This window comes from Coregonus lavaretus (genome assembly GCF_964263955.1).
Source record: "Coregonus lavaretus genome assembly, chromosome: 21".
Classification (NCBI taxonomy): Eukaryota; Metazoa; Chordata; class Actinopteri; order Salmoniformes; family Salmonidae; genus Coregonus; species Coregonus lavaretus.
This window is the reverse complement of record NC_140008.1, coordinates 20,950,070-21,094,248: the sequence shown is the minus strand read 5'-3', so window position 1 is coordinate 21,094,248 and position 144,179 is coordinate 20,950,070. Positions and strand designations below refer to the sequence as shown.

At 44.2% G+C, this 144,179-nt stretch overlaps 5 protein-coding genes across 15 annotated transcripts in view; all 5 read right to left on the bottom strand.

Moving 5' to 3' along the window:
- Window positions 1-62,443: 62,443 nt before the first annotated feature.
- Window positions 62,444-70,519, bottom strand: LOC311148883 (RNA-binding protein FXR1-like; the record flags this gene model as incomplete). Of its 6 annotated transcripts, none has more annotated exons than XR_014614964.1 (9): window positions 62,444-63,431; window positions 63,960-64,025; window positions 64,410-65,119; window positions 65,271-65,471; window positions 65,722-65,798; window positions 65,932-66,080; window positions 66,237-66,308; window positions 66,399-66,492; window positions 70,455-70,516. XR_014614964.1 is itself a non-coding variant. In XM_084185895.1 (8 exons), the coding sequence occupies 8 exons, from the start codon at window positions 70,503-70,505 to the stop codon at window positions 64,893-64,895; spliced, it is 924 nt and encodes a 307-aa protein (XP_084042021.1). In that variant the 3' UTR covers window positions 62,444-64,892. The 6 variants fall into 6 exon arrangements, 2 of the variants coding, with proteins under 2 accessions (XP_084042021.1, XP_084042020.1); XR_014614965.1 differs by having other exon boundaries at window positions 64,728-65,119; XR_014614963.1 differs by having other exon boundaries at window positions 63,960-65,119; window positions 70,455-70,519.
- Window positions 70,520-96,120: 25,601 nt separating this feature from the next.
- LOC311149248 (tetratricopeptide repeat protein 14-like) lies at window positions 96,121-107,140 on the bottom strand. The gene is made up of 13 exons (XM_084186339.1): window positions 107,002-107,140; window positions 106,609-106,794; window positions 106,358-106,482; window positions 106,080-106,279; window positions 105,900-105,984; window positions 105,655-105,784; window positions 105,405-105,560; window positions 105,218-105,289; window positions 98,817-98,936; window positions 98,506-98,628; window positions 98,285-98,402; window positions 97,637-97,743; window positions 96,121-97,455 (listed from the first exon to the last, which is right to left on the bottom strand). The coding sequence occupies exons 2-13, from the start codon at window positions 106,740-106,742 to the stop codon at window positions 96,561-96,563; spliced, it is 2,265 nt and encodes a 754-aa protein (XP_084042465.1). The 5' UTR covers window positions 106,743-106,794; window positions 107,002-107,140; the 3' UTR covers window positions 96,121-96,560.
- Window positions 107,141-111,026: 3,886 nt separating this feature from the next.
- On the bottom strand, window positions 111,027-114,159 carry LOC311148535 (G2/M phase-specific E3 ubiquitin-protein ligase-like). The gene is made up of 8 exons (XM_084185516.1): window positions 114,082-114,159; window positions 113,786-113,920; window positions 113,630-113,673; window positions 113,087-113,463; window positions 112,696-112,960; window positions 112,449-112,594; window positions 111,805-112,049; window positions 111,027-111,582 (listed from the first exon to the last, which is right to left on the bottom strand). The coding sequence occupies exons 4-8, from the start codon at window positions 113,248-113,250 to the stop codon at window positions 111,254-111,256; spliced, it is 1,149 nt and encodes a 382-aa protein (XP_084041642.1). The 5' UTR covers window positions 113,251-113,463; window positions 113,630-113,673; window positions 113,786-113,920; window positions 114,082-114,159; the 3' UTR covers window positions 111,027-111,253.
- Window positions 114,160-125,242: 11,083 nt separating this feature from the next.
- On the bottom strand, window positions 125,243-127,610 carry LOC311148594 (leucine-rich repeat-containing protein 24-like; the record flags this gene model as incomplete). Its single annotated transcript, XM_084185575.1, has 4 exons — window positions 125,243-126,375; window positions 126,578-126,746; window positions 126,963-127,241; window positions 127,458-127,610. The coding sequence occupies 4 exons, from the start codon at window positions 127,608-127,610 to the stop codon at window positions 125,243-125,245; spliced, it is 1,734 nt and encodes a 577-aa protein (XP_084041701.1).
- An 8,368-nt stretch (window positions 127,611-135,978) lies between these two features.
- LOC311148804 (E3 ubiquitin-protein ligase RNF14-like) overlaps window positions 135,979-144,179 on the bottom strand; it is an 8,464-nt gene continuing 263 nt past the window's right edge. The window contains exons 1-11 of one of the 6 annotated variants that reach the window (XR_014614947.1): window positions 144,081-144,179; window positions 143,714-143,844; window positions 143,062-143,601; window positions 142,616-142,913; window positions 142,079-142,251; window positions 141,947-141,986; window positions 139,037-139,229; window positions 138,152-138,739; window positions 137,838-137,998; window positions 137,359-137,447; window positions 135,979-137,056 (exon numbers count right to left, since the gene is read on the bottom strand). The exon at window positions 144,081-144,179 is cut by the window's right edge and continues 263 nt beyond it. Coding sequence is in view for 1 of the 6 variants with exons in the window: in XM_084185784.1 (XP_084041910.1) it covers window positions 141,843-141,986; window positions 142,079-142,251; window positions 142,616-142,913; window positions 143,062-143,601; window positions 143,714-143,844; window positions 144,081-144,179 (1,385 nt within the window). In the remaining 5 variants the exon portion in view is untranslated. Of the gene's footprint in view, window positions 137,057-137,358; window positions 137,448-137,629; window positions 137,999-138,151; window positions 138,740-139,036; window positions 139,230-139,403; window positions 141,987-142,078; window positions 142,252-142,615; window positions 142,914-143,061; window positions 143,602-143,713; window positions 143,845-144,080 lie in introns of those variants that run through there. The other 5 variants (XR_014614948.1, XR_014614950.1, XR_014614951.1 and 2 more) reach the window with 5 other exon arrangements.

Sequence of the window (144,179 nt, the reverse complement as noted above, 5' to 3'; positions counted from 1 at the left end):
GTGCCAATTGTTCCTTTTGAAAAATCACTTGAGGGAAGTTAAAAAGCAGCACCATAGGAAACAAAATGGACAGTTCGACACCTGGACAGTATCTGACAACCACAATAATCTAACACTGACATTATAATATTAATGTTCATTTTACATTATTCATATACAATTTAATTTGTGACATTTCTTGATATCTTTATAGTATGATGTGTCATAGCTTTATATAAAATCATAGAAGCTATATCATCAACTTTCACACATTCTTCTATAAACTGTTTCTCCGCTCATCGGTTAGTAACGAGGAAGTTAATTACATCATTACAACTCATTTGTAAGTGCTGCAGTGATGTCCTGCCTTGCCCTTGAGACAGCAGGCTGGAATGCCCTGGGGGGCTTGCCTTGCCTTCACAGCCCCACTCAATTCACATTTCCATAAAGCTCTTAGACCTTGTACAGAAGAAACCTATATTCTGTTCTGAGTTTGAGGCATCAACTCAGTAACATACATTACATTATGGACATGGCTCATTGTTTAATAGCTGTACTGTGCAGTGAAAAAGTAATCTGCCTGTCTGTCAATGTAAATAGCTACAACACTAAGCATGTCCAGAAAGCTGCATACGAAGCAGGGAAAGAGGACAACTCACCTTCCGAGAGTTATTCCATTGCCTGGCGACTGGAGGGAAAACAACCGGGGAACTCCAGTCTTCACTGAAAGCTTCTCATCATACCAAGCAGAATAAGAGAACCATGCTGAAGTCCTGGCAGATTCCTCTGTGTTCTCCACTCCCATTTCTTCTGTGGCGGTTTGAGCATGACACAAGGGCCACCTAGAGAGAGAGCAGGTAGAAACATTAAAACCGGGGCTATTCACACTACCTGGAACTCGTCTTCATTTCACCCAGAAGATAGTAGACTGTGGATGCCTGGCTTGGCACTCCATCCAAAACAAATACACTCAGGGTTTTCAGCCATGTAACCCTGTCGGGCCCTGCCTTTGAAATGCTTTCTACCCCACAACACAAGACGGCTTTCATTATCTTCACAGTCGCAGCAAGGCCTAGCTTTAAAAGCTACTGATTTCTTTTTTCCTTTAGCCTCCCACACAAAGGAAGGGCATTTTGTAAATTACTTGCTCGTTTCAGACCAACAAAAGGTACTTTCATTGAAAACCTCCCATTTGATTTTGCTCAAATTTCATTACAAGGATTGAAAAAGGGAAAGAAAAAGGAGGAAATAAAAAAACAGATGGCGTCCTCATTCAGTGCCCTGAAAGGATTTATCTATGTGCCTTTATAAACTGTGGCAATCCAAAGCGTTTCAGTTGGCTAAAAAAAGAACTTGACAAAATTATTGGTTTGCCATATCTTACAAAACTGACATGAGCAACTCAAAGAAAAGCCTTCTCTCCCACATGTTGTTTCAGTGAATCGCCTGCCTAGATCAAAATAATGGAGATTAAATATTTCATTAGAAATGATAGTTGGATATGAAATAGGCTGTCATATTAGTAGCAACCTGCCTATGGCCTTCAGTGTGTGCTATTCACCTAGACAACAGAAGAGAGGGGGGCATGTATTGAGCCTTTCATTCAAGACTGATCAATTTTCCATCATCAACACAGATAGGGATTAAACAAATAATTACACACAGGATTGGTCTGCAGAGCACCCCCACCTTCACACACAATACAAAACAGTTCAAACTAAACAAAAAAAAAAAAATGTTTCATGACACAAAAAATATGCATTCTTCCATGAGAGAAAGAGACACAGAGATGGGCTGTATAATTCCTTCTATGGCCACAATAGGCATTTCAGCCTACTTATTTTTCATTTGTGGGTAATTACAGGGTTGTGTCTACCACACTCATAGAGGAGAAAGAGTGAAAGTGAACAAGATAACTTAGAAATGTTGTTCATCCCCAGATTGCTGAAAGTTGTTGAACCTGAAACCTGTTGGGATAGCCACAATTTTTCACATACGGTTGAAGTCGGAAATGTACATACACTAAGGTTGGAGTAATTAAAACTCGTTTTTCAACCACTCCACAAATTTCGTGTTAACAAACTATAGTTTTGGCAGGTCGGTTAGGACATCTACTATGTGCATGACACAAGTAATTTTTCCAACAATTGTTTACAGACAGATTATTTCCTTTAAACAGCTTGGAAAATTACAGAAAATGATGTCATGGCTTTAGAAGCTTCTGATAGGCTAATTGACATCATTTGAGTCAATTGGAGGTGTACCTGTGGATGTATTTCAAGGCCTACCTTCAAACTCAGTGCCTCTTGGCTTGACATCATGGGAAAATCTAAAGAAATCAGCCAAGTTCTGTCTCCTAGAGATGAACGTACTTTGGTGTGAAAAGTGCAAATCAATCCCAGAACAGCAGCAAAGGACCTTGTGAAGATGCTGGAGGCAACGGGTACAAAAGTATCTATAACCACAGTAAAACGAGTTCTATATCGACATAACCTGAAAGGCCGCTCAGCAAGGAAGAAGCCACTGCTCCAAAAACCGCCATAAAAAAGCCAGACTACGGTTTGCAACTGCACATGGGGACAAAGATCGTACTTTTTGGAGAAATCTTCTCTGGTCTGATGAAACAAAAATAGAACTGTTTGGCCATAATGACCATCGTTATGTTTGGAGGAAAAAGGGGAACTCTTGTAAGCCGAAGAACACCATCCCAACCGTGAAGCACAGGGTTGGCAGCATCATGCTGTGGGGGTGCTTTGCTGCAGGAGGGACTGGTGCACTTCACAAAATAGATGGCATCATGACGAAGGAAAATTACGTGGATATATTGAAGCAACATCTCAAGACATCAGTCAGGAAGTTAAAGCTTGGTCGCAAATGGGTCTTACAAATGGACAAATACCCCAAGCATACTTCCAAAGTTGTGGCAAAATGGCTTAAGGACAACAAAGTCAAGGTGTTGGAGTGGCCATCACAAAGCCCTGACCTCAATCCTATAGAACATTTGTGGGCAGAACTGAAAAAGCATGTGCGAGCAATGAGGCCTACAAACCTGACTCAGTTACACCAGCTCTGTCAGGAGGAATGGGCCATAATTCACCCAACTTATTGTGGGAAGCTTGTGGAAGGCTACCCGAAACGTTTGACCGAAGTTAAACAATTTAAAGGCAATGCTACCAAATACTATCTGAGTGTATGTAAACTTATGACCCACTGGGAATGTGATGAAAGAAATAAAAGCTGAAATAAATCATTCTCTCTACTATTATTCTGACATTTCACATTCTTAAAATAAAGTGGTGATCCTAACTAAGACAGGGAATTTAAATGTCAGGAATTGTGAAAAACTGAGTTTAAATGTATTTGGCTAAGGTGTATGTAAACTTCCGACTTCAACTGTAACACACTTTCTCAAATCAGGTAGGCTACTATGCATCATGAGTTATGACAAGGAGGACTGGTGCTACATATTTTCATAGAGCAGCTGTGTTCTTAGTGTAGTCTGAGATAAATAAATGTGATGTTTCATTGCTTTCATTTGACATCTGACAGCTCATCATGACATATGTAGGGTAACTAGCCCCACGGGGTAAATTGCACCCTCCCCTGTAACTCTTACCGAAACCACTTTATGTCACAAATTTGTTTACCAATACTTTCCCTGGCTAGCAGTACTCTTGCTCAACTAAAAATGTAATCTGTCTCATCTACATTTTTTAAGTCACTCCAACAAAACAATTCTGAGGTAAGTTGATCTAATATTTCTTCATTTAGAATACGTTATATATACACTGAATGTACAAAATATTAAGAACACCTGCTCTTTCTATGATATGGACTGACCAGGTGAATCCAGCTGAAAGCTATGATCCCTTATTGATGTCACTTGTTAAATCCACTTCAATCAGTGTAGATGAAGGGGAGGAGACAGGTTAAAGAAGGATTGTTAAGCCTTGAGACAATTGAGACATGGATTGTATATATGTGCCATTCAAAGGGTGAATGGACAAGACAAAAGATTGAAGTGCCTTTGAACAGGGTATGGTAGTAGGTGCCAGGCGCACCGGTTTGTGTTAAGAACTGCAAGATAAATAATCCACTTGTTTATAGAGAATGTTTTTTTAACAGTTTTTAATAAAGCAGTCAAATGTAAGATGTGTGTTGGGGGCAACTCTCCCCCTCAATATCCTTCATTTCGAAATGATGACCATTGTGGGCCATGAGCCTATAGACCTACAACCTGTCCGCAGGCATAGCCATTTGTCTAGTCTTACGATAGCCTATACAATTATCAACTTTTGGTGGATTTGAACTTGGCATTGATTAATTAGAATGTTGCAAATGTGTTTTAAATCAATATATCAATGGGGTGAAAGTAGATCTAAAGAGCGGCTGAACTCACCGATTCCGCATGTGTTTTTCTGCTACTCATTAAAAAAACTAGATTTGAGTCTTAGGGGTGTGGTTTGATGTGGGTGTGTTATGTTCGCTTTATTTTACCCTGCCAGTTACTGTTGTTTGTCCCTCTTGACGCACAGTAGCAACAACATAGCCATTACCACTTCCTCAAAATAGTCAGAATTTATCTAAAATAAATCGAAATCTTAGTCGCGCAGTTTTACATCTAGCTAAGGTGTTTGGTGCAGTATTTCTCAAGGTGAAAATGTGCATGATAAACTAATCAGGGCACTGCAGACAGTATCGAGTCAGCTGCGCTCAGGACTGATTTCTGAGAATATGTCTACAACTTCATAATCTGCAAGCTGTCAAACTATTGTAAATAAAGCACAAGCTGCCCAAAATCACTAGCTAGCTTGCTAAATTCCATCTCTGTGTTTGTCAATGAAACTACCTAGTAGCTAGGAGGCAGTCCACGTTAGCTAAATCAGTTTATCAAGTCACTGGCGAGTGGCGACGTGTCTGCATCCTTTTTTTTTCTAACTTTTTTTTTTATTGAAGCGAACCTTATATAAACTTAGATGGACTGGACATGTCTGAGTCATTTCAAGTGTGCAACATTATTTGGGTGTTTCCGCCCGGTCCAAAACCAAAACCAAGACATGTATGGTAGCTAAAAGAGAAGACATAGCGGGAAGAAAGATGGCTACCGCGGGAGAAAGCTAAGCTAACGTCGGCGCTAACAAGATAGCTAGCTAGCATCATCCTGTGTTGGATTTGTCTGTGGAAAAGTTGACATTTGCATGGAGGAGAGAGAAACTACTACTAACCGTGAGTTGATCTGCTTTTGCTCACTAGCTGTGAATAATCCAAGTAAAGGATGAAAATGAAGGGTAAATGTTGTAGTTGAAATTTAGAAGAAATTGCCTGCATTGTCATTGGGTGAGCTGAAAGAAATATGTGAGAGTCTAAAACAGGAAGTTAGTGAGGACACTGCAAATTCATCTCTTTTTTTGGGAGAGCTATCATTCCGTACTTGGAGGGAGATAAAGTTACTCAGTTGAAAGTTGTTTTTGGCAGTAAATTATCAGATTGACAGTTTGGGGAACGTGGGTGACATTGTTGAAGAGAGTGTATCAGGATGAGGATCACGGGAAGCCCGATGTGGTTACATCCCATGTACAGAAGAATATAGTTCAGAATCGTTGGCCAGAAAAATAAAAAAAAACGTTACAAAAAACTTCAACAGTCTTGAGGCAGATTGAGAGAGCTCTGAAAAAAGGCTATCATGGTTAAATTGTTGAAGCTCTCATTCAGTCAATCGCTCCAGAGGTTAACTGAAAAGCTACCTAGAAAGCAGAACTGAGTTGACTGAGCTCATTGAGACAAATACTGAGAACTCACTACATTGAAAAAGATGCAGCAGAGCTGTATCACTCATTGACCAGTGCAGTTCAAGAACGCAAAGAAACCCCAATTCAGTTCTTAGTGCATGCAGTGGACATCAGACAGAAAGTTGTCTTTGTACCAGAAAGAGCTAAAGCCAGATTGAAGTACAACCCTGAACCAAACACAGTTCTTGCAGACAGTGATGACAGGTCTCCAAGATGACGTCATATGTGCAGATCTCAAGACTTTGCTACAGGATCCAAACGTAAGAGACATTACTGGAGAAGATGAATACTGTCTACAGTCTGGAGATAGAAAACAAAAACAAGCAGTCAGCCATTTTGAAGAGCAGAGGAGCTATTGTAGCTGCGGTTCAGGAAGAGGAGAAAAATGACACAGAACAGGTCAGTGGTTCCGGTAAGGGGAAAGGCCACACACCTATATCAAATACCTTGGTTGAGAAGCTTGACACTGCAAATAAAGCCATCTGTGATGCTAATCAAAACCTCACCACACAGGTAGCCAGCCTCACTCAGACAAATAGGGCAAAGACCGAGAAGTACACACACCAGCCACGTACTAAGGAAACATATTCTGATGGTGGTGATGGGAAGTGCAAACCAAGACGTTGTCAAAAGTGTGAGGAGTCCAACCCTGATGGAAGATGTCGACATTGTTACAAATGTGGCAGTAGTGAACACTTTTCTACAGGCTGTCGTAAACAAAGAGAGAATACTGCAACTATAAGCAAGATTGAGATTCCTCTCACTGATATATGTTCAGCTGCAATTACAGAGTATCAGTTGCCACTTTCCAGGAAGCAAGAGAAAGATGCCAAGCAGGTAGGACACAGATGTTTAGTCCAGGGCTCTCTTGATGGAATCAACCCCTCAGTGTGGTGGGATACTGGATCACAAGTGTCAATTGTGGGGTTGAACTGGAAGAAGAAACACTTACCTGACGTTGAAATCAGACCCGTTGAAGAACTACTTGATGATGGAGGGTTGAACCTCACAGCTGCTAATGGAACAAGTGTACCTTACGAGGGCTGGATTTAAGTGGAATTTGGTCTGCCAGACAACCCAGACAGGATGTTGTCAGTCCCAGTTTTGGTGAGTACCAGCTCTATTGAGATTAATAGGGTTCAACTTGATTGAAGAGTTGGCACAAGAAGATTCAACAGCAGACAGAACTATTTAATCAAGTCAGTTTGTTCACAGCCTATGCTCAGCATTGGATATATGGCCTAGAAAGGCAAAAGCTGTTTTTACAGTGCTGAAGAAACACTGACAGTGACGTTGCAAGACTTCGACCAAAAGACACCTTCATTCCAAAATACAAAGTAGCAAAAGTGAACTGTGGCAGGTTGAACAAGTGGTTGATGACAGGAGCTCATGTTACAACCCAATGAGAATACTCCATGGCCCATTGGATTATCAGTGAAGGAACAAGTTGTACAGCTCCCACATGAAGACAAAGCTGTTCTCACAGTGACACTGGAGAACACAACATAAAATGACATTATTCTCCAGAATAGAATTGTGCTTGTGAGGCAAAACCAGCACCTCAAGAGTAAAGACCACAAGGCCCAGATCGGGACCTGAAAGGCAAAGTAGATGAACACCAAGAGACAAAAGCTGAAGAGGTGAGTTGGGACTTACGAATGCTCCAGCGGCTTTCCAGCGCTACATGGAGGGTTGTCTGGGAGACTTGAGAGATGAGATGTGTGTCCCTTACCTTAATGATATCCTGGTCTTCAGTCAAGAATTTGATCAACACATTGAGAATGTTCGCAAAGTGCAGCAAAGAAAAAAGGATTGTGGAATCAAGCTAACGGCCAAGAAATGTGATCTCTTCGAGAGACGTGTGCTAAGTGTGACGTGTGATCTCAGAGAATGGATACTGCATGAACCCCAAAGAAGTGGAGGCTATACAAGCTCTGACAGTGAAAAACCAAAGACAGTCAAGGAGGTGAGAACACTGGTTGGCTTCTTGGGATACTACAGAGCTTACATCGCACATTTCTCCAGGAGCGCCAAGCTGCTCTACGAGTTGTTATCACACCTGAATACTGAAAAGAAGAAAGAACCGAAGAAGAAGAATCGTGGATGTCGGGTCTTTCCAGCTGCCACAATCCCAAGCAGTGGAATGGACAGAGAAACATCAAAAGGTGCAGTGAAACGCCTTCTCAGGGAGTGGCCTCATTTGCAAGTGGCTGAAGATGGAATCCTACGACGAAAGACAACTTCAAGAACTCAGCTAGTCATACCTGAAGGATTCAAGACCATCATCTACAAGCAACTGCACGAAGCGATGGGCCACTTGGGTACTGATAGAATGGTATCTCTAGGCAGAGAACGCTTCTTTTGGCCGAAGATAAGAGAAGAGATGGAACACTATGTGACAAAAGTCTGCCGCTGTCTGAAACAAAATAAACCCAATAGAACAACAAGAACACTGTTACAAAGCATCGAAACCTCTGCTCCATTTGAGATGATCTCCATCAACTACCTTAATCTGGAGAGAAGCAAACGTGGTGTTGAATACATGCTGGTGATTGTAGACCACTTCACAAAGTTTGGCCAGGCTTATGCTACACTGAACAAGTCCGGCAAGACTGCAGCACGCAAGATCTTCAATGACTTCATTCTGCGCTTCGGCTACCCATCCAAAATTCATCATGATCAGGGGAGGGAGTTTGAGAATGAACTGTTCAGAAAGTTGCAAAGCTACAGTTGGATACATCACTCAAGAACAACCCAAAACCATCCACAATCAAACCCAGCAGAACGCTTCAACAGAACCTTGTTAGGTATGCTGAGGACACTGGAAGAAACACAGAAACTGAACTGGAAGGATTACCTCAACAAAGTTCTTCATGCCTACAACTTAACTGTACATGAATCAACTGGTTTTTCACCCTTTCCCCTTCTTCTTGGATGAGAACCAATACTGCCAATTGACCTGATGTTCCCAAGAGAAGGAGGAACAACACAGTCTCATGCAGGATATGCAGAGAAATTGAAAACGTTGATGCAAGAAGCTTATGACATTGTGACAAAGAACATGAAAAAAGCAACAACAAGAGGACAAACCTACTACAATCAAAGAACATGGAGTTTAGTACTGAAACTCGGAGACCATATCCTGATAAGAAACATTTTACAGAGAGAAGGACCTAGCAAAATCTGTGCTTACTCTGAAAACAAAATCCATGTGGTTAAAGAAAGAAAAGGAGTGAACAGTCCAGTCTGTGGTACAACCGTTGGATGGAATCGGATGAGAAAGAGTCCTACATAGAAATATTCTGTTAACCTGACCTTACCTCATCGATAGACAAAACAGCAAACCTGAAAGAGAAAAACAGAGAACCAAGAAAATAATCAGTGAGACAAACAGTCAGACTCATACTTACCATGAAGGATCTGAAAATTCAAGTGAGGAAGAGTACACCCTGTGGATACCAAGACAAGAAAACAGTCTCAACCCTCAGGCAAGTGTCTTCTGACCTGCAGTAATGGAGCATCTTGAAGAAGCGGAAGCTGAGGCACCAGAGTACGCTCAGGATGAAAGTCATACTGAGGAGTCAGGAACTGAAGAGGAAACCAAAGCGGAACCAGAACAGGAGCATGAGCAGGATGAAGGTTAAGCTGAGGATACAGAACCAGAGGATGATCAAGATGAATCAGAGATAAGTAGACGTTCTACCAGAGTTCGCCAACCAAGAAACATCTACACCTATGACAGGTTGGGACAACCTTCAATCAAACCAGCGAACCAGAGAGTGTGTTGTGTAGCTGTGGAACAAGCAGCATCTGGAAGAATTCACAAGAAAATAACATGATCATCAGAAGACAAAGAATTCAAAAGAAACTTGGTAAATTCTGAGTGAAACTAGAGATACACTTTGAGTACACATCAGTAGAGAATAATTGTTTTGACAGAAGTGTGATGGAAGTGTGACAGAATGTATTGTCGACATAGAAGTCTTCTGTAATAGATGTTACTCCAATTAATGGTATTTAAGATTTGTTATAGTACATTAAGTGAGGTGGAATGGTAGATTTCCATATGTAACTTAATGGACTGGGGAGGGGGGGTCCACCAATGTACCTACAGTTAAAACAATACACCTCTTATGCAGGAATGTTGTACAATACTATGTATCCTGTGTGTATGCCTTTTGTAGTCAGAGAAGAGATGTGGAAGTACTCTGTGTAATGTAACTATATGCTTATCATTATATCATATTGTTGTTTGTTAATCTTCAGATTGTTATTCTGATACTGAAGCATAACATTTTCTTTGCTAACATTATTTTTTTTTGTCGGGGAGTGTGTTGTGCCCTAGAAACTGTGTAACTCTGTACATTCATTTGTTTATTCTACAAGCTAAACTGTTGAGTCAAATACCTGTAGAAGTAATCTATTGGAAATGGTACACTGTCTCTTTAAGAAGTAAGTCAACTTGAGAGTGAAGTCATGCAAGAGGTCAGTGAGTTCAGTCAGATTGCTATCATTGAAAATCTACACTACAAAAAAAGTTGGGGGCGAATTAAACCTAGCCTTATATAAAGTTGCCAAAACGAAGATGGACTTGAGTTGTCTGAGTCATTTCATGCGTGCAACACTATGATTGGATAGATCGCAATCAGCAGAGCTGTTTCTTGTGCATGACAATTCTTCATTGCGTTTCAATCCTGTGTTAGTGGACCAGTGTGCATGATTGTAATCCAAACCCATCCCTCATGTAAATTGTGATGAACTCAATTACACAAATCTCACAAAACTCAGTTTTGGAATATACTGACTTTATGACAAATTATCCTACTTACACTTTTTAGTCAATTTTGCACTGGAATAAATGTTTCTGACTAATATCGATGCCACATATGGCATTTTCCATCAAAGAAGTCGATTATTGCGTTCAGTTGCCCTTTAGTTTCTTCCCAGTATGGGACCTCCTATGTGTGCACATGCTTCACGTGAACTACATTTTTGTATAGGCCTAATAGTAAAGATAACTGTAAAAATGTATTATCTTTTAAAGTGGAACTGACAGCGTTTAAGCAACATGAAATCGTATTAAAATCTGCTGATATACACCCCCAGGAAGAATGACGCCTTTTATTTTCTGACAAGTAACCACTTAGATAATGTCATTTTCACGTTTTCATAAATTCATAGAATGTTTGGGAATTACATATAGTAAGGCATTTGTGAAAATTCTATAGCAATATAGAGTACGGGATTTGAACAATTAAGACACTTCAGTAAATAAAACCTAATAAAAACATCTGTGTGCCATATCCAATCAGAGCTACAGTAGGCCTCTATGCATATATATATACAGTGAGGGAAAAAAGTATTTGATCCCCTGCTGATTTTGTACGTTTGCCCACTGACAAAGACATGATCAGTCTATAATTTTAATGGTAGGTTAATTTGAACAGTGAGATACAGAATAACAACAAAAAAATCCAGAAAAACGCATGTCAAAAATGTTATAAATAGATTTGCATTTTAATGAGGGAAATAAGTATTTGACCCCTCTGCAAAACATGACTTAGTACTTGGTTGTAAAACCCTTGATGGCAATCAGAGAGGTCAGATGTTTCTTGTAGTTGGGCACCAGGTATGCACACATCTCAGGAGGAATTTTGTCCCACTCCTCTTTGCAGATCTTCTCCAAGTCATTAAGGTTTCAAGGCTGACGTTTGGCAACTCGAACTTTCAGCTCCCTCCACAGATTTTCTATGGGATTAAGGTCTGGAGACTGGCTAGGCCACTCCAGGACCTTAATGTGCTTCTTCTTGAGCCACTCCTTTGTTGCCTTGGCCGTGTGTTTTGGGTCATTGTCATGCTGGAATACCCATCCACGACCCATTTTCAATGCCCTGGCTGAGGGAAGGAGGTTCTCACCCAAGATTTGACGGTACATGACCCCGTCCATCGTCCCTTTGATGCGGTGAAGTTGTCCTGTCCCCTTAGCAGAAAAATACCCCCAAAGCATAATGTTTCCACCTCCATGTTTGACGGTGGGGATGGTGTTCTTGGGGTCATAGGCAGCATTCCTCCTCCTCCAAACACAGCGAGTTGAGTTGATGCCAAAGAGCTCGATTTTGGTCTCATCTGACCACAACACTTTCACCCAGTTCTCCTCTGAATCATTCAGATGTTCATTGGCAAACTTCAGACTGGCCTGTAAATGTGCTTTCTTGAGCAGGGGGACCTTGCGGGCGCTGCAGGATTTCAGTCCTTCACGGCGTAATGTGTTACCAATTGTTTTCTTGGTGACTATGGTCCCAGCTGCCTTGAGATCATTGACAAGATCCTCCCGTGTAGTTCTGGGCTGATTCCTCACCGTTCTCATGATCATTGTAACTCCACGAGGTGAGATCTTGCATGGAGCCCCAGGCCGAGGGAGATTGACAGTTCTTTTGTGTTTCTTCCATTTGCGAATAATCGCACCAACTGTTGTCACCTTCTCACCAAGCTGCTTGGCGATGGTCTTGTAGCCCATTCCAGCCTTGTGTAGGTCTACAATCTTGTCCCTGACATCCTTGAAGAGCTCTTTGGTCTTGGCCATGGTGGAGAGTTTGGAATCTGATTGATTGATTGCTTCTGTGGACAGGTGTCTTTTATACAGGTAACAAGTTGAGATTAGGAGCACTCCCTTTAAGAGTGTGCTCCTAATCTCAGCTCGTTACCTATATAAAAGACACCTTGGAGCAAGACATCTTTCTGATTGAGAGGGGGTCAAATACTTATTTCCCTCATTAAAATGCAAATCAATTTATAACATTTTTGACATGCGTTTTTCTGGATTTTTTTGTTGTTATTCTGTCTCTCACTGTTCAAATAAACCTACCATTAAAATTATAGACTGATCATTTCTTTGTCAGTGGGCAAACGTACAAAATCAGCAGGGGATCAAATACTTTTTTCCCTCACTGTAAGCCATTTACCACAGGGGCCTTCCATCATTCACTTTGAACTGGACTGTAGCTGTGTTCGAATACTCATACTAACTGCACTAACCTTTCTATTTGTGATGTGAATTGAGTATATAGTATGCTTATTGGTCATAGTATGGATATAGTTTGTATGCCAAAACTTCCCGGATGTCATACTAAATTCGCCAAAATACGAAGTATACATGCAGTGGACACTATTTCAGTGCTTTTAGGGCCCATAATGCAATTCTTCCGAAAATGGGCATGGCTTCAAAGTTTTCAGATTTGAAGAAAATGGCGGAAAATATGCAGCCGAAGTCCAACGAGAGCGGATACAAATTCATTGCGTTAACTAATTATGATAAATGTTAAGAAAATGTTGAGCAATGTAATAAAGTAATGACTTTTCAAATAAGTTATGTTACACGTTATGTTGGCTGACAATTTGTTAGCTACGCTATCCTTACGAACCGCATAGCATTACAGCAGTATGTACCGGTATGTTAGCTAGTTACCTAAGTTAACGTTAGTTGGCTACTAATACATCGAACTTGCCAGGCAGTATATTAACTATCTGCTATCTAACTAACTACCCAATGTTTATTGACTTGATTATTCACATAATTCTTAGCTAAGTGGTATAGTCGTTGTGCATTTCAATGGACATTGTTAATTCTGGCTATCTACTCCGATTTCAGAGCACTCTCGCGCAGAATAACTGAGGAATTTACTGACGCTCAACACCCGTTGAATATGGCCGGTGTCAGTAAATGTCAGCAAAAAAAAGCGTAATTAAATTGTTGCCAGCAGCACAGTTACAGTCACCAACACTCTGGATAACATGAAAACAGCCTAACCAGCTCTGCTAGGGCGAGTAAAATGGTCAGAGTGTTCTCTCATTTGTGTCTGGAAGTAGCTAGCTAACTGGCTGTTAGCTTGGGTGCGAAACGCTTTGGATTTACGAACGCCCAGAGCGCATTCTGGCACTCCAGATTGAATTCATGAACACACCCGAAATCGTAAAATGTTTTGCTAGTCATTTGTTATGCTAACAAGCTAACAAGAGGTTGCATAGCAACAGCATCAACTTCCGGTAGACAGGCGAAGCTCGTTTAGTACGCTCAACTGAAACGAAACCGTTCGTTTACAGTATACTAAAATGAACTAATAGTAAATAGTATGTAGAATAAACTCATTAAGTATGTAGTATACAGTATGTTAGTATGGGTATTCGAACACAGCTTGTGTGTTTACAGGCAGTAGCAACATTAGATCATTAGAACACATTTGCCAAAAGCCACAAAATACACCTGAATGGATTTCTGTAAATATGTAAATACCAAGGGAGTCCTCCTATATTTGGGAACTTCACAGTCCTATTGATCAAACAACCATGAAAAGGTAGGCTCTCTCTCCCTCAGTTGCCTATGCAAATCAACAACAACAAGATCAACAACTAATGCTGGCCAGAGCAATATGAGCTATAATATAACGAGGGAACATAAGATAAACCCTCTCAAACTTTTTCAGCTAGTTGGCTGTCAAAATTGCACTGATAAACGATGGGGAATAGTAGCCTGCTCGTCATTCTGCAGCTTGCCTGCCAATGCATGCTTGCCCCAACCCACGTTTTGACAACTGAATGGGAACTTGCCTGCCCGCCCGCCCATTTGATCGATGCCAAATACATTTGATTGAAAACTAAGACATATGCTAACTGTCGATAACAGTCGTTCAAGCAACATAGCTAGCACATCGATTCATATTTCTTGCTAGCTAACCAAGTGACACCTGGATCTCTAGCTGTAGCCACCGAAAAAACGATATGAGGGGGAAAAGCCTCCAATGACATCACATCCTCCCAGCAGATAGCTAGCTAAAGTTAGGCTCCGTGTTTTCAGCTTGCTAAATAAATAGCTAGCTACATAAATAGATGTGCTAGCCCAGGTGTGTCAAACTCAATCAGCGCACGGGCCATATTGAAAAAACACAACGAATTCGCAGGCCAGACATAGCCTATTTGTTTTTACAAAAATATGTGCAACTGCAACCCAAACTGGCCATTGTTTTATTAGAAAAAATAAGGCCCTTTATAATGTCCACTTATGTACATAGGATGCTGTATATAGCATTTTAACATATTAAAACAAAAGAAGAGATAAATAATATTTGTCCAGCCTTTGCTGCTATAATTGCATATGTGCATAATATGCTGCGACCCTAATCAAAAACGTTTGAACAAATCACTGGTGCGGTTGAATGCAGCATTGCTGTATGGTGCTCTCAAAATGTATTGTAGTTGAGTAGCCAGCCTATGCTACTGCTCAAATGCTGCTGTAATAGGCCTACATGTTTCTCCTTTGCATGGTGTTTTATTGCAGTTTTGTTTTTTGGTTATTCTTTGTCAAGCTTTAAAAACCAAAGCCAGACTGCAACATTTTAGTAGCCTAGCAAGACTGTGGCATGTGTCGAAACCACACACGAAATCAGCTAAATTGAAGTTCAATTCACAGACACTAGCGCACCAGGCTGTAATTCCATAAAATAGATGACTCAACTGTTGACTCATTTATACTCACTTGTGTGTCCTATTCGGCCCGCAGGCCTTGTGTTTGACACAAGTACGCTAGCCTATTAGCCATGTTATGACTGACTTGTGATCATTGCCCTTGCTAGTTTGATTGTATTGACATTCTCAGCCTAAATTATAGTCGTCCGTTTTTGTTCAAAATATTGAGTAATTGAAACTGAAACAGTGCATCCTGAATGGCTGGAGGCAGCAAACAATGTACCAGGCCAGCTGTGATTTTGAACCTGATAGCAATATTTTTTGGACTACCATCCATCTATTCTGGCAACAATGCCTTTCTGTCAGTGTTGCCAACTCCTCAGTAAGGAAAGTAGCTATTGGCTGTCCTAAAAGTCGCTAAATGACGCCAGAACCTAATTTGCATAATTGGCCATGTGCATGTAATTGTAATGGATGCTGTAGGAGAGAGGAATACAGTTGTGGGAAAGACAAAAAGCGAGTAAAAAACACCCTAAATATGTTTAGAACTACAAATTAACTTTCTTCTGTCGTTTTACATTTACATCCAGCCAGGGTGGGATCAGCCAGCGGAGGCTTTCCGCATGCGCGATTCATTTGCAGTCTGGACGCTTCCCGCATGCGCAATTCATTTGCAGTCTGGACGCGGAGGGGTGAACATCCCCTGCTCTGACTGCAGCTGGGAGGGACTGATGCGCGAGGACTGGGCCGCCTGTGAGGGCCACGGCAGCAACCGCTGCTCGTTGAGAAAAGTAAGAACAATACCTGCTTTCACGTCTCCAAAAGTCTCCAATAACACCAGAAAAAGTCGCTAGATTTGTCGCTAGTCGCTTTTATGAAAAATGTGTCGCTAGAAGGGTCTGAATACTCGCTAAATATAGCGACAAAGTCGCTAAGTTGGCAACACTGCTTTCGGTATGTCATGGAATTTGTAGTCAAATAGAACCTAATTTTAAAACTTCATATTAAGTTGGTTTTGAAGCATAAACTGGGAATTTTATATTTTTGACTGATTTATTATTGTCTGTTTGTTTCATATCTGCAAAGTATATAGTTAAGACGCTGTCAGTGCCACTTTAATGTGGCATGAACACAACCAGACATTATGTTTTATCTGATTGTCAAACAATTCTCGATTCTCCCACAATGTGATTTAGCCAACATTTTACTACGGAAGTCTCACTCTGACATTAGGCACTCTAGCATGGTGGTTGAAAATGATGTTTCATAAAGAAAGTACGCATATTTTCCCGATTTTCTCCTCTCCCCCTTGGTATTGTGTGTACCTACTTTTGCCAGCCCAGAGGGTATCAATTAGCTTCCATAGACACAAAGTTCGATTCAACAGCCACAAAGTCAAAATTAGCTAAAAAGCATTTTATTTATTTTAATTTTATTTTTCTTAATTTAAGGTTAGGGTTAGTCATAAGGTTAGCAGTGTGGTTACGGTTTAGGTTTCAAATTAAATTTTATGAAGATAAATTGTAGAAATGGGCAGGGTTTAGCTAGCCATAATTGGTGACTTTGCAAGTACAGTGGGGAAAAAAGTATTTAGTCAGCCACCAATTGTGCAATTTCTCCCACTTAAAAAGATGAGAGAGGCCTGTAATTTTCATCATAGGTACACGTCAACTATGACAGACAAAATGAGGGAAAAAAATCTAGAAAATCACATTGTAGGATTTTTAATGAATTTATTTGCAAATTATGGTGGAAAATAAGTATTTGGTCAATAACAAAAGTTTCTCAATACTTTGTTATATACCCTTTGTTGGCAATGACACAGGTCAAACGTTTTCTGTAAGTCTTCACAAGGTTTTCACACACTGTTGCTGGTATTTTGGCCCATTCCTCCATGCAGATCTCCTCTAGAGCAGTGATGTTTTGGGGCTGTCGCTGGGCAACACGGACTTTCAACTCCCTCCAAAGATTTTCTATGGGGTTGAGATCTGGAGACTGGCTAGGCCACTCCAGGACCTTGAAATGCTTCTTATGAAGCCACTCCTTCGTTGCCCGGGCGGTGTGTTTCGGATCATTGTCATGCTGAAAGACCCAGCCACGTTTCATCTTCAATGCCCTTGCTGATGGAAGGAGGTTTTCACTCAAATTCTCACGATACATGGCCCCATTCATTCTTTCCTTTACACGGATCAGTCGTCCTGGTCCCTTTGCAGAAAAACAGCCCCAAAGCATGATGTTTCCACCCCCATGCTTCACAGTAGGTATGGTGTTCTTTGGATGCAACTCAGCATTCTTTGTCCTCCAAACACGACGAGTTGAGTTTTTACCAAAAAGTTATATTTTGGTTTCATCTGACCATATGACATTCTCCCAATCCTCTTCTGGATCATCCAAATGCACTCTAGCAAACTTCAGACGGGCCTGGACATGTACTGGCTTAAGCAGGGGGACACGTCTGGCACTGCAGGATTTGAGTCCCTGGCGGCGTAGTGTGTTACTGATGGTAGGCTTTGTTACTTTGGTCCCAGCTCTCTGCAGGTCATTCACTAGGTCCCCCCGTGTGGTTCTGGGATTTTTGCTCACCGTTCTTGTGATCATTTTGACCCCACGGGGTGAGATCTTGCGTGGAGCCCCAGATCGAGGGAGATTATCAGTGGTCTTGTATGTCTTCCATTTCCTAATAATTGCTCCCACAGTTGATTTCTTCAAACCAAGATGCTGACCTATTGCAGATTCAGTCTTCCCAGCCTGGTGCAGGTCTACAATTTTGTTTCTGGTGTCCTTTGTCAGCTCTTTGGTCTTGGCCATAGTGGAGTTTAGAGTGTGACTGTTTGAGGTTGTGGACAGGTGTCTTTTATACTGATAACAAGTTCAAACAGGTGCCATTAATACAGGTAACGAGTGGAGGACAGAGGAGCCTCTTAAAGAAGAAGTTACAGGTCTGTGAGAGCCAGAAATCCTGCTTGTTTGTAGGTGACCAAATACTTATTTTCCACCATAATTTGCAAATAAATTCATTAAAAATCCTACAATGTGATTTTCTGGATTTTTTTTTCTAAATGTGTCATTGTTGACGTGTACCTATGATGAAAATTACAGGCCTCTCTCATCTTTTTAAGTGGGAGAACTTGCACAATTGGTGGCTGACTAAATACTTTTTTTCCCCACTGTAGAAGGATTTTTTTGTTTCTCAGGAGTATATTTTTAAGAAAACCTTTTACTTTCAAATTGCTTCTTTTTCATATATTTTTCGGATTTCAATTTTGTTTTTGTTTTGTTCATTTTCTAAAGCATTGAATATTTGGATTTCACTATTTTTCACTATTTTTGCCTTGTCTCACACAACATATTCTGATATGATTTACACTTAGAATTGTGTTTATAATTTTGAACATATGTAATGGACCTGTTTAGAAAAATAATCAAATAAATGGAAACTATATAAATATTTAATGGGCCATTTTGTTAAACATTCTTTTTTTTAAAACAAAACACTCACACTTGTGTTGTGTGGGAAATTATTATCTTATATTTTAGATGTGCTGTTAGCTTAATAAGAAAGCATTAATGATTAAACATAAAAGGTTTGTACTGTACTGATATAAATTGTTTAACCTAACAAGCTGTGATTAATGTGAGGAGCTGTTAGGGAGTAGGGTGTGATAAGGCTTGTGACTCACACTGCCTCTTTGTTGAACCGTCCAAGGACGTAGGTACAAATAGTATAGTTAGGGTTGGAAAGTACAGGGAAACTGTGTCTATGGGTGCTGACTCTCTGGACAAGTGCAAAACAACCAACACCTGGCAATAGTGAAGCGCCAAAGGGCTGGGACCAGCCTGTGCGCCAACGATAGGCTGAGTAAGTCTAAACCACGCTCAGTCTCTATTCTGATAGGCCAGCAGGGAGTGGGAACTATCTCTGTCAGAGTATTTAAAGAAGAACTTATAACAATGGACCAGTTCTCTGTCTGCCCTGCGTGGTATTTCAGTGAGCCCGTATACGAACTCTCATACTTACCATTTAAGCATTTGCATTAATAAATACTAGACTAACTTGGATACTGTGTAATGACCTCTTTTGTTCCCAATACCAGACTTGAATTGATGCAACTTATCAGTTGGTAATGACTATTTACAGGTTATTACCATCAGAAAGTAGCGACCTTTTGTATAAAATGGGTGTACTCCTGTTCAATACTGCTTATCAAATGACAAATTATATTTTACTGTCTTTATAGCAGTCAATCATATTGTAGTTTTCCATGAACACCCACTTATTTTTAACAACTAATGCAATTTATCATTACCCTGTCATTACCACATACAAAGAACACGTAGAGTGCCTTCAGAAAGTATTTACACCCCTTGACTTTTTCCACATTTTGTTGTGTTACAGGTGAATTTAAAATTTATAAACATTTCGATTTTTTTGTCACTGGCCTACACACAATACCCCATCATGTTAAAGTGCAATTATGTTTTTTGAAATGTTTACAATTTTAGCTGAAATGTCTTGAGTCAATAAGTATTCAACCTCTTTGTTATGGAAAGCCTAAATAGGTTCAGGAGCACATATTTCCTTAACAAGTCACATAGTAAGTTGCATGGACTCACTCTGTGTGCAACAATAGTGTTTAACATGATTTTTGAATGACTATCTCTGTATTCTTTTTTTGTTGTAATTTGTACCCCCTTTTTCGCCCCAATTTCATGATCACGATCTTGTCTCATCGCTGCAACTCCACTCCGTGCTCGGGAGACCAGGGAGGTTTTCCAATGCCTCGCAAAGAAGGGTGTCACGGTTTCGGCCGAGGCTGCTCCTCTTCCTTGTTCGGGCAGGCTTCGGCGGTCGTCGTCTCCGGAGTACTAGCTGCCACCGTTCTATGTTTCATGTTCATTTGGTTTTGTCTGTTCATAACACCTGTCCCTTATTTGTGTCTTAATTGTTTCCCTATTTAGTTTCGTGTGTTTGGGTCAGGTGTTATGCGTGATTGTTTTGTTGTCAGCTGTTGCTCGATATATTTGAGTCTCTCGTATGTGTTACGAGAGTTCGCACTGCGTGCGCTTTTTCTTGTTTTCTCCGCACAGTGTTTTGTGCGTAATCTGTTTGCGCCACCCGGTTGGGTTGACGTTTATGGTCGTGTCAGACTTGACTAAAGTTCTGTTAAAGTCCTCCTGGTTTCCTGCGCTTGATTCCTTCCTCATCTACACACACCACTCTGACAGAATCACGCATCATATCCATGGAATCAGCAGGAGCGACCGCGCCGACAGCCGAGATGGCTGAACGTCTTCGTGGCCAGGAGGACCGCATCAACCAGGTCTGTCATGCCCTGGAGGGGGTGATGAATACACTGCACCGATGGGAGACCAGCGGGGTTCCCACACCTCCACGAACCGAACCAGCCCCATCGGTCAGCCCTCCTGTCTCATCTCCGGAACCTAGTGGGATTCGGCTCTCGCTCCCGAGGGCGTACGACGGCTCCACTGCCGGGTGTCAAGGGTTCCTGCTGCAGGTGGAGCTCTACCTCGCCACCGTACACCCGGCGCCCTCGGGACACGAGAGCGTCTCAGCCCTCATCTCCTGTCTCACCGGCAAGGCGTTGGAGTGCGCCAACGCCGAGTGGAGGAGAATGGACGCCGCTACCACGAACTATGCGGAGTTCTCCCGCCGCTTCCGTGCTGTGTTCGACCATCCACCAGAGGGGAAGGCGGCGGGGGAGCGTCTATTCTACCTCCGACAGGGGATGAGGAGCGCCCAGGACTTTGCCTTGGAGTTTCGGACCCTAGCGGCTGATGCAGGGTGGAATGAGCGGGCCCATATCGACCATTTCCGCTGCAGCCTCCGGGAGGACGTCCAGCGAGAGTTGGCGTGCAGGGACACGTCGTTGACTTTCGACCAGCTTGTCGACATGGCCATCCGGCTGGATACCCTGCTCGCCACCCGTGGACGTTCCGGGAGGGGGTTGCCCATTCCACTCTCCAGCACCTCCGAGCCGAGCCCTATGGAGCTCGGAGGTGCTGGCGCTAGGGAACGGAGAAGGAGGAGCCCGAGGGGACCCGGCCCTTGCACCAACTGTGGTCGTGGAGGGCACACCGCGGCTAGGTGTTGGGGCGGGTCCTCCAGGGAGGTAGAAGGCAGGTCACGCATTGGGGGGTCCACCCAGGTGAGTAGGCGCCCTGCTTACCCAGAGCTTTCTGTCGTGCACCTAACCTTGCCTGTTTGCTTCCCACAGGTTGCACCTCGTTCCCAGCATAAGGCGCTGGTAGATTCAGGCGCAGCTGGGAATTTTATAGATCGCCAGTTCTGTATAGAGTTAGGGATTCCCCTCCTTCCTGTGGATAAGCCTTTCCCCGTCCATGCCCTAGATAGCCGTCCGTTAGGGTCTGGGTTGATTAGGGAGGTCACAGCACCCCTTCAGATGATGGCGCAGGAGGGTCATGAGGAGAGAATTCAGCTCTATCTGATTGACTCTCCTGCGTATCCGGTAGTGCTGGGTCTTCCCTGGTTGATGACTCATGACCCTATTATTAAGTGGCGAGAGAAAGCTCTTAAAGGGTGGTCTGCTCAATGTGAGGGGCGGTGTCTGGGTGTTTCCATAGGGGCGACCTCGGTGGAGAGTCCGAATCTAATGCCAGCACTGCAGATTCCCCCCGAGTATGAGGATTTGGCACTGGCGTTCAGTAAGACTCGGGCGGCGCAGCTGCCTCCTCATAGGCGGGGGGATTGTGCGATAGATCTCCAGTCAGGAGCAGCTCTCCCGCGGAGCCATGTGTATCCCTTGTCTCAAGAGGAGAGAAAGGCTATGGAGACGTACATCTCTGAGTCTCTTAGACAGGGATACATACGGCCCTCCGTTTCACCCGCTTCCTCAAGTTTCTTTTTTGTAAAGAAAAAGGATGGAGGTCTGCGCCCGTGTATTGATTACCGCGGTCTCAATCAGATCACAGTGAAGTACAGCTATCCACTTCCTCTGATTGCGACTATGACGGAGTCACTGCACGGTGCGCAGTTCTTTACAAAATTGGATCTTAGGAGCGCATATAACTTGGTGCGCATTAGAGAGGGCGATGAATGGAAGACAGCGTTTAGCACGACTTCCGGACACTACGAGTATCTAGTCATGGCATATGGGTTGATGAATGCTCCCTCAGTCTTCCAATCCTTCGTCGATGAGATTTTCCGGGACATGCAGGGACAGGGAGTAGTGGTGTACATCGACGACATTCTGGTGTATAGCCCTACCCGTGCTGAGCATGTAGCCCTGGTGCGCCGAGTATTGAGGAGACTGTTGGAGCATGACCTATATGTCAAGGCAGAGAAATGTCTGTTTTTCCAGAAGTCGGTCTCCTTTCTGGGTTACCAGTTGTCTGCGTCAGGGGTGAAGATGGAGGTAGACCGGGTGTCAGCTGTGCGTAATTGGCAGACCCCAACCACTGTGAAGGAGGTGCAACGGTTCTTGGGTTTTGCGAATTATTACCGGAGGTTTATCCGGGGTTTTGGACAGGTGGCAGCTCCCATAACGTCTCTGTTAAAGGGAGGTCCGGTGCGCTTGCGGTGGTCAGCTGAGGCGGACAGGGCTTTTGGGAGACTGAAGGACCTGTTTACCTCGGCGCCGGTGTTGGCGCATCCGGATCCCTCTTTACCGTTCCAAGTAGAGGTGGACGCGTCAGAGGCCGGGATAGGGGCCGTTCTTTCCCAGCGTTCTGGCACTCCACCTAAACTCCGTCCCTGTGCGTTTTACAGTAAGAAGCTCAGTCCGGCGGAGCGGAATTATGACGTAGGAGACAGGGAGCTGTTAGCCGTGGTACAGGCCCTAAAGGTGTGGCGGCATTGGCTCGAGGGGGCTCAACACCCTTTCCTCATTCTAACTGACCATCGTAACCTGGAGTACATCCGGGCAGCTAGGAGATTGAATCCTCGCCAGGCTCGCTGGACTATGTTTCTAGCCCGGTTTGTGTTTAAAATCACATACATCCCTGGGTCCCAGAACGGGAAGGCAGATGCTCTGTCTCGGCGATATGACACAGAGGAGAGGTCAGTTGAGTCCACGCCCATACTACCGGAGTCTTGTCTGGTTGCACCGGTGGTGTGGGAGGTTGATGGTGAGATCGAGCGGGCGTTACGCACCGACCCGAGTCCTCCACAGTGTCCTGTGGGTCGGACGTACGTTCCGCTCGAGGTACGCGATCGCCTCATTTGTTGGGCTCATACGTCCCCCTCCTCTGGCCATCCGGGTATCGGCCGGACAGTGCACTGCCTTAGCACGAAGTACTGGTGGCCAACGTTAGCTAGGGATGTGAGGATTTATGTCTCCTCCTGTTCGGTGTGTGCCCAGTGTAAGGCGCCCAGACATTTGCCCAGGGGTAAGTTACAACCCCTGCCTATTCCACAACGACCCTGGTCCCACCTCTCGGTGGATTTTGTCACCGACCTTCCCCCCTCACAGGGGAATACTACCATCCTGGTCGTTGTGGATCGGTTCTCTAAGGCCTGTCGTCTCCTTCCCATGCCGGGTCTACCCACTGCCCTACAGACCGCAGAGGCTCTGTTCACCCATGTCTTCCGGCATTACGGGGTACCCGAGGATATAGTGTCTGACCGAGGCCCCCAGTTCACCTCTAGAGTGTGGAGAGCATTTATGGAACGGTTGGGGGTTTCGGTAAGCCTTACCTCGGGTTACCACCCGGAGAGTAATGGGCAGGTTGAACGGGTCAACCAGGATGTGGGCAGGTTTCTGAGGTCATACTGTCAGGGCCGGCCGGAGGAGTGGGCGAGATATGTGCCCTGGGCCGAGATGGCACAGAACTCTCTTCGCCACTCCTCCACCCAACTAACCCCTTTTCAGTGTGTATTAGGGTACCAGCCGGTTCTGGCACCATGGCATGAGAGCCAGATCGAGGCCCCCGCTGTGGATGAGTGGGCGCGGCGCTCGGAGGAGACGTGGGACGCTGCACACGTCCATCTGCAGCGTGCCATACGTCGACAGAAGACGAGCGCCGACCTACACCGCAGTGAGGGGCCAGTATACACACCTGGAGATCGAGTCTGGCTCTCAACCAGAAACCTGCCCCTCCGCCTGCCCTGCCGGAAGCTGGGTCGGCGGTTTGTGGGGCCATTTAAAGTCCTGAGGAGATTGAACGAGGTGAGTTATAGGTTAGAACTACCTGTTGATTACAAAAATATTAACCCCTCGTTCCATGTGTCTCTCCTCAGGCCGGTGGTAGCTGGTCCACTCCAGGACTTTGAGATTGAGGAGACTCCTCCGCCCCCGTTGGACATCGAGGGGGCTCCGGCGTACACCGTGAGGTCCATCCTGGATTCTAGACGCCGGATGGGGGGTCTTCAATATCTCGTGGAGTGGGAGGGGTACGGTCCGGAGGAGCGGTGCTGGGTGCCAAGGAGGGACGTATTGGACCAGTCCCTACTGACCGATTTCCATCGGGGTCATCCTGCGCGCCCTGCTCCGCGTCGTCCGGGTCGTCCCCGAGCTCCGGGTCGGCGCACGGCTGGAGCCGCGCGTCAAGGGGGGGGTACTGTCACGGTTTCGGCCGAGGCTGCTCCTCTTCCTTGTTCGGGCAGGCTTCGGCGGTCGTCGTCTCCGGAGTACTAGCTGCCACCGTTCTATGTTTCATGTTCATTTGGTTTTGTCTGTTCATAACACCTGTCCCTTATTTGTGTCTTAATTGTTTCCCTATTTAGTTTCGTGTGTTTGGGTCAGGTGTTATGCGTGATTGTTTTGTTGTCAGCTGTTGCTCGATATATTTGAGTCTCTCGTATGTGTTACGAGAGTTCGCACTGCGTGCGCTTTTTCTTGTTTTCTCCGCACAGTGTTTTGTGCGTAATCTGTTTGCGCCACCCGGTTGGGTTGACGTTTATGGTCGTGTCAGACTTGACTAAAGTTCTGTTAAAGTCCTCCTGGTTTCCTGCGCTTGATTCCTTCCTCATCTACACACACCACTCTGACAAAGGGTAGATAGGTAAAAAAATTTTTAAAAAAATTGAATATCCCTTTCAGCATGGTGAAGTTATTAATTACACTTTGGATGGTGTATCAATACACTCAATCACTACAAAGTTACAGGAGTCCTTCCTAACTCAGTTGCTGGAGAGGAAGGATACCGTTCATGGATTTCACCATGAAGCCAATGGTGACTTTAAAACAGTTAAACAGTTTAATGGCTGTGATAGAAGAAAACTGAGGATGGATCAACAACATTGTAGTTACTCCACAATACTAACCTAACTGACAGAGTGAAAAGAAGGAAGCCTGTACAGAATAAAAAATATTCCAAAACATGCATCCTGTTTGCAACAAGGCCCAAAGTAATACTGCAAAAAATGTGGCAAACCAATTACCTTTTAGTCCTGAATAAGAAGTGTTATGTTTGGGGTAAATCCAATAGAACACATTACTGAGTACCATTCTACATATTTTCAAGGATAGTGGTGGCTGCATCATGTTATGGGTATGCTTGTAGTCGTTAAGGACTGGGGAGTTTTTCAGGATAAAAAAGAAACGTAATGGAACCAAGCACAGGAAAAATCCTAGAGGAAAACCTGGTTCAGTCTGCTTTCCACCAGACACTGGGATATTAATTCACCTTTCAGTAGGACAATAATCTAAAACACAAGGCCAAATCTACACTGGAGTTATTTACCAAGAAGACAGTGAATGTTCCTGAGTGGCCAAGCTACAATTTTGACGTAAATCTACTTGAAAATCTATGGCAAGACCTGAACATGGTTGTCTAGCAATGATCAACAACCAATTTGACAGAGCTTGAAGAATTTAAAAATAATGAATGGGAAAATGTTGCACAATCCAGGTGTGGAAAGCTCTTAGAGACTTACCCAGAAAGACTCACAGCTGTATTGAGTATTGACTTGGGGATGTGAATACTTACACTACCGGTCAAAAGTTTAGAACACCTACTCATTCAAGGGTTTTTCTTATTTTTTTACAACTATTTTCTACATTGTAGAACATTAGTGAAGACATCAAAACTATGAAATAACACATATGGAATCATGTAGTAACCAAAAAAAGTGTTAAACAAATCAAAATATATTTTATATTTGAGATTCTTCAAATAGCCACCCTTTGCCTTGATGACAGCTTTGCACACTCTTGGCATTCTCTCAACCAGCTTCATGAGGTAGTCGCCTGGAATACATTTCAATTAACTGGTGTGCCTTCTTAAAAGTTGATTTGTGGAATTTATTTCCTTCTTAATGCGTTTGAGCCAATCAGTTGTGTTGTGACAAGAGGGTATACAGAAGATAGCCCTATTTGGTAAAATACCAAGTCCATATTATGGCAAGAACAGCTCAAATAAGCAACATTTAAGACATGAAGGTCAGTCAATATGGACAATTTCAAGAACTTTGAAAGTTTCTTCAAGTGTAGTCGCAAAAACCATCAAGCGCTATGATGAAACTGGCTCTCATGAGGACCGCCACCGGAATGGAAGACCCAGAGTTACCTCTTCTGCAGAGGATAAGTTCATTAGAGTTACCAGCCTCAGAAATTGCAGCCCAAATAAATGCTTCACAGAGTTCAAGTAACAGACACATCTCAACATCGACTGTTCAGAGGAGACTGCGTGAATCAGGCCTTCATGGTCGAATTGCTGCAAATAAACCACTACTAAAGGATACCAATAAGAAGAAGAGACTTGCTTGGGCCAAGAAACACGAGCAATGGACATTATTCCGGTGGAAATTTGTCCTTTGGTCTGGAGTCCAAATGTGAGATTTTTGGTTCCAACCACTGTGTCTTTGTGAGACACAGTGTTGGTGAACGGATGATCTCCGCATGTGTATTTCCCACCGTAAAGCATGGAGGAGGAGGTGTTATGATGTGGGGGTGCTTTGCTGGTGACACTGTTTATTTAGAATTCAAGGCACACTTAACCAGCATGGCTACCACAGCATACTGCAGCGATACGCCATCCTGTCTGGTTTGGGCTTAGTGGGACTATCATTTGTTTTTCAGCAGGACAATGACCCAACACACCTCCAGGCTGTGTAAGTGCTATTTTACCAAGAAGGAGAGTAATGGAGAGCTGCATCAGATGACCTGGCCTCCACAATCCCCCGACCGCAAACCAATTGAGATGGTTTGGGATGAGTCGGACCACAGAATAAAGGAAAAGCAGCCAACAAGTGCTCAACATATATGGGAACTCCTTCAAGACTGTTGGGAAAGCATTCCAGGTGAAGCTGGTTGAGAGAATGCCAAGAGTGTGCAAAGCTGTCATCAATGCAAAGGGTGGCTATTTGAAGAATCTGAAATATAAAATATATTTTGATTTTTATAACACTTTTTTGTTTACTACATGATTCCATATGTGTTATTTCATAGTTTTGATGTCTTCACTATTATTCTACAATGTAGAAAATAGTGAAAATAAAGAAAAACCCTTGAATGAGTAGGTGTTCTAAAACTTTTGACCGGTAGTGTATGTAAATTAGAATCTTTTTTTATTTAATTTTCAATAAATTAGCAAAAAACATGTTTTCACTTTGTCATTATGGTGTATTTGTACTTGTATTTATGCAAAGGCAGCACTCTTAATGGGGTCCAAACACATTAAAGCATCACACACAAAACAAAAGATAAAACAGTACATCATATAACATTATTATACCACTACATATTCACAATACAAAATGTATAATACGACCATACAACAATATTACAATGTATGTGTGTGTAGAGTGCGTGCTAGCGTGTGTCTGTACCTGTGTGTGTGTCTCCTCACAGTCCCTGCTGTTCCATAAGGTGTATTTTGATCTTTAAAAAATATATATCTGATTCTACTGCTTGCATCATTTACCTAATGTGGAATAAAGTTTGATGTAGTCATGGCTCTATGTAGTACTGTACGCCTCCCATAGTCTGTTCTGGACTTGGGGATTGTGAAGAGACCTCTGGTGGCATGTCTTGTGGGGTATGCATGGGTGTCCGAGCTGTGTGCTAGTAGTTTAAAACAGACAGCTCGGTTCATTGAGCTTGTCAACACAAAATAAGTAGTGATGAAGTCAATCTCTCCTCCACTTTGATCCATGAGAGATTGACATGCATGTGATTAATGTTAGCTCTCCGTGCAGTGGCGATGTAAATCTTGGTGGGGCAAACTCCCCAAAAAAATTTTTAGATGCATGCCAGCAAAGCCACTACACAACACTAAACAATACATTAATTGCACTATAACGGTGACAAACGTTTCCCATAAACTGTTAGGGCCTACATACAGTGCCTTCGGAAAGTATTCAGACCCCTTGACTTTTTCCACATTTTGTTATGTTACAGCCTTATTCTAAAATGGATTAAATAAATCAAAATCCTCAGCAATCTACACACAATACCCCATAATATAAATTTTCGCAAATTTATATATTTTTTTAAACAGAAATACCTTATTTACATAAGTATTCAGACCCTTTGCTATGAGACTCAAAATTGAGCTCAGGTGCATCCTGTTTCCATTGATCATCCTTGAGATGTTTCTACAACTTGATTGGAGTCCACCTGTGGTAAATTCAATTGATTGGACATGATTTGGAAAGGCACACACCTGTCTATATAAGGTCCCACAGTTGACAGTGCATGTCAGAGCAAACACAAAGCCATGAGGTCGAAGGAATTGTCTGTAGAGCTCCGCGACAGGATTGTGACGAGGCACAGATCTGGGGAAGGGTACTACAACATTTCTGCAGTATTGAAGGTCCCCAAGATCACAGTGGACTCCATCATTCTTAAATGGAATAAGTTTGGAACCACCGAGGCTCTTCCTAGAGCTGGCCGCCCGGCCAAACTGAGCAATAGGGTGAGAAGGGCCTTGGTCAGGGAGGTGACCAAGAACCCGATGGTCACTCTGACAGAGCTCTAGAGCTCCTCTGTGGAGATGGGAGAAACTTCCATAAGGACATCCATCACTGCAGCACTCCACCAATCAGGCCTTTATGGTAGAGTGGCCAGACGGAAGCTACTCCTCAGTAAAAGGCACATGAAAGCCTGTGTGGAGTTTGCCAAAAGGCACCTAAAGACTCTCAGACCATGAGAAACAAGATTCTCTGGTCTGTTGAAACCAAGATTGAACTCTTTGGCCTGAATGCCAAGCGTCACGTCTGGAGGAATCTGGCACCATCCCTACGGTGAAGCATGGTGGTGGCAGCATCATGCTGTGGGGATGTTTTTCAGCGGCAGGGATTGGGAGACTTGTCAGGATAAAGGCAAAGATTAACGGAGCAAAGTACAGAGAGATCCTTGATGAAAACTTGCTCCAGAGCGCTCAGGACCTCAGACTGGGGCGAAGGTTCACCTACCAACAGGACAATGACCCTAAGAACACAGCCAAGACAACGCAGGAGTGGCTTCGGGCACAGGTCTCTGAATGTCTTTGAGTGGCCCGGACTTGAACACGATTGAACATTTCTGGAGAGACCTGAAAATAGCTGTGCAGCAACTGCCGGGGCGGCAGGTAGCTTAGTGGTTAAGAGCGTTGTGTCAGTAACCGAAAGGTTGCTGGTTCTAATCCCCGAGCCGACTAGGTGAAAAATCTGTCGATGTGCCCTTGAGCAAGGCACTTAACCCTAATTGCTCCTGTAAGTCGCTCTGGATAAGAGCGTCTGCTAAATGACAAAATAAAAAATAAAACATAAAAAATAAATAAAAAATTCAACTTGACAGAGCTTGAGAGGATCTGCAGAGAAGAATGGGAGAAACTCCCCAAATACAGGTGTGCCAAGCTTGTAGTGTCATACCCAAGAAGACTCAATGCTGTAATCGCTGCCAAAGGTGCTTCAACAAAGTACTGAGTAAAGGGTCTGAATACTTATTTAAATGTGATATTTCAGTTTTTTGTTTTTAATACATTTGCAAACATTTCTAAAAAACTATTTTTGCTCTGTCATGATGGGGTATTGTGTGTAGATTGATGAGGGGAAAACAGCAATTTAATCAATTTTAGAATAAGGCTGTAACGTAACAAAATGTGGAAAAAGTAAAGGGGTCTGAATACTTTCCGAAGGCACTGTAAAGCTGTCCCAACAGCAGAGCTTTCTTTTCAGCACCATGGAGTGAATCCTTACCACTGCTACACCCGGCTATCATTGGAGCCTTGTCTGGCAGCGAAACAGTTCATTCAGCCTCATTTACTGCCTTTTAAAGAAACAAAGCTGATATGGCTGACTTGCTTAAACAAATGTGGTTTCTACTGACAATTGAGATGTACAAATTATGACATAAGGGGACGATGAGCGGATTAGAGGCAATCTGTAATTTCGATTAAGACATTTCATGAGCGAGCTAGGACGAACGTTGTCAATATAACTATTTGTTAAGCACTTTTGAAATGTACAGCGACTGAATTCAGAACATGGACCTTTCTTACAGTATTCTCCCTGTACACCAAGTCAGAACCGTAGGATAAATAAAGGGGGCATATAAGCAGACAATTAAAGCTCTTACAATATTCGATGATGACATTTCTCTAAAACAGGCTATAGGCTACATGTGCACCACTAGGTCAGAACAGTAGGCTAAGTTAGGAGGGGGAAAGCGACCAAATTATTAGGGTGAGGCACATGGGCTACTAATAGCTTAATACACAACATACACTTAGTATGACTTTCTTAGCTACAGTATACATATCTCCCTGGCATATTTCATCATTTATGCATTAGCATACAATAGATTTTTGGACTCACCTTGTTGTGCTGTGCTCACTTGAACAGGAAGGTGGCGCGGCGCTCCTTTTTAGGCAAATGTTGTCATGAAACTTTGTAATCAAAGTCTGGCATTCTCTGGATTTATGGTGCTTCCAAGACAACTGGGAACTCGGAAAAAAACAAGGTTGAATCATGAAGTCAGTGAACTTCAGGTCGGAGCTCTAGAAAGATGCCCGAGTTCCCGACTTGGAATTCCGAGTTGGATGACCTTTCAAAACATATTTTCCCAGTCGGAGCTTGTTTTTTTCAGAGTTCCCAATTGTCTTGAACTCACTGAAGTCTGAGATTTCCCAGTTCCGAGTTTCCAGTTGTTTTGAACACAGCAGAAGTCATGCTGGATTGACAGCATGGCCAATATATTCAATATTTTCTGGCCCATTGTGTTGAATGTTTATCCTTTTAAGCTTGAAAAAGAGACCCTTAAACCCAGACTTGGACCACCCACTCCACTGAATAGCAGGCTAGTGATTGCTTTGCAAGGGTTGCAGTTAGCCACTGATTCTTTCCAAACCACACATTGTTGAATTTGCGATTTCCAACTTGTTGTGTAATGTTTATGTCCAATGGCTGATGAGCACCGATACATTTTATCTATAATTTATCTTCATATAACAAGGATTGAACAGGATTTGCAAGTAGATTGTCAACTTGATTCATGATGATAACTGCTAGCTTGCTAGCTAAGATTTTGAAAGTATGATGTTGATATGATCAGTCCAATCAAAGCTACGGTAGATGTAACGTGATTTGACGTCATTTTATCTGTGGCCAATGACCTTGAACCTTCTTGGAATGGCACTTCTAATGTATATATTTATGCATAGACACTTTAACTCTACCCACATATACATATTACCTCAATTACCTCGACTAGCCAGTGCATCTGCACATTGACTCTGCACCGGTACCCCCATGTATATAGCCTCCCTACGGTTATTTTATTTTACTGCTGCTCTTTAGTTATTTTATTATTTTAATTATTTTTTAATTGTTATTATTATTAAAAAAATTTGCTTAACACTTTTTTTATTTGTTTTACTTTGCATTGTTGGTTAAGGGCTTGTAAGTAAGCATTTCACTGTAATGTCTACACCTGTTGTATTCGGCGCATGTGGCAAATAAAATTTGATTTGATTTGAACTCTATGGCAGCACCCAAGGGGCTTGAATTTTGGAGCTCTACCGGTAGATTTTGCGGGGATGTAGTGTCCCCATGAGTGACATAACACTGAGCCAATCATGGCGCAACTAGAGAACATTACCAACCCCTACACGCCGTATTTTCTGCTGGCTGCCTTACTCAAAAAAAGCAAAAAAGAGACCATGTTTGTATGCGGCTTTATTAACTCAATGTTTATTTTTTTTACATTGTTTGCAAACTGATACGTGACACGTATAATGCCAAAATAACATGCAAAACAGGCAACCCCAAAAAAAGCTAAACAGGTGAGGATCTAAACAGGTGGGGTTTTCAACTCAATTGTAATGCTTTATGATGTGATGGTAATGACATGCTTTGGGAAAACTGAGTAAAATCCATGTATTGCTGAATAAAATGATCACAGCCAATACCAGTTTATGGTTTATGACAAAATTAGAAAAGTATTTCTGTTGATAAAAATGTTTTTCAAGAAACTTAATTTCTTAAAAATAAGAAATGCCGAAAGTGCCTGTAGTTGCAAAAGCACCCAATTATGACTGTGGCTATGGAAGCTAGTGACGATCAGCCCAGAGAGAGAGCATTGTATTGTGGGTTTTGTAGTCGAATTGAACTGAAACAGATTTTCACAAGATTTTCATGTTGCTACAAACGTTATTATAACAACAAAATGAAACATTGGTTCACAAATAATATTATTCTTACATGTTAGTGTTATTTAACCCTTTAAATCAGGGAATTAGTGGTTTTGGTGGTTAAAAAAAATAAAGAAATTCCACTGGTTGAAAACGCCTATGTGGCATCGATATTAGTCAAATACATTCTATTCTAGTGCCAAAATTGACTACAAAGTGTAAATGGTGTAATTTGGGCATAAAGTCAGTATCTTCCAAAACGGAGATTTGCTAATATTTAGGGGAAATTGTAGGTTCATAAATCCTTGGATATTCGATGGTTGGGTTTTGATTTCAATCATGCCGTCATGCGTACCAACACGGAATGGTAATGCCTAGGTAGAATTGTCATGCAAGGAGAAACAGTTGCGCTGAGTGCGCTGTAGCCAATCATAGCAGCAGAATCAACCTACAGAAATACTGTGGGGATATAAATTTTCTTATAACTAGATGTGATGCCTAGCTTAGAAAGAATACATTAATGATTAAACATAATAGGTTTGTGCTGTACTGATATAGATTGTTTAACATAACAAGCTGAGATTAATGTGAGGAACCGTTAGGGGGTAGGCTGAGACAGACTTGTGACTCACATACACACACACTGCCTCTTTGTTAAACCGCTCAAGGACATGTGTTCTGCTACAAAGAAGGACAAACTATGTCTGAGGTTGCTGACTCGAGACAAGTTGTAAAGATAACAACTAATGCCTGGCAACAGTGAAGCGCCAAGGGGCTGGGACCAGCCTGTGCGCCATCGATAGGTTGGGTAAGTTTAAACCACACCCAGCCTCTACTGGCGACCTCTCGGTTGCTGGCACGGTGCTCTTGGTTACTGGGCTACCTGCCGCCCCATATGAGTTTAAGGTTGTGCCGTTGTTTGATCATGTGATGGGGTTTGATGGGTGATCGGACCATGACTGGTGTGGTTATGGAAGTAATGTATAAATAGTGGAGAGCCAATAGGGGGTTCCATTGAACTATTATGTTTTGTTGGGCATTTCGGTGGCATGGGGTGGGGTCTGTGTGTATGAGTGAATTCGGCGGCTGGTATGGGTGGTGACCGGATACTACTGAGTATTTGGTTTGTTGATGTTGAATGGAAGATTTGTAGCGTGGTTGGGGTTAAATAGAAATACTCACTTATTCAATAGGGAATGGGTGAAGGGAGAGAGAGTTTTTGTGTTGCTGAATGAGGTGAGAGCTAGTGCGGTTTTCATTTGGTGACGTCACTTGCTCTATGAACTGGAAGTATATACTTTGAAAGGATCGCGGAATGTGTGGGGTGACTGGCAATGTATGTAGAGGGTCCCTGGTTCGAACCCAGGTAGGGACAGTGGGTAAAGCTTTTGCATTGTGGCTATATACCTAGATTACTATGTGGATTGAGAAATGTGAAAGGTTGAATTAGATACAGTGGGGGAAAAAAGTATTTAGTCAGCCACCAATTGTGCAAGTTCTCCCACTTAAAAAGATGAGAGAGGCCTGTAATTTTCATCATAGGTACACGTCAACTATGACAGACAAATTGAGATTTTTTTTCTCCAGAAAATCACATTGTAGGATTTTTTATGAATGTATTTGCAAATTATGGTGGAAAATAAGTATTTGGTCACCTACAAACAAGCAGGATTTCTGGCTCTCACAGACCTGTAACTTCTTATTTAAGAGGCTCCTCTGTCCTCCACTCGTTACCTGTATTAATGGGACCTGTTTGAACTTGTTATCAGTATAAAAGACACCTGTCGACAACCTCAAACAGTCACACTCCAAACTCCACTATGGCCAAGACCAAAGAGCTGTCAAAGGACACCAGAAACAAAATTGTAGACCTGCACCAGGCTGGGAAGACTGAATCTGCAATAGGTAAGCAGCTTGGTTTGAAGAAATCAACTGTGGGAGCAATTATTAGGAAATGGAAGACATACAAGACCACTGATAATCTCCCTCGATCTGGGGCTCCACGCAAGATCTCACCCGTGGGGTCAAAATGATCACAAGAACGGTGAGCAAAAATCCCAGAACCACATGGGGGGACCTAGTGAATGACCTGCAGAGAGCTGGGACCAAAGTAACAAAGCCTACCATCAGTAACACACTACGCCGCCAGGGACTCAAATCCTGCATTGCCAGACGTGTCCCCCTGCTTAAGCCAGTACATGTCCAGGCCCGTCTGAAGTTTGCTAGAGTGCATTTGGATGATCTAGAAGAGGATTGGGAGAATGTCATATGGTCAGATGAAACCAAAATAGAACTTTTTGGTAAAAACTCAACTCGTTGTGTTTGGAGGACAAAGAATGCTGAGTTGCATCCAAAGAACACCATACCTACTGTGAAGCATGGGGGTGGAAACATCATGCTTTGGGGCTGTTTTTCTGCAAAGGGACCAGGACGACTGATCAGTGTAAAGGAAAGAATGAATGGGGCCATGTATCGTGAGATTTTGAGTGAAAACCTCCTTCCATCAGTAAGGGCATTGAAGATGAAACGTGGCTGGGTCTTTCAGCATGACAATGATCCCAAACACACCGCCCAGGTAACGAAGGAGTGGCTTCGTAAGAAGCATTTCAAGGTCCTGGAGTGGCCTAGCCAGTCTCCAGATCTCAACCCCATAGAAAATCTTTGGAGGGAGTTGAAAGTCCGTGTTGCCCAGCGACAGCCCCCAAACATCACTGCTCTAGAGGAGATCTGCATGGAGGAATGGGCCAAAATACCAGCAACAGTGTGTGAAAACCTTGTGAAGACTTACAGAAAACGTTTGACCTGTGTCATTGCCAACAAAGGGTATATAACAAAGTATTGAGAAACTTTTGTTATTGACCAAATACTTATTTTCCACCATAATTTGCAAATAAATTCATTAAAAATCCTACAATGTGATTTTCTTGAAAAAAAATTCTCATTTTGTCTGTCATAGTTGACGTGTACCTATGATGAAAATTACAGGCCTCTCTCATCTTTTTAAGTGGGAGAACTTGCACAATTGGTGGCTGAATAAATACTTTTTTTCCCCACTGTAGCTTAAGTAGAAGTATTCTAGAAAGGTCTATGAAAATATGTTACAAGGTCCCCGCGCCTCCCCCATTGTGTAGGAAGGAGCAAGGGGAGGGGTGAGAGATATTTCAAATGATAGGAATATCATTAAATGTATGCTTATCAACGAAATTGAATAGCGAACTGAAATGGCGATAGAGCTGTGAAAATTGAGTTGAGGACAAAGGAGAATAATTTATGGCTCTGGTTAGCGAAAAAATTAATAAATAGAGACAGTCCGGCGAGTTAGATTGAGCTGTAAGATTTCAAGTAGAGGTCTAAATACTTGACTGGAAGGCAGTGCTTTGATACATTCTAATTGTTATTACTTTATTCGATAGGTTGCTTAACACCAGTGGTGTATGCAAATAGTTGGTGAATTCTAGAACGATAATTTATTTTCGTTACGGGGACCAGGGGATGCAAGTAGCTTTAGCTATTATGCTGAGGGAATAGCACCAACCTATAGTGGGTTCTAGGTTTGTTAAATAAACAAACTTATATTTTAAACTAAAGTAATGCAATAGGCTACAATTATAACATTATCAGAAAAAGGCACAATTTAATGTGAAATAGTTATTACAATTATTATTAATAGTTATTACAGTTATTATCATTGATCCAGTAATGATAGAAGGATAGTAGAGGAAAGGCAAGGGATTCAATTCATTTAGGGAAAGAGGAAGAGTATGAAGATATATTAGGGAGAAAATACCATTAACTGAGGGATATAAAACGTTTAGCTGAAAAAGACAACATGAATAATTTACCTTACACCCTAATATAGACATTAGACCACACCAGAAGTAGAGATGGCAGGATCACCAGTAGCAATCATGAAGAGAAGGTTCCCAGAAAATAGTGAAGATATTGGTAATATCTCTAACAAATGAGAAAAAGGACCAGAAAGATAGAAACTAAATGGCCAAAGGAGGGAACATTTGATGTAACCGTGATTGTATTGGCTAAAAAATGAAATATGACATTTACAGGGGGGACAGGAACAATAGAAGGGGAGACAGATTTTCCTAGGGGGTTGATCAAATAATTGATAATGGGTCATTTGAGATGAGATCACATGTAGCAGATTTAGGGTAATCAATTAAATAATCATTGTATACTCGAGGAATTTTGAGTGGTTTTATGGATTAATTATGAGGAATTAGATTGATACAAACAATTATTGATGGGTTAGGACTGGGGATATCTGTATCATGTTTTGTGTGTACTACCATCTTTAGATTACTGATGGTAATTGAAGGTTAACAAAATGTATAACCAGGAGAAAGAGATTAGCTTATCTCATTGGAATGTTGCCCAGGGCTAGGGGGAGCAGTAGTGAAGTTAGGCAGTATTTAAAAATAAGGGATGGCAATTGGATGATAAATTACCAATATTACCTAAGTGATTGTTTAGGTAGGTGGTAATATTGACAGATGAGCAAAACATGTGTCAAAAGGGGGATGGTAGGAGATGGTAGGATTATAGAATAAATATATACGAAGGAGAGGACAAAATACTTTTTTAAAAAAGGACTAAATACTAAAAAAAAAAAATAGATACAGTCTAGAAAAAGAATGCAGTCAGAAATAGAAATTGAGAGCTGAACACGTGTGAAGATAGTTTATTAACCACACCCGTATGTCAGAGGTTTTGTGCCCCACAGGTGAACTAAAGGAGAAGCTGACCCACTCTATCTAACCAGGTGACTGGTGAGCATCCAGTCCCTAAAGAAGAAAAACTGGAAGCAGGCCTGTTGGGAAGGGCCCTATCAGGTTATATTGGTCACTGCCTTTGCCATTAGAACAGCAGAAAGAGCAACCTGGGTCCACGTTACCCACTGCAAAAAGGTAAGAACACATGCAAGCACCACTGAACACATGCAGAGTTAGAGAGAAGAACTGGACCAATAGGGTCTGGGGATCACCTCTGTTAACGAAGATCTCCTACCCTGACCTATCATCACTGTAGTGTGTTCTCAGGGTGTGAGTATGGGGTAGTACCAAGCAGAAAGACTTAGTAAAAAGAGGTTGGCTCTAGATCAGGCAGAAAGGGGTGGTGTCTATAGAATGGTAAGCCATTGTTGTACGTTTATCCCTAACAATACCAGTCCTGACGGGAGTATCTCTAAAGCCCTAGTTGGTTTAGATAAACTCTCAGCTGAAATGAAGAGCATGGCTGGAATGGAGGGAAACGGACTGTTCTCCTGGTTGGGGGAGTGGTTTGGTAAGTATGCTGCACAGGTGGTTACTGGATTTCTGACCCTAGTAGTTATGTTTCTAATATTAATGTGCTGTGCTGCGTGTGTAATTCCTTGTTTGAGAAAGTCTGTTACAGATGTCGTGCATACGGCTGGTATGATGCCCCTCCTAGGGGCTCAAGAAGGAGATGCAGACACTGAGATGAAGCTGACTGAGGATGACCCTTGGTTTGCTATTGGTGAGGTGGTGGAGTGACACCCTAGTGGGTGTCTAAAGGGGAATCAAAATTCCCTGTTTGTGTTTTTATGTTTTATAAATCCATTTTAACTAATGTGAATGTTTGTCTTTCCTTATGTGAAGGTTTGAAGTTCCTGGGTGGCTGGTAGCCAACCTAGTACAAGTTAGGTGTAGATGGAAGGACTGAAGGCCTTTTTATTATCATTATTGCCTATTAATAAAAGTGTGATTCTTTTTGTTTGTATTGTATTTTAATGAGTGACACCCTAGTGGGTGTCAAAAGGGGGAATCCTAAATTTCCCAGAAATTTCTTATTTTGGGTTCACACCCAGCGGGTGTGAAAAGGGGGATTGTGGGGATATATTTTCTTATAACCAGATGTGATGCCTAGCTTAGAAAGAATACATTAATGATTAAACATAATAGGTTTGTGCTGTACTGATATAGACTGATATAGAACATAACAAGCTGAGATTAATGTGAGGAACCGTTAGGGGGTAGGCTGAGACAACTTGTGACTCACATACACACACACTGCCTCTTTGTTAAACCGCTCAAGGACATGTGTTCTGCTACAAAGAAGGACAAACTATGTCTGAGGTTGCTGACTCGAGACAAGTTGTAAAGATAACAACTAATGCCTGGCAACAGTGAAGCGCCAAGGGGCTGGGACCAGCCTGCGCGCCATCGATAGATTGGGTAAGTTTAAACCACACCCAGCCTCTACTCTGGGTAGACCACACCCAGCAGGGAGCGGGAACTATCTCTGTCAGAGTATTTAAAGAAGAACTTATAACAATGGCTCAGTTCTCTGACTGCCCTGCGTGGTTTTTCAGTGGGCCCGTATATACGAACATCATATTTACCATTCAAGTGTTTGCATTAATTAAAATACTAGTCTATTTTAGAAGACGTGTATTGACCTCTTTTTGTTCCTATACCAGATTTGAATTGACGCAACTTAACAATACCCATTAGCACGAAGCGCCTCTGACTTATTTATATGAGGCAGCAATATATAGATACCGTCGCCAATGTATGTTGAAAGAATGAGACTTGGTGTTTATAAAGGGGTTGAGTTTTTTTCGTACTCAAACAATCTCATATTCGCGAGCTAACGTTAGCACCACAAACACAGCTGTCATCAACTATTGATACTGATGCCGCGTTTAAGACAACTCTGAAACGCTGACATTTCTGACTTGGAAACTCGTTGTAGTAAGATGAGGTCTAAGTTTCCCAATTGGAAAGTATCAGCTCCACGCAAAAAACATTTTTTTTTAATTAACTGAGGTTCTGCGTTATCTTGAAAGCACCATTATACGAACTATTTTTATAAGTAACCCAAGATAGACCAGCCTGTTTCCAATGGAAGCAAATAAATCATAGTGAGCCGAACAAACAAGGTGGTGGGCAGCGCATGAGCCTAGCCAAGCTCTTTTAGGAGCAAACCGAACCTTCGCGTGTCACGCCCTGGCTCTAGGGATGCTTTTATGTTGAGCCAGGGTGTGTAGTGTCTATGTTTTGTGTTATATGTTTCAGTTTCTAGTTCATGTGTTTCTATGTTGGCCGGGGTGGTTCTCAATCAGAGGCAACGTGATTCAGCTGTTGCTTGTTGTCTCTGATTGGGAACAATACTTAGGCAGCCGTTTGGGCAGTTGTGTTTGTGGGATCTTGTTCCGTGTTGGTTTGTGTTTGTTACCAAGGACTTCACGTATCGTTTTGTTGTTTTTGTTCGTGTGGTGAATATAAATAAAGTATGTTCGCATTCCACGCTGCGCCTTGGTCCACTGTTTATGACAATCGTGACACGTATGGCATGACGAGATACTCATAATGACCTGAGGTGGTACTAAATGCTGTCTACCATTCATCTCCCTCCCTAATGCGCACCAAGTTGTAGGCGCTCCAGAGATCCAGTTTTGTGAAGAAACACGCTCCGCGTAATGATTCAGTCATACTCGCAATCAGCGGAAGAGGGTAACTGTATTTGACAGTGATCTGATTGAGACTACGGTAATCAATACACGGGCGCAACCCTCCATCTCTCTTCTTCACAAAAAAGAAACTAGAGGACGCAGGGGAAGTGGAGGGCCGTATGTATCCCTGTCTCAGGGACTCGGCTATGTATGTCTCCATAGCCGCCGTCTCCTCTTGAGACAGAGGATACACATGGCTCCGCGGGAGTGCTGCCCCTGTCTGGAGGTCTATCGCACAATCTCCCTGTCTATGAGGTGGCAGCCGCGTCGCCCTAGTCTTGCTGAACACGAGTGCCAAATCCTCATACTCAGGGGGAATGTGCATTACGGGCACTTGGTTCGGACTCTCCACTGTGGTCGCCCCTACGGAAACACCTAGACATCGCCAATGCACTGGGCAGACCACTCCTTGAGAGCCCTCTGTTGCCACGAAATGGTGGGATCATGGGTGACTAACCAAGGAAGCCCCAACACCACGGGATACGCAGGAGAGTCGATCAGATATAACTGAATGGTCTCCTCATGACCCCCCTGCGTCTTCATCTTAAGTGGTGCTGTGACCTCTCTAATCAACCCAGATCCCAACGGACGACTATCTAGGGCATGGACAGGAAAGGGAGCATCAACGGGCAGGAGGGGAATCCCTAACTTAACACAACATTTCCGATCTATAAAATTCCCAGCTGCGCCTGAATCGACTAGCGCCTTATGCTGGGAATGAGATGCATCCTGGGGAAACATTACAGGTATACATAAGTGAACAACAGAGAGCTCTGGGTAAGTGGGGCGCCTACTCACCTGGAATGGCTCCCCAGCGCGTGACCTGTCGCCCCGACTCCCTGGAGACCCTCCCCAGCACCGAGCCGCAGTGTGTCCTCTACGACCACAGTTGGTGCAGGGGACGGCCTCCCTCGGGCTCTCTCTCCTCCTCCCTCTAGCGCCAGCACCTCCGAGCTCCATAGGGATCGGCTCGGAGGCGCTGGAGGATGGAATGGACGGCCCCAACTCGGGACGTTCGCGGGTGGCCAGCAGGGTATCTAGACGGATGGACATGTCCACCAACTGGTTGAAGGATAGATTGGTGTCCCTGCAGGCCAGCTCTCGACGAACGTCCTCACGCAGGCTACACCGATAGTGGTCGATGAGGGCCCTCTCATTCCACCCCGCATCCGCCGCTAGAGTCCGGAAATCCAGGGCGAACTCCTGTGCGCTCCTCTTCCCCTGTCGGAGGTGGAACAGACGCTCCCCCGCCGCTTTACCCTCAGGTGGATGATCGAAAACTGCCCTGAAGCGGCGGGAGAACTCCGCGTAGGTGATGGTGGCGGCGTCTATTCCCCTCCATTCGGCGTTGGCCCACTCCAACGCCTTGCCGGAGAGACAGGAGATGAGGGCGAAAACGCTCTCGTATCCCGAGGGCGCCGGGTGTATGGTAGCCAGGTAGAGTTCTACCTGCAGGAGGAACCCCTGGCACCCGGCTGCAGTGCCATCATACGCCCTCGGGAGCGAGAGCCGAATCCCACTGGATTCCGGTGCTGGTATGGGAGGACTGGCCGATGGTGGTGGTACGGTAGGAGGAGGTGTGGGCACTCCTCCTCTCTCCCATCGGTGCAGGGTGTTCATCAACTCTTGCATGGCTGACCCGAGTTGCTGGATCCTGGCATCCTGGCTGCTGAGCCGATCCTCCAGCGACTCGGGCGCCGCCGCTGCTCCTGCTGACTCCATGGATGGTGTGTAATTCTGTCACGATCGTCATAAACAGTGGACCAAGGCGCAGCGTGGAATGCGAACATACTTTATTTATATTCACCACACGAACAAAAACAACAAAACGATACGTGAAGTCCTTGGTAACAAACACGGAACAAGATCCCACAAACACAACTGCCCAAACGGCTGCCTAAGTATGGTTCCCAATCAGAGACAACAAGCAACAGCTGATTCACGTTGCCTCTGATTGAGAACCACCCCGGCCAACATAGAAACACATGAACTAGAAACTGAAACATATAACACAAAACATAGACACTACACACCCTGGCTCAACATAAAAGCGTCCCTAGAGCCAGGGCGTGACAATACGGGTTAATGAATGCTCCTTCGGTCTTTCAATCCTTTGTGGACGAGATCTTCCGGGACATGCATGGGCAGGGTGTAGTAGTGTACATTGACGACATCCTAGTGTATTCTGCTACACGGGCCGAGCATGTGGCACTGGTGCGCCGAGTATTGGGTAGGCTGTTGGAGCATGACTTGTATGTCAAGGCAGAGAAATGTCTGTTTTTCCAGGAGTCCATCTCCTTCTTGGGTCATCGGTTGTCCGCTTGTCCGTTCGGTGTCTCGTGTATGTTTAGTGTTTACGCGTGTGTGCGTAATCGTTCGCCTCCTTTGTTTTTGAGGCCTTTGTTTCCCTGTGCTTTATTTAGTAAAGACATTTTGGATTAAACCTCCTTGTCCTGCACTTGACTCCACCACTGCATCCACATCCGAACTCTGACATCGCGTTTTCTCCGTACTGCTGTACTGTTAGTTTCTACTTGGCTACCTGCCAAACTTTGTTTTTTACTCATAACTATTTAATCAAACTCTGTATTCAACAAGTTTACCATGGTCTTAGTTTTGTCTTCACACAACTTTTTTAATTCAACTTTTTCTCCCCGGACACTTTATCTGGACATAGAGCTGCAGGACCGCCGGCCGAAAATAAGTTAAGTAACATTACGCCTTCTCATTGCTGTCGCTGTACTCTTAATATACAGGATCACTATCACGTTAAGGTGAGGATAGCCGTGTTGCAAGCTCGGCTTCAGACGCAATCGTTAGGCAAGGGCAATTTAAGTGTAGGAAATATTGATACAGCGTCTGTGCCACCAGTAAATACAGGTAGTAGTGTTAATCTCCTTGCACAGTACCCGCAGCCGGACAACATTCTCATGGCTTCTGGAAAGAAATGCTGTATGCATGCTCAACCGGTGTCGCTCATTCAGCCGATAGAAACTTTCAACCGGTTTTCCCCACTAAGCAAAGAGTCAGAGCCTGAGCCTTCTCAGGTTTCTCCTCCACCCGTCACGGGGTCTGAGCCGCAGAAGCCTCCCACCATTAGCTCTGACATTGAAAGCCTTAGTCATTGGCGACTCCATTACCCGCAATATTATACTTAAAAAGAATCATCCAATGATCATACATTGTTTACTAGGGGGCAGGGCTACCGACGTAAAGGCTAATCGGACGATGGTGCTGGCTGAGGCTAAAACTGGCGAGTGTATAGGGTTATTGTTATCCACGTCTGCACCAACGATGTCAGGATGAAACAGAGGTCACCAAACGCAACATAACTTCAGCGTGTAACTTAGCTTGAAAGATGTGTTGGCATCGAGTAATGTGATGAGCTCTACAGCAGACTCGCACAACACAATCGCTGGTTGAAAACTGTTTTCTGCCCCTCCCAAAATATACAATTTGTAGATAACTGGAACTCTTTTTGGGCAGTGGCGACCCATCATTCAGGGCAGGTGGGTTTGAGCCCCACATTTTTAGATAAAAATAATAAAACATATAGATTATATTTTTTGCTTGCCTGTTTTGCATGTTATTTTGGCATTAATACGTGTCACATATCAGTTTGCAAACAATGTAATTTAATAAAAATAATAATCATTGAGTTAATAAAGTTGCATACAAACATGGTCTCTTTTTTGCTTTCTTGAGTAAGGCAGCTCCAAAATGTAGGTGTTTCAGCCTAGCTCAGTGGTTTCTGTGGGGATGGGCCAGCCAGCGGAAATTATGGAGCGTAGGTGTTGGTAATGTTCTCTAGTTGCGCCGTGATTAGCTCAGTGTTCTGTCACTCACCGGGACAGTAAGTCACCGCCAAGTCTAAGGGTAGAGCTCGAAAATTCAAGCCATAGAGTTACATTAGAAGTGCCCATCCAAAAAGGCTCAAGGTCACTGGCCACAGATGAAATGACGTCAAATCACGTTATATCTACAGTAGCATTGATTGGACAGATCATGTCAACATCATACTTTCAAAATCTTAGCTAGCAGTCATCATCATGAATCAAGTCGAGAATCTACTGGCAAATCCTTTGTAATCCTTGTCATATGAAGAGAAATAATGAAGAGACATCATATATAAAATGTATCAGTGCTCATCGGCCATTGGACATAAACATTACACAAGTTGGAAATCGCAAATTCAACAATGAGTGGTTTGGAAGGAATCAGTGGCTAACTGAAAGCATTGCAAAGCAATCACTAGCCTGCTATTCAGTGGAGTGGCTGTGGGGTCCCAAATATGGGATTAAGGGTCTCTTTTCCAAGTTTAAAATGATAAACATTCAACATTGGCCATGCTGTCAATGAAGAATGATTTGTGCCTCGCTCAAAACAACTGTTAACTTGACTTCAGTGAGTTCAAGACAACTTGGGAACTCTGGGAAAAAATGAGCTCTTTCTAGAGCTACGACCTGAAGATCAATGACGTCATCATGATTCAACCTTGTTTTTTTCAGAGTTCCCAGTTGTCTTGAAAGCACCATAAATCCAGAGAATGCCAGAATTTGATGACAAAATTTGCCCACGAAGGACTGCCGCGCCACCTTCCTGTTCAAGTGAGCACAGTACAACAAGGTGAGTCCAAAGTGTAGATTGCTGTTACTAGCCCATGTGCCTCACCATAATAATTTGGTCCCTTTCCCCCTCATAACTTAGCCTACTGTTCTGACTTGGTGGTGCACATGAAGCCTATAGACTGTTTTAGAGAAATGTCATCATCAAATATTGTAAGAGCTTTCATTGTCTGCTTATGTGCCCCCTTTATTTATCCTACAATTCTGACTTGGTGCACAGGGAGAACACTGTAAGAGCGGCCCATGTTATGAATTCTGTCACTGTACATTTCAAAAGTGCTAAACAAATAGTTATATTGACTACGTCCATCCTAGCTCGCTCATTGTCTTAATCAAAATTACAGATTGTCTCTTATCCCCTTATGCCATAGTTTGTACATCTCAATTGTCAGTAGAAACCACTTTTTTTTAAGCAAGTCAGCCATATCAGCTCTGTTAAAAAAAAAAGGCATTAAATGAGGCTGAATGAACTGTTTCGCTGCCAGACAAGGCTTTGCTGATAGCCAGGTGTAGCAGTGATAAGATGTTGGGACTCTGCTGTTGGGACAGCTTTATGTAGGCCCTAACAGTTTGTGGGCACCGTTTGTCACCGTTATAGTGCAATTAATGCATCGTTTAGTGTTGTGTAGTTGCTTTGCTGGCATGCATCCCACATTATTTATTTTTTGTCCCACCAAGATTTGCATGGTAAAATTGCCACTGTTTCTGGGACTCCCCCACAAACAGGACAAAGCCTGGCCTGCTGAGGAGTGACGGACTCCAAGCTGGAGGGGTGCTTTCCTCTTATCTATCAACATAGACAGGGCTATAACTCCTCTAGCTCCACAATGAGAGAGGGTGCAGGCCAGGCAGCAGGCTGTTAGACATCTGCCTGCCATCTTAGTGGAGTCTGCTACTAGTACAGTCATTGTAGTCAGTTCAACATTCCCCATTGAGACCGTGTCTGTGCCGCGATCTAGGTCGGGCAAAACTAAACATGGCGGTATTCGCTTTAGCAATTTCACTGAAATAAAGACCTCCATTCCTGTCATTATTGAAAGAGATTGTGATAATATCTCACATCTCAAAATAGGACTAATTAATGTTAGATCCCTCACTTCCAAGGCAGTCATAGTCAATTAACTAATCACTGATCATAACCTTGATGTGATTGGCCTGACTGAAACATGGCTCAAACCTGATGAATTGACTGTATTAAATGAGGCCTCTCCTGATTACACTAGTGACCATATCCCCCGCGCATCCCGCAAAGGCGGAGGTGTTGCTAACATTTACGACACCAAATTTCAATTTATGAAGAAAAAAGACTGCGTTTTCGTCTTTTGAGCTTCTAGCTATGAAATCTTTGCAGCCTACTCAATCACTTTTTATAGCTACAGTTTACAGACCTCCTGGGCCATATACAGTGTTCCTCACTGAGTTCCCTGAATTCCTATTGGACCTCGTAGTCATGGTAGATAATATTCAAATTTTTGGTGACTCAATATTCACATGGAAAAGTCCACAGACCCACTCCAAAAAGCTTTTGGAGCCATCATCGGCTCAGTGAGTTTTGTCTAACATGTTTCCGGACCTACGCATTGCCACAGTCATACCCTGGGTCTAGTTTTGTCCCGTGGAAAAAATATTGTGGACCACCATTTTATTACGCTTACAATCGCAACAAATAATCTGCTCAGACCCCAATCAAGGATTATCAAAAGCTGTGCTATAAATTCTCGAACAACCCAAAGATTTCTAGATGCCCTTCCAGACTCCCTCCACCTACCCAAGGACGTCAGAGTACAAAAATCAGTCAACCACCTAACCAAGGATCTAAACTTAACATTGTGTAATAAATACCCTAGATGCAGTCGCACCTCTAAAAACAAAAAACAGATTTCACAAGAAATTAGCTCCCTGGTATTGTCACACCCTGGCTATGGGGACTCTATATGTTGAGCCAGGGTGTGTAGATTCTATGTGTTTGTGTTTCTGTGTTTTAGTTCTATGTGTTCTATTTCTATGTTGGCTAGTGTGGTTCTCAATCAGAGGCAACGAGTGTCAGCTGTTGCTGGTTGTCTCTGATTGGGAACCATATTTAAACAGTCTGTTTTCCCATAGTGTTTGTGGGATCTTGTTTCCGTTTGGTTTGTTCCTTGTTGGTTGTGTTAAACCGTAGGACTGCACGTTTCGTTTTGTTGTTTTGTTGTTCATATTATCTCTGAAGATAATAAAGTTTAAGTATGTTTGCAACTAACGCTGCGCATTGGTCTACTCCGTCTAACGATCGTGACAGAAGATCCCACCATACCAGGACCAAGCAGCGTGTCCAGGAGCAGGCAGCCTGGACGTGGGAGCAGATCTTGGACGGGCAGGGGTCCTGGACCTGGGAGGAAATCCAGGCCGGGATGGATCGCCGTCCATGGAAGGAGACAGTAGAGGCGCGACGGAGAGAGGAGCAACGGCGTCAACAGTGTCGTCGTCGGACGGACGAGAGGCAACCCCAAAACATTTTTAGGGGGGGGCACACGGCATGGGCGACGGGGCAGCAGGAGGCAGCTACAGGGCGTAGTAGGAGGTTAGGTGAGGAGGCCACCAGGTTAAGGGGGCTATTGGCGCAGAGGGAGCAGGAGTTAGTGGTGCAGAGGGTGGAGCTATTGGAGGCGATAAGGGAGAAGGTGAGAATTGAGGCACGGCGAGAGGAACTCGGTAGGCAGCTGAGGGAGCGGAGGGTTATGACGAAACCCAGTCCCGCTCCTCACACCAAGCAAGTGGTGTGCGTCACCAGTCCGGTCCGGCCCGTTCCTGCTCCCCGCACTAAGTGGATGGTGCGCGTCGCCAGCCCGGCCCGGCCTGTTCCTGCTCCTCGCACCAAGCCTACGGTGTGCGTCGCCAGCCCGGCCCGGCCTGTTCCTGCCCCTCGCACCAAGCCTACGGTGCGCATCGCCAGCCCAGCCCGGCCTGTTCCTGCTCCCCGCACCAAGCCTACGGTGTGCTTCGCCAGCCCGGCCCGGCCTGTTCCTGCTCCTCGCACCAAGCCTCCGGTGCGCTTCGCCAGCCCAGCCCGGCCTGTTCCTGCCACTCGCACCAAGCCTACGGTGCGCGTCGCCAGCCCGGCCTGTTCCTGCTCCTCGCACCAAGCCTACGGTGCGCGTCGCCAGCCCGGCCCGGCCTATTCCTGCTCCTCGCACCAAGCCTACGGTGCGCGTCGCCAGCCCGGCCCGGCCTGTTCCTGCCACTCGCACCAAGCCTACGGTGTGTGTCGCCAGCCCAGCCCGGCCTGTTCCTGCTCCTCGCACCAAGCCTACGGTGCGCGTCATCAGCCCGGTACGGCCCGTTCCGGCTCCATGCACCAAGCCAGGGGTGCGCATCGTCAGCCCGGTCCGGCCCGTTGCTGCTCCACGCACCAAGCCAGGGGTGCGCATCGTCAGCCCGGTCCGGCCCGTTCCTGCGCCACGCACCATGCCAGGGGTGCGCATCGTCAGCCCGGTCCGGCCCGTTCCTGCTCCACGCACCAAGCCAGGGGTGCGCATCGTCAGCCCGGTACGGCCCGTTCCGGCTCCATGCACCAAGCCAGGGGTGCGCATCGTCAGCCCGGTCCGGCCCGTTCCTGCGCCACGCACCATGCCAGGGGTGCGCATCGTCAGCCCGGTCCGGCCCGTTCCTGCTCCACGCACCAAGCCAGGGGTGCGCATCGTCAGCCCGGTCCGGCCCGTTGCTGCTCCACGCACCAAGCCAGGGGTGCGCATCGTCAGCCCGGTCCGGCCCGTTCCTGCTCCACGCACCAAGCCAGGGGTGCGCGTCGTCAGACCGGCACAACCCGTGCCTGGGTCACCGGTGCCTGGTCAGGTACCGGTCAGCTGCTCCACACCGGAGCCTAAGCAATCCGCTTCTACGAGGTCCAGTCCAGCTCCAGCCAGCGGGGCCAGACCGGACCAGGGGCGCCACGGGGGGATGGTTGAAGGGTGGTGGTCAAGCCCGGAGCCGGAACCACCTCCGAGGAGGAATGCCCACCCAGCCCTCCCCTGTTTGGGTTATGTTGAGGCACGGTCGCAGTCCGCGCCTTTGGGGGGGGGGTACTGTCACACCCTGGCTCTGGGGACTCTATATGTTGAGCCAGGGTGTGTAGATTCTATGTGTTTGTGTTTCTGTGTTTTAGTTCTATGTGTTCTATTTCTATGTTGGCTAGTGTGGTTCTCAATCAGAGGCAACGAGTGTCAGCTGTTGCTGGTTGTCTCTGATTGGGAACCATATTTAAACAGTCTGTTTTCCCATAGTGTTTGTGGGATCTTGTTTCCGTTTGGTTTGTTCCTTGTTGGTTGTGTTAAACCGTAGGACTGCACGTTTCGTTTTGTTGTTTTGTTGTTCATATTATCTCTGAAGATAATAAAGTTTAAGTATGTTTGCAACTAACGCTGCGCATTGGTCTACTCCGTCTAACGATCGTGACAGGTATACAGAAAATACCCCAGCCTTGAAGGGAAATGGCACTCCACCAAAATGGAAGTCTTCCAACTAGCTTGGATAGACAGTACCGTGAAATATCGAAGAGCCCTCACTGCTGCTCGATCAGCCTACTTTTCCAACCTGATTTGAGGAGAATAAAAACAATCCAAAATGTATTTTTGATACTGCCACAAACCTAACTAGAAAGCAGGATTCCCCAAGTGATGATGGCCTTCACTTCAGCAGTGATGAATTCATGAACTTCTTCGACGAAAAGATAATGATCATTAGAAAGCAAATTATGGACACCTCTTTGAATCTGCGTATTTCTTCAAAACTCAGTTGTCCTGAGTCTACACAGAACTGCCAGGACCTAGGATCAATGGAGACACACAGGTTTTTTAATCCTGTATCTCTCGACACATTCATGAAAATATTAATGGCCTCTAAACCTATCCAGCTGCCTACTGGACCCTATTCCAACTAAACTACTGAAAGAGCTACTTCCTGTGCTTGGCCATCCTATGTTGAACATAATAAATGCTCCCTATCCTCCAACTGTGGACTAAACTCACTAAAAGTAGCAGTAATAAAGCCTCTCCTGAAAGAGCCCCAAACTATCGGCCTATATCGAATCTCCCATTCCTCTAATTTGTTTTTGAAAAAGCTGTTGCGCAGTAACTCACTGCCTTCTTGAAGACAAATAATGTATACGAAGCGCTCCAGTCTGGTTTTAGACCCCATCATAGGACTGAGACTGCACACGTGAAGGTGGTAAATTACCCTTTAATGGCGTCAGACCAAGGCTCTGTATCGGTCTTCGTGCTCCTAGACCTTAGTGCCGCTTTTGACACCATCGATCACCACATTCTTTTGGAGAAACTGGTCTACACGGACAAGTTCTTGCCTAGTCTAGATCTTATCGGTCGGAAAGATACAGTGCTATGAAAAAGTATTTGCCCCCTTTCTAATTTTCTCTACTTTTGCATATTTGTGATACTGAATGTTATCAGATCTTCAACCAAAACCTAATATTAGATAAAGGGAACATAAGTGAACAAATAACACAACAATTACATATTTATTTCATAAACAAAGTTATGTAACACCCAATTCCCCTGTGTGAAAAAGTAATTGCCCCCTTACACTCAATAACTGGTTGTGCCACCTTTAGCTGCAATGACTCCAACCAAATGCTTCCTGTAGTTATTGATCAGTCTCTCACGTCGCTGTGGAGGAATTTTGGCCCACTCTTCCATGCAGAACTGCTCTAACTCAGTGACGTGTGGGTTTTCAAGCATGAACTGCTCGTTTCAAGTCCTGCCACAACATCTCAATTGGGATTAGGTCTGGACTTTGACTAGGCCATTCCAAAACGTCCAATTTGTTGCTTTTTAGCAATTTTCATGTAGACCTGATTGTGTGTTTTGGATCATTGTCTTGCTGCATGACCCAGCTGCGCTTCAGCTTCCGCTCAAAGACGGATGGTCTGACATTCTCCTGTAGAATTCTCTGATACAGAGCAGAATTCATGGTTCCTTCTATTAAGACAAGTCGTCCAGGTCCTGAGGCAGCAAAGCATCCCCAAACCATCACACCACCACCACCATGCTTGACCTTTGGTATGATGTTCTTACTGTGGAATGCAGTGTTTGGTTTGCTTTTCAAATCAAATCAAACCAAATTTGATTGGTCACATGCGCCGAATACAACAGGTGCAGACAATACAGTGAAATGCTTACTTACAGCCCTTAACAAACAGTGCATTTATTTTTAACAAAAAAAGTAAAAATAAAACAACAACAAAAAAAGTGTTGAGAAAAAAAGAGCAGAAGTAAAATAAAATAACAGTAGGGAGGCTATATATACAGGGGGGTACCGGTGCAGAGTCAATGTGCGGGGGCACCGGCTAGTTGAGATAGTTGAAGTAATATGTACATGTGGGTAGAGTTAAAGTGACTATGCATAAATCATTAACAGAGTAGCAGCAGCGTAAAAAGGATGGGGTGGGGGGGCAGTGCAAATAGTCTGTATATCAGTATCACAAATATGCAAAAGTAGAGAACATTAGAAAGGGGGCAAATACTTTTTCATAGCACTGTATGTCTGTCTCTGTGGATGGTTTGTCCTCTGACAAATCAATGGTAAGTTTCGGTGTTCCTCAAGGTTCCGTTTAGGACCACTATTGTTTTCACTATATATTCTACCTCTTGGTGATGTCATTTGGAAACACAATGTCAACTTTCACTGCTATGCGGATAACACAGCTATACATTTCGACGAAACATGGTGAAGCCCCAAAATTGCCTACTGTGGAAGCCTGTGTTTCAGACATAAAGAAGTGGACGGTGGCAAATGTTTTACTTTTAAACTCGGACAAAACAGAGATGCTAGTTCTAGGTCCCAAGAAACAAAGAGATCTGCTGTTTGATCTGACAATTAATCTTGATGGTTGCACAGTCATCTCAAATAAAACTGTGAAGGACCTCATCGTTACTCTGGACCCTGATCTCTCTCAAGAATATTTCAAGGGCAGCTTTTTTCCATCTTCATAACATTGCAAAAATCTGAAACATTTTGTCCAGAAATGTTGCAGAGAAGCTAATCCATGCTTTTGTCACTTCTAGATTATACTACTGCAATGCTCTACTCTCCGGCTACCCGGATAAAGTGCTAAATACGGTTGCTAGAATCTTGACTATAATCAAAACATTTGATCATATTACTCCAGTGTTAGCCTCCACTGGCTTCCTGTTAAGGCTGGGGTTGATTTCAAGGTTTTACTGCTAACCTACAAAGCATTACATGGACTTGCTCCTACCTATTTCTCAGATTTGGTCCTGCCATACATACCTACACGTACGCTACGGTCACAAGACACAGACCTCCTCATTGTCCCTAGAATTTCTAAGCAAACAGCTAGAGGCAGGGCTTTCTCATATAGAGCTCAATTTTTGTGGAATGGTCTGCCTATCCATGTGAGAGACGCAGACTCTGTCTCGACCTTTAAGTCTTTACTGAAGACTCATTTCTTCAGTAGGTCCTGTGAATTAAGTGTAGTCTGGCCCAGGGGTGCGAAGGTGAATGGCAAGGCACTGGAGTGACGAACCGCCCTTGCTGTCTCTGCCTGGACGGCTCCCCTCTCCTCTGGGATTCTCTGCGTCTGACCCTATTACGGGGGCTGAGTCACTTGCTTACTAGTGCTCTCCCATGCCGTCCCTTGGAGGGGTGCCTCACGTCGTGCCAGGCTTTTTCGCTATACTCGACTTGAGTGGGTTGAGCCACTGACTTGGTCTTCCTGTCCGGTTTTGCGCCCCCTCGGGCTCGTGCGGTAGAAGAGTTCTTCGTGGGCTATACTCGGCCTTGTCTCAGGGTAGTAAGTTGGTGGTCTGTTGTTATCCCTCTAGTGTTGTGGTGGCTGTGCTTTGGCAAAGTGGGTGGGGTTATATCTTGCCTGGTTGGCCCTGTCTGGGGGTATCGTCAGACAGGGCCACAGTGCCCCTCAATCCCCCCCGTCGCAGCCTCCGGTATCTATGCTGCAATAGTCTATGTGCCGGGGGCTAGGGTCAGTCTGTCCTATCTGGTGAAATTCTACCTTGTCCCGGACCTGCTGTTTCCGACCCTCTCTCTCCCTCTCCTGCTCTCTCTCTACCGCACCTGCTGTCTTGACCTCTGAATGCTTGGCTATGAAGGAAGCTGACCTGTTGCACCCTCTACAACCACTGTGATTTTTATTTAACCCTGCTGGTCATCTTGAAGAACGATCTGCCCTTAATGGCCATGTACTCTTATAATCTCTACCCCGCACAGCCGGCACACCCCTCAGAGCCTGGTTACTCTATAGGTTTCTTCCAGGTTCCTGCCTTTCTACTGAGTTTTTCCTAGACACCATGCTTCTACATCTGCATTGCTTTTAGGCTGGGTTTCTGTTTAAGCACTTTGTGACATCTGCTGATGTAAAAAGAGCTTTATAAATACATTTGATTGAGCTAGTGAGATCCTATTGGCGCATTCTAGCATTTATTTGCATATTTCCGTTAGGGATTGCCTACTCTGTGAAGTGCACGTATGCAATAACTCAATACGCCCTTGCACTCCTTCTAAACAATGCAATTTTTTAAAACTTTGGCAAAGGCTCAAGTCTACAAAACACAGTCCACTCGGGTTTGTTACAGATTCTAGTTTTGAAACAGAAAACTGGATGGAGATCAAATGTTTCATTAACGAGAGCATTTGCAGAATGCCGGCCAAATCCATCTCGCTCATTCTTCTCCCACTGTCGGCTTCTGAGCTTCCTCTCATCACCATATTTGGTAGTGAGTGGAAACGCCATCCGCATGGTTCACATTTATACATCCGGTGAAATATCTGGCTCATTGTTCATTTGTGATGATACTCTAGCAAGCAGGAAATGCTTGGAGCTAGGAATTATTGACCAATCACGTTCATGTTGTCATGCTGTGTCACATGGTTGCTAAGCCATTCGTAACGCGTACGGTGGCTGTTTGGGATATTTCAAATGAAGAGGAACACAACGGTAGCGAACATAACACACCCACTTCAAACTCTCATTGCTTTTAGCATTTCTTAATGAGGATGTGCAAAAGCAAGGTGAAATGTGTGTTCAGCCCCCCTTCAATCAAACTCCCTCAGTTTAATGACGATGTAGAATAATGGAAGTTTGGCACGCCGACTTTCACAGTCCCCTGAAAGAAACAGATAGATAGCTACGCCCTTATTTGTAATTGCACCCAGCTGGAAGCTGACAGACGCACAAGGATGCGTTCAAGATCAACCCTGTTACATTGATAAACTGCTGAAATTAATAGGCTACAAATTCTGTATGATCGGTTTGTGATTGGTTTCAAGTGCGTGACGTCAGCCTGTGCATAGGAATCACTTTTTTTTATACAATCAATAAATCATTTAGGTCTTCTGAGCACTCTAAATCATCACAAAGTTTAATTTTATTTGCAATACCTGCCCACTGGGTATAGACGTCATTTCAAAGTCTGTTCCACGTAATTTAATTGAAATGACGTGGAAACAATGTTGATTCAACCAGTGTGTGCCCAGTGAGTGGGCTCGTTTTTAATCAATGCATTATCTTCTATTCCATGAGGGAACAGAATAGCCATACAATATCACTTTACATGCATCAGAAACACTCCGATTTATCAGTGCATTCGGAAAGTATTGAGACCCCTTGACCTTTTTCACAATTTGTTACGTTACAGCCTTATTCTAAAATGGATTAAGTTGATTTTTTCCCTCATCAATCTACAAACAATACCCCACAATGAAAAAGCAAAAACATTTTAATTTTTTTGCAAATGTATAAAAAAAGAAAACAGAAATCACATTTACATAAGTATTCAGACACTTTACTCAGTACTTTGTTGAAGCACCTTTGGCAGCGATTACAGCCTTGAGTCTTCTTGGGTATATCGCTACAACCTTGGAACATCTGTATTTGGTGAGCTTCTCCCATTCTTCTCTGCAGATCCTCTCAAGCTCTGTCAGGTTGAACAGTTATTTTCAGGTCTCTCCAGAGATGTTTGATCGGGTTCATGTCCGGGCTCTGGCTAGGCCACTCAAGGACATTCAGAGACTTGTCCCGAAGCCACTCCTGCATTGTCTTGGCTGTGCGCTTAGGGTCGTTGTCCTGTTGGAAGGTGAACCTTCACCCCAGTTTGAGGATCTCTCTGTACTTTGCTTTGTTCATCTTTCCCTCGATCCTGACTAGTCTCCCAGTCCCTGCTGCTGAAAAACATCCCCACAGCATGATGCTGCCACCACCATGCTTCACCGTAGGGATGGTGCCAGGTTTCCTCCAGACGTGACACTTGGCATTCAGGCCAAAGAGTTCAATCTTAGTTTCATCAGACCAGAGAATCTTGTTTCTCATGGTCTGGGAGTCCATTAGGTGCCTTTTGGCAAACTCCAAGCGGGCTGTCATGTGCTTTTACTGAGGAGTGGCTTCCGTCTGGCAGCTCTACCATAAACGCCTGATTGGTGGAGTGCCGCAAAGATGGTTGTCCTTCTGGAAGGTTCTCCCATCTCCACAGAGGAACTCTGGAGCTCTGTCAGAGTGACCATCGGGTTCTTCGTCACCTCCCTGACCAAGGCCCTTCTACCCCGATTGCTCAGTTTGGCCGGGCGGCCAACTCTAGGAAGAGTCTTGGTGGTTCGAAACTTCTTCCATTTAAGAATGACGGAGGCCACCATGATGGAGGCCACTTTTTTGGTACCCTTCCCCAGATCTGTGCCTCGAAACAATCCTGTCTCGGAGCTCTGCGGACATTTCCTTCTACCTCATGGCTTGGTTTTTGATCTGACATGCACTGTCAACTGTGGGACCTTGTATAGACAGGTGTGTGGCTTTCCAAATCATGTCCAATCAATAGAATTTACCACAGGTGGACTCCAATCAAGTTGTAGAAACATCTCAAGGATGATCAATGGAAACAAGATGCACCTGAGCTCAATTTCAAGACTCATAGCAAAGGGTCTGAATACTTATGTCAATGAGGTATTTATGTTGTTACTTTTTTTATAAATTTGCAAAAAATTATAAAAACCTGTTTTCGCTTTGTCATTATGCGGTATTGTGTGTAGATTGATGAGGGGAAAATATAATTGAATCCATTTTAGAATAAGGGGTCTGAATACTTTCCGAATGCACTGTATATGGACCCATAGACTTATAAACCATTAGGCCTAGTGGGTTATTGATAAATTGAATGCTGATATTTGACACCAGTCAGCTGCTGAAGAGGTCTCAGCAGTGGGCAATATGAGCAGTCTGTAAAGGCTGCATATATATGTGTATACATGTGTGTGTATATATATATATATAAATATTATGGAAGGAAATGCCTTCCCAAAATGGATTGCAAAGACATTGATTCATAGCTTAGCCCGCAACATACTGTAGCCTAAGATATGTAAAGTGCTGATGCTTGAACAATTCAAGTTCAAGTAGGCTACCATATTTTGCTGACAGATTGTCATCATCACCAAGACATTAACATTGCACATCCTCAGACAGCCATGTATGTTCAAATTTGAAGAAATGTTAAAAGGGAGACAAAATTATACTGCCGATTATTGCAAAGATTCCATCCTGTGGATTCTCTGAACATTCACCAGCCATACTTCTGTTATGAACTAGAAGTAATTGTCTCTGAAGATAAAAAAGAGAGTGGGCAATTTTGAAAAATAAACTAGTGATAGAATGACCTTAAATATATTTCTCTCCTTTTCCAATAAGACCATTTCATCTCAGCATTTGATAATGGGATTACTGGATTGCATTATGCAGCACTAGTCAAATCTGGATGTGGAGGTGCTAATTTGATTGCATAATTCTTGTTTCCTTTTTTTGCAAACCTTGCAGTCCTCCGGAAACAAATTCAGCATAATACAAGATTTACTTGTGGTCTAGGAAAGCGATGAGGTTCGTCCCTCATGCCATATCCATCCACTGCAGACCTGGGAAAAAGCTGCAGCCAACACCATTACCAGCCAAAGCTAGTCAGTTCAGAACCCATTATGATGACAAATGACAGAGCACAACTTGCCTGTCAGTGCATCTATTATTTGACACTAGTGGTTGTTTGATATCTCACAAGCTGAAAGCCTGACCCACAATCATTAGGGCTGTCAGGGTTAATCAACAGACTCGTGACTTGCCCAATTTTCTTATAAGGCCTTATTGCAGGTATGGGGTAAGTGGGTCGGGGTTAGGGGGCATATGTTGGGGCCTCTGTTTTGTCTGGATGTTCCAGACATAAGAATGAATCACTTCAACAACAAAAAAGATGCCCTGTTTCTCATGCAAAACATAATCAGTCCACAGCCCTCGCCAATACTTATTTAATATATACAGGTAGGGGGATCTGAGAGACAACAAAGTTAACATAATCAGCATTCATTGGAATCCTTCAGGCACCCACTGAAAACATCTTAAGGAACCATATACACTGAGTGTACAAAACATTAGGAACCTTCCTAATATTGAGTTGCACCCCCTTTTGCCCTCGGAACAGCCTCAGTTCTTCAGGGCATGGACTACAAGGTGTTGAAAGCATACCACAGGGATGCTGGCCCATGTTGACTCCAATGCTTCCCACACTTGTGTCAAGTTGGCTGGATGTCCTTTGGGTGGTGGACCATTCTTGATACACACAGGAAACTGTTGAGCGTGAAAAACCCAGCAGCGTTGCAGTTCTTGACACACTCAAACCGGTGCGCCTGGCACTTACTACCATACCACGTTCAAAGGCACTTACCCATTCACCCTTTGAATGGCACACATACACAATTCATGTCTCAAGGCTTACAAATTATTTAACCTGTCTCCTCCCCTTCATCTACACTGATTGAAGTGGTGACATCAATAAGGGATCATAGCTTTCACCTTATTCACCTGGTCAGTCTATGTCATGGAAAGAGCAGCTGTTCCTAATGTTTTGTACACTCAGTGTATATTCCCCCATTGCCTGGGAGTGTGTTCCCATACACATCCATACATAATAACACACAAACTGAAGGAAACTGAAAAGGGTATTTTTTTTTTTAGCAGCAAGCAAAAATTACAATGTGTCAACCGACATCCTATATATGCATATGTATGATGTTTGCTGATCAACATAACTGTTATAAACCTGTAATGTAATGAACCTGACAAAAAATCATTGCCAACAAATTGTCAACAAACTATTAACAATGACAAACTTTTAGTAAGCTGTCATCAGCAGCTATGCTCAACAAAAATCTATTTCAAATAATCATTCTTTCACTTATTGATTAATCAATTATTTAATATGTGCTTACCCATTTTTGCAATGGCAGAATTTGCTATATGGGATTGCCTCTTCAAAAACCCTTGACTTGATGAAGTTGATAGGATCCAATTCTACTTAACCATAATAAAACTCACATTCACAAAATACTGTTTCCTAATCATGGCTAAATATGTGCATGCAGAACAAAATGTGGCAAGTTTGCAGAGATGCTTTTTTTTAAATGAAGAAAAGGTCATATTAAGATGTAAAGCAGAGTTGAATTGTATCAACGCTGCTGTTATCAGATCAAAGGTACAGTACCGACGCTCTCTTTTGAATGCTTAGGAGTAAGTGAGCAAATACTTATAAGAATCCACGTCACATGTCTATTATAGGTCACTTCTATGTCATCCTGACTATAAACAAACCACTAAACATCTATCTTTACTCCAGACTCAACATAATTTCACCAACAAATGTAGTAATCTGTCTGTTCAAGGTATAAGGAATGAATGCTAGTATGTATATACATGCATCTTTTATACAACATACTATCTTTATATATATATATATAACCTCACACATCAATTAAATGAACCACTGTATAAAGTCTACAACTTAAACCAAACAACACTACTAAATTCAACATTTCAGACTATAATGGCTTTGAAGATACCCCCTCCCTGCATCACAGACATGGGGAGAATGCGTCCTTAAATGTAAAATAAACGCCCCATGTCCCTGAAGTGCCACAGTCATGCTTAATCATCTGTTTTTTAATCATAAACAATCTCACTATTTGTATTGTGTCTCTCTATTTATGCATATCCCTGAAGGCATTGCCTTTAGATACTTCCCACAAAAAAGGAAACAAATAACTACCAAAAAATGAAATACCTTTTAGATGCCCAGAGGAAGGCTGTGGACAGACAGATGATGTGATCTATTTCTTCCCCTCATTCTTAGGCAGCTTCCTCTCTCTGCGGCTGAAAGCAAATGCTTTGAGACTCTGTGGCATATTTAATTAGAAGCAAGCTGTTTGCACTATCAGTGTGAGGATCTACCTCTCCAATCTCTCATGAGTCAATCTTCCCCATCTCTGATTTTCTTTTATATTTATGCTGGAATATTTAATTGTAGACAAAAGGTTACTCTGGCTCCATTCCCTGCACAGGGGCAGAATAATCTGCTTTAAAAGGCTTGACATTTCAGGCTTTTCAAAAAAGCTGAAAAAATTATATCCCTGCTTTTGTTAATCAATGAAGTAGAACTCCCCTGAACAAAAGAATTAAATTGCTTGGTTGGTTTAATAAAAGCAACAGAAATAGCTGCTTCCTCTGGCCTTTTTGTGTGTTGGCTCACCACATGCACCCAGCACTGTAATTCCATATGATTTTGGGGCAAAACTCTAATTTCTCCACACAGTTTGCTTTTTAAATCCTATTGAAACTACCGGCCAGTGTGCCTGCCTGGTGGAGGACAGATTCATCATTAAACCTGACTTTCACTGACTGCTGCAGGTCCACTACAATTTACAATTTCTATACTGCCCATTGGAAAACATTGTAATTATGCAAATAACAGGGGCAATAATTAGGACCTTCAACATCACATTGTGTTGCTCCAGTGTGCTCCATTCCAATGGGAAGAGAGAGAACCATGTTCTATTCTATTTCAAATTGCTCACAGCAGATGTTCGGCTAAAGTTCAGTCCTATATTATAGCATTCCTTGGAGACTGACCAAGACAGGTAAGATCCATTATGTTCTTTCTATTATCAATGAGTGTCTTTTGTAATTTGAGACTTTTGCTTTATATACTGTAATGTGACTGTGTGACTATTTGGCATTACATTCCTAATGCTGTGCAATACTGCTTTTTTTGTACTGGACATTTATGTATTGGACATGCACCATACACTGGTCCATTGGATTTTAAAAAACTGATATTGAGTTAGGTGAAAAGCTTAGTCAAAAACATCAAGCAGAGTAGAAAGAAACATACTTTCTTAAAATGGTCTGTAAACAAAACAGTTTGTAAACAATAGTAACCGTTTTCAAACCAATTCATAGTATCCTGTCTTTGATAGTAATACATTGGGGAATAGGTAATGGCTGATTTGATAAACCTTGTCGATTGGCTTACTGTAGCATATACATTACCTACAATGTGTTCTGGAAAACACAGTATTTGGGCAATTCTCTTTTATTAATGCATGAGCATTGTCAGGGCCAGAGATGCTGTACCAGATAGGCAACATCTTTTACAGGACACGAAATTAGATATTAACTAGGCAAGAAGTGGTCTAGGCATAAATCATCACTAAGCTAAGGATCCTGGGACTAAACACCTCCCTCTGCAACTGGATCCTGGACTTCCTGACGGGCCGCCCCCAGGTGGTAAGGGTAGGTAACAACACATCTGCCATGCTGATCCTCAACACGGGGGCCCCTCATGGGTGCGTGCTCAGTCCCCTCCTGTACTCCCTGTTTACCCATGACTGCATGGCCAGGCATGACTCCAACACCATCATTAAGTTTGCCGACGACACAACAGTGGTAGGCCTGATCACTGACAACGATGAGACAGCCTATAGGGAAGAGGTCAGAGACCTGGCCGTGTGGTGCCAGGATAACAATCTCTCCCTCAACGTGACCAAGCCAAAGGAGATGATTGTGGACAACAGGAAAAAAAGAGGACTGAGCACGCCCCCATTCTCATCAACGGGGCTGTAGTGGAACAGGTTGAGAGCTTCAAGTTCCTTGGTGTCCACATCACCAACGAACTATCATGGTCCAAACACACCAAGACAGTCGTGAAGAGGGCACGACAAAGCCTCAGATGATCCCGCAGGTGAAGAAGCTGGAAGTGGAGGTCCTTGGCTGGCGTGGTTACACGTGGTCTGCGGTTGTGAGGCCGGTTGGACGTACTGCCAAATTCTCTAAAACGACGGAGGCAGTTTAAGGTAGAGAAATTAACATTTAATTCTCTGGCAACAGCTCTGGTGGACATTCCTGCAGTCAGCATGCCAATTGCACACTCCCTCAAAACTTCAGACATCTTGCGGTATTGTGTTGTGTGACAACTGCACATTTTAAAGTGGCCTTTTATTGTCCCCAGCACAAGGTGCGCCTGTGTAATGATCATGCTGTTTAATCAGCTTCTTAATATGTCACACCTGTCAGGTTGATGGATTATCTTGGCAAAGGAGAAATGCTCACTAACAGGGATGTAAACAAATTTGTGCACAAAATTTGAGACGCTTTTTGTGTGTATGGAACATTTCTGGGATTTTTTATATCGGCTCATGAAACATGGGACCAACACTTTACATGTTGCGTTTATATATTTGTTCAGTGTAGTTAGTTCAAACTTTGAGTTGAACAAAAGTTATGGATGATTGTGACAATAAAATGATGGTACTTCATTCAGGTCGCTATGCCATGCAGGCCATGAAACCCCAAATGATGCAAGCTATGCAGTTTTCCCAAATCAGTAAGATTTTATGGGCTTTCACATGTGTGTTGTCCTCTTCAACAAGGTTTCCCAAACTCCGTCCTGGGGTCCTCCCTGGGTGCACGTTTTGGATTCAAATAACCAACTCATCAAGCTTTGATTATTTGAATCAGCTGTGTCCTTCTAGGGCAAAAACCAAAACGTGCAACCAAGGGGGCCCCACGACCGAGTTTGGGAAACCCTGCTCTACAAGACACCATGGCATTACTCGCATCTGTGGTACAATTGTAACGGTCTTGTTGCAGGCTTTTGGTGGTGGATACTACAGAGGTGGATTTTATTTTAAAAATTAACAAGTGAGAGGCTTCGCTCGTTCTAGGAGTCGGTACTGTAAATGTCACTGGGTGTGTGATAGTGCAATAAAGTCCACCATTTGCCTATTGTTGTGTCCCGTCTAACAAGATCAGAGAAGCCCACAGAAAACAGATTATTCTAAATCACCTCGATAGATGTTTGAGAATTATTGTTTCTTGAGGAACTAGTAAAACTCTTTCCAAACAGATATTTGCTTTTATTTAGAGCCGCACGCATGACTGTAAGTCGCTTTGGATAAAGCGTCTGCTAAATGGCATATTATTATTCAGCTTGTAAAATGTAATTTGGATCACAAATGCATGGTTTTTTTTTTCGTTTGCAGGTGGATCACCATATCTTGCAGCTAAAATATATGAAGCGAATAATTTACTTGATGGACAAATAAATCACAATCACGTTGTACTTGATGGTTGGGCCCAGGGGGTTTTCTTATTCATTGTGCACAAATCATATATTAAAAGAGACTAGTCTTGCTCTGTACTTCACTCATATTCTCAGGACAAAAAGTAGACCTGACAAAAATGGTTTTGGATCTAGATGAAAGATCAGGTTTTATTTAAGAACTACTGGCATACAAAACATATTGCATATCAAACAACCAGAATGATCATTAAAAAAAAGACAGTTTTTTAACCAAAATCTGGAAATTGACCTCAGTAGTCCAAATTTTCACCTGCATAAAAATACGGTTGTTCCACCAGTTTAGTGTTAACAGCCTTTTAAATACTGTACATTTTCAAATAAATAAACAAAATAAAGCTCCTTCATGAGACGAGTTACTGCCACCATCATTCCAGCCCCTGGTGGGTGCATGAGAAACAGAATCCCAGTGTACAGATTCATCACTGTGGAGTGTCGTTCAGCATAAACAAATGGGACAAGAACAGACAGACCAGTTTCCAGACTACCGTGTCTCTTATGGAAAATACATTTCAATTCAGTGCAACACAATTATTTTTTTTTCCCTCTTCGACTGCATTTCCTAGTTTTCCTCATCTGAAGGTTGCATATTAAAATGTTTACAAAAAAAGCAGCCAAAGCTCCTCAACAAATATTAGGATAACTGGATTCTTCCCACCTTTGTCATCATTGACAAAACTTTTACTACAGCCAGGCAATGTTAAATCTACTATCAAGGCACAACATCTGATCATGTACTTGAAACATACTTTTTTATGTCTCGGTTCAGTGCTAAATCTCCCCCACTGTTCCCCCTGGTTAGGGAACTGAAAAGTGCAGTAGAGAATCTAGAAGTCCATATGTCCATCTTTGGCAAGCTTGTACAATAACTATTGTACGAATGTAGTACAATTAATGAGTTTTATAATGGGTCCATAGATTAGGAGACACTATTCAGGACAGGCTGCTAGTCACATTTCCCTTGGTAACAGACTTTGGCAGCCCTTTCTGTGGAAGCCCTGCCTGGTTCGTCACCTCTTCCATTGCTGGGGCCATTGCTTGTCTTGGCTGATGTGGAGAGGCTGTGCTCTGCAATACACTCAACATGCCCCTGCAGGACACAGCCAAGTAGAAATTGTTACAGAAGCTTGACACTTAATGTTGTGAAATCTGTTGTGAATGTATTATGTTTTTAAAAATGTCTAACTTTCTTAATTTTGCTGGACCCCAGGAAGAGTAGCTTCTGCCAATGGGGATTCATAATAAATACAAATACTTCATGTACCAAAGAGATACACTAAACATGACTGTTTTGATACAATGCTAGAAATTGAAACCAGCCTAGTGGCGATTTCACATACTGTAGCTTCCATGTGCCATGCCCCTGAAGTACGTCAAGCCAAGGGGAAGACATTTACATTCTCATTGCAGGTTTCTGTACACTACCATGTTTCTTTCTCCCCATCACTTGTTTCAGCCAGCTTGTATGTATCAAGCGTCTCAGATTAGGTGTGCTGATTTGCATTTGACATCACATTGAATAAGATGGGAGACCTGATCCTAGATCAGCACTCTTACTCTGAGATGCTTGATACATACAGGCCCTAAAGTTGGATTTGTAGCATTTTTCCAAATTTACCAGTTATTTTTTGGTTCATCTGTCTGCTTTGTGATTCAGCCTGGGACATGTAATCTGCCACTGTAACTGCAAAACAAAGAATGTTAGAACCACTTGCATTGGTAATGAATTAAACTAGATCATCATCATAGCTAATGAAAAATAGCTTACATTCTGTTAAATTCTGAGAAATACAGGCAAGCATCAAATCTAAACAAATAAACAGTAGTCAACCAGTAGCTGACATGTTAGTGAATTGGAGTGGGAACATTTAAAAACAAATGGGACTTCTTGGTGGCCTTTCCTAGGTATCTATTCAGCTTCAAATTGAGAAATTGCAGAGGCTCTCCAGAGCAAATCGATGGTTACTGGTTGAAGCACAGACTTTACTGATAGCCAGGGCAAATGTTAAGCACACTCAGTCATGCTGGTTTTGGTAAACAAACTACAGGCCCGTTCACCACTGGTTACCAGGTTGCTTTTCCTCTGGTGGGCGGACACGAGGTCTACTGCTACGGTAATGCCGCTGTGGTTTAGCTTTTGAGTCATTTTACATTTTAGTCATTTAGCAGACGCTCTTATCCAGAGCGACATACAGTTAGTGAGTGCATCCGTTTTCATACTGTCATCTATGTGGGGGAGAGTTCGTGCAGAGGCCTCTGTGAGAGCGGATTTCATGAGGATGGACTTGGCACTGGTGTCAATGTGTGTGATTCTATCCTTTTTGGTCTCTGATGAATTGTCCACCGTCTTCTGTAACATTAAATAATTGTATTTTCTAATGCTTACGGGATTATGTTTGTTGAATCCGATTGGCTCCCAGGGCTTGTTACTTTTACTCAGACACTTCTATCCGGAGGGATTGAAGGAGTTTGTGGATGGTACTGATTGAGATGGTAAAAGGCACAACACAAATGTTTAAATGCTGTTGATGACCGTCCTTAAATCAGGTTATCACTGCGAGGACATAGTGAGAATGGCCTTGGTAAGTCCTGCATCACAGAGGGAAGCGTTGTCCGAATCGCTCATGCCTTCAATGGCTGTTGTGTCCTCAGCAGCCCGGCGGGAGCAGCGGCGGCAGTTTGTGTTGAAGTTGGAGTCGCTTGCATCAGTGTCGGCCGTCTGGTCTGTTTCTGTGTTGTCAAGCACACTGTATGGGTTGCCATCAGGATCCTTTAGAGCTGCAAAGTTAGCAAATAGTTTAATATTTAATACCTATAGTTTTAGAGGAACAATTCATAAACCTATTCACATGATAAACATAGGGGATAATGCAAATAATGTTTGATGTCATCAGCATGTGTATGACCCATCAATTGTATGCAGCCGTACCGGTGTTGGTGGCTCCTCTCCCTGCTCCTCGACCCCTGCCACTGGGCTCTCCTCTCCCCCTCCCTGGACCAGCTCTCCTCCTGCTGTCTCTCTGTGGCCAGGTACCCCTCTCAGGTTCCTCTCCCAACAGGGACCAGTCACTCAGCTCATCCTTCCGCTCAGAGTCAGTCTCAGAGGCATTGGATTGCTCAGAGTTTGTGCCTGAAAGTCAAACATATCTTTTTAATACCACATGGCTGATAATGCTATAGTCCAACGGGAAGTTATGTCCCAATATCAATATTACCTTCCCTAGATTGTGTCTTGCAACTTTCAATTGACCACCTGATAGGCTGTGGTGTACCCAATTGTCATACTTGAGTAAAAGTAAAGATACCTTAATAGAAAATGACTCAAGTAAAAGTCAGTCACCCAGTAAAATACTACTTGAGTAAAAGTCTAAAAGTATTACTTGTTTCTGGACAGTAGACAATCCGACAAGCTCCCACTGCCTTTTTGAAATATTTATGCGCTTGTTCACTTTCGCACCTAAAGTAAAATAAACTATAAATCAGATTCTGAACTCTAATGCATGTAAATAACACTAACACATGTAAATAAAAACCAACCAATAACTAGCCTATATCCCAATCAGAAATTACTTTTAAATAAACGTACATACGCTGCTTTCAGATCATCAGGAACGGGAACTGTGCATTTGAAGAAGGAGCTCTTTGACACCCCCTTGTTGACATTCACAGGCCGGAGACGTTCAAAGGTGACTATTTCATTGTACGTGGCGTCACAGGCAGCATACTCGATCACATAGAACTACACAGTAAACACAACACAGGTTACATTTGTGTTGCATGAAACGGACAAACGTAATATCAGGATAAGGAAATCACAGGATAAACATCAAAGAAACATCCTCTCGCAAATGACATTCTGGGACCAGTGAAATTGTAACCACAGATAACTACTCACATCTCCCTTCATCATGCGCACTTTGGCAAGCCACCAGCCACATGGCTCCTGCTCATTGGCCCGGGAGAAGATCTGGTACAGAGATAAAGATAATTCGAAATAAGATATCCTGAGGAAAAAGTGTCTGTTAAATCTAAAAGAAGATAGAGAGCCAGTTCTCACCTCCACCTCTTCTCCCTCCCCGATGTCCTTTTTACCGTCGGCTGGAGGTGGCATCCGCACATCACTAAAGGGAACTTGTCTCTCAGGTTGCCAACTTTATTAAAGGAGAATTTATCTTTTTTTACAACCAAATCTTTATTTTTGATGTAAATGGCATGTTATAGATGGGTCCAGACACTTTTTTTGCAATTTCACTTGCTTTTTTAGAAACTTACCCCAACCATCGATTCACTTCCTCATCCTTGTTTTGCAGTACGGGCGCTCTGAAAAAAACGAACAAATACTCAGAAAACCCCCAAATACGTTGTTTTAGAAACGGAAACGCTCTCAGTATAGTGATGCAGGTCTTTAGATGTTGTACACATGAAAATGTGTCATTCAGAACTTTATCCGCAACGTTACATTCCATTTTCTGCGACTCAATCCATTTCCCCTATACAGCTGTTCCATTCTCCGTGTAGCCTGCTGCTAGAATGGACGGAGAGGTATCACAAAATGGAATATAACGCTGTGGATAAAGTTCGGAATTACACATTTTCATGTGTACGACATCTAAAGACCTGCATCACTTTTCAGTTTCTAAAATAACATATTTGGCAGGTTTTTTTAGATTTTTTGTTCACGTTTTTTCAGAGACCGGTACTGCACAACGAGGATGAGGAAGTGAATCGCTGGTTGGGGTAAGTATCTCAAAAACAAGTGAAATCGCAAAAGAAAAGTGTCTGGACCCTTCTATAACATTCCATTTACATCAAACAGAGATTTGGTTGTAAAAAAGCTAAATTCTCCTTTAATAACAACAAACATTTAGATCAGTATCATAAAGTTATGCCCATCAACAAAATGATACCACCGTCATTCCAACATAGATGACTACAAAATACACTACAACCCCAGAAGAACCTATGAATGCAACCCTTACTTGTTCTCAAAGGCAATAGTGAGTGAATCATCATGGACATCTTTGACAAATCCCTAGAGACATTTACATTTACATTTTAGTCATTTAGCAGACGCTCTTATCCAGAGCGACTTACAGTCAGTGAATACATATTTTTTTATACTGGCCCCCCGTGGGAATTGAACCCACAACCCTGACATTGCAAATGCCATGCTCTATCAACTGAGCTACATCCCTGCCGGCCATTCCCTCCCCTACCCTGGACGACGCTGGGACAATTGTGCGCCGCCCATGAGTCTCCCGGTCGCGGCCGGCTGCGACAGAGCCTGGATTCGAACCAGGATCTCTAGTGGCACAGTTTACACTGCGATGCAGTGCCTTAGACCACTGCGCCACTCAGGAGACACACTCAGAGAAAGGACAGCCGTGGGTTCAGAAGTACTCCCCCCCCCCCAGAATATAAACGTTACTGGCATAGTAGGGAACATCAACATACAACACTTTAGTATAGTCCCGTGTAGCTCAGTTGGTAGAGCATGGCGTTTGCAATGCCAGGGTTGTGGGTTCGATTCCCACGGGGGGCCAGTATGAAAATGTATGCACTCACTAACTGTAAGTCGCTCTGGATAAGAGCGTCTGCTAAATGACTAAAATGTAATGTATAGGCCAGGGGTTCTTAAATCTTTTCAGCTCTAGACTCGAAAGCAAAATTGACCATCCTCCCGTGACCCAAATCGTCTTTCAATGTCCCAAATTAAGAATAACTATTCTCATAACTCGCGATCCACCTCTCACATGCCCAGGGCCCACTTTTGGTCCCAACCCATAGCTTAAGAAACCTTGGTATAGGCTGCTATTCTATTCTAGCCCAGAGTTTCTAGGTCTAGTCTTATAACATATATCCCTCCTTGCGAGATATTTGCCGACACCTTTCCCACATCCAAGTAGGGCTGGGAGATATGGTCTAAAATTCTTATCAAGATATACACGACCAAAAGTATGTGGACACCTGCTTGTCGAACATCTAATTCCAAAATCATGGGCATTAATATGGAGTTGGTCCCTCCTTTGCTGCTATAACAGCCTCCACTCTTCTGGGAAGGCTTTCCACTAGATGTTGGAACATTGCTGCGGGGACTTGCTTCCATTCAGCCACAAGAGCATTAGTGACATCGGGAATTGATGTTAGGCGATTAGGCCTGGCTCGCAGTCTGTGTTCCAATTAATCCCAAAGGTGTTCGATGGGGTTGAGGTCAGGGCTCTGTGCAGGCCAGTCAAGTTCTTCCACACAGGTCTCGACAAACCATTTCTGTATGGACCTCGATTTGTGCACATGGGCATTGTGATGCTGAAACATGAAAGGGCCTTCCCCAAACTGTTGCCACAAAGTTGGAAGCACAGAATCGTCTAGAATGTCATTGTATACTGTACTGTAGCGTTAAGATTTCCCTTCACTGGAGCTAAGGGGCCTAGCCCGAACCATGAAACTTTAACGTTGGCACTTTGCATTGGGGCAGGTAGCGTTCTCCAGGCATCCGCCAAACCCAGATTTGTCCGTCAGACTGCCAGATGGTGAAGTGTGATTCACCACTCCAGAGAACGCGTTTCCACTGCTCCAGAGTCCAATGGCTGCGAGCTTTACACCACTCCAGCCAATGCTTGGCCCTGTGCATGATGATCTTAGGCATGCATGTGTGTGGCTGCTCAGCCATGGAAACCCATTTCCTGAAGCTTCCGATGAACAGTTATTGTGCTGATGTTGCTTCCAGAGGCAGTTTGGAACTCGGTAGTGAGTGTTGCAACCGAGGACAGACGATTGTTAAGCGCTACATGCTTCAGCACTCGAAGGTCCCGTTCTGTGAGTTTGTGTGGCCTACCACGTCAAGGCTGAGCCGTTGTTGCGCCTAGACGTTTCCACTTCACAATAACAGCATTTACAGTTGACCAGGGCAGCTGTAGCAGGGCAGAAATTTGACAAACTGACTTGTTGGAAAGGTGGCATCTGTGCCACGTTGAAAGTCACTGAGCTCTTCAATAAGGCCATTCTACTGCCAATGTTTGTCTATGGAGATTGCATGACTGTGTGCTTGATTTTATACACCTGTCAGCAACGGGTGTGGCTGAAATAGCCGAATCCACTCATTTGAAGGGGTGTCCACATACTTTTATATATAGTGTATGTTCTTGAATGAAAGGGTAAGTATAAACAACATTTCAGCTAGCTGGCTACCTAGCAATACGTTTCCCTATTCAGACTTAACTGAGGAGCAAATGAAAACATTAGCGAGCTGGCTATAATTGAAAAATTAATTTAACAAACTTTTAAAGTTGCACTATGCAGAAATCTAGCTGCCATTTCCTGGTTGCTAAAATTCTAATAGTTCTCCTAATTTCAGTTTGTGACAAGACAAGCAAGTATAGTGTAGAGAATCATTGTACCATCTAAACCGCTGTGAAATATATTTTCCATAACGAAAAAATATTGTATTTTCAGCTGGTGTACAAAACCGAGTAAGTAAGTAAGTAAAAGAAGCAAAAATGAAAAATACAAATGGCAAGCATAGAAATACCCCACATAGAACAGATCTACCGCTTCTTAGAATTTAAATGAGAACGACAGATCTATAACTCACTTATGTGAATTTCGTCAGGTACCCCAAACAGTTACATATTGCAACTTTAATTTTGAAATGGTTTGATTTATAACGCATATGGTTAGCACATAGTGTATGAAGTTACCCAGATCAATAATCTGATTCAAGAAGAGAAAAACCAAGAAAGGAGCAACCAAACTAAATTACCTAGCTAGCTACCGTTCCTGTTTGATGATGCTAGCCAGCTAATGACGTTAGCTAGCTAGTTAAACATTCTCAATGTTTTCATTCAAGACAGTAGCGTTAGTTGTTGAATTAGCCAGCTAATATTGTAATCCTCGAAGACAAACAGACTAGATGCCAACTATATTTGGTCTTGAAGCTAACGTTAGCTTACCAGCTAGCTAAAAAACCGTCATTAGACGTGTTGAAAACACAAGTCTCTAGCTTAGTGTATGTGGCTAGCTTACGTATATGTACTATAGAAGGGAACTGATGTGTGTGCCATGTTTTATAAACATTATCATGGTTCGTTTACATGAATATTATGAATTGATTTACCTTAAAATAAGCTCTGTTGGATCCACGAAACTCCACCGTCAGTTCCTCCATGTTGGACATGCAATGCATGCCGGGGTGACGTGTCCAAACAATTGGGATAGCTACTTGCAAGTACATAGGCCAAGTTGAATGTTTGCACATAATTCATATGATTGTTATAACTCAAGATTCAGAAATACCAAACAAGGTTGTAACTGTTCGTAACATATACCTAAATGTAACAGGTTAAGTTAGCTAAATGGAAACATATGAGAATAATTTGACACACACACATACAATGCATTCGGAAAGTATTCAGACCCCTTCCCTTTTTCCAGATTTTGAGAAGCCACACCTCAGTAAAAGGCACATGACAGCCCGCTTGGAGTTTGCCAAAAGGCACCTAAAGGACTCTCAGACCATGAGAAACAAGACTCTCTGTTCTGATGAAACCAATATTGAATTATTTGGCCTGAATACCAAAGGTCACTTCTGGAGGAAACCAGGCACCATTCCTACGGTGAAGAATGGTGGTGGCAGCATCATGCTGTGGGTATGTTTTTCAGCAGCAGGGACTGGGAGACTAGTCAGGATCGAGGGAAAGATGAACGGAGCAAAGTACAGCGAGATCCTTGATGAAAACGCTCGTCGGATGTGGCAGGGCTTGAAAACTATTACAGACTACAAAGGGAAGCACAGCCGCGAGCTGCCCAGTGACACAAGCCTACCAGACGAGCTAAACCACTTCTATGCTCGCTTCGAGGCAAGCAACACTGAAGTATGCATGAGAGCACCAGCTATTCCGGATGACTATGTGATCACGCTCTCCATAGCCGATGTGAGTAAGACAGGTCACCATTCACAAGGCCGCAGGGCCAGACGGATTACCAGGACGTGTACTCCGAGCATGTGCTGACCAACTGGCAAGTGTCTTCACTGACATTTTCAACAGGTCCCTAACTGTGTCTGTAATACCAACATGTTTCAAGCAGACCACCATAGTCCCCGTGCCCAAGGACACTAAGATAACCTGCCTAAATGACTGCCGACCCGTAGCACTGACGTCTGTAGCCATGAAGTGCTTTGAAAGGCTGGTCATGGCTCACATCAACACCATTATCCTAGAAACACTAGACCCACTCCAATTTACATACCGCCCCAACAGATCCACAGATGATGCAATCTCTATTGCACTCCACACTGCCCTTTCCCACCTGGACAAGAGGAACACCTACGTGAGAATGCTATTCATTGACTACAGCTCAGCGTTCAACACCATAGTGCCCTCAAAGCTCATCACTAAGCTAAGGATCCTGGGACTAAACTCCTCCCCCTGCAACTGGATCCTGGACTTCCAGACGGGCCGCCCCCAGGTGGTAAGGGTAGGTAACAACACATCTGCCACGCTGATCCTCAACACGGGGGCCCCTCAGGGGTGCGTGCTCAGTCCCCTCCTGTACTCCCTGTTCACCCATGACTGCATAGCCAGGCATGACTCCAACACCATCATTAAGTTTGCCGACGACACAACAGTGGTAGGCCTGATCACCGACAATGATGAGACAGCCTATAGGGAGGAGGTCAGAGACCTGGCCGTGTGGTGCCAGGATAACAACCTCTCCCTCAATGTGACCAAGACAAAGGAGATGATTGTGGACTATAGGAAAAAGAAGAGGACTGAGCATGCCCCAATTCTCATCGACAGGGCTGTAGTGCAGCAGGTTGAGCGCGTCAAGTTTCTTGGTGTCCACATCACCAACAAACTATCATGGCGCAGCGGTCTAAGGCACTGCATCTCAGTACTTGAGGCGTCACTACAGACCCCCTGGTTCGATTCCAGGCTGTATCACAACTGGCCGTGATTGGGAGTCCCATAGGGCGGCATACAATTGGCCCAGTGTCATCCGGGTTTAGCCGGTGTAGGCCGTCATTGTAAATAAGAATTTGTTCTTAACTGACTTGCCTAGTTAAATAAAGATCAAATAAATAAATAAATAAAAATTAAAAAAACACACCAAGACAGTCGTGAAGAGGGCACGACAAAGCCTATTCCCCCTCAGGAGACTGAAAAGATTTGGCATGGGTCCTCAGATCCTCAAAAGGTTCTACAGCTGCACCATCGAGAGCATCCTGACTGGTTGCATCACCGCCTGGTATGGCAACTGCTTGGCCTCTGACCTCAAGGCACTACAGAGGGTAGTGCGTACGGCCCAGTACATCACTGGGGCCAAGCTTCCTGCCATCCAGGACCTCTATACCAGGCGGTGTCAAAGGAAGGCCCTCAAAATTGTCAAAGACTCCAGCCACTCTAGTCATAGACTGTTCTCTCTGCTACCGCACGGAAAGCGGTACCGGAGCACCAAGTCGAGGTCCAAAAGGCTTCTCAACAGCTTCTACCCCCAAGCCATAAGACTCCTGAACAGCTAATCATGGGTACCCTGACTATTTGCACTGCCCCCCACCCCATCTTTCTACGCTGCTGCTACTTTCTACGCTGCTGCTAGTCACTTTAACTCTACCCACATGTACATATTACCTCAACTACCTCAACTAGCCGGTGCCCCCGCACATTGACTCTGCACTGGTACCCCCCTGTATATAGCCTCCCTACTGTTATTTTATTTTACTTCTGCTCTTTTTTTCTCAACACTTTTTTGTTGTTGTTTTATTTTACTTTTTTATAAAAACATAAATGCATTGTTGGTTAAGGGTTGTAAGTAAGCATTTCACAGTAATGTCTACACCTGTTGTATTCGGTGCATGTGGCAAATAAAATTTGATTTGATTTGATTCATGCTCCAAAGCGCTCAGGACCTCAGATTGGGGGGGAAGATTCACCTTCCAACAGGACAACGACCCTAAGCGCACAGCCAAAACAACGCAGGAGTAGCTTCGGGACAAGTCTCTGAATGTCTTTGAGTGGCCCAGCCAGAGCCCAGACTTGAACCCGATTGAACATCTCTGGAGAGACCTGAAAATAGCTGTGAAGCGACGCTCCCCATCCAACCTGACAGAGCTTGAGAGGATCTGCAGAGAAGAATGGGAGAAACTCCCCAAATACAGGTGTGCCAAGCTTGTAGCATCATTCCCAAGAAGATTCGAGGCTGTAATCGCTGTCAAAAGTGCTTCAACAAAGTACTGAGTAAAGGGTCTGAATACTTATGTAAATGTGATATTTCAGATTATAATAATATATTTATTTTCTGCAGAAATTTCTAAAAACCTGTTTTTGCTTTGTCATTATGGGGTATTGTGTGTAGATTGACGAGGGGAAAAAACAATATAATCCATTTTAGAATAAGGCTTTAAACTTTTTCATTATGGGGTTTTGTGTGTAGATTGATGAGAAAAAAAATATTTAATCAATTTTAGGATAAGGCTGTAATGTAATAACATTTGGAAAAAGTCAACAGGTCTGAATACTTTCTGAATGCACTGTAGGTATTCAGGCCCTTTGCTATGACACTCAAAATTGAGCTCAGGTGCATCCTGTTTTCATTGATCATCCTTGCCATGTTTCTACAACTTGATTAAAGTCCACCTGTGGTAAATTAAATTGATTGGACATGATTTGAAACCTGACAGAGCTTGAGAGGATCTGCACAGAAGAATGGGAGAAACTGCCCAAATACAGGTGTGCCAAGCTTGTAGCCTCATACCCGAGAAGACTCAATGCTGTTATCGCTGCCAAAGGTGCTTCAACAAAGTACTGAGTACAGGGTCTGAATACCTATGTAAATGTGATATTTCCGTAATTATTTTTTTTTTTTTACATTTGCAAAAATGTCTAAAAACATTTTTTGCTTTGCCATCATGGGGTATTGTGTGTAGATTGATGAGGGGGGGGGGGGGGGGGGGGGGGACAATTGCATCCATTTTAGAATAAGGCTGTAACAAAATGTGGAAAAAGGCTAGAATGATTCTAAATCATTGTTTCAATCTGATCCCATGCAATGTTTTTTTACAACTCTTTTGTGACATCTAGTGGCTGATATCAAAGCTTTTCAAATAACAGTCCTAATTGTACAGGGACTTTTTTCAGAAAGCAATTATACAGGAGAATGCATACTATATTTTTCAGAAAATCTGTTCTGTAGAAAATATTAAATGATGGGTCGTTCCACCAAATGAGTACCTTTTTGGTAGTGTAACTTCATCCAAAAATACATTTCACAGATTCTTAACATTCATAAAGAGGACATGTTCAACTTAATATAAAACACATTTTCCCATCTCAAGAGGTTGAATAAAAAAAGTACTATTGTAAGTGCCTATTAAGTGCCAAATAAAGTAACAGGGTTGACGATTTCATCTTAAAATCAGCCATAAATCCCCTTGTGACAGGGGAAATTGAAGTTTGTTGTGTCCAACAGGGAGGGGCAAGTGAATGCAAGCTTTACATAACATTTACATTGTTAAAACGTTTGTCTATGGGTAACAGGGTTGACGTGTTTGTTATGCTCTACTCGCTCAGTTTTCCACCACAAAACACCAGAGAATACCTATGTAAACACACCAAGACAGTCGTGAAGAGGGCACGACAAAGCTTATTCCCCCTCAGGAGACTGAAAAGATTTGGCATGGGTTCTCAGATCCTCAAAAAGTTATACAGCTGCACCATTTAGAGCATCCTGACTAGTTGCATCACCGCCTGGTATGGCAAATGCTCGGCCTCCGACCGCAAGGCACTACAGAGGGTAGTGCGTACGGCCCAGTACATCACTGGGGCCAAGCTTCCTGCCATCCAGGACCTCTATACCAGGCGGTGTCAGAGGAAGGCCCTCAAAATTGTCAAAGACTCCAGCCACCCTAGTCATAGACTGTTCTCTCTGCTACCACACGGCAAGCGGTACCGGAGCGCCAAGTCTAGGTCCAAAAGGCTTCTCAACAGCTTCTACCCCCAAGCCATAAGACTCCTGAACAGCTAATCATGGCTACCCGGACTATTTGCACTGCCCCCCCCACACCCCCCCCATATTTTTACGCTGCTGCTACTCTTAATTATTTATGCATAGTCACTTTAACTCTACCCACATGTACCTATTACCTCAACTACCTCAACTAGCTGGTGCCCCCACACATTGACTCTGCCGGAACCCCCATGTATACAGTGAGGGAAAAAAGAATTTGATCCCCTGCTGATTTTGTACGTTTGCCCAATGACAAAGACATGATCAGTCTATAATTTTATTGGTAGGTTTATTTGAACAGTGAGAGACAGAATAAAAAAAAAAAATCCAGAAAAACACACGTCAAAAATGTTATAAATTGATTTGCATTTTAATGAGGGAAATAAGTATTTGACCCCTCTGCAAAACATGACTTAGTACTTGGTGGCAAAACCCTTGTTGGCAATCACAGAGGTCAGACGTTTCTTGTAGTTGGCCACCAGGTTTGCACACATCTCAGGAGGGATTTTGTCCCACTCCTCTTTGCAGATCTTCTCCAAGTCATTAAGGTTTCGAGGCTGACGTTTGGCAACTCGAACCTTCAGCTCCCTCCACAGATTTTCTATGGGATTAAGGTCTGGAGACTGGCTAGGCCACTCCAGGACCTTAATGTGCTTCTTCTTGAGCCACTCCTTTGTTGCCTTGGCTGTGTGTTTTGGGTCATTGTTATGCTGGAATACCCATCCACAACCCATTTTCAATGCCCTGGCTGAGGGAAGGAGGTTCTCACCCAAGATTTGACAGTACATGGCCCCGTCCATCGTCCCTTTGATGCGGTGAAGTTGTCCTGTCCCCTTAGCAGAAAAACACCCCCAAAGCATAATGTTTCCACCTCCATGTTTGACGGTGGGGATGGTGTTCTTGGGGTCATAGGCAGCATTCCTCCTCCTCCAAACACGGCGAGTTGAGTTGATGCCAAAGACCTCGATTTTGGTCGCATCTGACCACAACACTTTCACCCAGTTCTCCTCTGAATCATTCAGATGTTCATTGGCAAACTTCAGACTGCCCTGTATATGTGCTTTCTTGAGCAGGGGGACCTTGCGGGCGCTGCAGGATTTCAGTCATTCACGGCGTAGTGTGTTACCAATTGTTTTCTTGGTGACTATGGTCCCAGCTGCCTTGAGATCATTGACAAGATCCTCCCGTGTAGTTCTGGGCTGATTCCTCACCGTTCTCATGATCATTGCAACTCCACGAGGTGAGATCTTGCATGGAGCCCCAGGCCGAGGGAGATTGACAGTTCTTTTGTGTTTCATCCATTTGCTAATAATCTCACCAACTGTTGTCACCTTCTCACCAAGCTGCTTGGCGATGGTCTTGTAGCCCATTCCAGCCTTGTAGGTCTGCAATCTTGTCCCTGACATACTTGAAGAGCTCTTTGGTATTGGCCATGGTGGAGAGGTTGGAATCTGATTGATTCATTGCTTCTGTGGACAGGTGTCTTTTATACAGGTAACAAGCTGAGATTAGGAGCACTCCCTTTAAGAGTGTGCTCCTAATCTCAGCTCGTTACCTGTATAAAAGACACCTGGGAGCCAGAAATCTTTCTGATTGAGAGGGGGTCAAATACGTATTTCCCTCATTAAAATGCAAATCAATTTATAACATTTTTGACATGCGTTTTTCTGGATTTTTTTGTTGTTATTCTGTCTCTCCCTGTTCAAATAAACCTACCATTAAAATTATAGACTGATCATGTCTTTGTCAGTGGGCAAACGTACAAAATCAGCAGGGGATCAAATAATTTTTTCCCTCACTGTATAGTCTCCCTACTGTTATTTTATTTTACTTCTGCTCTTTTTTTTCTCAACACTCTTTTGTTGTTGTTTTATTTTACTTTTGTATAAAAAAATAAATGCATTGTTGGTTAAGGGCTGTAAGTAAGCATTTCACGGTAATGTCTACAGCTGTTGTATTCGGCGCATGTGGCAAATAACATTTTATTCGATTTGAAATTATAATCTTTAGAAATAACTTTGTCGAAGCAACAAAATAACTAGGGCTTTACAATGATGGTGAAAACCTGGAGAAATGTTGTGGTTAAGCGTGTTAAAATCTTCCTAGAAGTCACAGAGGGTGCACAGAGGCACTTTAGCCAGTCTTTATTCATATAAAAAATCGGATTTATTGAACTTTCCATGTGGTCTACAGTGCAAGTATTAATCCTCCTTGGCGTTTTTCCTATTTTGTTGCATTACAACCTGTAATTTAAATTGAGTTTTATTTGGATTTCATGTAATGGACATACACAAAATAGTCAAAATTGGTGAAGTGAAATGAAAAGAATACAAATTTTCAAAACATTCTAAAAAATAAATAACGGAAAAGTGGTGCGTGCATATGTATTCACCCCCTTTGCTATGAAGCCCTTAAATAAGATCTGGAGCAACCAATTACCTTCAGAAGTCACATAATTAGTTAAATAAAGTCCACCTGTGCGCAATCTAAGTGTCACATGATCTGTCACATGATCTCAGTATATATACACCTGTTCTGAAAGGCCCCAGAGTCTGCAACACCACTAAGCAAGCGTCACCATGAAGACCAAGGAGCTCAGGTCAGGGACAGGTCAGGGACAAAGTTGTGGAGAAGTACAGATCAGGCTTGGGTTATAAAAAAAATATCAGAAACTTTGGGTGAATAGTTATGCACGCTCAAGTTCTGCTTTTTTGTCTTATTTCTTGTTTGTTTCACAATAAAAAAATATGTTGCATCTTCAAAGTGGTAGGCATGTTGGGTAAATCAAATGATACAACCCCCCCCAAAATCCACAAAATAGGAAAAATGCCAAGGGGGGGGGGAATACTTTTGCAAGCCACTGTACAATATATTTTTAAAGGGGGGCTGAACACTTCCTGATTAAGCCTCGGTTTCAATTATCCTCATTAGGAAATGGGACTGAGGGTCTTGGAGTCATGCTTTGATGTGGGTGTCTATTGTATTTCCCGTCCAATGACCACTCAAAATCCACCCACAAGGCCTAAAAACTAGCCCTAAGTTTTTTTTACGCAGCAAGAGAGGAGTTGCCACATTTATCCAATAGGTGTCTCCATAATGATAATTTAAATACAACTGTTAAAATTGCTTTAAATTGTTCTCTACATTTCTCCCTTTGTTATTGGTTAATCTGAACTATAGAAGTGATTGATAGTGAATGGTTAAGACATGAAATGGATTTAACACAGCTCGGAGGGTATATCCGTGGTCGGTGGACCGTTCTGATAAAGAATGCGTTGTTTGCGTCGCCAAGCGGTGCACATGGAAGAATAAAATCAAATTGTTAGATGCTACCACCCCCCTCTATATCAAAACCAAACATGGATGTCACATTGCTCTATAATAATCGTATAAAACAACCACCCATTCACTCACTCACTCCACTCACTGCTTGATAGTCAGCAGTAGCAGGTCACAGTGAAATTAATTTAAAAAATAAAACAGAAATGCAATGGCGGCCGCGGTGCAATTTAGAAGTCGCCCAAAAGCCCGCAACCAATACATTTTCACCCACAACATCGTTTTCAAAGTAGCCCAGTTGCAGGAAAACCACAGACATGGCAACCCTAAGCGTTTGTACTTTCACTCTGCCAAAGCAGTACACAGTAACAGTCACTCACCCTTCTAGATAACATGAAACAGTCTAAACAGGTCTTGTGTCTGGAAGTAACTTAGACTAGCTAGCAAGCTAGCAAACCTTATTTCGCCAATTAGCTTCAGCTAGCGTGGCAAAATTGGTTTGACTTTGGATAGCCTATCTGTGGGGCTAGTTAGGGGCCGTCAATAAATTACACAATGTAAATGGGACAATATTTTCATGTTGTACATCTTTTAGTTGTCTCAAATGCTTTCAATATTTGTATATGAATTTCTACATTTTATAGTTGGTTTGAGGTTTTTAAGTCATTGAAATTTGGAGCTATTTAATTTTTTAAATATTGCCCCATGTACATTGTGTAATTTACTGATGGTCCCTAACTAGCCCCATAGGGATATCGAATATCAAACCAAATTGACCATGGGCATTAAGATCAGGTTGTGTGCAGCTGGCTGCACTCCGATTCTTACCATTTTAAATTTGTATTTAACCTTTATTTAACTAGGCGAGTCAGTTAAGAACAATGTCTTATTTACAATTACGGCCTACCCCGGCCAAACCCGGACGATGCTGGGCCAATTGTGCGCCGCTCTATGGGACTCCCAATCATGGCCGGGTTTTGATACAGCCTGGAATCAAACCAGGGTCTGTAGTGACGCCTCTAGCATTGAGATGCACCGCTGCGCCACTCGGAATTGATGATTACTTGGGTGCTGCCAGCTCTGGGCAGGATGGAAATAAACCCAACCCAAGGAAAACTGTTACAGTACCCTTAATTCCGTGACATACAGTACCATCTTTTCCTAATTATCTCTCAAATATCCGTTTTGGAGGAGACTGACTTTATGACCAAAATTATCCTATTTACACTTTGTAGTAAAACATTTTACTAGAATATATGCTTCTGACTAATATCGATGCCACATAGGCCATTTTCTACCAGAGAAGTTGCACTCTTTTCGTGGAATGAGACTGATACACAAACACTTTATTTGATATTTGCTGTTATATTAATTTGTGCAGAATTTGCACACTATAAATTCCCTCTAAATTAAAATGTTTCACAGATATCCTATTTGTGAAAACAAACTAATTTCCTCTCACTGTTTCCACAAGAAAATGTAGTGAAAAAAACATAATAGTAAAAGACGTGCAATTTTTTCAACAAAATAGGTATTACAGACATCAATTATGACTGTTGTCATATTTGAGTATTTACAGTATGTTGGTGCACACATGTCCCTGTAAGAAAAAAAATCTAATCAATAAATCAAATGCTTGTGAAAATATTTCACTGGGCTCAAGAGCAATTACCATATAAGCATTTAGGGCCCAGCTGATAGTCTGTCCTCACTTTCAGATTTAAACCAGTTTACGAATTCCATTATGCTAAGCCTCAACACTAGTGGAAATGATGAATGATTATGAAATACATAATCTCCCGTGGTACCATCATTGCAATATGACAGCCGAATTTCATTCATTCATTCATCCTATCCAATTCTTTCCTTATTTAAGAAAGAAAATTACTGGCCCAGTAATCAGATATACAGCAGGGCTGTCTCCAGAGTTAAGCCAACTTCCATTAGGCTTTCAACCTCTCTCACATTTTAGTAAAATGCATGCACATAGAGATACACGTATTCACCATGTCTGACCCGTCATCGTTTTCACATCCCTTATGCTTTGAATCACTCTCATTTGGTCTTAATATTTTGTAAAATATCCTCTTTACAGTAATGGTTGTTTGAAACAGTGCTGTCTTAAGTGGTTTACATAGCTGCATGCTACTTTGCTTGAAACCACACAGTGTAAAACCATAGCTGGCTAAAGAAAAAAACCATAACAGGATTAAAATCTATTACTGTTTGTCCTCAATGCATGTCCAATGTTCCTCCAATCTGTGATGCATTATGGGTATAATTGAAAATTAGTAGTCTTTTTTTGGGAGGGTAATTTATCATGGTTCATTGTTCCACACTGACACTTTAGCCCTGTCTCTAACAAGGCGTTGGTAGCTCGAGGGTTGAGCCATCAGCCATGGAGAGCAATTCTGCTGTAGTGATGCATTTTCGCTGCTTTGTTGCTAATTGTGGCCTCCTTTCTATTGAATTTGAGATGAGTAAAAGAGCTTGTTTGCTTGATGCAGGAGAACTGCTAGGGCCGCTCTCGCCATTATCAAAGATACTCTTGATCTTTTCAAAAGCAGAAAATAGATTTTTCTCCCTGTTCAACAGCAAAAAAGTAATTTGCAATGTGTCCATTAGTTCTTAATTAAAGCAAGATTATGTTGGACTGCAAATCACATCTGCCTTTTCATGATTAAAGGGTGGCATTTTTGGGGCCAAAACTAATTACTAGTCAAAATGAATGAGAATGAAAAAACAGGCATGTTTTTACATTAGATAGTGTGGCCTGTAATTAGATTCAGGCTAATTCCACTATTTCTGCTCCTGTAATGAGACGAGTCTGTCCTCATCTTTTTTATCTTCTTTTGTAGGCCATGCTAACAGCTCCAAATGTACCATTTTTATAACACTGACTGAGAGTTCACATTAATAGATTTTTTCGAGTTACCTGCCACAAGTGCCAAATATGTGAGGGACTAAATTCTTCTTCAAGGCGAGGGGGGAAATGGCTTGATGGGTGAAATGGGAACCCAAGACAATGGTTACAGCTTCTGGGTTTTTGTTGTTGTTTTATAAAAACCTGCCGATTCATTATTAATGGAGAAGAGTGTGTAGTGGCGGCACTGGTTTGTAGTCAGCTGACTTTGGAGCTGGGTTATCAGTTTGTCTTCCACTACTTCAACTCTCTTGTCTCGACTCCTAAAAATGACACTTTTATAACATAAAGGCTGTACCAAAGTCAGTACTGTGGCTGTACTATACTGAAGGTGGTATACTTTTACTGTATGTCCAATTCAGACCTTTTCTCACTCTGTGGTCTTCCATGTTACACCTTGACCTACTCTTCTAAATGTAGAATATGCCACAGGGGGACAGGATGGTCACATTAATGTAAGACCCGCAAGCAACCCAGAGATACAAACAGGATGTATTATGTTCAAGAGAAGCGCATATCCCCTGCCTGTAATACACCATAGATAAATGAGGCTTGTAAGCATAACATGCTTATATGTCAGACATGCCTGATTTATAGTGAGACTGAAAGTGCAGAGTATACATCAACTTCACATACATGCATTTGTAAAGTTTAACATCTTGCAATCAGAAATGGGTCAATATTGATTTCAACTTGAACTTTTACTTATAGTATACTATAAACCTAGTATTGCACATTTAGTAAGTTGTCAACTGATTACTCCTCTGAAAAACGTTCGCTCCCCAAAATGTCTACATGCAATGCGTTTTCACAAGACCAGACCTCCTTTCCTTGCAAAAAATATATGCAGTAGCACTAATTTTTAAGCACAGGAATCGTTCTATTTCTGCTGAAGTGAGATTTTGCTCCACAGTCCGTAGTCGTTCCAGAAATTCAAACCTCATAACATTTCAGCCAAAGCTTATACTAAGCTTGTTAGTATTTCTGATGCAGTGGGTGATATGGCCGCTGCATTACCATAAATCAGCAGAATTAACTATGATCTTCAACAGCATGTTTAAAACTGGCCAACAGAAGTTTGCAATATGTTGCACAGAATATTATGATAACACGCCATAATAAATGTTTATAATCTACTTAGGGCCGGGGTTCAAAATACATTCTATATTAATGCTTTTTCTCCAATTTAACAAAAGTGTTCCACAATCACAAGTGAACATGGACACAAAATGGTTTGGATCAAAAATCTCCCCAAGAACACAGAAATGTTCTAATACTATTTTCTTCGCATAGTGAATGGTGAAATTAATTAATCAACTGTAACAATTGAACAAGTTCCTCTTTTATACCTTTATGTTAGCGTTTTACTTTGGAGGTATTTGAGCAGTGTTAACTACTACTACTACTGTGTGGCTGCATACCGGGAAAGTATTCAAGTTTTGAAACATATTCAAGTTACAGTATGTCTCTCAAGGCAACTTTGGACAGGAGGAAATTAATATGTTATATTATCATAAAAGACCAAGCCATTCTTTGAAAGGGTTACCAGCTTTTTAGGATTCCTTTGTTGACACATACATGTCATATTGGGATTAGCTTTCCATTTGCTGGGACAAACATCTCTTTGAACCCCAGAATCTATACTGGAGGTGCCCAGCCAGAAAATAACATACTTAGACAACAATGGTATCTTAAGTACAGTACCAAGGATCAGACAGTCTGAAACACATTACTAAACAATGAATGTAAAGCATCTTTATGGGTTAGGTATGCTGTTTGCTGGGGCAAATGGAGAAAACATCATGGTTTACTATCAGAATAATGACTGGTCTGAATAGGAGATCACATCATATGATCTTCTGTAACTTCACCAGTGTAGACAGAACCCAGAAGTGGTTGGAGGGTAGCGTGACTGAGTAATGGTTGCACTTTGCTTTATAATGAGTAAAGAGCAGCATTTTCAGTGCAAGCAGTCATAATACAAGTTTCAGTAGCAACAACAGTAATATTACTCTGGTGTTGTGGAGCACCAAGTGTGTTTATAGTACATAAATCAAAACAACTTAGTACAGTTATAATTAATCCAACCACTGAACTGTGTTCAAATGAAATACATGTAACATGACTTATTGCTTGGGTTGGTTTTTCCTCCGTTTTATCTTTTAATATCATCAGGGTAACATACATATTCAAGCTATACCATTGGACAAGAATATAAATTGTTTTATGTATATGTGCGAAAGGGGCTTCTTAAGTAGGGGGAGGGGCAGGCCTAATGATTTAACAGAAAGCAACGCATCTCATGAAATCTGTGAGAAATCCTAATGTCACTTATGTCCGCCTTTAATGCAAACCAAATGAATCTCTGCTGTAATAAGAAGCTTCCCAGAATTAGTTTCCGTTTGCAGAAAATTGCAAAAGGCTAGTACTTTATCTATGAATTTCACACGAGCATAAGCAAAAAAAACTCATACATTTTTTGGTTACGTTCCATCAGTAGCAGAAATAACATTGTGCAAATTCTATGCATGTTAATGATAAATAGAAATCCACCTGCTTTCAGATAAAATGAGTTTAATTTTCCGTTGCCCAGTGCCTGGTTGGCCTTTCATAAATTACTTATGCACCCGGCTATTATTAAAATAGGGGGAAAGCAAATTAGAAAGTCTTCCTATCTCCACTGGATTTAGCCAAGGCAGGGCTGTAGCTAACACAGTCAGCGTTTCTCTCTGAAATTCTGCTCTCCTGAAAATGCTCCCCTCATCTCTGCATTTCTATGCTGTTGTAGGAGCTGTGACCCTGTTTCTACTAAATTAACCTAAATCGTTTTCAGTTCACACACAGAAAGGAATTTGCAGACTTCAACGTGTGTATCAGCATGTACAGTTGAAGTCGGAAGTTTACATACACCTTCGCCAAATACATTTAAACTCAGTTTTTCACAATTCCTGACATTTAATCCTAGTAAAAATTCCCTGTCTTAGGTCAGTTAGGATCACCACTTTATTTTAAGAATGTGAAATGTCGGAATAATAGTAGAGAGAATTATTTATTTCAGCTTTTATTTCTTTCATTACATTCCCAGTGAGTCAGAAGTTTACATACACTCAATTAGTATTTGGTAGCATTGACTTTAAATTGTTTAACTTGGGTCAAACGTTTCAGGTAGCCTTCCACAACCTTCCCATAATAAGTTGGGTGAATTTTGGCCCATTCCTCCTGACAGAGCTGGTGTAACTGAGTCAGGTTTGTAGGCCTCCTTGCTCGCACACGCTTTTTCAGTTATGCCCACATATTTTCTATAGGATTGAGGTCAGGGCTTTGTGATGGCCACTCCAATACCTTGACTTTGTTGTTCTTAAGCCATTTTGCCACAACTTTGGAAGTATGCTTGGGGTCATTGTCCATTTGGAAGACACATTTGCGACCAAGCTTTAACTTCCTGACTGATGTCTTGAGATGTTGCTTCAATATATCCATATAATTTTCCTTCCTCGTGATGGCATCTATTTTGTGAAGTGCACCAGTCCCTCCTGCAGCAAAGCACCCCCACAGCATGATGCTGCCACCCCTGTGCTTCACGGTTGGGATGGTGTTCTTCGGCTTGCAAGCCGCCCCCTTTTTCCTCCAAACATAACGATGGTCATTATGGCCAAACAGTTCTATTTTTGTTTCATCAGACCAGAGGACATTTCTCCAAAAAGTAAGATCTTTGTCCCCATGTGCAGTTGCAAACCGTAGTCTGGCTTTTTTATGGCAGTTTTGGAGCAGTGGCTTCTTCCTTGCTGAGCAGCCTTTCAGGTTATGTCGATATCGGACTCGTTTTACTGTGGACTTTTGTACTGTTTCCTCCAGCATCTTCACAAGGTCCTTTGCTGTTGTTCTGGGATTGATTTGCACTTTTCGCACCAAAAGTCATAACGCGTCTCCTTCCTGAGCGGTATGACGACTACGTGGTCCCATGGTGTTTATACTTGCTTACTATTGTTTGTACAGATGAACGTGGTACCTTCAGGCGTTTGGAAATTGCTCCCAAGGATGAACCAGACCTGTGGAGGCCTACAATTCTTTGGCTGATTTCTTTTGATTTTCCCATGATGTCAAGCAGAGGCACTGAGTTTGAAGGTAGGCCTTGAAATACATCCACAGATACACCTCCAATTGACTCAAATGATGTCAATTAGCCTGTCAGAAGCTTCTAAAGCCATGACATCATTTTCTGGAATTTTCCAAGCTGCTTAAAGGCACAGTCAACTTAGTGCATGTAAACTTCTGACCCACTGGAATTGTGATACAGTGAATTATAAGTGAAATAATCTGTCTGTAAACAATTGTTGGAAAAATGACTTGTGTCATGCATAAAGTAGATGTCCCAACCGACTTGGCAAATGTCAGAAGGTGTGCTGTGAAGGTGTGGTGCAGGAATCAAGCGCAGGACGCAGGAACTTAGTCCAATAGACTTTAGTGAACCAAAACTCAAAACGAGTCAAAAGAGCTTGGATACGAGCGATTACGCACACAGGCGTAAAATTAAACAAAATAACAATAACGCACAAAAACGTGCGAGAACCTCTCCAACACAGAGGAGAGAACGAAGCACAGACATACACGACAGCAAGTTCAATCACACACAACGCATGACAAACACAACGAGAACTTATAGGACAATAATGAACGCTAAACGATAACAGGTGTACAACATCAAGACAAAACCAAACGAACATCGAAACATACAACGGTGGCAGCTAGTACTCCGGAGACGACGACCGCCGAAGCCTGCCCGAGCAAGGAAGAGAGGCAGCCTCGGCCGAAACCGTGACAGTACCCCCCCCCCTTGACGCGCGGCTCCAGCCGACCCCGGCCTCGGGGACGACCAGGAGGACGCGGAGCAGGGCGCGTCGGGTGACTACGGTGGAATTCTGTCAGGAGAGACGGGTCCAAAATGTCTCTCCTCGGCACCCAGCACCGTTCCTCCGGGCCGTACCCCTCCCACTCCACGAGATATTGGAGACCCCCCATCTGACGTCTCGAATCCAAGATGGACCGCACGGTGTACGCCGGTGCCCCCTCGATGTCCAATGGGGGCGGAGGAGTCTCTCTGATCTCATCTTCCTGGAGTGGACCAGCTACCACCGGCCTGAGAAGAGACACATGGAACGAGGGGTTAATACGATAGTCAATAGGCAGTTGTAATCTGTAACACACCTCGTTCAATCTTCTCAGGACTTTAAACGGCCCCACAAACCGCCGACCCAGCTTCCGACAGGGCAGGCGGAGGGGTAGGTTTCTGGTAGAGAGCCAGACTCGATCACCAGGTGCGTACACCGGCCCCTCACTGCGGTGGAGATCGGCGCTCAACTTCTGACGACGGATGGCCCGCTGCAGGTGGACGTGTGCAGCGTTCCACGTCTGCTCCGAGCGCCGCACCCACTCATCCACCGCAGGAGCCTCGATCTGGCTCTGCTGCCATGGTGCCAGAACCGGCTGGTAACCTAACACACATTGGAAAGGGGTTAGGTTAGTTGAGGAGTGGCGTAGGGAATTCTGGGCCATTTCTGCCCAGGGAACATACCGTGCCCACTCCTCCGGCCGGCCCTGGCAGTATGATCTAAGAAACCTACCCACATCCTGGTTCACACGTTCCACCTGCCCATTACTCTCTGGATGGTAACCCGAGGTAAGGCTCACCGAGACCCCCAAACGCTCCATAAATGCTCTCCAGACTCTGGAGGTGAACTGGGGACCTCGATCAGACACAATATCCTCGGGTACCCCGTAGTGCCGGAAAACGTGGGTGAATAGAGCTTTGGCGGTCTGTAGGGCAGTAGGAAGGCCCGGCATAGGGAGCAAACGACAGGCCTTAGAGAACCGGTCCACAACGACCAGTATAGTAGTATTCCCCTGCAAGGGGGGAAGGTCAGTGACGAAGTCCACCGAGAGGTGAGACCATGGTCGTTGTGGAACGGGCAGGGGTTGTATCTTACCCCTAGGCAGATGTCTAGGCGCCTTACACTGGGCGCACACTGAGCAGGAGGAGACATAAACCCTCACATCCCTGGCTAACGTGGGCCACCAGTACTTAGCACTAAGGCAGTGCACTGTCCGGCCAATACCAGGATGTCCAGAGGAGGGTGACGTGTGAGCCCAATATATCAATCGATCCCGAACCTCGAGCGGGACGTACGTCCGACCCTCCGGGCATTGAGGAGGACTAGGGTCGGTGCGCAACGCCCGCTTGATTTCAGCATCGACCTCCCACACTACCGGTGCCACCAGACAAGACTCTGGCAGTATGGGAGTGGGCTCCACGGACATCTCCTCCGTGTCATACCGCCGAGACAGTGCGTCTGCCTTACCGTTCTGTGACCCAGGGATGTACATGATCTTAAATACGAACCGGGCCAAAAACATGTTCCACCGCGCCTGGCGAGGGTTCAGTCTCCTAGCTGCCCGGATGTACTCCAGGTTACGGTGGTCAGTCAAAATGAGAAAAGGGTGTTGAGCCCCCTCAAGCCAATGCCTCCACACCTTTAGGGCCTGTACCACGGCTAACAGCTCCCTGTCCCCTACGTCATAATTTCGCTCCGCCGGACTGAGCTTTTTGGAATAAAAGGCACAGGGGCGGAGTTTAGGTGGCGTGCCGGACCGTTGCGAAAGCACGGCCCCTATACCGGCCTCTGACGCGTCCACCTCTACCTGAAATGGTAAAGCGGGATCCGGATGCGCCAGCACCGGAGCCGAAGTAAACAGGTCCTTCAGTCTCCCAAAAGCCCTGTCCGCCTCGGCTGACCACTGCAAACGCACCGGACCCCCCTTCAAAAGAGACGTTATGGGAGCTGCCACCTGTCCAAAACCCCGGATAAACCTCCAGTAGTAATTTGCAAACCCCAAAAACTGCTGCACCTCTTTAACAGTGGTTGGAGTCTGCCAATTACGCACGGCTGACACCCGGTCAACTTCCATCTTCACCCCTGACGCAGACAACTGATAACCCAAAAAGGAGATCGACTCCTGGAAAAACAGAAATGTCTCTGCCTTGACATACAGGTCGTGCTCCAACAGCCTCCTCAACACTCGGCGCACCAGGGCTACATGCTCGACTCAGGTAGACGAGTACACAAGAATGTCATCTATGTACACGACCACCCCCTGCCCCTGCATGTCCCTGAAGATCTCATCCACGAATGATTGGAAAACTGAAGGAGCGTTCATCAACCCGTATTGCATGACAAGATACTCGTAATGACCCGAGGTGGTACTAAACGCTGTCTTCCATTCATCGCCCTCTCTAATGCGTACCAAGTTCTAAGCGCTCCTGAGATCTAATTTTGTGAAAAAACACACCCCGTGCAATGACTCCGTCATGGTCGCAATCAGAGGAAGTGGATAACTGTACTTCACCGTGATCTGATTGAGACTATGGTAATCAATGCACGGGCGTAACCCTCCATCCTTCTTCTTCACAAAAAAGAAACTCGAGGACGCAGGGGAAGTGGATGGCCGTATGTATCCTTGTCTCAGAGATTCGTCTATGTAAGTCTCCATAGCTCTCTTCTCCTCTTGAGACAGAGGATACACATGGCTCCGTGGGAGCGCAGCTCCTGCCTGGAGGTCTATCGCACAATCTCCCTGCCTATGAGGAGGTAACTGCGTCGCCCTCGACTTACTGAACACAATAGCCAAATCCTCATACTCGGGGGGAATGTGCAATGCGGGCACCTGGTTTGGACTCTCCACCGAGGTAGCCCCCACGGAAACACCTAAACATCGCCCCACACACTGGGCAGACCACTCCATCAGAGCCCTCTCCTGCTACGAAATAGATGGATTATGGATACTCAACCAGGGCATTCCCAGCACCACCAGATACGCAGGAGAGTCGATCAGATATAGCTGGATAATCTCCTCATGACCCCCCTGCGTACACATCCTAAGTGGTGCTGTGACTTCCCTGATCAAGCCCGATCCCAACGGACGGCTATCTAGGGCATGAACGGGGAATGGGACCTCAACAGGAAGCAGGGGAATTCCTAATTCTAAACAAAATTTACTATCAACAAAATTCCCAGCCGCGCCTGAATCTACTAGCGCCTTATGCTGGGAATGAGGTGCAACCTGTGGAAATCGCACAGGTATACAGAAGTGCGCAACAGAGAGCTCTGGGTAAGTGGGGCGCCTACTCACCTGGAAGGACTCCCCAGTGCGGAGCCTGTCGTCTTCTCCCCTAGGAGCACCTAGCCGCGGTGTGTCCTCCACGGCCACAGTTGGTGCAGGGGACGGCCCCCCTCGTGCTCCGACCCCTCCTCTCTCTAGCGCCAGCACCCCCGAGCTCCATAGGGCTCGGCTCGGAGGTGCTGGAGGATGGAATGGACGGACCCCCCTCGGAACATCCGCGGGTAGCCAGCAGGGTGTCCAGCCTGATGGACATGTCCACTAACTGATAGAAAGTGAGGCTGGTATCCCTGCAGGCCAGCTCCCGACGGACGTCCTCTCGTAGACTACAGCGGTAGTGATCGATGAGGGCCCGCTCATTCCACCCTGCATCCGCCACTAGAGTTCGGAATTCTAAAGCGAACTCCTGGGCGCTCCTCCTCCCCTGCCGGAGGTAGAATAGACGCTCCCCCGCCGCTTTCCCCTCAGGTGGATGGTCAAACACAGCCCTGAAGCGGCGGGAGAACTCTGAGTAGGTGATAGTGGAGGCGTCTATTCTCCTCCACTCGGCGTTGGCCCATTCCAACGCCTTGCCGGTGAGACAGGAGATGAGGGCGGACAAGCTCTCGTGTCCCGAGGGCGCCGGGTGTACGGTGGCCAGGTATAGCTCCACCTGTAGAAGGAAGCCCTGACACCCGGCAGCAGTCCCATCATATGCCCTCGGGAGCGAGAGCCGAATTCCCCTGGGTTCCGGAGCTTGTATGGGCTGACTGGCCGATGGTGATGGCACGGAAGGTGGAGGTGTGGGTGTCCCTCTGGTCTCCCAGCGTTGAAGCGTGTTGATCACGTCCTGAAGGGCGGTCCCGATACGAAGGATCTGGTCGTTCTGCTCGCGGACCCGCTCCTCCAGAGACTCAGGTGCTGCTGCGGCTCCTGCTGATTCCATCTTCGGTGTGTGATTCTGTCAGAAGGTGTGCTGTGAAGGTGTGGCGCAGGAATCAAGCGCAGGACGCAGGAACTTAGTCCAATAGACTTTAGTGAACCAAAACTTAAAACGAGTCAAAAGAGCTTGGATACGAGCGATTACGCACACAGGCGTAAAATCAAACAAAATAACAATAACGCACAAACACGTGCGAGAACCTCTCCAACACAGAGGAGAGAACGAAGCACAGACATACACGACAGCAAGTTCAATCACACACAACACATGACAAACACAACGAGAACTTATAGGACAATAATGAACGCTAAACGATAACAGGTGTACAACATCAAGACAAAACCAAACGAACATCGAAACATACAACGGTGGCAGCTAGTACTCCGGAGACGACGACCGCCGAAGCCTGCCCGAGCAAGGAAGAGAGGCAGCCTCGGCCGAAACCGTGACAGCAAAACTATAGATTGTTAACAAGAAATTTGTGGAGTGGTTGAAAAACAAGTTTTAATGACTCCAACCTAAGTGTATGTAAACTTCCGACTTCAACTGTATTTGTCGCTGGATTCATATTTCCTTTTGATGTACAACCTGTCCCCAGCTTTTGCAGGAGACAATAGCAAAACCTAAAATGGTTGAAAAATACCAATCTAAAAGGGAACCTGGAATGCTTGTAGCTGTGCTGTGAGGAAAACAACAACTTGTTAGGGAAATAATAAGTGTTGGAATGAGGGCAGATTCAGAGTGCTTTTACAAGAATTCCATTGAAATATTTTTCTATTAGAAAAAAAAGATCAACTCAAGTTAGCCTTGGGTGGTACAAGCTGTACATTTCCTTTGGATACATAGTTACATTTGACATTTTAGTCATTTAGCAGACACTCTTATCCAGAGCAACTTACAGTTAGTGAGGAATCGAACCCACAACCCTGGCGTTGCAAACGCCATGCTCTACCAACTGAGCTACACAGGACTAGTTAAAGGCCTATGCAGTGGTAGGGCTGTTGCAGTGTTGGTTTGCTTGAACACCTGCCTGAGGTTGATATGCTGGGGTTGAAAAGTTATACATTTGTAATTATCCAAGAACTTAAAGTTAACACTTCCATTTACGTTTCATTTTCAAACCACCATATTGCCATGCTCTAAGAATTCAATGTAATACTTTTTTTAAATGGAAATACATATTTTTTTCTGACATTAATTTAAAACGTCTCATCTCTGCATGCTCAACTGTCTGATTGCCCCATGAAAGAATGACTTCATAGAAATAGAATCCCCCTTTTGAAAAGGAACACTCGTTCTTCCATCTATGAGTCAAAGAAACGGAATGAATGACTCAAATGCAAAAATCTGCAGTTTCATCAAACGCAGTCAGGCCTGCCCTTAAGCCAGAGCCTCGTGCCATCCCTGAGACTCATCCAAGGACTTAAGGTCCTTCAGACAAAAAGGCTTAACCTGTTTATTCCCAAGGGAAACAGAGAAAAATGCTTAGTAAATCAAATGACCTGAAAGGAACGATTAATTCAAAATATAAGCACGCCAAATGAAGAAACGTCACCCGTCTGTCTATCAAACTAATTAGCCCAAAAATGTTTGCTAGTTGTTGTCAGTTGATGCAAGACAAGAGGTGACCTTTGCTCCTCAGCTGTGCAGAGCAGTACACGTTTGGAGAGTGGTGGGGGCAATACATGACCACCATGGACTGTGGCCCTACATTAGCAGAGAGCCAGTGAATGTGTTCACACTGGCGTGATGCAATGAAAAGGCCTTTGTGAGTTTTTCAGAGAGATGAACCAGGCAGAGTTCACTGCCATGCATGCAAATCTCCAGCATCTAAAGTGCCCATAGAGAGACATGCTTTTACCTTCCCTCCACTGAGACTGGACCAATGGAGCGCTAGGTGAAATTTCATTTTAATTTGAACATAGCCCATTGATTGGCACAATGCCCACACCTCACAATATGCTTTCTACCCCTACCTCTTTCTTAAATAGGCAATATTGCTATTGTGGGACCATGTAGAGAGGATGTGAGTTTCTGAAGCGTGCAATCAAGGTTACTGCTGACTATTACTTATTAGACCCCTAAGGCTGCGTTTACAGACAGCCCAATTCCAATATGTTTCACTCGTTGGTCTTTTGCCCCTAATTGGGCAAACATTTTGAATTGGGCTACCTGTGTAAATGTAGCCTATGAAACCCAGTGTTTTCAAAGAAAGGTGAATGAATGAAGTGCTTAAAATATTTATTGCGTTCTCTGATTGATTGTGGAGAATACATACATTTTGTCATAACTAGAAGACACCTCTCATAAAATAATCATTTTCAATCTATTTTTGATATTAGGATTAGACAAGTGTGAATGTGAAGTTAAGATTGATGCAATTGAACTGTGGAGGAGAGGAAAAACAATGCCAAAATAATTTTGTTCTTTCACCATCATAATTGGCCATACAGTACTTCAAAAAACCTGCATGCAGAGTTAGTGTTGTACTGCCCTCCAGTGGAAAGTATAAAAAATGCATGTTTCCAGTTGCACTCGGCACTAGGTTATATTACATCTGTATTTCATACAATCATCAGGTAAAAACATGAAAATAGCAGTGGTGGAAAAAGTAACCAATTGTCATACTTGAGTAAAAGTAAAGACACCTTAACAGAAAATGACTCAAGTAAAAGTCACCAAGAAAAAGTTGAGTAAAAGTTTAAAAGTATTTGATTTTCAATATACTTAGGTATCAAAAGTAAAAGTAATTTAAAAAATATACTTAAGTATCAAAAGTATAAATAATTTCAAATTCCTTATATTAGCCAAACCAGACGGCACAATTTTCTTTTTTAAATTTGCGGATAGTCAGGGGCACACTCCAACACTCAGACATAAGTTACAAATGAAGCATTTGTGTTTGTGAGCCCGCCAAATCAGAGGCAGTAGGGATGAGCAGGGATGTTCTCTTGATAAGTGCGTGAATTTGACAATTTTCTTGTCCTGTTAAGCATTCAAAATATAATATAATATAGTACTTTTGGGTGTCAGGGAAAATGTATGGAGTAAAAAGTACATTATCTTCTTTAGGAATGTAGTGAAGTAAAAGTAGTCAAACATAAAATAGTAAAGTACAGATACAGTGAGGGAAAAAAGTATTTGATCCCCTGCTGATTTTGTACGTTTTCCCACTGACAAAGAAATTATCAGTCTATAATTTTAATGGTAGGTTTATTTGAACAGTGAGAGACAGAACAACAACAAAAAAATCCAGAAAAACACATGTCAAAAATGTTATAAATTGATTTGCATTTTAATGAGGGAAATAAGTATTTTACCCCTCTGCAAAACATGACTTAGTACTTGGTGGCAAAACCCTTGTTGGCAATCACAGAGGTCAGACGTTTCTTGTAGTTGGCCACCAGGTTTGCACACATCTCAGGAGGGATTTTGTCCCACTCCTCTTTGCAGATCTTCTCCAAGTCATTAAGGTTTCGAGGCTGACGTTTGGCAACTCCAACTTTCAGCTCCCTCCACAGATTTTCTATGGGATTAAGGTCTGGAGACTGGCTAGGACACTCCATGACCTTAATGTGCTTCTTCTTGAGCCACTCCTTTGTTGCCTTGGCCGTGTGTTTCGGGTCATCGTCATGCTGGAATACCCATCCACGACCCATTTTCAATGCCCTGGCTGAGGGAAGGAGGTTCTCACCCAAGATTTGACAGTACATGGCCCCGTCCATTGTCCCTTTGATGCAGTGAAGTTGTCCTGTCCCCTTAACAGAAAAACACCCCCAAAGCATAATGTTTCCACCTCCATGTTTGACGGTGGGGATGATGTTCTTGGGGTCATAGGCAGCATTCCTCCTCCTCCAAACACGGCGAGTTGAGTTGATGCCAAAGACCTCGATTTTGGTCGCATCTGACCACAACACTTTCACCCAGTTCTCCTCTGAATCATTCAGATGTTCATTGGCAAATTTCAGACAGGCATGTATATGTGCTTTCTTGAGCAGGGGGACCTTGCGGGCACTGCAGGATTTCAATCCTTCACAGCGTAGTGTGTTACCAATTGTTTTGTTGGTGACTATGGTCCCAGCTGCCTTGAGATCATTGACAATATCCTCCCATGAAGTTCTGGGCTGATTCCTCACCGTTCTCATGATCATTGCAACTCCACGAGGTGAGATCTTGCATGGAGCCCCAGGCCGAGGGAGATTGACAGTTATTTTGTGTTTCTTCCATTTGCGAATAATCACACCTACTGTTGTCACCTTCTCACCAAGCTGCTTGGCGATGGTCTTGTAGCCCATTCCAGCCTTGTGTAGGTCTACAATCTTGTCCCTGACATCCTTGGAGAGCTCTTTGGTCTTGGCCATGGTGGAGAGTTTGGAATCTGATTGATTGATTGCTTCTGTGGACAGGTGTCTTTTATACAGGTAACAAACTGAGATTAGGAGCACTCCCTTTAAGAGTGTGCTCCTAATCTCAGCTCATTACCTGTATAAAAGACACCTGGGAGCCAGAAATCTTTCTGATTGAGAGGGGGTCAAATACTTATTTCCCTCATTAAAATGCAAATCAATTTATAACATGCGTTTTTCTGGATTTTGTTGTTGTTATTCTGTCTCTCACTGTTCAAATAAACCTACCAATAAAATTATAGACTGATCATTTCTTTGTCAGTGGGCAAATGTACAAAATCAGCAGGGGATCAAATACTTTTTCCCCTCACTGTACCCCAAAAAACTACTTAAGTAGTACTTTAAAGTATTTTTACTTAAGTACTTTACACCACTGGAAAATAGTAATGTGAGATAAAAGGTTATGACATTTAACACAATGGGATTGGGGAGAAAATAGGTGTGGGCAACTGCCAGGACCCTGCATACACGTAATATGTTATTCTGATCAAAGGAGTGCACCCTATTGGAATAAAAGAGAAGTCCACCCAGCATAGATTATTATTTTTAATTTTTTTTTAACACCTCAGAGTAAACAGTGGATAACGTGATTAGTGTTAAAGGGACCAGTTTATTAAGACATACTAAAGCATTTAAGAGTGACAGATTTGACAGACTAAATAGCTGTGCCTGTGAATTAGTGAGTAATCACTTGTAACAAGATGAACTAAAAACATTTAACTGATGTGCAGTATGATGGAGGAAGACATTTAAATTAAGCTGTAAATAACCCACTTTGGCTGTTTGCATTAAAGTTGTGCTCTTTGCAAGGATGCTGTGTCTAGTTATTAAATCATGCAATTTGACATAAAATAGCTTACCAAGCAGCCATTGGGTTTAAGTTCAATATCTCAACACTGAAGTGAGAGAAGAAATTTAACAGTAAGAGATCCAGACAAGGCTAATACAACAGTATCTTGAAGAGCATTAGCCATAGCACAAAATGTTATAAGCAAACTTCTGATACTAAGTTGGACTAACACAAAATAACCACGTTGATGCTTAAACCAAACAAATCAGGCTTGGACATTTTGGGCAAAGCTCATAGGAGATTTATTGAAAAAGATACACACATGGAAATGTGACATTTCAGTCATTAAATGACATCTTCCAATCTACTACCAGCAAATAGAAAATAATGGCACATTTCTTTCTCAATAGATCTGATTTATGAGTTTCCTGATGGTACTTGGTAATACAGAGTTCATTGTACTGAGAGGAAAATATACAATTATTCAAAGGAAATACATTTCCAAGCTGCAAGCCAAAAGCTGACATCTTAACTGGTATTTCATTTGCTTTCTGCCACATAAAAAAACAACATGTCCTTTCATAGAAAATGTAATCTCATAATATTAAGGCAGTAGTTTGATATTGCCAACGCTAAATTATGACAGCTTTGGTCACTAGAACTTTGTCCAACATTAGTTTATCGTTTTTATGACATAAGATAAAAGCAACTTGGAAAAGCTGAATTCACTTTTTCGGCTTGACACATTTCTCCTTCTCAAACTGGGCTATCTGGCTGAAGAGATCTAGGAGATTAGTTGGCAGCTCTTTTTTCTGATTTCCTTCTGCGGATGATCCATTACCATTCCGAGTGGTGTCAGTGGAAGACCTGTAATCTCCATCAGACCTTCGGGTGCCCCTATTCAGCCCTTTCTTATCACCTCGCTCGGTGCTACCATACTTCCCACTATCTGATCGCCTGGAAGTGGATATGTGGGACTGTGATGGGAGGTCGTTGGCGTACTGGTCAGATTTGCGGGAATGCTCTGAGCCGGCAGATGAGGAGGACATTCTTCTGTGTTTGACTTTCCCCAATGAGCTGGGAACGTCTTGTGGGCCACTTTGAAGCTCCTGGCCCTGGCTCTTCCTCTGGCCCCTGGAGCCTTCCCTCTCCCTCTCATTCACATCTCCATCACTGGTCTTCTCACCACAGACACCTTTTCCCTTGCTGCCCTCAGCTCGCTGAGGAGAGGTGTCAAAAGGGTCATCTTCAAACCTGCTGTTGTCCGGAGCGTCAGTGGACACTGATGATAAAGAGTGGTACGAGTGGTTCCTGCCCTTGCTGCGGGGCTGACTGTACTCTTCAGTCCTCTCTGGCCCCTCAAACGGCCTGACGACGCTAGATTTCTGATCCAGGAAGGAGGCGGAGGTGTTGGGCGGGGCAGGGTACCACTCCTCCTCTTCATCAGCCACACTCCTGTTGTCCCTGGATGAAACCCTCTGCTGGTGTTTCTTCCCTCGAGATGACCGTCTGTGTTTACGATTCTTTTTCTTTGACTTCCTGCGACCCGAGGAGGATCGGTCGGAAGAAGAGGAGGAAGATGACGTTGATGAGGAGGATCTCTTCCGTTTCTTTTTCATTCTAGAGGGAGTTATAGCAGACTGAAACTATGTAGCTACATATGAAATAGGTGATCAACTTAAATGATGAATTATAATATTTCGGCAAATTAAATTACGTGTATGTATTTTGTTTTATAAGACAACCGATGGAGTTGACAGTTTACCAGGTTACCTTTCTGACAGATTGGTATGGGATGTACCTTTTTTCTTCTTTTAAGATCTTACGCAATTTTTCTGCACTTGTCTCCACGTTCTTAGCTTTTTCCACTTCCTTTGCAGCTGCCTCTTCTCTCAGTTTGAGGGATTTCTTTAAAGCAGTCCATTTTCACAGTAAAATTTTACCCGTTTTCAAGAGATTAGAAAAGTATAAGGGAGGAAACCAGGAATGTGAAAAGCATTCCATCAATTAATTTGAATGGATAAGGACAATGGGAAAATGGCATATACACAGACATGTTAACCATAGCATGATCCAGAATTCACAATTACAAGCAGAGAACAAAATGTAAATTTTTCCAGGTGGACAAAAAGGGTTTACATTTACCGCATTGAGACCAGGTCCAGCGTAGCAACCATTTTCATTCCAGTTGTAAGGTTGTTTGTTCCCCCAATAGACAAGCGACAATCAAGGCAGTTGGGTAGAGTCAAAGGGCAGGATCCCAGATCAGAGAAGCACACAAAACACTTAAATCAGTATTACAAGGTCCCTGTGTGTTACTCCAAACACACAAACGACACAGAACTGACATTTTCACTGGCCCTTTTCCCCAAAATGTTCATAGTTCACAATGTTCAATGATCAGTCATATGAGGAATAGTTGGCATTCCCATGGAATGTTCCAGCTCACCTGGATAAGCAGCTCTATTTTTTGCAATGCTTCCTTGGCATCCTGGAAGGAGTCGTCTAAGGTCAGGGCTTTTCTGTAAAGGCCTTCAGCTGTGACTAGCTTTTCTTCCTCCTCCAGTCTAACAGAATTAAAAAAGTTTTTTTCAGAGGAAGGGTTGTCTCTTAGAAATCACTTCAGCGCACACAGGATAATGCAGGAAGTAGGGAAACATTCCTACTTACTGGCCACCTCGCTCAACCAGGGTTTGGCATAGGTATTTCTTTGCATTTCTGTGGGTTGGGCAGCTTTCCAATGCCAGCTCAAAGTCAGTTATTGCCTTCAGCAAACTCCCTTTGTTAGCATACCTGGGAAATATCAAATGGCAAGTTTATATTAGCTGTAGGACCACAACTACATTTTATGCGACAATTCAACAACATCCCGTTTCAAAAACCTGTGGTCAACAGAAATACCTAGCAGAGTGGCTGGGAGTGCTGACTATTAAACTGTTAATAATCGACCACATTATCAATAAAATAAGATGGCTACTCACAGTGCACCACGTGCCACAAGTGCTTCCACATTATTAGTGTCGATCTCTAAGGCCTTGTTATATTCATTCATTGCTTCGACATGGCGGCCAGATTTGAAGTGGTCCACACCAACCCTTACACTGTAGCGCAGACATTTTGACAAAACAAAGAAAGATCAGGAGCAGTTCATTAATTCTGTAAACATTAGGCTAGCACAGATTTAGTGACATGCTGCTGCATTTTCTCCAAATGTCAACATCAAATCTTATTTGTCACATGCGCCGAATACAACAGGTGTAGACCTCACAGTGAAATGCTTACTTACAAGCCCTTAACCAACAACGCAGTTTAAGAAAGAATACCTACAACAACAACAAAAAAAGCAGAAGTAACAAATAACTCAAGAGCAGCAGTAAAATAACAATAGCAAGGCTATATACAGGGGGTACCGATACCGAGTCAATGTGCGGGGGCACCGGTTAGTCGAGGTAATTGAGGTAATATGTACACTACCGTTCAAAAAATGTCCTTGTTTTCGAAAGATAAGCAATTTCTTTGTCCATTAAAATAACATCAAATTGATCAGAAATACAGGGTAGACATTGTTAATGTTGTAAATGGCTATTGTGGGTTCGATTACAGGCTCAAAATGGCCAGAAACAAATAACTTTCTTCTGAAGGCTATTCCATGCGTGAAATTGCCAAGAAACTGAAGATCTCGTACAACGCTGTGTACTACTCCCTTCACAGAACAGCGCAAACTGCCTCTAACCAGAATAGAAAGAGGAGTGGGAGGCCCCGGTGCACAACTGAGCAAGAGGACAAATACATTAGTGTCTCTAGCTTGAGAAACAGACACCTCACAGGTCCTCAAATTGGCAGCTTCATTAAATAGTACCCCCAAAACACCAGTCTCAACGTCAACAGTGAAGAGGTGACTCTGGGATGCTGACCTTCTAGGCAGAGTTGCAAAGAAAAAGCCATATCTCAGACTGGCCAATAAAAATAAAAGATTAAGATGGGCAAAAGAACACAGACACTGGACAGAGGAAGATTGGGAGAAACAACGTGTTATGGACAGACAAATCGAAGTTTGAGGTGTTCGGATCACAAAGAAGAACATTTGTGAGACGCAGACCAAATGAAAAGATGCTGGAGGAGTGCTTGATGCCATCTGTCAAGCGTGGTGGAGGCAATGTGATGGTCTGGGGGTTCTTTGGTGGTGGTAAAGTGGGAGATTTGTACAGGGTAAAAGGGATCTTGAAGAAGGAAGGCTATCACTCCATTTTGCAACGCCATGCCATACCCTGTGGACGGCTCTTGATTGGAGTCAATTTCCTCCTACAACAGGACAATGACCCAAAGCACAGCTCCAAACTGGGCAAGAACTATTTAGGGAAGAAGCAGTCAGCTGGTATTTGGTCTATAATGGAGTGGCCAGCACAGTCACCGGATCTCAACCCTATTGAGCTGTTGTGGGAGCAGCTTGACCGTATGGTACGTAAGAAGTGCCCATCAAGCCAACCCAACTTGTGGGAGGTGCTTCAGGAAGCATGGGGTGAAATCTCTTCAGATGACCTCAACAAATTGACAACTAGAATGCCAAAGGTCTGCAAGGCTGTAATTGCTGCAAATGGAGGATTCTTTGACGAAAGCAAAGTTTGAAGGACACAAAAATAATTATTTCTAACCTTGTCAATGACTACATTTCCTATTCAAACTCATTTCATGCATGTTTTCATGGAAAACAAGGACATTTCTAAGTGACCCCAAACTTTTGAACGTTAGTGTACATGTAGGTAGAGTTATTAAAGTGACTATGCATAGATAATTAACAGAGAGTAGCAGCAGCGTAAAAGAGAAGGGGGGGGGGGGGGCAATGCAAATAGTCTGGGTAGCTATTTATTAGATGTTCAGGAGTCTTATGGCTTGGGGGTAGAAGCGGTTTAGAAGCCTTTTGGACCTATACTTGGCGCTCCAGTACCGCTTGCCGTGGGGCAGCAGAGAGAACAGTCTATGACTAGGGTGGATGGAGTCTGACCATTTTTAGGGCCTTCTGACACTGCCTGGTATAGAGGTCCTGGATGGCAGGAAGCTTGGCCCCAGTGATGTACTGGGCCGTACGCACTACCCTCTGTAGTGCCTTGCGGTCGGAGGATGAGCAGTTGCCATACCAGGCAGTGATGCAACCAGTCAGGATGCTCTCGATGGTGCAGCTGTAGAACCTTTTGAGGATCTGAGGACCCATGCCAAATCTTTTCAGTCTCCTAAGGGGGAATAGGTTTTGTCGTGCCCTCTTAACTGTCTTGGTGTGTTTGGACCATGTTAGTTTGTTGGTGATGTGGACACCAAGAAACTTGACGCGCTCAACCTGCTGCACTACAGCCCTGTCGATGAGAATTGGGGCGTGCTCAGTACTCTTTTTTTTCCTGTAGTCCACAATCATCTCCTTTGTCTTGATCACATTGAGGGAGAGGTTGTTGTCCTGGCACCACACGGCCAGGTCTCTGACCTCCTCCCTATAGGCTGTCTCGTCGTTGTCGGTGATCAGGCCAACCACTGTTGTGTCGTCGGCAAACTTAATGATGGTGTTGGAGTCGTACCTGGCCATGCAGTCATGAGTGAACAGGAAGTACAGGAGGGGACTGAGCACGCACCCGAGGGGCCCCAGTGTTGAGGATCAGCATGGCGGATGTGTTGTTACCTACCCTTACCACCTGGAGCCGGCCCGTCAGGAAGTCCAGGATCCAGTTGCAGAGTGAGGTGTTTAGTCCCAGGGTCCTTAGCTTAGTGATTAGTCTTATCCAGGTGTGAAAGGGCAGTGTGGAGCGCAATAGAGATTGCGTAATATGTGGATATGTTGGGGCGGTATGCAAATTGTGGTGGGTCTAGGGTTTCTGGGATAATGGTGTTGATGTGAGCCATGACCAGCCTTTCAAAGGACTTCATAACTACAGAGGTGACTGCTACGGGTCGGTAATCATTTAGGCAGGTTACCTTAGTGTTCTTGGGCCCAGGGACTATGGTGGTCTGCTTGAAACATGTTGGTATTACAGACTCAGACAGGGAGAGGTTGGAAATGTCAGTGAAGACACTTGCCAGTTGGTCAGCGCATGGTCGGAGTACACGTCCTGGTAATCCGTCGAGCACTGCGGCCTTGTGAATGTTGACCTGTTTAAAAGGTCTTACTCACATCGGCTACGGAGAGCGTGATCACACAGTCGTCCGGAACAGCTGATGCTGTCATGCATGTTTCAGTGTTACTTGCCTCGAAGCGAGCATAGAAGTAATTTAGCTCATCTGGTAGGCTCGTGTCACTGGGCACTGTCGCGGCTGTGCTTCCCTTTGTAGTCTGTAATAGTTTGCAAGCCCTGCCACATCCGACGAGCGTCGGAGCCAGTGTAGTACGATTCGATCTTAGTCCTGTATTGACGCTTTGCCTGTTTGATGGTTCATCGGAGGGCATAGCAGGATTTCTTATAAGCTTCCGGGTTAGAGTTACGCTCTTTGAAAGCGGCAGCTCTGCCCTTTAGATCAGTGCGGATGTTGCCTGTAATCCATGGCTTCTGGTTGGGGTATGTACGTACAGTCACTGTGGGGATGACGTCATCGATGCACTTATTGATGAAGCCAGTGACTGATGTGGTGTACTCCTCAATGCCATCGGAAGAATCCTGGAACATATTCCAGTCTGTGCTAGCAAAACAGTCCTGTAGCTTAGCATCTGCTTCATCTGACCACTTTTTTATTGACGAGTCACTGGTGCTTCCTGCTTTAGTTTTTGCTTGTAAGCAGGAATCAGGAGGATAGAATTATTGTCAAATTTGCCAAATGGAGGGCGAGGGAGAGCTTTGTATGCGGAGTAAAGGTGGTCTAGAGTTTTTTTCCCTCTGGTTGCACATTTAACATGCTGGTAGAAATTAGGTAAAACGGATTTACAGTATCTCACAAAAGTGAGTACACCCCTCACATTTTTGTAAATATTTGAGTATATCTTTTCATGTGACAACACTGAAGAAATGACACTTTGCTACAATGTAAAGTAGTGAGTGTACAGCTTGTATAACAGTGTACATTTGCTGTCCCCTCAAAATAACTCACACAGCCATTAATGTCTAAACCGCTGGCAACAAAAGTGAGTACACCCCTAAGAGAAAATGTCAAAATTGGGCCCATTTAGCCATTTTCCGTCCCTGGTGTTATGTGACTCGTTAGTGTTACAAGGTCTCAGGTGTGAATGGGGAGCAGGTGTGTTAAATCTGGTGTCGTCGCTCTCACACTGGTCACTGGAAGTTCAACATGGCACCTCATGGCAAAGAACTCTGAGGATCTGAAAAAAGAATTGTTGCTCTACATAAAGATTGCCTGGGCTATAAGATTGCCAAGACCCTGAAACTGAGCTGCAGCATGGTGGCCAAGACCATACAGCGGTTTAACAAGACAGGTTCCACTCAGAACAGGCCTCGCCATGGTCGACCAAAGAAGATGAGTGCACGTGCTCAGCGTCATATCCAGAGATTGTCTTTGGGAAATAGATGTATGAGTGCTGTCAGCATTGCTGCAGAGGTTGAAGGGGTGGGGGGGGGGGGTCAGCCTGCAGCAATGCTCAGACCATACGCCGCATCAAATTGGTCTGCATGGCTGCCGTGCCAGAAGGAAGCCTCTTCTAAAGATGATGCACAAGAAAGCCCGCAAACAGTTTGCTGAAGACAAGCAGACTATGGACATGGATTACTGGAACCATGTCCTGTGGTCTGATGAGACCAAGATAAACGTATTTGATTCAGATGGTGTCAAGCGTGTGTGGCGGCAACCAGGTGAGGAGTACAAAGACAAGTGTGTCTTGCCTACAGTCAAGCATGGTGGTGGGAGTGTCATAGTCTGGGGCTGCATGAGTGCTTCCGACACTGGGGAGCTACAGTTCATTGAGGGAACCATGAATGCCAACATGTACTGTGACATACTGAAGCAGAGCATGATCCCCTCCCTTCGGAGACTGGGCCGCAGGGCAGTATTCCAACATGATAACGACCCCAAACACACCTCCAAGACCACCACTGCCTTGCTAAAGAAGCTGAGGGTAAAGGTGATGGACTGGCCAAGCATGTCTCCAGACCTAAACCCTATTGAGCATCTGTGGGGCATCCTCAAACGGAAGGTGGAGGAGTGCAAGGTCTCTAACATCCACCAGCTCCGTGATGTCGTCATGGAGGAGTGGAAGAGGACTCCAGTGGCAACCTGTGAAGCTCTGGTGAACTCCATGCCCAAGAGGGTTAAGGCAGTGCTGGAAAATGGTGGCGGCCACACAAAATATTGACACTTTGGGCCCAATTTGGACATTTTCACTTAGGGGTGTACTCACTTTTGTTGCCAGCGGTATAGACATTAATGGCTGTGTGTTGAGTTATTTTGAGGGGACACTGTTATACAAGCTGTACACTCACTACTTTACATTGTAGCAAAGTGTAATTTCTTCAGTGTTGTCACATGAAAAGATATACTCAAATATTTACAAAAATGTGAGGGGTGTACTCACTTTTGTGAGATACTGTAAGTTTCCCTGCATTAAAGTCCCCGGCCACTAGGAGTGCCGCCTCTGGATGAGCGTTTTCCTGTTTGCTTATGGCCGTATAGAGCTTATTGAGTGCGGTCTTAGTGCCAGCATCAGTTTGTGGTTGTAAATAGACAACTACGAAGAATATAGATGAAAACTCTTGGTAGATAGAGGATCTCATGATAAGCTGTAGACCACACTATCTCAGGCGAGCAAAACCTCGAGACTTCCTTAGATATCGCTCACCAGCTGTTACAAATATACATAGACCGCCACCCCTTGTCTTACCAGAGGCTGCTGTTCTATCCTGCCGATACAGTGTATAACCCGCCAGCTGTATGTTATTCATGTCGTCGTTCAGCCACGACTCGGTGAAACATAAGATATTACAGTTTTTAATGTCCCTTTGGTAGGATATACGTGCTTTTAGTTCGTCCACTTTATTATCAAGCGATTGTACATTGGCCAATAGTACCGATGGCAAAGGCAGATTAGCCACTCGTCGCCGGCTCATTACAAGGCACCCCGATCTCCTTCCACGATATCTTTGTCTCTTTCTACTGTGAATGACAGGGTTGAGGGCCCTGTCGGGTGTCTAGAGCCAATCCCTCTCGTCCTACTCATTAAATACAAATTATTTGTCGAGTTCAAGGTGAGTAATCGCTGTTCTGATGTCCAGAAGCTCTTTTCGGTCACAAGAGACGGTAGCAGCAACATCATGTACAAAATAAGTTACAAACAATGGGGAAAAAACTAACAAAATAGCACGGCTGACAAACAAAATAGCACGGCTGGTTAAGAACCCATAAAACGGCAGCCATCCCCTCTGGCACCAACATGCAAAAATAGTTAAAATGTCAGGAATACCATTTAAGGGCCCAGGATGCAGACTGCTTCTTTCGGATAGTTTTGGCAAAGTCCTCCTCAAGGAAATGTTTGCTGTAAAGAAGAGTCCCAACATACAGTCAAGTGCTGATAAAATGGGGCTACGGATATCCATTTCTGGCAAGCGTGTCTGCTGAAGAATGGCAAAACAACAAGTTTGTCTTCTCACCTCTGTAGCCCTCTCATGAGGGAGGGAGGCTGTGTGTCACTGACCCCAATCTTCCCCAGGAGATATTCCACGTTAGATGGGTTAGAGTAGCCAAGAGTACCCTCTAAAACCCTCTCATAGGTTTCAGTGTGGTCGTTTGCAACCCTCACACTGCGACTGGGTAAAACAATGAAAACAACACAATGAGCAAAGATTTAGCCTAAGTTCTAGCATACCTATTTTTCTGCCAACTAGAATACATCGGTCTTACCTGTATTGAAGTGGCAGATCATCTCTACTAAAAACTCCAAGCTTTAGGTTCATCAGATTTGGGGCGAGGGAGGAGGGCTGAAGTGAAATGGTTATCTTCTCATGGTATCGGTCAATGTCCTTCACTCCAGCTAAGAGCACAGCCCATGGTATATGGGTCAGTTCGTTGACTTATGTTCATAATGCAGTTTTGTGATAAGTTATTTAAATGAACACAAAATTATTTAGTGTGCAATGTGCATTCACCTCTTATCAAATCGTTAATCTGATAGTATGATAGTGGATCATCATGATTGCCATTGGAAGGTACATCTCTAAGGGGACACAGGGCCTGAGGAGAGAAAGAAAGCAGAGAAAGAGGTTACCACTTACTCCCATTTCTTCAATAGAGAACACTGACCACCAGGCCGAAGCCACAACCTCTACCGTGAGCTCCAGATCCTCTATGTCTCGCTCTAGTCCACCTCCCATGCAGATCAGTGTTACAAAGAAGCCAAATTCCCTGATGGAGTTGATCCTGCCTATCACGATGTCCCCTCGCTCAATGTCCCTGTACAACAGATTCCTCCGTTCCTCAAACGACACCTCCATAAACTGCTCCAGAGGGGGCATGATGGCGTAGGGCTCTAGGAAAAGGATACAGTCATTAGTCCACACTCAAGACAATATGTTGGTTTACCTCTAAATTTCACAGTAACCGTTACCTTCTCCTTCCTCCTCTAACACATCATCCATAGGTGCACTAGACTTCCATGACGGTGCAAATAGGATGTCAGCTTTTCTAGCAACAAATTGCTCCACTACCGCATTGTCCTCCCCTCCATATTTCCTGTAGATTATAGTTTTAACATTATCAGTGCACCTGTCTGGAAATTTGCAGTTGACAGTGTTGGTGTAGGTGTTCCAGTAGCCTACATTTGGATTCAATACTGTATGTATTGTCCATTTAAATTACCTTTGGTAGCTGGCCTTGGACAAGTCAGGTTCAATAGCTTTGAAATCTGGATTTTCACTTTGTTCACATTTGAGATGGGTAAACAGGCTTTGTCCATGGTGAGACAAAGTCTGCCTTAGTAAATCTCTATCCATTTTCAGTTATTGGCATCAGAATTTAGCCTGGTTAGCTAGTATGCATAACATCCTGTAACAGAACAACAATATGTTAGCATAATATCTAACTAGTAGCTAGCGAAGAAGAATCACAAATACAATTAAATTCAACGCAGCCAACCAGCCCAACGCCACGAGAGCAACATAGCTAGCCAGCTGTAAATATATGGCTCTGGCGCTAATTAGCTAGCTAACGTTAGTTGCTGCTGCCCTGTACCGCGGACAAAAAACAGCTTACCGTGCCGTTGCAGATTTGTACAAAACATTTACACGAATTATTCACATAGCTAGTAGCTAGCTGTCCGTTAGCTATCTGACAGAAGCGTCTGTGGAAGCATTTTATGTCTCGAGCGTCCGGAACTTCAATTTTGTGTGTTACAGTTTATTTGTCCCAAGAGAAACAAAACCCTACTAGGAACCTTTTTTAATTCATAGGGGTGCCATAGACATATTTTGTAAACACCATTTTGTTGATAGTTCTGGATTTATCCTGTCCTTCCAGTCAAACAAAACATTCAGTAGACAGTTGCATCGTCTTGATGAGAGCCTCTTTTATCCATAGCAAAATGTTCTATAAATAGTTTTGGTTGGGGTTTCCTGTATGTAACACAACAGGTAACGAAGAAAATCTACACTGGTTAGCCTATCTACACTGTATGGGTGAATAGAGCCCCAAGTAACGAAGAAAATCTACACTGGTTAGCCTATCTATACTGTATGAGTGAATAGAGCCCCACAGTGGAGGTGTCAGAAAACCCATAAAACCCAGCAGTAAAACAAGGAAATGGTTCCAATCGTTTCTCCACCATTCATTTTTCCCATAGGGGATTTTAGAAACACTTAAAAAAGGGCTGTGTTTCATGTATGCTTACCCTGGCGTGGCGTTTTATTAACCATGTAAATCTCTCTCGAACAAGGTAACTCATATCAATACTGAAACATCATCGGTGACCATTGCAACGTAATTGGTAACCATGGCAGCATCATCAGTAACCATTGCAAAGTCATCATCATTCACGGCAACATCATCACCAGCTACGGAAACACCATCGGTAACCATGGCAACATCACCTGCAACCATGACAACATCATCACCAACCGCAGAAACATCATTGCCCATCACGGCAACAACATCACCAACCACGGCAACATCATCACCAACCACGGAAATATCATCGCCCACCATGGCAACATCATCACCAACTACGGAAACAACATCGGTAACCATGGCAACATCATCCGTAACCATGACAACATCATCACCAACCGCAGAAACATCATTGCCCATCACGGCAACAACATCACCAACTACGGAAGCATCATCGGTAACTATTGTAACATTGTCAACTACCGCAGCAACATTACCAACCATGGCAACATCATCACCCACCACAGCAACATCATCACCAACTATAGAAACATAATCAGTAACCATGACAAAGTCATCATCATTTATGGCAACATCATCAGCAACCACAGAAACATCATACGTAACCATAGCAACACCATCGCCAATCACTTTAACTTCATCACCAACCACAGCAACATCAATTCAAACCATAGTGTCGTCATCGCCAACCCAAATCCTAACAACTCCAGCCTCAACAACCACTGCTCCAACATATCCAGTTCTAATACACACTACTCCGTATCAAGGTAGGTAATCATATTATACTGAACAAAAATATAAACGGAACATGCAACAATTTTAAAGATTTTACTGAGCTACAGTTCATATAAGGAAATCAGTCAATTGAAATAAATGCATTAGGCCTTAATCTATGGATTTTATGACTGACAATAAGATGACAAAAAAGAAGAAATGACTGGCAATACAAATATGCATCTGTTGGTCACAGATACCTTTAAAAAAAAAAAGGGTAGGGGCGTGAATCAGAAAACCAGTTAGTACCTGGTGTGACCATTTGCCTCATGTATTGCGACACATCTCCTTCGCATAGTGTTGATCAGGCTAATTATTGTGGCCTGTGGAATGTTGTCCCACTCCTCTTCAACGGCTGTGCAAAGTTGCTGGATATTGGCGGGAATTGAAACACGCTGTTGTACACGTCGATCCAGAGCATCCCAAACATGGTCATTGGTTGACATGTCTGGTGGATATGCAGGCCATGGAAGAACTGGGACATTTTCAGCTTCCAGGAATTGTGTACAGATCCTTCCGTCATGGGGCTGTGCATTATCGTGCTGAAACATGAGGTGATGGCGGTGGATGAACGGCACGACAATGGGCCTCAGGATCTCGTCACAGTATCTCTGTGCATTCAAATTGCCATCAATAAAATGCAATTGTGTTTGTTGTCCGTAGCTTATGCCTGCCCATATAATAACCCCACCTCCACCATGGGGCTCTCTGTTCACAATGTTGACATCAGCAAACCGCTCGCCCACACAACACCATACACGCTGTCTGCCATCTGCCTGGTACAGTTGAAACTGATTAATCTGTGAAGAGCACACTTCTCCAACGTGCCAGTGGCCATCAAAGGTGAGCATTTGCCACTGAAGTCGGTTGCTACGCTGAACTGCAGTCAGGTCGAGACCCTGGTGAGGACGACGAGCACACAGATGAGCTTCCCTGAGGCTGTTTCTGACAGTTTGTGCAGAAATTCTTTGGTTGTTTAAACCCAGTTTCATCAGCTGTCCGAGTGGCTGGTCTCAGACGATCCCGCAGGTGAAGAAGCCGGATGTGGAGGTCCTGGGCTGGCATAGTTACACGTGGTCTGAGGTTGTGAGGTCGGTTGGACGTACTTGCCAAAATCTTATGGTAGAAAAATGAACATTCAATTCTCTGGTAACAGCTCTGGTGGACATTCCTGCAGTCATCATGCCAATTTCATGCTCCAACAGAACTTGAGACCTCTGCAGCATTGTGTTGTGTGACAAAACTGCACATTTTAGAGTGGCCTTTTATTGTCCCCGGCACAAGGTGCACCTGTGTAATGAGTAACCCTGGATTGTAAACTGTCATGGTCAAAACATATTGATACAACAGTAGCTAAGATGGGAAGAAGTCTGTCAATAATAAAGCGCTGCCCTGCCTTCTTAACATCACTATCAGCAAGGCAGGTCTTACAGGCCCTAGTTTTGATGCACCTGGACTACTGTTCAGTCATGTGGTCAGGTGCCACAAAGAGGGACTTAGGAAAATTACAATTGGCTCAGAACAGGGCAGCATGGCTGGCCCTTAAATGTACACGGGGAGCTAACATTAATGATATGCATGTCAATCTCTGAATGCACCGAGCTGTCTGTTTAAACTACTAGCACACAGCTCGGACACCCACGCATACCCCACAAGACATGCCACCAGAAGTCTCTTCACAATCCCCAAGTCCAGAACAGACAATGGGAGGCGCACAGTACAACATAGAGCCATGAGTACATGGAACTCTATTCCACATCAGGTAACTGATGCAAGCAGTAGAATCAATAAAAATACAACTTATGGAACAGCGGGGACTGTGAAGAGGTACAGACACACGCCTACGCACACAAACACTAGCACACGCACTCTACACACACGTATATTGTAATATTGTTGTATGGTGGGATTATACATTTTGTATTGTATATATGTAGTGGTGTAATAATGATATATGATGTACTGTTTTATCTTTTGTTTTATATGTAATGTTAGTGCCTTAACATGTTTGGACTATAAATGATCATGCTGTTTAATCAGCTTCTTGATATGCCACACCTGTCAGGTGGATGGATTATCTTGGCAAAGGAGAAATGCTCACTGACAGTGATGTAAATAAGTTTTAGAGAAATACGCTTTTTGTGGGTATGGAACATTTCTGGCATCTTTTATTTCAGCTCATGAAACATGGGACCACTTTACATGTTGCGTTTATATTTTTGTTCAGTGTATAACATAATTGGAGGCTTTGGGAATCAAGCCCCCAAATACCTAGCATGGTCCCTGATCTGTTTGTGCCATCATGCCACTCCTTACATGCCAAACATGACAAGAAGTGGCAAGGAGTGGCATGATGGCACCAACAGACTGGTAACAGGCTTCCAAATACCCACTACTTGTATCAAAACTTGTGTAAATGTTAGGATTTTGTTCCTCACTGTCTTACTCTCTTCCACAGGCCTCACAAATGTTGCATATGCAACATTCAATATGTCCTCCTCTGTTAAACTAGACAATGAAACAGTCATCCAACTTATTAGAGGTATGTTTTTATTGTATTAATTGCTATGAGGCTTCCTGCCCTTAATTATATAAATAAATATAGGGAAAATAGATTTGTGTCAGTTTCCTCTGATTTCAGTTCTTCCAGGCTTGAGTGATTCAGTTCAATGTCATAAAAATTAACTGCATATCAGCACTTATCTTGCAATCTCATTCAGTACGTACCCATGGCTGAGAATCTCATTAGTAATGGAGAAAATTACAATTTGCAGAACAAATAAAATACCTAGACTGGTAAACCATGCATGATTGATTACCTCATCTATCAAACATTTTCAAGCTTCGATTCCTCCCACATTGTTTTTCGTTGGACTGATAATTGGCTCAAAGCAGAACTGTCAGCATAAATGTTTCCAAACCCTAAAGATTCTTGCAGTGCTCTTGTCAGCATGTCCTTCAACCCACCAGGACTGGCCACACCTCTGGGAAGGTGGAGCTCCAAAGTACAAGTAGAGGCATGTGGTAAACGGACACTGAACATTCCCTGGTCGTAGAATCTGATACAGAGATTTCTTAGGAATCCCAAAGGAGGGATCTGATCTGCCCCTGTGATGAAGGCCAGTAGATCCCCAAAGGACAAGGCAGTCCGGTGTTCTGTTGTGAATAGATGTAAGAACAGATAACATTTTATCAAAAAGCTGAGAATATATTAAACTTACATTTTAATGTACATACTTGTATTGATATGCTCAGAAATGAGTGAAAAACGTTTATAGTCATCTAGATCTATGTATGAACCTTGACGGAAATAAATTAATCCTCGAAATATTCAGTACAATGCAACAGATGTATCTAAGTAGAAAAGACCCAGCCTACCGTTGACCATGATGAGAAATCTCTCCCAGGAGGTGACAGTGGTCTCCTCAGCTTGTCTCAGGCCTATGGTTGATTCCAGAGGACTCCATGACACCTCAAACAGACTTTTGAACTGTTCCAGGGTGAGAGGGTGTTCTGTCCTGGTCATGACAGACATGAAGGCTGCAGAGTGGGCCTTGATGATATCCCACAGGCCACCACAGCTGTTCAGCCCCTCTGTGAACTGGGAGATCATGCTTGCCACCCTGCAAAAAGAATTAATAAAGCAAGTTGTGATATCAACCAAACATATAGTTGCATCCCACATGATCGTAGGAGCAGATGAAAAGCAAGATGACCAAATGTTGAATAGGTGTTCAAAAAACATACAGATGTAGGATCTTCATTTGACCTATATTGGCACAGCAGAATGATTCTGCATCAACATTTGAACGTTTAGTCCATAATGTTGCTTGATCGGTGGTTAGGCCATCAGCTGGCAAAAAGTAGGCTACATGGAAAGTGCAATACTGTTAATATAACCGTGTGTTAGTATGGATTTTAAGTGAATGTATTCCTGCAGTGCAGGATAATTCACAGCAACAAAAGTGTGATCAAATTAAGATCCTACATATGTATGACCAATAAAAAAGATAATCTCCTACCTGTGATAAATGTAGTGCCTTAAAACCAAGGTGTAGATGGAGGGCATGTCTTTGATTTCAGCACTGTAAATATCAGGAATTCCACAGCCTGCAATCCACTCACACAGGTTTGGAGTCAATCTCTGGATGCTGGTGCAATTCTTGGCCTATAAAAAACAATCAATCACAAACCCAGAATAGGAACAGGGATTGAGTACACCAAAAGAAAGAAAAGGTTGGTGTGATTTGATTATGTCTTGTGTTGTACCTGCTGCAGTTTCATCTGTACATCCACATCAGAGATGTCCATCCAGCTGAAGTCTTCCAGGGGAGGGCTTTGGCCACACATGAGCTGGTAGAGGGACTGGTGTAGGCAGCATGGTCCAGGACCACCATGCAGCAGGGACCAGGCCACCATGACTCCTGCAGCATAGTACCTCCTCTCCTCCAGGGCAGCCTGGTCGTAGGCAAACAGCAGATGCCCCGGGCGACCCTCCAGGATACCGCTCTCCTGCAACTCTAACATGATGAGTCTAGAAAAGTGGAAACGATTGCATTAGGGCATGTCAAAGTGAAAAACGAAATAATTTCCTATTATTAAGGGGGCAACCATATATATTGTATAGTGTAAATGAAAAGGGAGAGCAGTAAGAACTCACCTGAAAAACTCTCTCAGAGGGCCGTCATAGTCATCAACTTCCTCTCCTAGGAAGTGGAAGAGAGGAGTTGTCTTGATGGAGAATGACTTCTTCCCCATCACCTTGAGCGCACTTCTGAAGATGTCTCTACGCCTCACATACATGTGTGTTTGGATGTCAGGCATTGAGTTTTGTTCTCTGTATGTTCGGAGGATGGTGACCAGGTCTGAAATGACCTAAAACATAAAAACTATCTCGTAAAGATACAGAATTCTACATGTTTTACCAAATGTTATACCAAGCATACCTCCTCATCCGCAGTGACAGGCAGGGGAGACTCTACACTTCTCTCCTCATCATCATCATCATCCTCATTGTCATCCACCAAGAAATCGTGACTAAATTAAAAACATTCGAGGGCATTAGAGCATTAGTTAAGTGAACAGTCAAGTGGTTTGTTATGAGTTCGCTTGAGATCATTTATACACAATAATGCCACGTTGAGTCATGAAAATAAATTGCATTGACATTGATAAAGATCCAGTTAGAATGTAATTTACATACCTGTTAATTACTGGTGCGCTGTTTGTTGGCCACTCACATTCTATCTATGGAATAACAAAAACAAAGAAAGACTTTATAAATGTTCCAATGATTGCACAGCAAATACATTTAATAAAATATCAATCACATTCATTATTTTAATTATTCTCCATTTACCTCAAAGCTCATGAAATCATAGTGACTGAGAATATAAAGGGGGCCATGCCCTGCTATCTGCAACACCTGTTCCCCACTCCAGGAGAACTGTGGTGGGGTGTCTGGAACAAACAGCACACGAGAGCCCTCCAGACACTGAAAAACACAGTTTACATATTAAATCAGAATGCAGGTAGGGACACAGAGACAAAAGTACTTAACGTACAGATGCACCATTGCGTAGTTGCGTTCCACAATCAATAGTGGTGCTATATCAGAGTTAGAATGCCAAGTGTTTGATCCTCCATTGTAATCACCTGAAGGTATGTGAAGGTGAATCTTTGTTCGCGTCCACTGAAGAAGCGGCTCTTGAACAGAGAGGCAAGGCGGCTCTCCATTTCATGAGGGAGCCAGGAGTTGTCTATGGTTATCCTAGCGATGAGGCCCATGGCAGCGAGCTCGTCCCTCTCCTGGCCTCTGGGGACACTGTGCCTGTCCTCCTGAGCCAGGTAGTGGCCTTGTGGCAGGCAGATCACGTCTTTAACCACCAAACCAGTCTTCCCTGGTGTGATTCTCCTCCATTTCAGTTTGCTTGGTCGGATTGGTTCTGGTGAGACTAGGACAACTGGTTCTGGTGTCTGAATAAAATGAATGAAATGTATCATACTCTAGATTTCTAAATTGAGTGTGTGATTCACAAATCAGCCGAGACATAAACATAGAAAATAATTGTAAATAAAATTGTACATTCCTTTGATTTATTTGCAGGCATGCAAATTAAAGGTAATAAATGACACAATGATCGGGGTCCTTACCCTGGACATGACAGAGGGGTCATCTGGTGTGATCTCCACCACATCACTTTCAGTCAAGCCTGAGGGTGGAAACACCTCCATTTCAATCTCAATGCTCTCAAAGGAGTTGTTTGTAATCCTTGGTATATATTCTTTCTCAATCTTTGCAGGTGTCACAGTCTCCCTCTGCTGTTTAGGTTGTTCTATATCCTCTTCCTCCAGCGGGAGCGGTACTAGGGGGTGTTCAGGTTGTTTACTCTATGGGAGAGAGAAACATGCACAGTAAGCATAATCTGGATGAAAATAGAAAAACACTGAAATGTAACTGAACCTAACCATGGTCAGACTCAGTAGTATGTTGACCTATAACACTGAATTATACAGAGGATCAGAGGTTGATTGTACCTGTTCAACAGCCTCAATGGCTGCGCTACCTACCATTGTCTCCTGTTGGTTTTGCGGAATTACTTCTATTGGCACAGCAAACGTGCCTATAACTGCAAACAGGTCCATCTCTATGTCCTCTGTCAAAATCATGACTGTAACAGATCCTCTCTCCTTCTGAGTTGCTTGTCCAAAGCATTCACCCACTTTATGCCTCTCCAGCTCTGAGTGATTGTTCCTGGGAAGGGTTATATTTGCATGAAAAGAGACAAAAGACAAGCATTGCACCACCCATCACCTTCTAAATTGAATCCATTCTCATTGATCTTGTGAGTGGAATTTCTTAAACCTTTCAAATGACCTTTGTGCTCTGGTCTGATTGATCAATATTTACGTTTCATCCTATTATAGAGCTTGTTCAGCTTCAGACATGTCTGAAAGCAAGGACATTGGTTAATTTTGACTCAACATGTCCAGTTCAAAATTAGCCTAAACCTATTAACATAATAACTTTCAATCTAAACAATCTAATTAAGAGCAACAGTAGGCCTACAAATGCCTACCTATCTTAAATTGTGTGTTATCTATTCTATTCAATTCAATTCTGTGAGAGGCCTCAATTCTGTGAGTCTGACTATTAATGAGAAAATAATTACTCAAATTGAGTAAGGATTTATGATGATCAGTCAAGCCAGTCCACACCCCAAGACAGCCAAAATGCCTTATTATAATGCACAATTCAGAAATACAATCCTTTGGAGACCACGAGGTTAGTGTTCCAAGAGATGTGTATGCCTTGCGAAAGACGCTAGGCATATCGTAATATTGACACAATCCTGTTCAATACAAATCGATAAAGGAACAGTATATCCGAGTGCACGTCTCCTCCTCTCTTCTCGCTACTGGCGCGCTTTGCGTTGGCTATATAAATAGAACCGAATCAAACAAATGACCCTTCTTGAAATCCAAATATCTCGGTAGCCTATTCGTCTTTTGTTCCACGCTCTTCTGGCACACCCGTGCGTTTACCGGACCATGCTGACTTCCTGTTATGTTGTCATAAATTGTGCTCGGAAACTGTCTGTTATGTACCCATTCAATATGGAGCAGATCAATCAAACCCGCACAGCAGAAGAAACACTTAATTTAGGCCTACTCTTGCGTTGAAATCAAAATCAGTTTACATTCAATAAATTAATAGCTGGCCTAATTTCATGGCACGCTTTGGGCCTCCATTATTTCCTTGCATTGTGAGATTGGTTTAATTGAGAATTGTAGGCTTCATGGAGCATTATATTTTGGACATTTTTGGACAAATGGGCAATTAGACAAAAGGAGTACAATATAGTTCCATTTGAAACTTTAACAGAGACCATTTTCCTAACCTGTTTATTTGGAAAAGGAATAAAACACAATACATGAATATAAACCACAAATATATATATATATATATATATATATATATATATATATATTAAATAAATGCATTAAAAACATCAAATTATGAGCTTGAACTGTAGTTTTACAAGGGGAGGACAATGCAGTGTTTTAATACCAGATTAAATGGCTTTTCTCACTGTTCCTGCCTCAAACACGCCAATGTCCAGTGTTATGATATACTGATGATTTGTCGCCACAGACGGTTTGTTTACGTTTCTATCGTTGTTGCTAGATGGCGTTGGCCAACAGCTCCATCTACTGGTCGCGTCGTGGACAACAGTTGTTGACAACTATTACATTGTAGTTATGCCTAACCCCTTTTCCTAAATTTAACATTTCTCCTAACATTTACATTTACATTTTCGTCATTTAGCAGACGCTCTTATCCAGAGCGACTTAAACTAACCTGTTACGTTAGTTCTCTGCCCACTGTCATTTTACCAGACTCTTTTGAAACAAGTTTAAGTATGCTGAGCTATACTGCAAATACAGTTGGCTAAAAGCTATTGAACACTTTATCTTAAGAAAAAATCAACATTGAATCACATTAGGCCTTGTTTTGTCAACTAAAAAACATGTTGAGGTACAAGCGACAAAAACACTTTCATCATAAAGCTGAGCCCTACAGTAATTTCATGGATTTAAAAAAGTATTCATTTAAAGTTATAGTAGGTGAATGATTTCTGATAATGCCCTCAAACGTAAAAGGTCTCCTCATCTTCAGTTCATGCATGTTGACATTTTGTTTTAAATATACAGTGCCTTCGGAAAGTATTCAGACCCTTTGACCTTTTTCCACATTTTGTTACATTGTAACGTAGCTTTATTCTGAAATGGATTAAATTGTTGTTGTTTTTCCCCTCATCAATCTACACACAATATCCCATAATGACAAAGCAAACACAGGTTTTTAGAATTACTCAGTACTTTGTTGAAGCACCTTTGGCAGTGATAACAGCATTGAGTCTTCTTGGGTATGACACTACAAGCTTGGCACACCTGTATTTGGGGAGTTTCTCCCATTCTTCTCTGCAGATCCTCTCAAGCTCTGTCAAGTTGGATGGGGAGCGTTGCTGCACAGCTATTTTCAGGTCTCTCCGGGTTCAAGTCCGCGCTCTGGCTGGGCCACTCAAGGACTTTCAAAGACATGTCCCGAAGCCACTCCTGCGTTGTCTTGGCTGTGTGCTTAGGGTTGTTTTCCTGTTGGAAGGTGAACCTTCGCCGCAGTCTGAGGTCCTGAGCACTCTGGAGCAGGTTTTCATCAAGGATGTCTCTGTACTTTGCTCCGTTCATCTTTGCCTCGATCCTGACTAGTTTCCCAGTCCCTGCCGCTGAATAAATCCCCACATCATGATGCTGCAACCACCATGCTTCACCGTAGTAATGGCGCCAGGTTTACTCCAGATGTGACGCTTGGCATTCAGGCCAAAGAGTTCAATCTTGGTTTCATCAGACCAGAGAATCTTGTTTCTCATGGTCTGAAAGTCTTTAGGTGCCTTTTGGCAAACTCCATGCGGGCTGTCGTGCCTTTTACTGAGGAGTGGCTTCCGTCTGGCCACTCTACCATAAAGGCCAGATTGGTGGAGTGCTGCACAGATGGTTGTCCTTCTGGAAGGTTCTCCCATCTCCACAGAGGAAGTCTGGAGCTCTGTCAGAGTGACCATCAGGTTCTTGTTCCCATCCCTGACCAAGGCCTTTCTTCCCCGATTGCTCAGTTTGGCCGGGCGGCCAGCTCTAGGAAGAGTCTTGGTGGTTCCAAACTTCTTCCACTTAAGAATGATGGAGGCCACTGTGTTCTTGGGGACCTTCAATGCCGCAGACATTTTTTGGTACCCTTCCCCAGAGCTCTGCCTCGACACAATCCTGTCTCAGAGCTCTACGGACAATTCCTTCGACCTCATGTCTTGGTTTTTGCTCTGACATGCACTTTCAACTGTGGTACCTTATATAGACAGGTGTGTGCCTTTCCAAATCATGTTCAATCAATTTAATTTACCACAGATGGACTCCAGTCAAGTTGTAGAAACATCTGAAGGATGATCAATGGAAACAGGATGCACCTGAGCTCAATTTCGAGTCTCATAGCAAAGGGTCTGAATACTTACAGTACCAGTCAAAAGTTTGGACACACCTACTCATTCCAGGGTTTTTCTTTATTTTTACATTGTGGAATAATAGTGAAGACATCAAAACTATGAAATAACACATATGGAATCATGTAGTAACCAAAAAAGTGTTAAACAAATCAAAATATATTTTATATTTGAGATTCTTCAAATAGCCACCCTTTGCCTTGATGACAACTTTGCACACTCTTGGCATTCTCTCAACCAGCTTCATGAGGTAGTCACCTGGAATGACAATCAGTTGTGTTGTGACAAAGGAAGGGGGGGTACACAGAAGATAGCCCTATTTGGTAAAATACCAAGTCCATATTATGGCAAGAACAACTCAAATAAGCAAAGAGAAACGACAGTCCATCATTACTTTAAGACATGAAGGTCAGTCAATATGGAAAATGTCAAGAACTTTGAATGTTTCTTCGAGTGCAGTTGCAAAAACCATAAAGCACTATGATGAAACTGTCTCTCATGAGGACCGCCACAGGAATAAAAGACCCCGAGTTACCTCTGCTGCAGAGGATAAGTTCATTAGAGTTCCCAGCCTCAGAAATTGCAATGCAAATAAATGCTTCACAAAGTTCAAGTAACAGACACATCTCAACATCAACTGTTCAGAGGGGACTGTGTGAATCAGGCCTTCATGGTCGAATTGCTGCAAAGAAACCACTACTAAAGGACACCAATAATAAGAAGAGACTTGCTTGGGCCAAGAAACATGAGCAATGGACATTAGACCGTTAAAATGTTTCCTTTGGTCTGGAGTCCAAATTGGAGATTTTTGGTTCCAACCACTGTGTCTCTGTGAGACACGGTATGGGTGAACAGATGATCTCTGCATGTGTATTTCCCACCGTAAAGCATGTAGGAGGAAGTGTTATGGTGTGGGGGTGCTTTGCTGGTGACACTGTCCGTGATATATTTTGAATTCAAGGCACACTTAACCAGCATGGCTACCACAGCATTCTGCAGCGATATGCCATCCCATCTGGTTCTGGCTTAGTGGGACTATCATTTATTTTTCAACAGGACAATGACCCAACACACCTCCAGGCTGTGTAAGGGCTATTTTACCAAGAAGGAGAGTGATGGATTGCTGCATGTCAAGGGGTGCTGAAGGTGGGTGTGGTGCATGAATCAAGCGCAGGACGCAGAAGCTCAGTCCAGAAGACTTTAGTGCAATAATCACGTAGAAAATAAGCACAATAAGCCCGAAGGCGAAACCACGGCGCACACAGGCTTCAAACAAACGGCGCACTAACATGTGCGAAAACCCTCTCCAAAACACTGGAGGGAAGTACGTAGCTCCAACACGAAAACAGAAGAGCAATCACACACAAAGACAAACACAACCAACGAGAACTAAATAGGACACTAACGAGGACTAACAAGACACAGGTGTACAACATAAAGACAAAACCAAACGAACATGAAACATCGATCGGTGGCAGCTAGTACTCCGGGGACAACGACCGCCGAAGCCTGCCCGAACCAGGAGGAGGAGCAGCCTCGGCCGAAACCATGACAGTACCCCCCCCCTTGACACGCGGCTCCAGCCGTGCGCCGACCCCGGCCTCGGGGACGACCAGGAGGACGCGGAGCAGGGCGCGCGGGATGGTCCCGGTGGAACTCCGACAGGAGAGATGGGTCTAGGATGTCCCTCCGCGGCACCCAGCACCGCTCCTCCGGGCCATACCCCTCCCACTCCACGAGATACTGGAGACCCCCCATCTGGCGTCTGGAGTCCAAGATGGACCGAACGGTGTACGCCGGAGCCCCCTCGATGTCCAGTGGGGGCGGAGGAGTCTCTCCTATCTCATTGTCCTGGAGTGGACCAGCTACCACCGGCCTGAGAAGAGACACATGGAACGAGGGGTTAATATTCTTATACTCAACAGGTAGATGTAACCTATAACACACCTCGTTCAATCTTCTCAGGACTTTAAAGGGCCCCACAAACCGCCGACCCAGCTTCCGGCAGGGCAGGCGGAGGGGTAGGTTTCTGGTAGAGAGCCAGACTCGATCTCCGGGTGCGTACACCGGCCCCTCACTGCGGTGGAGATCGGCGCTCGCCTTGTGACGAAGGACGGCCCGCTGCAGGTGGACGTGGGCAGCGTTCCACGTCTCTTCCGAGCGCCTCATCCAATCATCCACCGCAGGGGCCTCGATCTGGCTCTGCTGCCACGGTGCCAGAACCGGCTGGTAACCTAACACACATTGGAAGGGGGTTAGGTTGGTAGAGGAGTGGCGGAGAGAGTTCTGGGCCATCTCGGCCCAGGGAATGTACCGTGCCCACTCCTCAGGCCGGTCCTGGCAATACGACCTCAGAAACCTACCCACATCCTGGTTGGGTAGTATGGGAGTAGGCTCAACGGACCTCTCCTCCGTGTCATACCGCCGGGACAGTGCATCTGCCTTACCATTCTGGGACCCAGGGATGTACGTGATTTTAAATACGAACCTGGTGAGAAACATACTCCATCGAGCCTGGCGAGGGTTCAGTCTCCTCGCTGCCCGGATGTACTCCAGGTTCCGATGGTCAGTCAAAATGAGGAAAGGGTGTTGAGCCCCCTCAAGCCAATGCCTCCACACCTTAAGGGCTTGAACTACAGCTAACAGCTCCCTGTCCCCAACGTCATAGTTACGCTCCGCCGGGCTGAGCTTTTTTGAGTAAAAAGCACAGGGGCGGAGTTTAGGTGGCGAGCCGGACCGTTGAGAGAGAACGGCCCCTATACCTGCCTCAGACGCGTCCACCTCAACCTGAAAGGGTAATGCGGGATCTGGATGCGCCAGCACCGGAGCCAACGTAAACAGGTCCTTCAGTCTCCCAAAGGCCCTGTCCGCATCAGCTGACCACTGCAGGCGCACCGGACCCCCTTTCAGAAGGAACGTGATGGGAGCTGCCACCTGTCCAAAACCCCGGATAAACCTCCGGTAGTAATTCGCAAAGCCCAAGAACTGCTGCACCTCTTTTACAGTGGTTGGGGTTTGCCAATTACGCACAGCGGACACACGATCCACCTCCATTCTCACCCCTGACGCGGACAACCGATAATCCAAAAAGGAGACCGACTCCTCGAAAAACAGACATTTCTCTGCCTTGACATATAGGTTGTGCTCCAACAGCCTCCTCAATACACGACGCACCAGGGTTACATGCTCGGCTCGGGTAGACAAGTACACCAGAATATCATCAATGTACACGACCACCCCTTGTCCCTGCATATCCCGGAAAATGTCATCTACGAAGGATTGGAAGACTGATGGAGCATTCATCAACCCATATGGCATGACAAGATACTCGAAATGACCTGACGTGGTACTAAACGCTGTCTTCCATTCGTCGCCCTCCCTAATGCGCACCAAGTTATACGCGCTCCTGAGATCCAGTTTTGTGAAAAACCGCGCTCCATGCAATGACTCCGTCATGGTCGCAATCAGAGGGAGTGGATAACTGTATTTCACAGTAATCTGATTGAGACCACGGTAATCAATGCACGGGCGCAACCCTCCATCTTTCTTTTTCACAAAAAAGAAGCTCGAGGAGGCGGGAGAAGTGGAGGGCCGAATGTATCCCTGTCTCAAAGATTCGGCTATGTAAGTCTCCATAGCTTTTCTCTCCTCTTGAGACAAAGGATACACATGGCTCCGTGGGAGCGCTGCTCCTGCCTGGAGATCAATCGCACAATCCCCCTGTCTATGAGGAGGCAACTGCGTCGCCCTAGTCTTGCTAAACACGAGAGCTAAATCCCCATATTCAGGCGGAATGTGCAGTGCGGGCACTTGGTTTGGACTTTCCACCGAAGTCGCCCCCACGGAAACACCCAGACATCGCCCCTCGCACTGAGCAGACCACCCATCGAGAGCCCTCTGTTGCCACGAAATAGCAGGATTATGGGTGCTTAACCAGGGAATTCCCAGCACCACTGGGTACGCAGGAGAGTCGATCAGATACAGCTGTATAGTCTCTTCATGACCCCCCTGCGCACACATCCTAAGTGGCGCTGTGATCTCCCTAATCAACCCCGACCCCAACGGGCGGCTATCTAAGGCATGAACGGGAAAAGGTTTGTCAACAGGTAGGAGAGGGATCCCTAAATCTACACAAAACTTCCGATCAACAAAATTCCCAGCTGCGCCTGAATCTACTAGCGCCTTATGCTGGGAATGAGGTGCAACCTGTGGAAAACAAACAGGTATACAAAAGTGCGCAACAGAAAGCTCTGGGTAAGTGGGACGTCTACTCACCTGGGAGGCCCCCCCAGTGCGTGGCCTGTTGTCTTCTCCCCCGGAGAACCCTCCCCAGCACCTGGCCGCAGTGTGCCCTCCACGACCGCACTTGGTGCAGGAGACAGGCCCCCTCGGGCTCCTCCTCCTCCTTTCTCTAGCGCCGGCACCCCCGAGCTCCATAGGGCTCGGCTCGGAGGTGCCGGAGGGCGGAATGGACGGACCCCCATCGGGACGTCCACGGGTGGCCAGCAGGGTGTCCAGACGGATGGACATATCGACCAACTGGTCGAAGGTAAGATGGGTATCCCTGCAGGCCAACTCACGTTGAACGTCCTCCCGTAGGCTACATCGAAAATGGTCGATGAGGGCCCGTTCATTCCACCCTGCGTCCGCCGCTAGAGTCCGGAACTCTAGAGCAAACGCCTGTGCGCTCCTCCCCTCCTGTCTCAAGTGGACTAGACGCTCCCCCGCCGCTTTGCCCTCAGGTGGATGGTCGAACACGGCCTTGAAGCGACGGGAGAACTCGGCGTAGGAGATGGTGTTGGCGTCCATCTTCCTCCACTCGGCGTTAGCCCACTCCAACGCCTTGCCCGTGAGACAGGAGATGAGGGCGGAAACGCTCTCGTGTCCCGAGGGCACCGGGTGTACAGTGGCCAGGTAGAGCTCCACCTGCAGGAGGAACCCCTGACACCCGGCAGCTGTTCCGTCATACGCCCTCGGGAGCGAGAGCCGAATCCCCCTGGGTTCCGGACCTGGGACTGGTGGACCGGCCGATGGGGTTGGCAGGGTAGGTGGAGGCGTGGGTACCCCGCTGGCCTCCCATCGGTGCAAGGTGTTGATGACGTCCTGTAGAGCGGTCCCCAGTTGTCGTATCTGGTCATCTTGGCCGCGGACATGCTCCTCGAGCGACTCAGGCGTAACTGCAGATCCTGCTGATTCCATTCTGGTGTGTGATTCTGTCAAGGGGTGCTGAAGGTGGGTGTGGTGCATGAATCAAGCGCAGGACGCAGAAGCTCAGTCCAGAAGACTTTAGTGCAATAATCACGTAGAAAATAAGCACAATAAGCCCGAAGGCGAAACCACGGCGCACACAGGCGTCAAACAAACGGCACACTAACATGTGCGAAAACCCTCTCCAAAACACTGGAGGGAAGTATGTAGCTCCAACACGAAAACAGAAGAGCAATCACACACAAAGACAAACACAACCAACGAGAACTAAATAGGACACTAACAAGGACTAACAAGACACAGGTGTACAACATAAAGACAAAACCAAACGAACATGAAACATCGATCGGTGGCAGCTAGTACTCCGGGGACGACGACCGCCGAAGCCTGCCCGAACCAGGAGGAGGAGCAGCCTCGGCCGAAACCGTGACACTGCATCAGAGGACCTGGCCTCCACAATCCCCCGACCTCAACCCAATTGAGATGGTTTGGGATGAGTCGGACCACAGACTAAAGGAAAAGCAGCCAACAAGTGCTCAACATATGTGGGAACTCCTTCAAGATTGTTGGAAAAGCATTCCAGGTGAAGCTGGTTGAGGGAATGCCAAGAGTGTGCAAAGCTGTCATCAAGGCAAAGGGTGGCTATTTGAAGAATCTGAAATATAATATAATATAAATTGCAAAGGTTTATAAAAACCTGTTTTCACTTTGTCATTATGGGGTATTGTGTGTAGATTGCTGCTTTTTTTCATTTATTTAATCTATTTTAGAATAGTGCTGTAACGTAACAAAATGTGGAAAAAGTCAATGGGTCTGAATACTTTCCGAAGGAACTGTATAGTCACCAATATAATGAAATGAACAGGACCTGCAGGAGAGAGAGCTTGTTTGACTGTATACCCTTGTTTGACTGATTAAATCTTTGGAAGGAACATTATGCTGTAGGCCATTGTCTTACACCAGCGCATCTGCACTGACGCGTGTTGCGTTAGAATGACGCCATCTGACCGAAGACAATGGCTGTAGACTAGAAAATTGAGGATCTGGGTAGGTCAGTATTCTGTCACAAATAAGTATTTTCTGATAGACTTACGATACACATTACTCTTCAATTTCTCAACCTCTCAGCGTTCAGCCAAGGGAGCCTGTTTAGGCCCCTAACACAGTTTAGTTGATGTAAAACAGTAGAAGAGTCATAATAAGGGTCTTTCCACTACACATGACTCACTCCACTAATGGTTTCTCCACACTATAGTAACTGTAGTTTCAAGCTGGAGTTAATCAACATGACATAAAACACATTTTCTCAGCTCACAGTAAGGTACAGTACAGTGGGGGTTTTGGTTGACGGCGGCACCTCTCCTGGCATGTCTTTATATCTCACTGCCGCTCAAGCTTGTCACTCTAGAGCCAGAGCAATCAGGATTTATGATTAATCTGAACCCTCATTGTCACGGCTGATCTGCAGTCTGGAGGTTTGGTCACCAGAGGGACATCCATCTGAAAAGTGACATTAAGCACTCAGGGATAGCTCACTGTGAACGTCCTCCTGGGAGCCTTCAGCAGTGGATCTCATATGCAAATTGTGAGTCGAGGAACAACCCTGTGTGATTCAGAAACAAGCCCTCCGACTCGGCTGTCACCGTCTCTGCCTCCCCGCCCTCCCCTGCCATCCTTCTCATTGTCCGTATATCGGGCTCCATCTGGGGCTTTGTGGGAGACAGCGCCTCCTGCTGTTGGTACCCCAGGGTAGTGGTAGCAGCTGTGGTGGAAGGTGGGATGACGGGTTTAGCACGGTTAAGAACATACATCTCATGCCCGCGCTCATCGCGGTACTCCTCCAGCTGGGCAAAGGTTGTTGGTCCATCTGAGTAATCATTGACATACAGTATGCTTTCCTCCTTGTCATCTGTGTCCTTCTGCCGCTGGCGGTGCCGGCTGTAGATCATGGCCACCAGGAGAAGGGCAGTGAGGGCCAGCAGGGAGATCCCTATGGCGATGGCAGTCTGCGTAGCAGCTCCCAGCGTGCTGAAGGCCATGCTGCCAAGGGCGTACAGGGGCTCTCGCCTCACATCTGACGATGTTGGCCGATTGGAACGCAGACGAGGCCAGGATGGGGCGTAGGAGGCGGGGGACCAACCGGAAGAGGACGAGGAATTGATTCCTAGCTGAAAGGTCACATGGGCCACCCCTCCAGCGTTCCAGGCCTCGCACTCATACAGCCCGGCGTGAGCCACCGTCACATTGCTGAGGAAAAGCATCCCACTGCCCGTGTCTGGATCGAAGCGCTCCCCATCCTCCTTATGGAGTCTCACCCGCCCTGGGTGTGTTGCATCCTCAGCCCCCACGCTCCCTACACTGCCCAGGTCCTGCACCAGCCCCCGCGGGGAGAGTTGCAACTTGCCCTGGGACGCCTTCCTCCAGGTGACCTGTGGCCGGGGGTAACCAGAGGCATGGCAGGAGACACGTAGGCTCTCACCCAGGCGCACGGCCAGGCGGCGTGGCTCCAGCTGCACCAGAGGGGGGATACACACCAGACTGTTGAGAGGCACCTCCACCAAGCTGAGGTGGGAAAGGCGGGGCGGCTCGGAACACACCAAGCGCCTCTCGGCCGAGCTCAGCAGGCGCTGGCCCTCCTCATCGATCCAGCTGCGCAGCCAGTGCAGGGCACAGTCGCAACGCCACGGATTGTCTACAGTAGGAAATGATCATGTGATGAGTGGGTGTGGCCAAGTCAACATAGGAGGATGAAAAAGGATGTGACAGGACAATGACACAATTAAGATAGTTAGGAGGTCATTCTAGCTTAAGAACAAGAGCAGTATATTTACTGTATGCTTCTTTTATGGTTCCACAGCCCCACCCTATGTCCTCTCCCTTGGCGCTCCCCTTACCTGTGACACGCAGTACCTGCAGGCTGACGAGGGGCCGCAGGGTGGCAGGGCCGATGGTGTGCAGGTTATTCCGGCTGAGGTCAAGGAGGGCCAGAGAGGACAGACCAACTAGAGCCTGGTCTCCCAGCATCTCAATGTTATTTTGCTGCAGGTGAAGCTCTTGAAGACGCTATGGAAACAGGGATTGTAATCATTATTAGTAATGAATAGTGATATAATGTAGAGGAAGTCATTGACATTGAAGCGTCGATTGTTGTGTTGTGGTGGAACTCTAGACAACTATTTGGACAAACATGGTCTGTTTACAAGGGAGGAGGCGAACAGTAAAGAAAAGTATTGATTTAGCAAAACATTCACATGAGTGACTGATAATATGGGAACTGACCTGTAGGCCTCTGAAGGTATAGTCCTGTAGGCGAGTGATGTCATTTCCTGCCAGGTAGAGGATACGGAGGTTTTCCAGGCCCCTGAACATGTCTCCTGTGACCAGGTGGATGCGGTTCCCATTGAGGGCCAGCTCTAGAAGATTACCCTGGCTCTGGAAGGCCCCAGGCTCCAGGGCTGAGATACTGTTGTTTTGCAGATACAGGCAGTGCAGACGGCCCAGCTGGGAGAGGTCAGATAGATGGATCTGCCCGATAGCATTGTCCTGGAGGAAGATGGTCTAAATGGAATAGATGAACAGAAGGACAGAATACAATGATCAACAATGAGGAGGGGAAAGCATAACACCATCTGTAAACTCTCTAAGAAAATAAGGTATGTCTGAGTGTATGGATGATTCAAGACTGGCTATATTGTGTGGGGGGTGGGAGCCTATGTGTGTGTGGGTCTGGGAAACATATGTATGTGGTAGACATATTGAGTCATCATGGCTAACCTGTGTGGAAGGTGGGACATGTGAAGGGATGTCCCGAAGGCCCATAGAGCCACACTCTACAGTCAAGCTGTAGCAGCGACATCCCACTGGGCAGCCAATGGATGGGAGGGTGTGGATAGATAAGATCAGGAAAGCCAGAAAGGAGAAGGCCATCACACCAATAGGACAGAGATCCTAGAGAGAGACCGACAGACTGAGAAGAGAGAGATGGAGGGTCAGAGAGGAAAGAGGAAACAGGTTAAAGCAACAAATAAATATATAACTTTGTTGACAATATCTGCTGTATTAAACTCAAAATGATCTGCCTTAGCGCATAAACAAAATGCAAGTGTTAGTACAGTACTTATGTTGCATGCTGCCAGCCTGACTGTGAGGTTACAATACAGTGTCACAAGAGCAGAGGCATCCTTCCCATATGGGGCCCAAGGGCACGTGCCCCCTCAAATTTGTCCTGTTATAAAAAATTTCTGATGTTAAATTATTTACTAAACTTCATTTTTAAGCCCACATTTGATCATAATTGTTTATAAAAAAATATCTGTCAGTGGTATTTTGAGGAGGGGGCAAAATACCCTAAGTGGTTCCTTCCAAGGTGCACGTGCATTAGCCTATCATCAGTGGAGGAGGAGAGAGAGTGTAGAGTGACACACACACAGCGTTTGATTTGAATTTAGCTGCCAATGATAGGCAGGACTAGCATGAGGTACACTATATATACAAAAGTATGTGGACACCCCTTCAAATTAGTGGATTCGGCTATTTCAGCCACACCCGTTACTGACAGGTGTATAAAATCGAGCACACAGCCATGCAATCTCCATAGAAAAACATTGGCAGTAGAATGGCCTTACTGAAGAGCTCAGTGACTTTCAACGTGGCACCGCCATAGGATGCCACCTTTCCAACAGGTCAGTTCATCAAATTTCTGCCCTGCTAGAGCTGCCCCGGTCAACTGTAAGTGCTGTTATTGTGAAGTGGAAACATCTAGGAGCAACAACGGCTCAGCCGCAAAGTGGTAGGCCACACAAGCTCACAGAACGGGATCGCTGAGTGCTGAAGCGCGTAGCGCGTAAAATTCATCTGTCCTCGGTTGCAACACTCACTACTGAGTTCCTAACTGCCTCGTCAGCACAATAACTGTTTGTCGGGAGCTTCATGAAATGGGTTTCCATGGCCAAGCAGCCACACACAATTCTAAGGTCACCATGCGCAATGCCAAGCGTCGCCTGGAGTGGTGTAAAGCTCACTGCCATTGGACTCTGGAGCAGTGGAAACGCGTTCTCTAGTGTGATGAATCATGCTTTACCATCTGGCAATCCGACGGACGAATCTGGGTTCGGCGGATGCCAGGAGAACGATACGTCCCCTAATGCATAGTGCCAACTGTAAAGTTTGGTGGAGGAGGAATAATGGTCTGGGGCTGTTTTTCAGGGTTGGGGCTAGGCCCCTTAGTTCCAGTGAAGGGAAATCTTAACTCTACAGCATACAATGACATTCTAGACGATTCTGTGCTTCCAACTTTGTGGCAACAGTTTGGGGAAGGCCCTTTCCTGTTTCAGAATGACAATGCCCCCGTGCACAAAGTGAGGTCCATACAGAAATGGTTTGTCGAGATCGGTGTGGAAGAACTTGGCTGGCCTGCACAGAGCCCTAACCTCAACTCCATCGAACACATTTGAGATGAATTGGAATGCTTACTGCGAGCCAGCCTAATCGCCCAACATCAGTGCCCAACCTCACTAATGCTCCTGTGGCTGAATGGAAGCAAGTCCCCGGAGCAATGTTCCAACATCTAGTGGAAAGCCTTCCCAGAAGAGTGGAGGCTGTTATAGCAGCAAAGGGGGACCAACTCCATTTTAATTCCAATGATTTTGGAATGAGATGTTCGACGAGCAGGTGTCTGTCCACATACTTTTGGTCATGTAGTGTATGTTTGTAAATGAATTTGATCAAGTTCTGTAGCCTATTGATTCATTTTTGATGAATAAATAAAACAAAAATGTTTTGTTGGTTCTCTGTAATACTAGACACCTAGCAGCAATTTTATGAAGTTGGCTTTAGCTAGCCAGATTGGTTCCCAATCTCCCAACCTCATAACTAGCTACCAAGTCATTTCAGGCTATCAATCAAGTTAGAGTAGCTTGGCTATCTTAGCTGGCATGCCTGCTGTCAAGGTTGCTAGACTTTAAAAACACAAGCAATTACTAAATGTACTGAATAACAGGGGCGCAACTTTGGTTTTAGAAGTGGGGGTGACATAAATGTTCATTTCTCTACCATAAGCCGCTTCCAACGTCGTTTTAGAGAATTTGGCAGTACGTCCAACCAGCCACACAACCACAGACCGCGTGTAACCACGCCAGCCCAGGACCTTCACATCCGGCTTCTTCACCTGCGGGATTGTCTGAGGGGGGGTGGAGGTGCTGAGGAGTATTTCCGTGTGTAATAAAGCCTTGCTCCTCAGTGGGTTGGCCTGGCTGCCAAGTGGGTGGGCCTATGCCCTCCAAGGCCCACCCATGGCTGCTGCCCTGCGCAGTCATGTGAAATCCATAGATTAGGGCCTAATTTATTTATTTCAATTGACTGATTTCCTTGTATGAACTGTAAATCTTTGAAATTGTTGCATGTTGCATTCATATTTTTGTTCAGTGTAGTAAAAAAATTTTTTAAGAACCACCTGTCAGGAGAATAGACAGCTCAAGAGGTATGCTTAGACATGTAGAAGAATACTTGTTTTAAATGTAATCTGGCACCTTATGATAATATCATGATATCTGTGCATTAATTATGATGCCATGATATGTACCTGTATTGATGATGTGTGTTATGATCTCCATGTACTGTGTTGTAATTTGGATGTATTATCCGAGGCATGTTAGTGCAGTATATTGAGATGTGTGATTTACTAGTCACAATGACACCCTCTGGAATGTGTAGAATAGAATTAGGCATAATGATTATGGCTCTAGATTGCAGGAAAGAGCTGTTTCAGGTGTTTGAATAATGCTAAATACTTTGAAAACACCCCCTCCCCTCCAACCTCACGTACTTCGTGCCCCCTATAAAATAATGGGTGCATGACGCCCCTGAGAAAGATACTGCAATACTGAGGAGCCTTTATTAGGCAGATTCCATTGCCTGATCTCCGAACATAGGCTTCTGCAGGCAGCTGTGGAAGTACAAGCTTGGGTTAAGAGATGAGCAGACCAGTTCCTTTGAGAAGATGAGATCAATTCCAGGCAGTGACCAGGCAGTGATCATACATTTTCCTCTAATAAGCCTGACACCTAGCAAGGGCCTGGAGGCTTTCATGAAGAGCTGTGATGCAGCTCCAGGGGAATCGGTAAGTGGCATGCAGCATGAATCGTAGTAGTTATATGTTTTATAACAGTAGCCTATTCATGACCAGGCCTCTAAGCTCTGATTCTCCTGACTTTGTGGGTTTGTAGCCTAATGTAACTCGGGAATAAGTCAGAGAACGAGAATATGCCAAAACTGTATCATAGCAGACATATTTAGCAGATTACGCCTATCTAGGCCTAGACAAATGGCTATACAGCCACCATTACTTGGGTACTACAACTAATAACGACAGTAATAATAATATTAGTAATACCACAACGCCTACTGCTAATAAATAATAATAATTAATAAATAATAATAATGCATTGTTTTATCATAATTAATTACTGTCACGGTTAGTTAGCCTACAACACACAAGCATAATAAATCGATATCTAATACATCCTACACTGTGATAATAATGCATAAACATTTGGCTACACACTGCCCAGTCCACATTATATCAGTTTTTTTTTTTAAAGAAAAAGAGGCATCATCGGTAGCCACATACCAGACAAGGATGGAGAGATGCCCTATACAATTACAATCGCCCAATTTCGAATGGATCAGCTCGGAAGAGCGCGTTATTTCGATTAGAAGCACACAGACACCTTCCTATAGATTGGGCCATATTCTAACAGGATCGCCTCGGCAAAAGACACATCAGACGTTTTGAACACATTGTCCAAGGCTACTGTGGAACAATTATAATTGCACAGCGAGGGCCCCGCATCCTAGGAAATAGTCTACAGGATAATGTCCGAAACGTGCAGGCTAAAGTAGATGTCCAACCTCGAAAATATAAGCTCCAACCCGACAGATTTGTATTCCAAAAAAGAAAAAAAACAATTTTGATGAATCAGAATATCTCCTTTTCCTTTAATTCCATCCTGTTATTATTGCGCCCGCACCGTGTCATCCAATTCACTACGTTTCTGGTCTCTAGCCCCCCCTTCCTCCTCTCTCAAATGCATGATCACATAATAGCGTTACAGTTGAATTGTTAAACACTTGCTATGTTTACTTCTTGTCTTTTGTTTTATCTGATCTATTCCCCGATTTTCCTACCAAATAAATATCTTCGATATCACTTTCTATCTCCTTTTCTCTCAATCACGCGCGACAGCGAGCGAGTCTCCATCACACAACTTTTCCGTTAGTCCTGTCTTTCTTTCATTATGGCAACATTAACGGTCTATGTCTATATCACTAAAAGCATTATCCCCATTATTGCAATATAATAACAATATTATTATCTCATCTGTTTTAAGGAGGAGGAGGAGGAGGATTGTTACCATTATGGTTTAGGATAGTAGGTGATGATACATGACTAGATCCTTACATTCCTTCATGAGAGACAAATACAATGAGTGTGTAATGTGATCAATGAAATTAACCAGTTGAATTTCATTAGGTTTGTGTCCACATAGGCCCAATGGGCAAATGTGAGACACTGTCAGTGGAGATAAACACAACACAAATCCCTGGATACAAAGGCAAATTAATAATTGAACTGTCTGAGTTATCGAATTGTAACATTAACATTCAGACATTGGTGGTGTCCTAGAGTTTCAGGATATTGAGATGAGACGCCATTTCTAGGCATATAAAAAATGTCCACTACTGTATAGTGGGGATCCCTGCTGGTAAAACTGAAGAAGCTACCCAGATCAAGAAAGGTGGTTGATTCTATACAGGAGAAAGGCAAGGAAGGCATCATGCAATGGAAAACTGTGTTACTATGACCTCTATTGGCAGCTTCCTGCTTGTTCAGGGAGGAACATTATTGTATGATTCATATCATGTTCAATGTTTAGTCCTATAAGTCTAACAATTTATTTGAGAAATTACATTAAAGACACATCATCCACAGACAGCCGTGCACAAGCATTTCGCTGTACACAAGCATTTCGCTACACACGCAATAACATCTGCTAAATATGTGTATGCGACCAAATCAATTAACATATTATTGTTCTCCCACATAGTACCCGTCAAACCAGATATACAGTACCAGTCAAAAGTTGGGTTTTTCTTAATTTTTTACATTGTAGAATAATAGTGAAGACATCAAAACTATGAAATAACACATATGGAATCTTGTAGGAACCAAAAAAGTGTTAAACAAATCTAAATATAATTTATATTTGAGATTATTCAAATAGCCACCCTTTGCCTTGATGACAGCTTTGCACACTCTTGGCATTCTCTCAACCAGCTTCATGAGGTAGTCACCTGGAGTGCAATACTTAAAAGTACATTTGTGGAATTTCTTTCCTTCTTAATGCATTTGAGCCAATCAGTTGTGTTGTGACAAGGAATAGGGCTTACAGAAGATAGCCCTATTTGGTAAAATACCAAGTCCATATTATACCCTGATGAAGACAGCTTGTCTGTCGAAACGTTGGTTATTAGGATATTAAATTATTGCATCTGAGCTCCTAGAGTGTTTTACGCCGTCAGCCAGCACCTCGCCTAAATAGGTGTGCGTTTCTTTTGCCTTTACCATATTATGTCAAGAACAGCTCAAATAAGCAAAGAGAAACGACAGTCCATCATTCCTTTAAGATATGAAGGTCAGTCCATTCGGACAATTTCAAGAACTTTGAACGTTTCTTCAAGTGCAGTTGCAAAAACCATCAAGCGCTATGATGAAACTGGCTCTCATGAGGACCACGACAGGAATGGAAGACCCAGTGTTAACTCTGCTGCAGAGGATAAGTTCATTAGAGTTACCAGCCTCAGAAATTGAAGCCCAAGTAACAGACACATCTCAACATCAACTGTTCAGAGGGGACTGTGTGAATCAGGCCTTCATGGTCAAATTGCTGCAAAGCAACCATTACCTAAGGACACCAATAAGAAGAAGAGACCTGCTTGGGCCAAGAAACACGAGCAATGGACATTAGACCGGTGGAAATGTGTCCTTTGGTCTGGAGTCCAAATTGGAGATTTTTGCTTCCAACCGCCGTGTCTTTGTGAGACGCGGTGTGGGTGAACGGATGATCTCTGCATGTGTATTTCCCATCGTAAAGCATGGAGGAGGAGGTGTTATGGTGTGGGGTCGCTTTGCTGGTGACACTGTCTGTGATTTATTTAGAATTCAAGGCACACTTAAACAGCATGCCTACCACAGCATTCTACAGCGATACGCCATCCCATCTGGTTTGGGCTTAGTGGGACTATCATTTGTTTTTCAACAGGACAATGACCCAACACACCTCCAGGCTGTGTAAGTGCTATTTTACCAAGAAGGAGAATGATGGATTGTTGCAACAGATGACCTGGTCTCCACAATCCCCCGACCTCAACCCAATTGAGATGGTTTGGTATGAGTCGGACCGCAGAGGGAAGGAAAAGCAGCCAACAAGTGCTCAGCATATGTGGGAACTCCTTCAAGACTGTTGGAAAAGCATTCCTTCTGTCACGATCGTCGAACAGAGATGAGGACCAAGGCGCAGCGTTGCAGGCAAACATACTCTTTATTAGAGACACGATCAAAAAACGACAAAACGAAAACGTGACAGTTCACGGTCTAACACTACAGACTAGAAACAAGATCCCACAAACTCTGTGGGGAAACAGGCTGCTAAAGTATGGTTCTCAATCAGAGACAACAAGCAACAGCTGAATCACGTTGCCTCTGATTGAGAACCACACTGGCCAACATAGAACCACAATACCAGAATGTGAAACCTAGAACAACACACATAGACTTTACACACCCTGGCTCAACATATTAGAGTCCCCAGAGCCAGGGCGTGACAGTACCCCCCCCTAAAGGCGCGGACTCCGACCGCGCCCACCAAACACCACAGGGGAGGGACCGGGTGGGCACTCTGCTTAGGCGGCGGATCCGGCTCCGGGCCTGATCCCCGCTCCCTCTCCAACCCCCCAAAGTACCCCTGGTCCGGTCTGGCCCCGCTGGCCGGAGCTGGACTGCACACTGGTGGAGCGGATTGCTCTAGCTCCGGCGTGAAGCATCTGACCGGTGCCGGACCAGCCACCGGTGGAACAGGCACGGGCCGTGCCGGACTGACGACGCACACCACTGGCTTGGTGTGGGGAGCAGGAGCGGGCCGAGCCGGGCTGACGAAACGCACCACTGACTTGGTGCGGGGAGCAGGAGCGGGCCGGAGCGGGCCGGACCGGGCTGACGAAGCGCACCACTGACTTGGTGCGGGGAGCAGGAACGGGCCGTGCCGGGCTGACGAAGCGCACCACTGACTTGGTGCGGGGAGCAGGAACGGGCCGAGCTGGGCTGACGAAACGCACCACTGACTTGGTGCGGGGAGCAGGAGCGGGCCGGACCGGGCTGACGACGCGCACCACTGACTTGGTGCGGGGAGCAGGAACGGGCCGGACAGGGCTGACGAAACGCACCACTGACTTGGTGCGGGGAGCAGGAATGGGCCGGACCGGGCTGACGACGCGCACCACTGACTTGGTGCGGGGAGCAGGAACGGGCCGGACAGGGCTGACGAAACGCACCACTGACTTGGTGCGGGGAGCAGGAATGGGCCGGACTGGGCTGGCGACGCGCACCACAGACTTGGTGCGGGGAGCAGGAACGGGCCGAGCTGGGCTGACGAAACGCACCACTGACTTGGTGCGGGGAGCAGGAGCGGGCCGGACCGGGCTTACGACGCGCACCATTGACTTGGTGCGGGGAGCAGGAACGGGCCGGACAGGGCTGACGAAACGCACCACTGACTTGGTGCGGGGAGCAGGAATGGGCCGGACCGGGCTGACGACGCGCACCACTGACTTGGTGCGGGGAGCAGGAACGGGCCGGACAGGGCTGACGAAACGCACCACTGACTTGGTGCGGGGAGCAGGAATGGGCCGGACTGGGCTGGCGACGCGCACCACAGACTTGGTGCGGGGAGCAGGAATGGGCCGGACCGGGCTGACGACGCGCACCACTGACTTGGTGCGGGGAGCAGGAACGGGCCGGACAGGGCTGACGAAACGCACCACTGACTTGGTGCGGGGAGCAGGAATGGGCCGGGCTGGCGACGCGCACCGTAGACTTGGTGCGAGTGGCAGGAACAGGCCGGACCGTACTGGGAACACACACCACTGGCCCTACGTGGGGATCAGGAACAGGCCGGACCGGACTGGCAACACACGCCAGTACCTCTCGCCGTGCCTCTACATCCTCCTTCCCCTTGGTGACCAGTGACTCCCGTAACCTGGCGGCCTCCTGCTGCCCCGTCGTCCACGGCGTTAGCCCCCCCCTAAAAAATTTATGGGCTTCACTCCTACCCGTGGACCAGGTCTCCATGCTTCTCACCAGCCTTTCGCCCTTCTGCCTCCACGTCAAGCCCCTCTCTTCCTCACATGGCTTGACCCAGTCGAGGAGGCGAAGGAGATCCGCTAGAGATCTCTCAGGCGCTGGCTCCTGGACTTGCTGCTTGGTCCAGTTCAGGTGGGATCTTCTGTCACGATCGTCGAACAGAGATGAGGACCAAGGCGCAGCGTTGCAGGCAAACATACTCTTTATTAGAGACACGATCAAAAAACGACAAAACGAAAACGTGACAGTTCACGGTCTAACACTACAGACTAGAAACAAGATCCCACAAACTCTGTGGGGAAACAGGCTGCTAAAGTATGGTTCTCAATCAGAGACAACAAGCAACAGCTGAATCACGTTGCCTCTGATTGAGAACCACACTGGCCAACATAGAACCACAATACCAGAATGTGAAACCTAGAACAACACACATAGACTTTACACACCCTGGCTCAACATATTAGAGTCCCCAGAGCCAGGGCGTGACACCTGGGGAAGCTGGTTGAGAGGATGCCAAGAGTGTGCAAAGCTGTCATCAAGGCAAAGGGTGGCTATTTGAAGATTCTCAAATATAAAATATACTTTGACTTGTTTAACACTTTTTTGTTTACTACATGATCCATGTGTTATTTCATAGTTTTGATGTCTTCAATATTATTTGACAATGTAAAGAATAGTAAAAATAAAGAAAAACCCTTGAATGAGTAGGTGTGTCCAAACTTTTGACTGGTAGTGTACATTAGAAGCATCTATTACAAGTGGTTTACATCATAATATAATCAATTATGTTTAGTTTCACACAGAGAGATAAAGAAAAAATGCAACCTAATTACATATTTCTGATGTGTTTGAGCAGATTTACAAATCAAGTCTTTCCGGTCTTCTTTAGTTTGATGATTCTGAAGGAGCTGATTTCACTGTATGTTGCCTTGAGATAGACCTGCAGCTGTAATGCTGCCTGAGAAGGAGGAAGTAGATAAGGATGGTGTTGTTGACAGGGAGATAGACAAGTGAAAAGTGAGAGAACAATGCATCCTAACTTCATATTTCTGAAGTGTTTGAGCACATTCACAAATCAAGTCTTTCCGGTATTCTATGACTGATTCTGATCTATGTCACCCTGGCAGATAGCCTAGCGGTTAAGAGCATTGGTCGCTCTGGATAAGCGCGTCTGCTAAATTACTAAAATGTAAATGTGTAAGTAGTGCATTTGTTGTTTCTGAGTGTTGAGATAGGCAAAGAGAAAGCAGAAGCAGTTACCTTCTGAATAGACACTTCAAGAGATGCATCAGTTGAATTGGATGGAGCAAGAATGGATATCTTCAAACTACCAATCACCGTCTGAATGTCTAAAAAATATGACATACTTTGCATTAATGGCAAAAAAAATAAAAAATAATTGCCCATCCCTCTTCGATGTTGGGTGTCCTGTGACATTGAAACTCAGGCCAGTTTTTGGTGTTGCCCAAAACAGGTACAGAGCAAAATACTATCAAACACATCATGTACGCTTTAACTGTTAATGTTTAAAAAAAAGAGGGATCAAGGGTATCTGCATAGTCAGGACAGCAGTCATTTTGAGTCCGACAAGACTTGTCACAGAAGCACCCTCTGAAGCAGTTCAAGTTGGTGCCTTTACAGCACAAGGCCAGCTGCGCAGAACAATTTCCTTTAGGATGATTGGAATAACATACATTATTAAACAGGAAGGTTAAATGTAAAGCCTTGATAAAATGTACTTAGAAAATTCACATTTTGATGTGGTAGAGAAGAAAACTAAAGGAACCTGGAAATGAGAATACTGGGAATGATGTGGAAGTGGAATTGGTTGCGTTGGTTGCATTGGTTGCATTGGAGACTGGGGACACCGTGGCTGATAAGGAAGTTCCATTCTGCACACCTTTAAACAAAGACAGTAAATGATGCCACCTCAGACACATGTAGCATGTTTACAATTGGAAGTTTCTACAATTTCAAAATTTGACAACTATTATTAATAGTGATCAAGGGCCTCCATAAAAACAGACATGATAAAACAGCGGCCCAACTGTACCGGTCACACAAGTAGTCTGGAAGTCTGGGCAGCAATCGTTAAGCTGTAGACAGGCCACATCACAGAAGCACCCTCTGAAACAGGAATTGTTGAGTCCAAGACAACACAGAGGTGGATGTGAAGAACATTTCCCTAGAATGCAAACATATAAAAACAAGTGTGAAAAGGATAGGTGTAATTTACCTTGCTACTGAATGTAAATTCTGTAAAAGGTTATCTTTTATTCTGAATTTCAAAAATTGTACATTTTAAAATAATGGGACAATAATTAGAGTATATGGTAGTTATATTTAAATTACTTTGATTAATAATGTATTTTATCTGATACATTGCAGAGAAACTTACTTGAGAATGAAGCCACCAGAGGAACTGGGTTAGTTGTACTATACCCAGAAAATGTTACATCTATTGACGAGGGTGTTATACCAACTGATGAAGCTGTTGTATCTGATGGTGAAGTTGTTGAGGATGAAGTGGCTGTTGAGCTTGACAGTGGATCAGTTGAGCTCGTTTGTGGGGCAGGAGTCCCACTTGACTGTGGGGCTGCTGAGCTCAATGGTGGATCAGTAGTGCTCGATGGTGGAGTTGCTGTTCTCAGATGACAAACAGTAAGATAAAATGGAGCCATTCATGCAGAAGATGAATGTTTGCAACAACAGCAAAAAATCAGTGGACTTGAAAGCCTATTCAATTTATTTGTGTCGTATTTATTATCAACAGTATTGAATTGGAATGTGTTATTCTCACGTTGATATGGGATAACCAGTGTAAAGTACAAGACTAAGTGGCTAAAATTTAAACATTACATTTTGTATTCATGTCCTTGACTGTACATTTTTATGTAAAAAAAGGTTAATCTACAGTATGTGTTTGTGCTCCACTGACCTGTAGTAGTCTGTCCATTTACAGTGTGAAGGATAAATAGAAGAGCAATGAGTGCAGTGTAACAACCCATTCTGATACGTGCCAATTATCCAGTCTGTTTTCTTCTAAACCTTTATGGTCAATGTCAGTGAAGTCATCTGGAGATATCTAGTCTCATGTCCTATTTATCCTGTTTAGGTAGAGCTCCTCCTCCCTGCGTGGTAAGGAAATAGAGGGATGATTGGCATCTGTGCATTCCTATCATTACTCGTCTGATTATTTAAAAATATATATATTTTAGAGGGTAGATCAGCTTTAATATTGCAGATAGATTGCGGCTTCTATCAATTTAATTGTCTGCATAATTTCCAATCCTCCATATATATTGTTTTATAAACATACACTACCGGTCAAAAGTTTTAGAACACCTACTCATTCAAGGGTTTTTCTTTATTTTTATTATTTTCTACATTGTAGAATAATAGTGACAACATCAAAACTATGAAATAACACATATGGAATCATGTAGTAACCAAAAAAGTGTTAAACAAATCAAAATATATTTTATATTTGAGATTCTTCAAATAGCTACCCTTTGCCTTGTATACTTGTATAAGTATTCAGACCCTTTGCTATGAGACTCAAAATTGAGCTCATGTGCATCCTGTTTCCATTGATCATCCTTGAGATGTTTCTACAACTTGATTGGAGTCCACCTGTTGTAAATTCAATTGATTGGACATGATTTGGAAAGGCACACACTATATAAGGTCCCACAGTTGACAGTACATGTCAGAGCAAAAACCAAGCCATGAGGTCAAAGGAATTGTCCGTAGAGCTCGAGACAGGATTGTGTCGAGGCACAGATTTGGGGAAGGGTACCAAAAAATGTCTGCAATGCTGAAGGTTCCCAAGAACACAGTGGCCTCCATCATTCTTAAATGGAAGAAGTTTGGAACCACCAAGACTCTTCCTAGAGCTGGCCGCCCGGCCAAACTGAGCAATCGAGGGAGGAGGGCTTTGGTCAGGGAGGTGACCAAGAACCCAATGGTCACCTTTACAGAGCTCCAGAGTTCTTCTGTGGAGATGGGAGAACCTTCCAGAAGGACAACCATGTCTGCAGCACTCCTCAGTAAAAGGCACATGACAGCCCGCTTGGAGTTTGCCAAAAGGCACCTAAAGGACTCTCAGACCATGAGAAACAAGATTCTCTGGTCTGATGAAACCAAGATTGAACTCTTTGGCCTGAATGCCAAGTGTCACATCTGGAGGAAACCTGGCACCATCCCTATGGTGAAGCATGGTGGTGGCAGCATCATGCTGTGGGGATGTTTTTCAGCGGCAGGGACTGGGAGACTAATCAGGATCTAGGGAAAGATGAACGGAGCAAAGTACAGAGATCCTTGATGAAAACCTGCTCCAGAGTGCTCAGGACCTCCGACTGGGGCCAAGGTTCACCGTCCAAAAGGACAACAACCCTAAGCACACAGCCAAGACAACGCAGGAGTGGCTTCGGGACAAGTCTCAATGTCCTTGAGTGGCCCAGCCACAGTCCGGACTTGAACCCGATCGAACATCTCTGGAGAGACCTGAGAATTACTCTCGTCTGACCACATTCTTACCACATATCAACCTTTTGTTTTCTCTTACTGTAAAATGCTGCATTTCCTTCTAGCCTAGTGTAAGTTGTGCATTCAAGTCTCATATCAAGTACTACTCACTAATCATTATTCTGAATAATTTATTCATTTAGAATCCTAACCATTTCCAGAATCCAGAGTTCATAAAAATGTATTATTACAGAGAAATTGTAGTAAACATTAAAAAAGTTGTACATGAAAAATGACATACAGATACTGTAAGCATCCATCAAGAATTAGGTTTCAGACATTTGAAAATATTTATTGTTGTGATGCTTTACACAGAGAAAATTATAAATGTTAAAGCTATTAATGTGCACCAGAGCTCTCCAACCCTGTTCCTGGAGTGCTACCCTCCTGTAGGTTTTTGCTCCAACCCCAGATGTAACTAACCTGATTCAGCTTATCAACCAGCTAATTATTAGAATCAAGTGCGCTAGATTTGGGTTGTAGCGAAAACCTACTGGACGGTAGCTCTTCAGGAACAGGGTTGGAGAGCCCTGATGTTCACTGTATTGTAGCATAGCATGAAGCTTGATTATTGACTGCATATTTGGCCAAAGACTGGGGTAAATCTTAAAGAAAGCTTTAAATGTGTTAAAGAACTGTAAGAAGCCCTTTTCGGGGGTCTGAAAAAGCCTGCATTTCTGAGAGGTTATATTTTATACAAGTAAATAAGGGAAAGTTTTACTTTTTGCTTCACGCCCAAACTCAACTCTGCTCCATGAGGGCTAAACTGTAGACCCTTCAAACTCAACTCCGGACCTCGAAGCCAGTGCCACTGCATTTTTTCCCATTGTTCCCCTCTAATCAGGGACTGATTTAGACCTGGGACACCAGGTGTGTGCAATTAATTAAAAACCAGCAGGCTCCAGACCTCGTAGGGTCAGAGTTGAATACCCCTGCTGCATATCTTCACCAAAATAATGCAATAACTGTTTACATCTTCTGTCAAATGGTTCCTGCGTTAACTGGAAAATGATTGTGTTCATCCATAACCTTGGTTGAGTTGCACTTGAACCAGGAAACAAATGGGTTGAGGTATTTGAGCAGGTTTTGTTACATGCTTCAGATTTTTGATTGTTCATATAGTAATCTGACAGCATTGACTATAAATATGATTTGATCTGAACTTGAACTGTAAGATAACATGCACAGGGTTATCAAACAGTAGCACAACCTTATTGTCAGTGAAATATGGCAGTAAAGCAGGCAGTGTTAGGGTTTTCAAAGTGCCTGTAAGGGTTATTTTTGTCCAGGATACTAAGGCACACCCAGCAGAAGTACTGACCACAGGTTAAACAGGCCATCTTGTTGCAGCCACCATTCTTCTGTAATGAGAGGATACACACTGGTCAGGAGGATGACGTCAAACCATGGGATGCCAAAGGTACAATAGGCTGGTTATAGAGCTCAGGCTTACCTGTATGTTGGCACAGCAGGATGGACATTCTTTGCTGTTCTGGCCTTTCCAGCCTTCACTCAGGCTCTCCTCCACCACTGTGTTGAGAATGTGTTTCCCATAGCGTTTCTCCAGGAACTTTCTCCTCTCCTCACTGCCTGAGGCATAGTCTTCCCATAGGCCCTGGATCCCAGCTAAAGATAGAAACAGACAAACACAGAAAATGGAGCACAAGCTGGGATAAGAGTTTGATTGAACCTAAGTAATCTGGAATGACTGCAATGACTCAACAGTGGATAGTGAGTTATGGCATTCCAGACTCCAGACAGAGCTAAACATTTGATACTTTAAATGCCACAACAGTGCTTAGAAGCACAGCATCTCAAATACAGAAATTGTGTTTTATTTATTTAAGATGTATTGAAACATTCTCTTCTAAGTTACCTTCCACAATCACACACTTTCATTGTAGGTTTTCACACAGCACCAAGCCTCCGAAAGTGTGACTGATCAACAGACTTCCATGTGGTTCATTTGGTTGCATATGGTTTCTCTTACCTTCTGTCTGAGGTATGCCTACATAGGATGACTCAGCAGCTGAGTCAGAGCCTGAGGTCAGGAGTGTGTTTGCCCTCAGCTTACAGTTGGAAGTGCCGTGGTAGGTCTTGCGACAGATAGTGCAGAAGGCATAACGGCAGGAGGGGCAGAGGGCAGCGGTTGTGTCCGGTTCCAGCACCACTGGGGCAACACAGGCCTTGCGGGCGCAGTAAATCACGTCAGCCATGCGGTCCAGAGTAGACTGGAGCAGGAGGCGGTCGTAACGGGTGAATAACTCCTCCCCAACCAACTGCTTCACCTTCAACAACAGTTCATTCTCTGAGTTTAGTTTCCACATAGTGTAGAATAGCAGTTTCACACAGGTTAACTTCAGATATTCACTGAGGAAACTGTATTTCAACTTTGATCTCCAAAATAATTATCTATTCAATTCTGTTTTTTATTACCTGTGAGGGTGTAGCTGTGGAGCTGCACTCAGGCTCTGGACAGGTAAGGCCACGGACGTTCCCGTCTCTGATCTGGACCGTGAAGTACTCCGACATGCATTCATTGCAGTAAACATGGCCACACTCTCTGAACTGACTACAGCCTAACTTGCTCATGAAGCAGATCCCACAGTCATATGCCTGTCCCTCAAACACTCTCAGCCTATGTCTCTCATCATAGTCCAGCAGCTGCACCAGGAGGTCTGTGTCTGTGGCTAACATTGAGAGGGCCCTTGGGTCCAGGCAAACTGCAGCCTCATCAGATGTTCCAACTACACTTCCAACAACACTGCCCTCTGCAGCCCCCTGAGAGTCTCCAGCCTCTCTGCCCTCAGTGGATGGAGTGGCCTTGCCCTGGTCATTGACAGGGATCTCCAGCGGTGGCTGGATATGCAGGAAGTCGAGCAGGTCGTCTCTGAGGAACTGGACCCAGTAGAAGAGGACCACGCTGCCCACAGTGTCCTGCCATATCTCATCCAAATGCTTGCACACTGCTGAGAGCTGAGAGGTTAATAAATGATTACTACACATACAAATGATGTCTAAAACTCAATACACTTCACAGTATTGAATACATTATTGATCTACTCACAAAAGGTTTTACTAAACATACCTGACTATGGGAGAGCCACTTACAGCTCAGTATAAACTTGGGTGATGAGGTGGAGGGGTAATCCAAAGGTAGGTCGAAGGTCAGCACCAGAGGAGGGAGGTAAGATATGACATAATCTCTGTGCTTGTCACCTTGGTATCACAATAAAGACAAAAGAAGCCTGGATACCATTCATCTGCTTTACCAGCATACCCTGAGTATATAATATATGTTTTGTCAACTTCTATTGTAGCATAGCCTAATTAAAGGCTACAATAAAACTGGTAGTGAGATCAAAATAATTCAAGACTCATAAAATGGTTTCTAAATTGTGAGTTGAGGTGATTTGCATAAATTATAAAATAATCACTATTATTTTAATCCAAACCTGCTTTGACAATCACACTGAAGTCCCGAGGTAGGTCCAAAGAGACCAGGATTTCTCCACCCAATCCTGACACAGCCGGTCGGAACTCCTTACCGTAGA

Bases quoted from the DNA above. Each gene is read 5' to 3' on its own strand.
- LOC311148535 (XM_084185516.1), bottom strand. From the start codon at position 113,250: ATGCCTGACATCCAAACACACATGTATGTGAGGCGTAGAGACATCTTC. The intron at 112,961-113,086 runs GTGAGTTCTTAC...CCACTTTTCTAG, and splicing joins CCTCTGAGAGAGTTTTTCAG to ACTCATCATGTTAGAGTTGC. The intron at 112,595-112,695 runs GTACAACACAAG...TGTTTTTTATAG, and splicing joins TACAGATGAAACTGCAGCAG to GCCAAGAATTGCACCAGCAT.
- LOC311149248 (XM_084186339.1), bottom strand. From the start codon at position 106,742: ATGGATAGAGATTTACTAAGGCAGACTTTGTCTCACCATGGACAAAGC. The intron at 98,937-105,217 runs GTATTCCTGACA...TCTGCGCTACAG, and splicing joins GCATCCTGGGCCCTTAAATG to TGTAAGGGTTGGTGTGGACC. The intron at 98,629-98,816 runs GTGAGTAGCCAT...GATATTTCCCAG, and splicing joins CTTGTGGCACGTGGTGCACT to GTATGCTAACAAAGGGAGTT.